At 42.7% G+C, this 116,458-nt stretch overlaps 4 protein-coding genes and 1 pseudogene across 18 annotated transcripts; all 5 read left to right on the top strand.

Moving 5' to 3' along the window:
• Positions 1-11,518: 11,518 nt before the first annotated feature.
• ZFP69B (ZFP69 zinc finger protein B) lies at positions 11,519-25,954 on the top strand. 3 transcript variants are annotated; one of them, XM_047789576.1, is made up of 6 exons: positions 11,519-11,600; positions 11,983-12,566; positions 15,744-15,829; positions 18,729-18,855; positions 19,104-19,199; positions 24,396-25,953. In XM_047789576.1, exons 2-6 carry the CDS (start codon positions 12,440-12,442, stop codon positions 25,562-25,564), a joined length of 1,605 nt encoding a protein of 534 aa, XP_047645532.1. In that variant the 5' UTR covers positions 11,519-11,600; positions 11,983-12,439; the 3' UTR covers positions 25,565-25,953. The 3 variants fall into 3 exon arrangements, with proteins under 3 accessions (XP_047645532.1, XP_047645535.1, XP_047645534.1); XM_047789579.1 differs by lacking the exon at positions 19,104-19,199 and having other exon boundaries at positions 24,396-25,954; XM_047789578.1 differs by lacking the exon at positions 11,519-11,600 and having other exon boundaries at positions 11,611-12,566.
• Positions 25,955-35,241: 9,287 nt separating this feature from the next.
• On the top strand, positions 35,242-52,353 carry ZFP69 (ZFP69 zinc finger protein). 6 transcript variants are annotated; one of them, XM_047789583.1, is made up of 7 exons: positions 35,242-35,842; positions 36,025-36,204; positions 36,807-36,907; positions 39,754-39,839; positions 43,891-44,017; positions 44,620-44,718; positions 50,931-52,353. In XM_047789583.1, exons 3-7 carry the CDS (start codon positions 36,826-36,828, stop codon positions 52,064-52,066), a joined length of 1,530 nt encoding a protein of 509 aa, XP_047645539.1. In that variant the 5' UTR covers positions 35,242-35,842; positions 36,025-36,204; positions 36,807-36,825; the 3' UTR covers positions 52,067-52,353. The 6 variants fall into 6 exon arrangements, with proteins under 6 accessions (XP_047645539.1, XP_047645538.1, XP_047645537.1 ...); XM_047789582.1 differs by lacking the exon at positions 36,025-36,204; XM_047789581.1 differs by lacking the exon at positions 36,025-36,204 and having other exon boundaries at positions 35,242-35,965.
• A 3,687-nt stretch (positions 52,354-56,040) lies between these two features.
• On the top strand, positions 56,041-61,920 carry EXO5 (exonuclease 5). 4 transcript variants are annotated; one of them, XM_047789574.1, is made up of 3 exons: positions 56,118-56,255; positions 56,772-57,103; positions 60,408-61,920. In XM_047789574.1, exon 3 carries the CDS (start codon positions 60,435-60,437, stop codon positions 61,545-61,547), a length of 1,113 nt encoding a protein of 370 aa, XP_047645530.1. In that variant the 5' UTR covers positions 56,118-56,255; positions 56,772-57,103; positions 60,408-60,434; the 3' UTR covers positions 61,548-61,920. The 4 variants fall into 4 exon arrangements, 3 of the variants coding, with proteins under 3 accessions (XP_047645529.1, XP_047645530.1, XP_047645531.1); XM_047789575.1 differs by having other exon boundaries at positions 56,139-56,255; positions 57,011-57,103; XM_047789573.1 differs by lacking the exon at positions 56,772-57,103 and having other exon boundaries at positions 56,041-56,255.
• A 13,370-nt stretch (positions 61,921-75,290) lies between these two features.
• On the top strand, positions 75,291-98,719 carry LOC125132391 (zinc finger protein 684). Of its 5 annotated transcripts, none has more exons than XM_047789568.1 (6): positions 75,292-75,485; positions 76,168-76,287; positions 77,083-77,121; positions 83,469-83,595; positions 83,915-84,010; positions 88,315-89,776. In XM_047789568.1, the coding sequence occupies exons 2-6, from the start codon at positions 76,285-76,287 to the stop codon at positions 89,217-89,219; spliced, it is 1,170 nt and encodes a 389-aa protein (XP_047645524.1). In that variant the 5' UTR covers positions 75,292-75,485; positions 76,168-76,284; the 3' UTR covers positions 89,220-89,776. The 5 variants fall into 5 exon arrangements, 4 of the variants coding, with proteins under 4 accessions (XP_047645527.1, XP_047645524.1, XP_047645526.1 ...); XM_047789570.1 differs by lacking the exon at positions 75,292-75,485 and adding an exon at positions 75,530-75,609; XM_047789571.1 differs by lacking the exon at positions 83,915-84,010 and having other exon boundaries at positions 75,291-75,485.
• A 1,771-nt stretch (positions 98,720-100,490) lies between these two features.
• Positions 100,491-104,980, top strand: LOC125133416 (zinc finger protein 684-like; annotated as a pseudogene).
• The last annotated feature ends 11,478 nt before the right edge of the window (positions 104,981-116,458 follow it).

Below are 116,458 nucleotides of genomic sequence, written 5' to 3'. Positions count from 1 at the left end.
GACATTTGAGGTCATTCTTGGTGCTATATATTCTATGGGTCTTGACAAATTATAATGATATGTATCCACCATTATAATGTCGTACAGAATAGTTTCACTGGCCTGAGAATCCCCTGTACTCTGCCTATTCATCCTCCTCCATAACTCCTGGAAACCACGGATTTTCTTCATCGTTGCTACTGTCTCTATAGTTTTACCTTTTCCAGAATGTTATATAGTTGGAATCAGGCAGTATGTAGCCTTTTCAGACTGGCGTCTTTCAGTTAGTGCTGTGTATCTAACGTTCCTCCATGTCCTTCCACGGCTCGATAGCTTATTTCTTTTCCTTCTTAGTGCTGAATAAACCACACTTTATTCAGTCACATACTGAAGGACATCTTGGTTGCTTCCAAATTTTGGCAATTTAAAGTTGCTATAAACATCTGTGTGCAGGTTTTTGTGTAGCCGTAAGTTTCCAATTCATTTGAATAAATAACAAGGAGCATGATCACTGGATCATAAGATAAGAGTATATTTAATTTTATAACAAGTTACCAGCTGTCTTCCAAAGTGGCTGAACCATTTTGCATTCCTACTAGCAATGAATGAGAGTTCCTGTTGCTCCATATCCTTGCTGATATTGAGTGGATTTAGGCCATTCTGATAGGTGTGTAGTGGTATCTTGTTGTCTTATTTGCTCTTACCTAATACATACTGTTGAATATCTTTTCATATGTTTGCCATCTGTACACCTTCTTTGGTGAAGTGTCTATTTAGGTCTTTTGCCTGTTTTAGAAATCGAATTTTCTTACTTTTGAGTTTTAAAAGTTCTTTGTGTATTTTGGATAACAGTCCTTTATCACGTGTCTTTTGCAAACACGTTCTCCTAGTCTGTGGCTTGTCATCTCATTCCCTTGAAGAAATACTTTTTTTCGTAGTTTTATAGCATTTACCAACGCCTGTTTTTCTTTTTCCTTTTTTTTTTCTTTCAATACTTGTTTTTCTGTTGAATCTATTTTTCTTAAATATCTAATAACCATAGAATACCATCGGGAAAAACAATCAGAAGAAATATTGTAGGAGTTAGAGTTTGGAATTCTAAGTAATGGATGAGATGTGGGATGGGAGAAAGGGAGGAGTCAAAGAAATCTCTCTTGTTTTGGCTTGTGCATAAGAGAGTGTATAGAAGAAACTGGCGTTCCTATCTTAGAGGGGAGATGTGGCTAATTAAGAGTTTGGTTTTAGGCAAGTCAGATTTGCAATGTCTGTGATATATCCAGGTCTGTTTGACCAACTAGGATTTGATTTAAGAGTCTGAGGTTCAGGAGTTCCCATTGTGGCGCAGTGGTTAACGAGTCCGACTAGGAACCATTAGGTTGTGGGTTCAGTCCCTGCCCTTGCTCAGTGGGTTAATGATCCGGCGTAGCTGTGAGCTGTGGTGTAGGTTGCAGACGCGGCTCGGATCCTGCATTGCTATGGCTCTGGCGTAGGCCGGTGGCTACAGCTCCAATTCAACCCCTAGCCTGGGAACCTCCATATGCCGAGGGAGCGGCCCAAGAAATAGCAAAAAAGACAAAAAAAAAAGAGTCTGAGGTTCAAGGAAGAGGCCAGCATAGAGAAGTGAATTTGGGAGTAGCCTCATGGAGGTGGTAGTTGATCCCACGGATTGGATCACATAGGGTAGATTTTCAAAATAAAAACAGTGGGCTAGAGATAGAACCTTGGAGAAAATTCTTATTTTTAATAGGTGCTAAGGGGGGAAGTCCCTAGAAGGAGAGGAGGTGGAATGGTCAGATATGAAAAGCAAAAGAAAACAAACAAAAACGCTAATGCAAAATGCAAATGTCAAAAAACTATAGTGGAGAATTCCCTGGTGGCTCAGTGGGTTAAGGATCTGGTTTTGTCATGGCTGTGGCTCAAGTCACTGCTGTGGTGCAGGTTTGATCCCTGGCCTGGGAACATCTGCATGCTGTAGGTATGGCCAAAAAAAAAAAAAAAAAAACTCTAGGGACTAGAATATCAAGAAGGAGTTATGGTCACAAATGTCAAATTAGCAGAGAAATACAGTGAGATATGAATTGATAAAAACACTGTTGAATTCAACATTTGGAAACTTCTGTAAAAGCAGATTTAGTGGAGTGATGTGTCCAGAAGCCAGATTATGATGGGTTGAGATGTGAATTTAAGGAGTTGAAAAAGTAGATAAAGAGGCTCTATTAACTCAATTTTAGAATATTCTACCCTTGGAGTTACTGTTGTGGCTCAGCAGGTTAAGAACCTGATTAGTATCCATGAGGATGGGGGTTCGATCCCTAGCGTAGCTCAGTGGATTAAGGATGTGGCATTGCTTCAACTTTTGGTGTAGCTCACAGATGCAGCTCAGATCTGGCGTTGCTGTGGCATAGGCCAGCAGATGCAGCTCTGATTCTACCCCTAGCCTGGGGACTTCCATATGCTGTAAGTGTAGCCCTAAAAAGAAAAAAATATATTCTACTCTTAAGAATAGAAATAGAGTGTGTAAATTACAAACCAATGAAGAGAAGAATCTTGGAATAAGAAAATGCAAATAAGCAAAAATATCAATCATCTTCCCCCAGGGGAAAAAAATCTAGGTTAGAATAAAAAATAAGCATAGAGAAGTGGAGCAAATAGGATTAATAAGTAGTATGTTTGAAATAAATCTAAATACATAAAAATACAATAAATATAAATGGAATAAAATATTGCCAGATTGGATTTTTAAAATCCATCTTTAGACCTTTCTTCTAAGATCACTTTCCTTCATTTGAAGTTCCTGTGGTGAAGGTCTCTTTGAATCTTGCCTGAAGCATAAGGACAGGAAAATGTTTAAAATTTAAAAAAATGGATGGAGTTCCTGTCGTGGCACAGTGGTTAATGAATCCGACTAGGAACCATGAGGTTGCAGGTTTGATCCCTGGCCTTGCTCAGTGGATTAAGGATCTGGCGTTGCCATGAGCTGTGGTGTAGGCCACAGACGTGGCTTGGATCCCGAGTTGCTGTGGCTCTGGTGTAGGCCAGCAGCAACAGCTCTGATTAGACCCCTAGTCTGGGAACCTCCATATGCCACAAGAGTGGCTCTAGAAAATAATAAAATAAAATAAAATAAAATTAATTAAATTAAATTAAATTAAAATAAAATAAAAAATAAAAAGTGGAGGAGTTCCTCTCATGGCTCAGCAGAAACAAATCTGACTAGTATCCAATGAGGACACAGGTTCGATCCCTGGCCTCGCACAGTGGGTTAAGGATCCAGCATTCCAATGAGCTGTGGTGTAGGTGGCAGATGTAGCTTGGATCCCACATTGCTGTGACTGTGGTATAGGCCAGCAGCTACAGCTCTGATTCCACTGCTAGCCTGGGAACCTCCATACGCCGAGGATGTGGGCCTAAAAAGACAAAAAAAAAAAAAAAAAAAAAAGGAAAAAGAAAGGTCAGTCAACTACTAATCAAAAATAAGCAGGGTAGTTCCCATTGTGGCTCAGAGGTAAGGAACCTGACTAGTATCCATGAGGACTTGGGTTCAATCCCTGGCCTCACTTATTGGATTAAGGATCTGGCATTGCCACGAGCTGTGGTGTAGGTTGCACACGTGGCTCACGGATCCCATGTTTGCTGTAGCTGTGGTGTAGACCAGCAGCTACAGCTCCAATTCGACCCCTAGCTTGGGAACTTCCGTATGCCACAGGTGTGACTCTAAAAAAAAAAAAAGTACAGATCACTGTATTCACAAAATAGTCTTTAAGACAGAAAGCATTATTAGAAACAGAAAGCATTTCTATGTAATAATAAAAGGTTTAATTCACAAGGAATATATAATAATTCTAAACCAGTATGCATTTTTTAAAGCCTCAAAACAAATAAAACAAAAATTGATAGAACTTCAGGAAGAAAAAGACAACTCACATCAGTGCATTAAAAAAAGTCTCTAGCAGGCTTTCTTTTTTGGAAACTAGCAGGCTGATTCTAAAATTTACATGGAAATGCACAGGATCTAGACCAGCCATGATCTTAGAAAAAGAAAGAATAAATTTGAAAGGACTATACTACCAGATTTTAACATTCATTATGAACTAGAGTAATTAAGACAGTGTGGAATTGGTGCCAGATAGACATAGGCCGATGGAATAGAATGCAGAGCCCAGAAACAGCCCCACACATTGATGAAAGTGGTAACACAGAGCCGAGGATTAAAGGGAATATTTTAGTAAAGAATGCTGGGACATTAACTGTACATATAGAAAAAAGTAAAATTGACCCCCTACCTCACACCATAACAAAAATTAATTCCACATGGATTGCAAATCTAAATGAAATGCAACATTTTAAGTCTCCTAAAAGATAATGTGAGAGAATCCCTTCATGACTGTGGTGGACAGGAAAGCTGAAATTCGAGTTAAAAGCACTAACATAAAGAGAAAGATTGATAAAGGTGATTAGATCAAAATTAAGAGCCATTTATTGAAAGATTCCATTAACACAGTGAAAGGGCTTACCACAGAGTAAGAGAAGATATTTGAAACACACAATAAAGGGCTTGTATCCAGAATGTATATGAACTGCAAAAAGAGAAAGTCAGGCAACTTAATAGAAAAACAGACAATGGAGACCTGACTAGGCACTTCAAGAGGATACACAAATGACTAATATACGTAGAGATGCCTAATCTCATTAGTAATTGGGGAAATTCAAATAAAAACACAATGAAATATCACTAAACACCTACCAGAATAATTAAAATTTAGAAAGATAATCCAGAGTTCCCCTTGTGGCTCAGCGGGTTAAGAATCCAACTAGTATCCATCTGGGTGAGGGCTCAATCCCTGGCCTTGCTCAGTGGGTTGAGGATCGGGTATTGCTACAAGCTGCAGTGTAGGTCACAGATGATGCTGGGATCTGGCATTGTTGTGGCTGTAGCTGTGGCCAGCAGCCACAGCTCCGATTCAACCCCTAGCCTGGGAACTTTAATATGCCACAGGTGCAGCCCTTAAGAAAAAAAAAAAAAAAAGAGAATCCAAGTGTTGGCAAGTATGTGAAGAAACAATGGGACCTCTCATGTACAACTGGTGGGAGAATAAATTTGATACAACTACTTTGGAGAATAGTTTAGCATTCTCTATTAAGTTTTCTGCACAGATATACCTGTAACTCAGTAGTACTAACCCTGGTATACACCAGACAGAAATGCCTGTACAGGAGCATTAAGCGACAAGCACAAGAATGTTCATCATTATTCATGACACCTCCAAGCGAGAGACAATCCAAATGTCCATCAGCAGAAAATGGATAAATAAATTTTGGTATATTCATACAGTATAATCCTAAACAGCAATAGAAATGATCAAACTGCAGTTATAGGAAACTGCATAGAGGAACCTCACAAACTGAATGTTGAAAACATTTTTCTATATCGTTTGAGAGTATATTGCAGACATAGTGATGCTTCACTCCTAAATATTTGAGCATGCACCTGAAATGGATATATTCTCCTTTATAACCACAACACTGTTTTCATACCAATGAAAATTAATATCAATTCGATATCACCTGATTTTTAATTTTTGCCTGTTTTTAATTTTTGCCTGTTATCCCAAGAATGTATTTTGTTCCTTAAAAAAAACAAAACAAAACAAAACAAACAAACAAAAAAAACAAGATCCAGTCTAGGTTTATGCATTGCATGTGGTTATTATCTATTTGCTTTCTTTCAGTTTGAAATAGTGCCTCTTTTCATGACTGACTTTTTGAAGGGCTTAAACCAATTGGTAGAAAGTGCTATGTTTTTCATCTATCTGAAAACTGGAAAGTAGGTCCAGATTCAGATTAAATATTTTGGCAAGAGGAGTTTCCATCGTGGCTCAGTGGAAACGAATATGACCAGCATCCATGAGGATGCAGGTTCAATATCTGACCTCACTCAGTGGGTTAAGGATCCAGCCAGCGTTGCTGTGAGCTGTGGTGTAGTTCGCAGATACGGCTGGAATCCCGCGTTGCTGTGGCTGCGGCGTAGGAAAGCAGCTGTAGCCCCGATTTGACCCCTAGCATGGGATCCTCCATATCCTGCAGGTGCAGCCCTAAAAAGACAAAAAATATATATATATTTTGGCAAGAACATCTCATTGTTTATTTTGGGTATAGCATATCACAGCAGGGAGAAAATAATAAGAGGAAGAGGTTTATACAGTCATTGGCAAAAATATGAGGAATTTATATGAAAATATTGAGTATTTGATTAAGAAGAGTTAGACATGACTCAAGCTAGGGTGATATTTATTGATATGGATGCACCTATGATAGATTTTAGATTTAATGTTCTGGATCCAGCACCTGGGTATGTTTTTAATAAACAAAGCTGAAGATTAAATTGGCCAATTCTAAAACCTGAGATGATAAAAATTCCTTTATATACTGTGGAAAAAAGAGATCTACACCACAGTTCATAGCAACACTGGATCCTTAACCCACTGAGCGAGGCCAGGGATGGAACCCGCGTCCTCATGGATACCAGTCAGGTTTGTAACCCACTGAGCCACAATGGGAACTCCTGGGCTGACCCTTTTAAAGGAAGGAATAAGTTGCTGAATTTTCTACCCTCTATATTATAAAAGAAATACAGTACTTGCTGAATCTCTTTGGATTTATGAAGCACGTATACCATAATTGGGTGTGTTGACCCAACAAATTTTGGAGGTGACCTGAAGAGCTACCTACTTCAAGTGGAGCCCGGAATGACAGATGTTTCTTCTTTTTTTGTTTTGTTTTGTTTTTTTGTCTTTTGTCTTTTTTGTTGTTGTTGTTGTTGTTGTTGTTGCTGTTTCTTGGGCTGCTCCCACGGCATATGGAGGTTCCCAGGCTAGGGGTTGAATCGGAGCTGTAGCCACCGGCCCACGCCAGAGCCACAGCAACTCGGGATCCGAGCCGCGTCTGCAACCTACACCACAGCTCACGGCAACGCCGGATCATTAACCCACCGAGCAAGGGCAGGGACCGAACCCGCAACCTCATGGTTCCTAGTCGGATTCGTTAACCACTGCACCACGACGGGAACTCCAGATGTTTCTTCTTGTTCAGGCTACAGGCACCTCTTCTCTCTGCCCTTATGATTCAGTAAATCAGTAGCAGATCAAGATACTTGTATGGGAGTTCCCATCGTGGTTCAGCAGTAGTGAACCCAGCTAGTATCCATGAGGATGAAGGTTCAATCCCTGGCCTCACTCAGTGGGTCAAGGATCCTGCATTGCTATGAGCTGTGGTGTAGGTCACAGATGTGGCTCGGATCCTGCATTGCTGGGGTTGTGGTGTAGGCTGGCAGCTGCAGCTCTGATTCGACCCCTAGCCTGGGAACCTCTGCATGTCATGGGTGTGGCCCTAAAAAGACACACAAAGGTGCTGTATGGACACTCTTACAAGCCCCAATTAAAGAGTCACCAAGGAGTTATTTATGGGTTTTGAAGCTATGCCTTCTTTGTTAAGTAACTATTTCCCCATCTAGCCTTGGCAGGAATTGAATCCCAGACCATGACACCCTAGGTGCCATGGATCAGAGCTGCCCATGATGAACCGGGTAGTGGTCTACCTGGACCATATCCTTGGAGAACCCTTAATGTCAGTATCCTTAAGTCTTTTCTCTTCAGCCAACTGGAATCACTGAAGAGGTTTTTTCAGATTTACTTCTCAGAGAGTATAGACCTGAGTAGAAACATTCTGGGAATAAGGTTGGGAGTCTGAAGTTCAGTGTGTAAAATTTCATGTGTCCTTGCCCCCGCCCCCCTCCATTTCCAGAGTGGTACCCTGCCCTCAACTCTGCCTGGTGTTCTTCAGCTCAGAGACCCTTCTGTTTTACCTTCCTCTTGCACCACTCCTCCAGTCTCCTGCAGCGAGGTAAAAGGACAGTCACCTGACCATGGAGTAGTACAGGGATGCTGGGAATTTGCTTTGTCAACAGATTTGCAACCAATATTCTATTTTTAGCATTGCATTCATTCCCCGTTTTCAGAGGTACCCCAGGCAACCAAATTCTTTGCTTTCGGTCGTTCTGTGATGTAAATCAGATCGCTTCTTGGCTTTCCCCACTGCTCATTTAGGTTTCAGCCTTTTCAGAACTCATAGGCTGTCAACACTCATCATCTGCTGTCCAGTTGCCAAAATTTTGTTGTTCTTCCCTCTATTCAATGTGTCCCTGTGGGTTTATGTCTTTGGTTTAAAATATCTTTTTCTGCAGTTACCATGGGATTTTGTGAGGGAGTGAAGCTAAATATACGTGTTCCATCTGCTCCTTTTAACTAGAACTTAAGACCACAAGACATGGACCAAGGAGGCAGAAAGGCCAGGGGACAGGGCCTTTCTGTGGGGGAGGGAATGTAGTTTTCCCAGGGAAGGGAGTTATGGACTGAGAGCCTCAAGGAAAAGAGCCCCTGGAGTTCTTGCTGTGGCTCTTTGTGGGATCAGCAGTGTCTTGGGAGCGCTGGGACGCATGTTTGATTTCTGGCTCAGTACTGTGAGTTAAGGATCTAACGTTGCTGCAGGTGTGGCTTAGGTTGCAACTGTGGCTCAGATCTAACCCCTGGCCCAGGAACTCCATATGCTGAGGGGCGGCCAAAAAAGCAAGAAGAAAAAAAAAAAAAAAAGAAAGAAAAGAAAAAAGGAAAAAGGTACCTGCAGCATGAAGGTTGTGACTACGGTCCTTATGAAGCCCCAAATATCAAGAACTCTCTTTTTCTCTTTTTTTTTTGCCACGCCTGCAGCATGTTCCTGACCAGGGATTGAACCTGTGCCACAGCAGCAACACCAAGCCACTGCAGCGACAATGAGGGTCCTTAACCTGCTGCAGCACAAGGGAAATCCTCAAGTACTTTCTTTTTAAGAGAGTTCAAGTTAATTACAATTGTAATTCTGAATTTCCCTGACTCTCACATAAAATATAAATCTGTACAGTCTGGTTTATGAATTTTGTGGGTGTTTACGGAACGTAAGAAGAAGACGGCTTCATTCTGCCCCACTCTCCCAGAATGGAGAAGGGGCATTAACTTTGAGTGCCCAACCCCTAGAAAAACCAACAGAACCTGGAGGATTGTTCCAGAAAGGACAAGAGAAGGAATAACCCTGTTTACTCTCATGTGTTAGTGAAGGTTGTTTCTATGAGAAGAAAGGACTTTCAACACACTTCTGGATTATTTCAGCAGCCTGGCAAGATGATTTATAAACTGAATGAACTCACTGGAATTCTATTCCTATTATATTAACGTAGTTATCTTTGTAGGCAACTGGAGCTTAATCTTAAAGATACTTTGGGAAATTGCACAATGCAAACCTCAGAATCATGCCACCTAGTGGTGAGCAGATGGATCATTGTCAAACCAACTGGTGACTTAACAGAAACTTATTTTCTCACGCTTCTGAAGGCTAGACATCCCAGGCAAACTCTGGCAGTGTCAGTTTTTGATGAGGGCCCCCTTCCTGGCTTGTACATGGTGATCTCTCACTAAATCCTTATATGACCTTTCTTCAGCACCTGCCTTCAGAAAAAGTTGAGCCCTCTGGTGTCTCATCATCATCATCTTCTTCTTCTTCTTTTATTTTTATTTTTATTTTTTTTTTATTGTTGTTGTTGCACTCACAGTATGTGGCAGTTCTGAGCCAGGAATTGAAACTGCACCACAGTTGTGACCTGCACCACAGCTGCAGCAATGCCAGATCTTTAATCTGCTGTGACACAGGGGGACTTGGTGTCTCTTAAAAGGACACTAATCCTATGGGATCAGGGCCCCACCCATATGAGACCTCATTTAATCTTTTTTTTTTTTTTTTTTTAAGGGCCACACCTGTGGCATATGGAAGTTCCCAAGCTAGGGGTTGAATCGGAGCTACAGCTGCTGGCCTATGCCACAACCACTGCAACACCAGATCCAAGCAGAGTCTGCAAACTACACCACACCTCATGACAATGCTGGATACTTAACCCACTGAGTGGGGCCAGGGATCAAACCCTCATCCCAATGGATACTAGTCAGGTTCATAAATGCTGAGCCACAACAGGAACTCCTGACCTCATTTAATCTTATTTATGCATAGTCCCCAACTTACAATTTTTCAACTTTAGGATGGTGTGAAAGTGATATATTTTCAGTAGAAACCATATCTTGAATTTTTATCTTTTCCTGGACTAGTAATATTCAATATACTCCTCTCTCATGATGCTGAGCAGTGGCAGCGAGCCTCAGCTTCCATTCAGCCACGATCACAAGGGAAATAACTGATCCACTTACAACCATCATTTTCATTTTCAGTACACTATCCAGTAACTTATATGAGATATTCAACACTTTATTATAAAATGGGCTTTGTGTTAGGTGATTTTGCCCAACTGCAAGGTAATGTAAGCCTATATTTAAGGTAGGCTAGGCTAAGTTATGATTTTTGCTAAATTAGGTGCATTAAATGCACTTTTTTTTAAATCTTTTTAGGTCTGAACTTGAAGCATATGGAAGTTCCCAGGCTAGGGGTTGAATCAGAGCTGTGGCCACTGGCCTACACTATACCTCACAGCAACGCAGGATCCTTACCCTACTAAGGGAGGCCAGGGAGCGAACCCGAATTCTCCTGGACACTAGTCGGGTTCATTACCCCTGAGCTACAACGGAACTCCTTAAGTGCATTTTTAACATATGATATTTTCAATTTCCTGTGGGCTTATCCAGCTGTAACTCCATCATAAACCCAGAAGCTCTGTACTTTCTTTCTCCAAACACAGCTACATTAGGGGTTAGGGCTTCAAAATATAAATTTGGGGGTTTGGGTGGGGAGATACAAGCAGCATTCAGTTCACAACAGCTAGCAATCACACAGTTTTATTCTATTTCCTAAGTTATTTTTTGTAGGCTATATATGTTCAAGATGAACAGCATTACGGTATAATCATTTCTGCAGAAAATACATAAAAATCCACGAAAAAGCCAAAAATGGGTGTGTGGGTGTGTTTGTGTGTGTAGGTAAGTATGTGTACCAGATGTTAGCGATGGTTACTCTGGTGAGATTACAGGTAATAACTATTTTACGGTATTTCAGAAATCTAAGAAAACCAATTAACATAAGAACTTGTAGAATACTAGAAAAACGAACTGACTGTGGCAGTCTTTCAATGAAACTCTGGGTTCCATTCCACTTTTCCACATGCATATTAAGTCAAAGTGATATGGAGTCTTTTACACCAAGGTTGTTTCGACAAAAAAAGAGATACAAAGAGTTAAGTCTCTCCAAGGACGCAGCCACACCTCCGTTCCTGGAAGAAGAGAGTTGGTTCTACCCAGCAGCCCCACCAGGACGAGAACACAGGCTCCGTCTCCTTCCGCAGGAGCCTCACCCTGGGTCCTGGTCCCAGGCGGCAGGCAAGCCGAGAGGGACGCACCGGCCCAGCGCGTGCACCGGCCCGGCGCGTTCCCCGGCAGGTGCTGGCGAGTGGGCGGGGTGCCCCGGAGGATGCCGGGAACCGCGCGCGGAGGGTGCTTCCGCGCCTGCGCACGGGCCCAGGCTGCGTGACAAGGGGCGTCTCCGGGCTCCGCGGAGCCCGGCTCGCGGCGGCGGGAGGGGTCGCGGCGGTGCGAGGGGTGAGCAGGGGCTGCCCGGGGTCTGGAGCGGGGACAAGCCGGGAAGCGACCACTTCCATCCCGCACGCTGTCACCCGTGGCGCGCGGTGTGGCCCGGCGTCACCGAGTTGGGCTCAAACAAAGGCTGCGAAGGCTGGGCAGGGCCGGGCCAGCCCTGGAGAAAGGCTTCTCCTTTGCGTTTAGGGAGGAGGAAACGGATTCGAGAGGTTAGGTGATTTGGCACAGCCAACCAGTGAAGGAGCTGGGATTCAAATCCAGATTCTTTTTGATTCCCAATCTTTGATTCCCAGTCTCAGACTTAACAATCTCAGTCTGAGGTTTAAAATAACCTAGTCTTTTACTAAAACAAAGAACCACTTTTATTTCTCTCTTTATACCTTAGGACACAGCGCAGTGTTCCGGACCATGTGGGCTCTCTGTATCCACGGTCTCCATATTATCTTTTGTAAAAAAATTTCAGTGGCGCAAGTTCTAGATTTCTGACCATGCGATAGAACCTTCTGGATCCTTTTGCTGACTCTGATGTTTTCTGCTCAGTATGGCCAGGGGACTGTAGAGGTGGCGATTTAGAACAAGCACCTGGAGCCTCTAGCTGCTTGCTGAGGAGACAGTTGGAGCGCAAGGATGGCAGGTGTGCCTTGAGAGCCTAGAGAGTGAAAGGTGCAGACTCTGGATTTGGGCGCGTGTATCTGCCGGTTCCCGGGAGTGGAACCGTGCAACTGGGAAGCCTCCCTTCGGAATTTCTGTCAGTTTCCTCATCAAAAGTGGACAAGCCCAGTCAGGACTCTCTGCCTTGTGGGTTGAGCCAGAGATCCCCGGAAAGGAGCCCCGAAGTCGTCATGCTCCAGCGGCTCCTGATTTCCTTGCCCGCCGAGACCAGCTCCTGGGTGAAGTTGCACCATCCAGAGAAGGCCCCGGAGGGCGCGCCCCTGTGGGAGGACGTGCCTGAGATGTTGGAAGGAGAAGGTGAGAATAGACAGTGGGTGGGAGGGAGAAAAAGTAACATCCTCGAGGTTGGGAAGGAAAGTGGACACCTGAACAGAAGCATTTCTTGGGGAGACAGTTGGGTCAAGGGTCTCTGGAGTTCTTTGATTATTGCTCCTAGTGTGGGCTTTTCCATAGTGATAGGGGTTAGTTCATCCTGAAACCAATATTTCAGAGTCGTGACTGTTTATGTTATTTCTTTTCGTCTTCCCCATGAGTGCGTGATCCTGGGAGGACTGGCCTGATTGTCCTTACTTTGCAGTGAGGAAATATGTCAAATGAATGACCTAAGTACTTGGTGGGTAGGTCAAAAGTCGGAAGCAGCAGGGAAAGTACCAGGTGAGACTAGAGTGTCTTGTGCTAAAATAGCAAGGAAGAGCTCAAAGGCTAATGGATAGTGTACCAGAAGGATGCAACAGCCCGGGTCAAACTGGGGACAGTTTAAATGTCCAGATTGATTGTAAAACCTTGAATAAATAAAACGCCACAAGTTTGTGATGACACTTAAAGAAATAAGGGGAGTTCCCATCGTGGCTCAGTGGAAAGGAATCTGACTGGCATTCATGAGGATGCAGGTTTAATCCCTGGCCTCGCTTGGTGGGTTAAGGATCCGGCGTTGCTGTGGCTGTGGTGTAGGCTGGCAGCTACAGCTCTGATTCGACCCCTAGCCTGGGAGCCTCCATATGCAACAGGTGCAGCCCTAAAAAGACAAAAATAAATAAGTAAAATAAAATAGAGAAAGAAGGGGGAGAAAACTCATCTCCTAACATTGGAAGTGACAAATAACACTGATTTATTACTCTGAAAATGATTATTATGGGAACAGAGGATGTATTCACGTTGCTTATTTTTAATTTTTTTTATTTTTTTTTTATTTTTGTCTTTTTGAGGGCCACACCTGCAGCATGTGGAGCTTCCCAGGCGAGGGATCTAATCAGAGCTGTTGCCGCTGGCCTACACCACAGCCACAGCAACACCAGGTACAAGCCGTGCCTGCAACCTACACCACAGCTCATGGCAACGCCAGATCCTTAACCCACTGACCGAGGCCAGGGATCGAACCTGAAACCTCATGGTTCCTACTCGGATTCGTTTCCACTGCGCCACGGCAGGAACTCCCTTACCTTACTTTTTAGATCCTTTTCAGAAAATACCTGCAATAATAAAGTGTAGAAGGGCTAATGGAATATTTTACTATAAATGGAAGAATTGGAAAGGTGATCGTGAGTAGGATATCCACACAGTGTCAAAGTGTCACCCCCACAGATCACGTGCTAAAGGCCAGGGAAAGGACATGCTTTTTCAACGGCAAGATCTGGTGGTCACTGTCTTAACAAAGGGTCCCAGTGATGGGATAACCTGACGTTGTGTCTATGCTGGGCCATGTAATATACATGGTATCACCCATGAAGTATCCCTGCCTAAAATGTTTGACCTGATTCAAATTAAGCTTAAAGGCTGAACTTCTGGCTTGAGGAAAATATAGGGGATGGAGAAGTAAGAGAACCCCCCCCCCCTTGAGGATATGGTGAGGGGGTGCTTGCCTCTTAAAGCCAGTGTCGAAAAGGAGGGAAGTACTGCAGTTTGGGTGTGGCTCAGCTGTTCAGGATCCAGTGTGGTCACTGCAGCATCTTGGGTTGCTGCTGTGACGTGGGTTCAATCCCTGGCCTGGGAACTTCCACATGCCTCAGGCTCGGACAAAAAAAAGGGAAGTAGTAGCTAGAGAGACTTTCAGACTTTAAATGTTTGAGCCTGGATTGGCTCCTGGTTTGGAAAAAATCCAGAATGAAGGACAGTTTGGGAACAGTTGAAATCTGAGTATGAACTGAGTATTTAGATGAGCCTATAGAATTATTGTTAACTCTCTGAAGTGTGATCACTGGTATTGTGGTTATGCAGGAGAAGATTCTTCGAAGTATTTAGGGAGGATGTGTCATGATACCTGCAACTTTTGAAATGATTCAGAAAAAAATATAGATGAAGGAAATATGGAAAATGTTAGGGATCATTGAATGTACGTGGTAGACATATGGGTGTTCAGTATTCATGATAAAAAGTTAGGGGGTTGGAGTTCCTGTCGTGGCTCAGTGGTTAATGAATCCGATTAGGAACGATGAGGTTTCAGGTTCGATCCCTGACCCCACTCAGTGGGTTAAGGATCCGGCGTTGGCGTGAGCTGTGGTGTAGGTCAAAGACGCGGCTCGGATCCCACATTGCTGTGTCTCTGGTGTAGGCTGGTGGCTGCAGCTCCGATTGGACCCCTAGCCTGGGAATCTCCATATGCCGTGGGAGTGGCCCAAGAAACGGCAAAAAGAAAAGGAAAAAAAAAAAAGTTAGGGGGGAAAATACAAGGACAATGATTCATGTGCCTTAGTCGCTATTTCATGTTTTTCATACATTAGGTTCTTCCAGTATTTCTGGAATTCTCACAGCCTGACAGAGTGTTATGCTTAAGTAGCAGATAGGAAAAAATGAACCAGATCCAGTTTCTCTGCACATACTCATCTATACTCAATTGCAGGAGATAATTATAAAAACAAGTGTAATAGGAGCAGCCTGAGATATCACAGTAGAGGGACCAGGGGAGAGGAAGCTTTCTTCTCATTAAGGGATCCGAAACCACTTCGCTTGAACTGCTCTAGAAGGATACCTCAGTTTTTCATGGAGTAGGACTTGGGGGGACGTATTGAGGTGGGTGCTGTCCGGGTTCAAAGAGTGAAGAGGATTACGTGGGCGGTGTGTCCAGTGAATGAAGGCTGGTGTTTAGAGGCAGCTGATACTTGGAGCAGCAGCTTTGGACTGGTTGTGGGGAATCTTGAAATCTGCGATAAAGTGCTTGGTTTTTCTTTTCTTTTTTTAAATTTATTTATTTGGATTTTTCTTTCTTGGAAGTGGGAAACCTTTGAGGGTTTTTGAACAAAGGAAAAGCCTGTAGGTCTGTATTTTTGGACCAGCATTAGCCATTGGGAATGCATTAACCCCGCAGGCAACGCACTGGAGATCCTCTGCGCTAGGAGGCTGTAGTCTGCTCTTGAGTTGCCCTAAGTGTCCCTCTTTGCATGTGCTGAGAGGGGGGCCACATGCAGCAAGTCTGCAGGCAGGTGTTCTATTTGGGGGATTTGGGGAGGTGCAAACCACATCACTCTTTTCCTTTCCCAGCTCTGCTATCTCGGGGTGCTGATGAGACCCAGGGAGAAAGCTTTGAGGAAGAAGCAACATCTGGGTCCCTGGCAGAAGAATCCCAGGTGAGTTGGAGTTTCCTGTCACTTTCTTGAACTTGTTTCTCAGATTTTTTGCTTTTAGGTCCACACCTGCGGCATATGGGAGTTCCCAAACTAGGGGTTGAATGGGAGCTGTAGGTACACCACAGCCACAGCAACGCAGGGTCCGAGCCCTGCGACCTATGCTGCAGCTCATGACAATGCTGGGTTCTTCACCTATTGAGTAAGGCCAGGGATCAAAGCCGCATCTTCATGGATGCTAGTTGGGTTTGTAACCTGCTGAGGCACAACAGGAACTCCCTGTTTCTCAGATTTTAAGAGCCCTAAACTTTGATTTTCTGGGATTGAATTTTCTCAGCCAGTTGGAAACTAGGCTGCATGGATTGATTTCACAGGTAATTGCCCCACCAGTAGTATCCATCCTCAGGAAGCTTCTTATTTCTAGCAAACCTCTAGCCATTTATACAACAAATTTAAAAGTCATGTTGCGTGTGTGTGTGTGTGTGTGTGTGTGTGTGTGTGTGTAGGGGTGAAAAGTATATAATGTAATTCTTGCCCTTAAACCTCACAAAGTATCATCCAAGGGAAAGACAGACATTGTAAAACATTTTAAGCAACATTTTATTTTATTTTATTATTATTTTTTTTCTTTTTCAGCTACACCTGTGGCATATGGAAGTTCCCGGGCCAGGGATTAAAGCTGAGCTGCAGCTGCAGCCTATGCCACAGCTGCAGCAATGCCAAATCCTTAACCCAAATGCCAGGCTGGGATTTGAACCAGCCCCTCCACAGAGACAAGCTGGATCGCTAACCCCCTGCACCACAGCGGGAACTCCTAAGCAACATTTTAAAATGAACTGAGTAGGGTTCTGATATTCTTGGAGATGTACACACTTCATTAGTCACCTTTAAGAGAGGATTTTTGGTCACATCCTGGAGCAGAATTGTAGATGAAAAGAGAAATGAGTAGAGAAGCTATGACGAGTCACAAAGAGTGCAAGCTATGTAGGCTGAGGAGAAGAGGAAGAACTTCCAAGAGCACTCTGGGAGTCTGTGTATCATAGATGAGCTCCTCGGAAAACCAGTGGCACTGGCAGCAGGCAAAGCTCTGCACAACCAAACCCCAGAAGCAGAGGAAGACTCAAGAAATTTTATAGAATAACCAGAGAAAACCTATATAAACGGAGATATAGGAGAGGTATTAGAGAATGGAAACGGGTTTGTTTGGTTGGTTGGTTGGTTTTGTTTTTTGTTTGGTTGGTTTTGTGTTTGTTTGTTTTGTTGTTGTTGTTGTTGTTGTTTTGCCACACCCACGACATACGGAATTCCTTGGGCCAGGGATTGAACCCAAGGCACAGCAGTGACCAAGCTGCTGCAGTGACAATGCCAGATCCCTAACCTGCTGCACCACAAGGGAACTCTGAGAACAGAGAGGTTTTTGTGGGTGGTGGTGTTTTGGTTTTTTTCTTTTTTGCCCTTACCCATGGCATGCAGAAGTTCCCAGGCCAGGGATCAAACCCATGCCCCAGCAGCAACCCAAGCCATAGCAGTGACAAGACTGGATCCTTAGAAGAGTTTTAGAGTACCGTGATCTTAACTTCCAAAATCACAGTACAAGGCTTCATCCCATGTCTTTAACGCTCCTCAAATTCAGTTTTCTCATTGGTTAAATGTGGGTGCTGGTGTCAGCCTAATAGGTCTGAAATGCATTCAGAATTGTTTTTGGGTTTTTTTAGGGCCGTAGTTGTGGCATATGGAAGTTCCCAGGCTAGGGGTCAAATTGGAGCTGCAGCTGTCAGCCTGCACCACAGCCAAGCAACAACAGATCCGAGCTGAGTCTACAACCTACACCTCAGCTTGAGGCAATGCTGGATCCTTAACCAACTGACCAGGGCCAGGAATCAAACCTGCATCTTCATGGGTACAGGTTTGTTTCTGCTGAGCCACAATAGGAACTCCCACAATTATTTACAGTATATAAAAACCATTAAAATAGTCTCCATACTTAAGGAATTTGTTAGTATCTCAGCCTTCTGGTTTCTGGGTTCTCTTTGCATTTGGTAATATTTTTTAAAAATAGCTATCAAATGATTATTTAATTTGTGTAGAGTCGTATCAGACCCTTCTTAAGAGGCTCTCATACCTCACAATACACTATATCTTTGGTCAAGGGCTCTTCCTTGCTACGTGGAATTCATGCCTCTAAAAATGTGCCATTCTTGCATACTTTGCTTACTAACAGAAATACCCAGCCAAGAGGCTTTTCTATGCTGAAATGATCTCATTTTAAGCAGTTCTTTCAGCCCAACCAGGGTCCCTGTCTTGTGTTAGGACCTTAGCTCCTTTTTCTCAACTATTCCTGATTACTGTTGTCCTTGATCTAAACTACTGTATACTGTTCTCAATCCTTTTTTAACATATTTCTTGAGTGTTTTGCCTTTAGCCAAATCATGAGTTTTATTTTATTTATTTATTTATTTGGCTTTTTTTTTTTTTTGGCTTTTTCTCTTTTTAGGGCCGCACCTGTGGCATATGGAGGTTCCCAGGATAGGGGTCCAATTGGAGCTACAATTGCTGGCCTACATCACAGCAACACCAGATCCAAGCCGCCTCTGTGACCTACACCACAGCTCATGGCAAAGCCGGCTCCTTAACCCACTGAGCTGGACCAGGGGTCGAACCTGTAACCTCATGGTTCCTAGTTGGATTTGTTTCCACAGCACCACGACGGGAACTCCCAAATCATGAGTTTTAACAGATAGCTCACACACTCCCTGCATTGCTTTGTAACTTCCAGCAGAGAATCAGCCACAGTTTTCAAGAGTGTGTCCAGGAAAACTTGGCTAGAGTCTCTCCTAGCATCTGGACAAGGTTCCAGAAGCTTCCTAACTCTGGCTGAGAAGGAACGTGTGTGGTGTTCTAGGAGCAGTTGACCTTCAAGGACATATCCGTGGACTTCACCCAGGAGGAGTGGGGGCAGCTGGCCCCTGCTCACCGGCACCTGTACCGGGAGGTGATGCTGGAGAACTACGGGAACCTGGTCTCCGTGGGTAAGGACGGGCTCCCCTTGTAACTAGCACCTGCCTATTGGAATAAAAATCTGTATTTCTAAGTTAAGGGCTGTGCTTGGGCTTGTGGTTCTGTGTTAGAGAATCTCTAGTTAAGATTGGTGTCTTCTTTTCTGCCCTGGTCTTTCTACTCCACCCTTCAGAAGGCCTGAATAACAAAGACCTGTCTTTACGTTCTTGTGATGCCTCTTTGAGCTCAGCACATGCGGTCTTTTCTTCCTCGTGAGCAGGATACCAGCTTTCCAAGCCTGGTGTGATTTCACAGTTGGAGAAAGGAGAAGAACCGTGGCTGATGGAGAGAGAGGTTTCGGGAGGTCCAAGTCCAGGTAAGAGCAAGGCAGATGGGGCCTTTGTCATGTCCCGAGAGGTCTGCTTAAAGGCTTCTCCACCGTGGGGAAGGCTGCAGCCACATGGTGAGACCCACGGGAAACCTGATTATTACTCTGTCTCCCATTCCTGCAGCTGCCTCTTCTCAGTGTCTCTGGAGTCGGAGGAGGGGACACCTTTCTTGGGAGTTCCCATTGTGGTGCAGCGGGAACAAATCTGACCAGTGTCCATGGAGATGCGGATTTGATCCCTGGCTTCACTCAGTGGGTCGAGAATCTGGCATTGCCGTGGGCTGTGGTGTAGGTCGCAGACGTGGCTTGGATCCCACGTTGCTGTGGCTGTGATGTAGGCTGGCAGCTGTAGCTCCGATTCCGCCGCTATGCTGGGAACTTGCGTATGCCTCGGGTGTGGCCCTAAAAAGATGGAAAAAAAAAAGAGAGAGAGAGACAGAGATACCTTTCTCATCAGGGTTAGCTGGCTTCACCATTTCTCCTGCCCTGACTTTCACGGTTTCCTTGCTTTCTCCAGCACTCGAGACCTTGCCCTGATGATAGTTTCTTCTCCTGGACATTCAGGTATTCACGGACCGCTCCTCATCAAAAATGACCCCTTCACTGGGTTCTCGTGTCGTTTTATCATGGCGTTCCCTCTCTCTGATGACTCCATTAAATTTTTTTTTCCTTTTTCTTATGATCATAGTTTCAATTCTGATTCTTTTTTTAAGTTGTCTAATTTAACTTTTTATTTCAGATAATTTATAACTCTTTGAGAAATCACCACAGAATTCCTTCTTACCAAATCCAGTGGTAAGAGGAACAGTATAATGACAGCTGTATTCCAAGCTGGCTTCTGTGAGTCCTGTGCTTACTTTAATACCCCATCTTACAAATGAGGAAAAGAAGACTCTTAGGTTAAGAAATGTGTACATCAACTGCTACTTGGTGGAACCAGTATTTGAATTCTAGTCATTCTGAGTATACAATTTGTGGGGGTTTTTTTGTTTTTTTTAATGGTCTTTTTGTGGCCGCACTTGCGGCATATGGAGGTTTCCAGGCTAGGGGTCAGATGGGAGCTGTAGCTACTGGCCTACGCCATAGCAATGCCAGATCTGAACCATATCTGCGACCTACACCACAGTTCACAGCAATGCCAGATCCTTAATCCACTGAACAAGGCCAGGGATTGAACCTGCGTGCTCATGGATATAGTCAGATTTATTTCCACTGAGCCATGATGGGAACTCCCACAGTTTGTGTTCTTACGGTGCTGTATCACAGGGCAGCATTAGGTTCCGGGGACGTCATTTCCTTCTTGGTATCGTTTCCTCTACCAGCTAGTTCAGTAATTTTTTGTCTCCCCTGTCTCTCATTGCTTTTCAGTCTTTCTCATCAGTCTCCTTTTTAATGCAGATATATCATTTATGACTTTTAAGCTACTGTAGCAAATAGACTCTAAAGTTTGGCTTAAACAGAATAAGACTTTCTTGCTCACTTTTTTTCTTTTTTTTTTTGGCCGCCCCTGAGGCATATGGAGTTCCCTGGCCAGGGATCAGACCTGAGCTGCATTCTCGACCTAATCTGCAGCTGGGGCAACAATGGATCCTTAACCCACTGTGCCAGGCCGGGGATCAAACCTGTGTCCCAGCACTCCCAAGACATTGCTCCTCCCATTGCACCACAGCAGAACTCCCTTGCCCTTTTTTTTTTTTTTTTTTTTTTAACTGCTGCATCTGAAGCATATGTGGAAGTTCCCAGGCCAGGGACTGAATTCGAGTGGCAATGCCAGGTCCTTTAAGCCACTGCACCGGGCCAGGGATCGAACCTGCATCTCTACAGCAACTGAGCCACTGCAGTCAGATTCTTAACCCACTGAGTGAGTCCAGGAATCAAACCCACATCCTCATGGAAACTGTGTCAGGTTCTTAACCTGCTGAGCCACAACGGGAACTCCTCTAGTCAGATTCTTAATCCCTCACACAGCAGCAGGAACTCTTCTTGCTCATATATTGATTTGGGGGAATCATTTAGTTTGGTGGACACTTCTCTTCCACTGGCAATTCAGGGACGGAGATTCTTTCACATGGCGTTCTGTCATCCTCAAAGGCAGCCTCATCATCTGCGTTTGGCCAGCGACAGGAGAGCACAGAGGAGTTCATTTTGGAGTCACCCTCATTCGCTTCATGGGGGAGACCCTCATTACTTCACCCAATTAAATTCAAGGAGGATGGGGGAACTGGAGTACAGCTGTGTGTCCGAAAGTAGGGAGAAGAGATTTCAGTGAACAGCCAGCCTTCCCCGCCACGATCCCTGAGAAACCTCAGTCGTCTCCACTCCTGTTGTATCTCTGCACAAACTCTCACAAGTGAACTGTGATGGTTTACCTGACCCCTTCGACCCTTGTATTCTGCATGTTTTCAGTTTTGTCTTGTAGGTTCGTATGAACTCTATTCCCACATATCCCCGGTGTTTGGGACGTCTCTATATAGACACACTGTTGTTACTTCAAGCCCAGCACATCTCCGTCTCTCTCTCCCAAAAAAGTTCTCATCCTGACTACCCCTGTTCTATCAGACTTTAAGACTAGAAATCCGGGTACCAGTACGACTGCATTGTGCTTTCTGCTCTGTTTTTGCTTCATTCCCTATAATATCCTCTTTGATATTACCTGCTAGGTCCGCTTCTACTCTTCATCTCTGTTGGGGCATTGCTAAGCCAGGTTCCCGTCATCTCGTGGCAATTGCTATAATTTCTAGTTGGATTTTTTTGATGTCTTATTTTCTTTTTCTGACACATTTTGAATGTTATTCCCAGATTTGACCACTTGGAATATCACATTTATCTTGTTTTTAATCCTAAAAAGAAAAGTTGAATGACTTTATTTCCTGTAGTAAATAATCCAGGAGTTACCGTTGTGGTGCAGGGGAAATGAATCTGACTAGGAACGATGAGGTTGCGGATTCGATCCCTGGCCTTGCTCCATGGGTTAAGGATCTGGTGTTTCTGTGGCTGTGGTATAGGCCAGCAGCTATGGCTCTGATTCACCCCCTAGCCTGGGAACCACCATATGCAGCAGGTGCAGTCCTAAAAGGACAAAAGATAAAATAATAATAATACAAACATCTCTGCTTATTTTGTTTTTTGGGGTTTTTTTGTTTGTTTTTGTTTGTTTGTTTGTTTTTGGCTTTTTATCTTTTCTAGGGCTGCATGCTCGGCATATGGAGGTTCCCGGGCTAGGGGTCTGATTGGAGCTGTAGCCGCCAGCCTACACCACAGCCACGGCAACTCGGAATCCAAGCTGCATCTGTGACCTACACCACAGCTCACAGCAACACCGGATCCTTAACCCACTGAGTGAGGCCAGGGATCGAACCTGCAACCTCATGGTTCCTAGTCGGATTCATTAACCACTGAGTCATGACGGGAACTCCCTCTGCTGATTTGGCATCCACTCCAAAATTTATCCAGCTATTACTAAGTACTTTATATGTGCTATTACTGAAATGAAGTTAGCCATCCTGGGGAGTAAGATTTTGCTGTGAACAGGAAATGCTGGGGCCTTAGGATGACAGGGTCCAGAATGGTTGGATAGGAATAGACAGTAAAAATCTAGAACACTCCCTCACCGAAAAATGCTGTGTCATGTATACTATGGATAGAATATATATTTTCTGTCTTTTCAAATTTTACACCATAATTAATATTTTGTCACCAGTTGAGAAACCATTTTCATCTCTTACATAGGCAAAAATTATAAAGATTGTTAAAAGTCCAATGAGATTGCAGGGAAAGGTACCCATTTTCACTGATAGCACACATACCCACAACCCAGGGGTAAACATTGACTGGAATGCATACAATTTTATATACAATGATAAAGTGGAAAATTGGCAACCAAACTAAATATTTTTCATAGAGAAAAGTCAAGCGAATATTTCTGTAAGTGGAATGCAGTACAATTGTTAAAAAGATTGAGATAAGGAGTTCCCATCGTGGCTCAGCGGTTATTGAACCTGACTAGCATCCATGGGGATATGGGTTCAATCCCTGGCCTCCCTCAGTGGGTTAAGGATCCGGCGTTGCCATAAGCTGTGGTGTAGGTCACAGACTCTGCTCGGATCCTGTGTTCCTGTGGCTCTGTCTTAGGCTGGCGGCTACAGCTCCAATTTGACTCCTAGCCTGGGAACCTCCATATGCCAAGGGTGCAGCCCTTAAAAGGCAAAAGAAGAAAAAAAAAAAAAAAGAATGAGATAAATCTAAATTTACAGACATGGAAGGGGGTCCATAAGATATAGTTGAGTTTAAAAAAAAAAACAGAAAACATTCAGAACTGTATGTGCTCCATGATCCCTTTTTTTGCTACAAATACATATTCATGACCATGTATACACAAATGCACAATTCTCATGTATATGTTATTGAGAAATAGCTGGAAGATACATTCCAGAATCCTAAGAGACTAAAGGAAAGGGGGATGAGATTGAGCAAGGCCATCCTTTTTTAGTGAACGCATGTCTATATTATTTAATGTTTTCTTTTAACATGGACAAAGTTAAGACACTTAATTTTTTTAGGTAAATAAAATTTTCTCGTGGAAAAATGGGCTTGAGATGATATGGTGTTAGACTCTTTACCTTCCTATCTTATCTCTTGATATTTGCCCTTACAATGACACTCTTTTCTTAGCCCATTTCCTCTTAGAGTTCATGTGGATGAACTCCCAACTTTTAAAGTTATCACATACACTGTTAACCCCGTCTTTGCTTAGACCACTTCATTACCTCCTTACCAGCTCTCTAGGCAGCAGGATCCTACTTAAAGACAGTCCAACCCTCCTGTACTTAGTATGTTATTTTTTCCCCTCCTGTTCTCACTGTGGCCATTTATTTCTTATAGTGTGTTGAGGAGTTCCCTTCGTGGTGCAGAGGAAATGAATCCAGCTAGGAACGATGAGGTTGCAGGTTCCATCCCTGGCCTCGCTCAGTGGGTTAAGGATCTGGCGTTGCCGTGAGCTGTGGTGTAAGTCACAGATGTAGCTTCGATCTGGTGTTGCTGTGGCTGGCAGCGACAGCTCTGATTAGACCTCTAGCCTGGGAACCTCCATATGCCATGGGTGTGGCCCTAAAAAGACAAAAGACACATCAAAAGAAAAAAAATTGCGTTGAATATGGGTCATTTATATTTTTTAATTTCTTTCAGACTTGAAGGGTGAAACAGAAACCAAAGAGTCAGCCTTAAAAAATGAACTTTCATGGAAAGAATTACACCATTGCCTGATGATGGAAAAGTCCACTAGAGGAAGCACCTTGACGTCCACTTTGGGAGGAGTCTCCCAGTGTCACAAGTTAGAAAACCACCAGGAGAACCAAGGAATGAGTGAGGGGCAAATGCTCTTGATCCACAAGAAAACACCCACTCAGGAAAGAGGCCAAGAATCTAATAGATTTGAGAAAAGTGGCAATATGAACTCAAAAGTTATTCCAGGACCAGTAGGTCCTCCAAGAAAAAGACACCATAAATATGATGTATCTGGAAAGAAAAGTAGATACAATTTAGATTTGATTAATCATTCAAGAGGTTGTACAAGAATGAAGACCTTTGAATGTAATATTTGTGAAAAAATCTTCAAACAGTTCATTCATCTTACGGAACACATGCGAATTCATACTGGAGAGAAACCTTTCAGATGTAAAGAATGTGGAAAAGCCTTTAGCCAAAGTTCATCCCTTATTCCACATCAGAGAATCCATACTGGCGAGAAACCCTATGAATGTAAGGAATGTGGGAAAACCTTCAGACACCCATCATCTCTTACTCAACATGTTCGAATTCATACTGGGGAGAAGCCCTATGAGTGTGGTATATGTGAGAAGGCATTCAGCCAGAGCATTGGGCTGATTCAGCATTTGAGAACTCATGTCAGAGAGAAACCTTTTACATGCAAAGGCTGTGGAAAAGCATTTTTCCAAATTAGACACCTTAGGCAACATGAGATTATTCACACGGGTGTGAAACCCTATGTTTGTAATGTATGCAGTAAAACCTTCAGCCACAGCACATACCTAACTCAACATCACAGAACTCATACTGGGGAAAGACCATATAAGTGTAAGGAATGTGGGAAAGCCTTTAGCCAGAGAATACATCTTTCTATCCATCAGAGAGTCCATACCGGAGTGAAACCTTATGAATGCAGTCATTGTGGGAAAGCTTTCAGGCATGATTCATCCTTTGCTAAACATCAGAGAATTCATACTGGAGAAAAACCGTATGATTGTAATGAATGTGGAAAAGCCTTCAGTTGTAGTTCATCACTTATTCGACATTGCAAAACACATTTAAGAACTACCTTCAGCAGTGGTATGTGAAATATGTTCAGTATCAGAGAGTTCCCCAATCAGAGAAAAAGCCTCTAAATCCATGGTTTTCTGACTTTTGGATGCCAAGAACCAATCATTTTTTAAATGGTTTGATCCAATGTTACAACTATTAATTTTACCATATTAAAAAAAACCCTACCTCAATCAGCATTGCTTCAGAAAATAAAGGGCATTTTAATATTTAAAAATATAGGAAGGTTGTAATCATAGAGAACAGCCCTTTGCAATGAATTAAATTAGCTTTATGAAGATCTCCCAATTTTGTCTTTATTTTTCTCATTTTGCTGTGGGCCAGGGAAATCATTATGGCAGCTCAGTGATCTATTACTGGCTTTGAGAGTCACTGCTCTCTCTTTTTTTTTTTTTTTTTTTTTTGAATGGCTGCACCCATGGCATGTGGAAGTTCCCAGGCCAGGGATTGAACCCAAGCCACAGCTGCAACCCATGGCTAAGCTGTGGCAGTGGGTTAGATCCTTCAACCCATTGTGCTAGGCTGGGGATTGAACACTCACCTCCACATCCAACTGAGCCACTGCAGATGGATTTGTAACCCATTGCATCACAGCATGAACTCCAAGACTCAGTGTTTTAAATGACTTTTTAATGAATTGGAATAAAATATACCTCTTACTGTAGCCCTTTGTGTGCTAGAAGAGGTATAAATAAAAATCTCAGTTGTCTCATTTCTAGAAGAAATAATGTTAAAGGGAGTTTTCTAGACTTGGTGGATAACCTGCTATATTTGAGATACTTATTTGTATTTTATGATTTTCTATGGAGAGGAATTGGAAGACTTTTTTCTGTGAAGGACCAGATAGTAAACATGTTAGATGTTGTAGGTCGTATGACCTCTGTCAGTACCATTTTAGTGCAAAAGCATCCAGAGACAATATATAAACCAGGGTATCTCGAACTTGGCACTGCTGATATTGGAGGCCAGATATGGGGAGCTGTCTGTGTATTGGAGGGTGTTGAGCAGCATGGCCACTAGATACCAGTAGTCCCCACCACCACCCATTTTGACAACCAAAAATTTCCCCAGACATTGCTCAGTGTTCCCTGGGGAGCAAGATAATTTCTAGGTGAGAACCACCAACATGAATGGGCTTATCTGTGTTCCAATAAACTTTATTTTAAAAGTGTTGGGAATCGCTTCTCAGCCTTTTGGCTAAGATCAAGTGTAAAAATGTTGGGAGTTCCCTTATGGCACAGCAGGGTAAGGATTCAGTGTTGTCACTGCAATGGCTCAGGTTCCTGCTGAGGCTCAGGTTTGATCCCTGGCCCAGGAAGTTCCTCATGCTGCAAGTGTGGCCAAAAATAAAGTAAGAATTAAAAGACGAGTGTTGGGTTGCATTTAGCTCAAGGGCTATAGTTTGCTACTCCTGCTAGAGAGTATATAAAATGATTAATACTGGCAATAGACTGTTCTTTAATGTCAAATTTGTGTGTTTGTTTATATCTGTGCCCAAGGTCTTATTTTCTTTTTCTTCCCTGTGGTATTTTGTTGCAAAAAGTTTTTGTTTTTGTTTTTGTTTTTTTTTGGTCTTTTTGCCATTTCTTGGGCTGCTCCCACGGCGTATGGAGGTTCCGAGGCTAGGGGTCTAATCCGAGCTGTAGCTCAGCCTACGCCAGAGCCACAGCAACGCGGGATCCGAGCTGCGTCTTCGACCTACACCACAACTCACGGCAACGCTGGATCGTTAACCCACTGAGCAAGGCCAGGGATCGAACCCGCAACCTCATGGTTCCTAGTCAGATTCGTTAACCACTGCGCCACGACGGGAACTCCGCAAAAATTTTTTTAAAATAAAAATTGTAATGCTGTTATCAAAGACTAGGAATTACTTATTGAGATATTTATGTAAGGTTCAGTTCATAATGATCCTTTTTTTGTTCATCCACAGGTGCTTTGGGATGTATCTCTAAAAGAACCACCAGTCTTTTAAGATTTAACTGCAGTGCCATTGTTATACCAAAGAAAACGAGGCCATAATTCCTTAGGGTATATTGATTTTTTTAAACATAGGTATATTAACATTTACAGCTGCCATTTTAATTGTTTTTCACTTTCCATTGCCAAGTATATAGTATTAGATTTTAAAACGTGCTTTCTATTGAGTGAGAGGGTCTTTGTGAGAGCCCCCAGAGAAACTCATTTAGAGGCCTATCAAAGAGGGCCAGGGAGAAGGTGACAACAGAGGCCAAATTTAGGCAAGGAACTATGAGAGAGGAAGTGGAGGAATTGACTCACAGTGCTTCTTGTTTATAAATACTACATCCTTCCAAACATAACTGGAAATTGATCAGGTTCAACTTCTTACTGTTAAATGGCAGGACAAACAATTCAACTGCTTGAGCATTCTGCGAACTGTCAAAAGGCAAGCTGTTGGGGAGTTCCCGTCGCAGCTCAGCAGTAACAAACCCGACTAGTATCCATGAGGACGCAGGTTTGATCCCTGGCCTCAATCAGTGGGTTAAGGATCTGGCATGGCCATAAGCTGTGGTGTAGGTTGCAGACAAAGCTTGGATCTGGTATTGCTGTGGCTGTGGTATTGCTGTGGCTGGCAGCTGCAGCTCTGACCCAACCCCTAGGCTGGGAACTTCCACCTGCAGAATGTTCAGCCCTAAAAAAAGAAAAAAAAAGGAAAGCTGTTGGAGTGGTGTGGTGGGTTAAGGATCCAGTCTTGTCACTGCAGCGGCTCAGGTCGCTACTGTGGCACAGGTTCCATCCCTGGCCTGGGAATTTCCACATACCACAGAGAGAGAGAGAAAAAAAAAAAAGTTAAAGCTATTAAGCCAGAATATATCCCATTATCTCTAGATATTTTCTGTTAGTATATTGACTTAAAAAAAAAAAAAAACTGGCTTCTAATTCTTAAGTCCTGTGTGACTTGGATGGGCAGAAAAAGTGGGGATACGCTCTATTCCTTATCTATAGTCTTAGACGTTTCTGTGGTCTTAGATTTCCCAAGAATTTGGGTTTCTCTGGTTGCTTCTTTTAGTGAAAGGCATGACCACCACCTTTCTCTGCTGACCATCTGTGACTCAGTGATCTCAGAATCTTTTGGCTTAGGATGCCATCAAATTCATGTCTCCAGCCCAGATCTCCCTTCTGAATTCCAACCTGTTCTGCCATCAGCCCCTTACACTAGCTGTTCCATCAGACATCCTACCCTTCCCGTCTCATCTTTCCTCGAATGTTGTCTTTTCACACGAAGCCTATTCTGACCACACTACTCAATGTTGCAACCTGTCCCTTACTCACTATCTTCAATATTCCCAACCCCCCTAAGTCATTCTATTCTTTCTTTGTCCACATGACATATCACCTAACATCCTAGATACTTTGCATATTTATTATGCTTATTATTTGCTGTTGTCTCCCCTTATTAGTGTGTGAGCTCCATGAGAGCAGGGGCCTCTTGTTCCCTGGTGTATCACAAGTGCCTGGAATAGTGCCTGGCACACAGCAGGGACTCAGTAAATGTTTGTGGAATTGTTTTGATTTGAACTGAATTGAATGATTTATCTATGATGACAATAGAGAAGAGCAATTCTACTATCTCACCTAGATTTTATAAGTGAGGAAGTCTTTCTTGTTTTCCTTTTTTCTTTGCAAATGGGTCAGAATTTATAAGCCTGTAAGAACTGTGAATCATAACTGACACACTTTTAAGGAAAAAAAAAGGGGGAGTATTTTGCAGTTAATTTGTTTAAAATGCAGTTAAGTAGGGCTGGTCATCTACATGAGTTTATTTTGTAAACATGACTTTACATTATCACTTTCCTTCATCCCGAAGGAGACTATAGAGTTTATTTTCTGGAGAAGGACAAGTTGCCCTGGTATCAGGGACACCAGAGGCAGTAGAAACAGGGGCAAAACGGGGACTGAGCGGTGGCAGTCCTCTCACAAGGAAAGCCAGGCTCTACCCCTTCAACCGTCCTCCAACCCCGTTTACCTCATCCCTCCACATAGAATTTATTTTTATGGCTTTTGTTCATGTTGTCAGTGAAAAAATTATTTTCTATATTTTGAGTTTGTGTTTTTACAACTCATGCAATTGAGGATCCAAAATTTCCTACATTCCAAATTTCTTTCTTTCTTTGTTTTTGTCTTTTTTAGGGTTGCACGTGTGGTATATGGAAGTTCCCAGACTGGGGTTGAATTGGAGCGACAGCTGCTGGTGTACACCACAGCCACAGCAACACGGGATCCAAGCCACCTGCCCTGCAGCTCACAGTAATGCCAGGTCTTTAACCCACTGAGCAAGGACAGGGATGGAACCTGCATGCTCATGGATACTACGTGGGTTCCTAACCTGCTGAGCCACAAAAGGAACTCCTACTTTCCAAATTTCTAGTCAATTATCTGAATACCCCTCATTGTTTATCATCCTCTTTCAACTGATGGTGCCAGATATGCTCTGTACATCTGCCTGGATGACGTTATTTAAACTACATCATCTCTATGAAATGGGTACTATTATTTCCCCCACATTTTATAAATAAAGACTTTGAAGATCTGAGGGGATAAATGATAAGTCCAAGGTGGCCTGGTTAAGCAGTTGAAATGCTGGATGGATTAAACTGGGATGGGAGCTGGGCTGTGACATTCATGTGTCTTTAATTTCTCCAATGAGACGTATGTTTATGAAAATATATGTAATTGATTTCAAAACACAGGTAAGCCTTATCTTTATTTTTCTAAAAGTTTCTCTTAAAAATATGTATGTTGAGGCATATGTATGTGATGGTATTTGGAGAAGGGGCTTTGGGGAGATGGTTGGGTTAGATGAAGTCACCAGAGTGGGACCTTAATGAAGGAACTGGTGCCCTTCTCAGAAGAGACACCAGAGGGCATTCCCATTGTCGTGAAGTGGAAACAAATCCGTCTAGTATCCGTGAGGATGTGGGTTTGATCCCTGGCCTTGTTCAGTGGGTTAAGGATCTGGCATCACCACGAGCTGCAGTGTGGGTCACAGACATGGCTTGGATCTGGTGTTGGCTGTGGCTGTAGCTGCAGCTCTGATTCAACCCCTAGCCTGGGAACTTCCATGTGTCATATGTTTGGTCCTTAAAAGAAAAAAAAAAAGAGAGAGAGAGAGAGACACCAGGAAAGAAACTCTCTCCCTCTCCCTCTGTTGCTAACACCCTGTCTTAGTCTGTTCTGTTTGCTATAATAAAACTATCATAGAATGGGTGGCTTATAAACAACAGAAATTCATTGCTCACAGTTGTTTTGGAGGCTGAAAGTCCAAGATCAGGAGACCAGCATGGTCACTTCTGGTGAAAGACCTCTTCTGGGTTGCAGACTGCTGACTTCTCCTTGTGTCTTCACACAGTGCAAGGGCCTAGGGAGCCCTCTGTTCCTTCTTCAGAAGTTCCCAGGCCAGGGATCAAATTTGAGCTGCAGTTGTAACCTAAGTCACAGCTTCAGCAATGTGGGGTTGTTAGCCCACTGTGCCATGGTGGGAACTCCTGTGGGTCTTTTCTTCAATCTAATCTGAGGTTCCGCCCTCCTGACCTAAGCACCTCCCAAATGCCCCAGCTCTTAACTCTATTAATTGGGTTTGAGGATTTCAATACGTGAATTGGGAGGGGACACACACATTCAGACCATCCATAGCACAGCCAAATTCTTTCTTTCTTTTCTTTCCTTCTTTCTTTCTTTCTTTCTTTCTTCTTTCTTTCTTTCTTTCTTTCTTTCTTTCTTTCTTTCTTTCTCTGTTTCTTTCTTTCTCTTTCTTTCTTTATCTTTATTGCTTCTTTCTTATGTTCTTTTCTTTCTTTCTCTCTCTCTCTCTTTCTTTCTTTCTTTCCCTCCCTCCCTCCCTCTTTCTCTCTCTCTATTTCTTTCTTTCTCTGCTTTTTAGGGCTGTACCCACGGCATATGGAAGTTCCCGGGCTAGGGGTCGAATCCGAGGTACAGCTGCCAGCCTTCACCACAGCCACAGCAACACCAGATCCGAGCCGCGTCTTCAAACTTCACCACCACTCATGGCAACGCCAGATCCCTAGCCTGGGGCTCGAAGCCAGGGATCGAACCTGCATCCTCATGGATCCTAGTCAGGATCCTTAACTGCTGAGCCACGAAGGGAACTCCACACACCCAAATGTATGTTTCCGGCTCCAAACTCAGCACTTCACATTCTTCATTCCAAATGCATACTTGACCTGTGGGTGTGTATTAGGATGGGTAACAGGCATCTCAAGTTTAACAAGTCCACTTCTGAACCTGCTCCACCTCCAGTATTTCCTGTCTCAGTAAAGAGGAACATCTAACTGCTCAATCAGAATCATCCTTGACAGTAATTTAATCCATCAGAAAATGGATTAAACACTTAACAGTAATTTAATCCATCAGAAAATTCTGTCAGCTCCATCTTCAAAATGTATTTTTTCTTATCACCTCTATTCCTACCACCTAGTTCACTATTTTCTTTCACATGGATTATTGCACACTTGCATCCCCCAGAGTTTATTCTCCAGAGAGTGCCCATATGACTTACGTTCTTGTTATGATTTGCCTCAGTACAGCATTCCTTACATGCGTATGTCCACACATGCTCCCACCTCAAGGCCTTCGCTTCTGCTCAAATGCTTTTTCTCCAGATATCAGTGTGGCTCACTTCTTGACCTCTCTGTGGCCTCTGGTCAAATAGCATCACATCAGAGGGACATTCCTGAATTACCCTATGAACAATAGTTCCATATTCAAAGTTACTCTCTTTGGGGTTGTGTATATTTTGTCGTTCCTTTTCCCCCCTCTTTGAAGGTAGATACTCGACTTCTGTTCTTTTAGTCACTACCCTGAATGTTACAACATGCATTTTTAAGCAACTCTATTAACTTGAGATATTCATACAGAAAACTGCATATATAAAGATAAATATCCTGATGAGTCTTCAAAATTAAACACATCTGGTGTAACCAGCTCATAGATTAAGAACAAAATTCACCAGAGTGCCCACTGTGGCACAGTAGATTAAGAATTAGACTGCAGTGACTCCGATTGCTGCAGAGGTGCGGGTTTGTTCCCAGGTCTGGCACAGCTGGTTAAAGGATCAGGCTTTGCTACAATTGCAGTTCAGGTCACAGATGCGGCTTGGATTCAATCCCTGGCCCGGGAACTTCCATATGCAAACAAAACAAAACAAAATTTACAGCATTCCAGAAGTACCCCTCTTCTGCCTTTCAGTCACTAGCCTCTAAAAGGTAACTTCTAACACTGTCAGTTAATTTTACCTGTTTTTGCATATTATTTAAATAGAATCATATATATGCTTTTGTATCTGGCTTCTTTTGCTCAATACTATATTTGTGAGGCTCATTAATATTGTTGTATGTGGCTGAAATCTGTTTATTTCCATTTCTGTGCTCACTCTGTTGTATGATATAGCAATATTTATTGCCCATTCCACTGCTGGTGGTTTCCTGTTTGGGGTCAATATAAAACATGTGCTGTGAACATTCTAGTATATGTCTTTTGGTGAATATATGTATCCGTTTGGTTATATATCTAAGAACGGAATCACTGGATCCTAATGTTCAGCTTTAGTAAATACCACTGCCAAATACTTTTCTGAACTAGTTCTACCAATTTACACTCTCACTAAAAGTACCTGAAATATCTGGTCCTTACTTTTAATCTGTATTGATTTATCAATTTTTGTCCTTTACGTTTTTAACTTTTTATTCTGTGTAATAAATCTGTGAACATTTCAAAGGTGTTAAAATACTCTACTACTTTCTTCTAAAATTCTTTTATTGTTTTATCTATCACATTTAGACTTGCAATCCATCTGGACTGATTTTTATTTATGTTGTAAACTAGGGATTGATATGAATATCCAATTGACCCAAGACCAATTTTTTTAAAAGATCTTCTTCCTCCACTTTTGCCCCAAATCAGGTGATGGCCCAAATGTATACCTGAATTTGGATTCTCTTGTTCCATTCTTCAGTTTATCTATTTTTGCACCAATACCTACTTCATTGTCTTAATTACTATAACTTTAGGTTTTTGTATTCAGGAATATAAGTCTACCAGTTAACAATATACATTTTCTACTTATCAGTATATTTTTTTTAAGGGCCGCATCTACTGCCTGTGTTCCCAGGCTAGGGGTGGAATTGGAACTGCACCTGCCTGCCTACACCACAGCTACAGCAGCCAGATCCGAGCCGGGTCCATGACCTACATACACCACAGCTCACAACAGTGCTGGATCCTCAACCCATTGGGCAAGGTCAGGGAGCCAACCCTGAATCCTCATGAATAGCAGTCAGGTGCGTTACGGCTGAGCCACAATGGTGACTCCTCCTTTGGTTTTGTGTGTGTGTGTGTGTTTTGTTTTGTTTTGTTTTGCACCCTTGGCATGCGGGGGATGGAAACCACACCACCCTAGTGACGCCGCCGCCAGATCCTTAACCGGCTGAGCCACCAGGGGGAGCTCCTTTATTTTTAATTTAATTTTTGTTTCCTGAGGTGGGCTGATATGAATATTGCTATTACCAGAAAGAGGAGCCCCGGTCATCCTCTATCCTCCTCTGCACATGCTTCTTCCTTTTTCTGCACGGCTCTAACGACCTCCTGTAGTATTTCTATTTTTCTATTGATTGTGGACGGAAGAAAAGTGCACAACCTAAAAGTTGCCAGTTAAGTTTTATTTGGAGACCTTACTCAGGAGGCTAGCCTGGGAAACAGCCCCTCCGATAGCTCTGAGCAACAGCTCTGAAGAGGTAATGGAAGAGCCAAGATACATAGGAGTTTTTGCTGAAGAAAAACATGTAATCAAACACAAGAAGATTACGGTTAAACGCACACAAAAACCCAGACGTCTCAAGTTGATGATTTTAATGCTTTTCTATGTATACGAAGATGCAAGCGTTTGGGCTCACTGAAATTATCCCTTAGCTATGCGTCTTTACTATCTAGGGCCAGGATGAAGCGAACTTTTCTCCAGCCTGGCTTCCCCTCAGGCACACCATCAGCTGCAGCTGCAGTGGCTAATGGCTTGACGGTGGGCAATTCATTATTTACTGGAACGTCTGGCAACATTCCCTTTCCATGTTATTATTATCTATTTAATTTTGCCAGAATTAAGATCCAAGAAAGCGAGTACTGCATTTTGATAACTACTACCTCCTCAGAGTCCATAACAATGTGTGGCAGATCTAGGTACTCAGAAGTTGGTTGTTGAGGAGTTCCCTGTTGGCTCAGTGGGTTAAGGATTCCGCAGTTGTCTCTCTGTGGCTCTGACTGCTGCTGTGATGCGGGTCCATTCTGGCCCTGGGAACTGGGCGTGGCCAAAAGAAAAGGACGACAGCTGTTGAACAAAGGAATGAATGATAGAGAAAGGGTTTCCCCACCGGAAGAGCTGGGCGGGCCACGTGTCTCTTAGGACCCCTTTCAGGTAACGCAGGCGGTTCGTCCCTTGGTCGCAGTAAGGGAGTATGGCAGCCCGGGTTGGGGGATGCGGAGGCGGGCGCGGCGGCGGGCGCCTGGGCGCGCTCCGCGCAGTCTGTGTTCCGGACTCCGGGTTTTCGGGAGAGCCCGCCTCCCTGGAGAGGGCGGGGCCCTGGGCGGAGCCGGGGCTGGGCGTGCGGAGTCCGCCGGAAGGCACCCTGGGCGCTGGTGCTGGAGGCGGCGGCGGCGGCGGCGGCGGCGGCGGCGCCTGGGGGCTCTGTATCCCCGGGCCGGCGAGGGCTGGCAAGGCCGACCCGTGGCGCGGCCCCCGGCGAGGGCGCGTCGCGGGGGGGCGAAGGCGCCAGGGCCCTCGGGCTTCGGCCCAGGAGGCGGGACGCCAGTGGACTGGGCGCTGCCGTGGGGCCGGCATCAAAGCAGCAACCGGCAAGCTGTATCCTTCCTCGGATCTGCGAGAGAGCGGTTCAGGGCACCCCTCGCACTGCGGTCCTCATAGCTCCGCTCCTGGGGACTGGGAAAGGACGCCTGGGAGGGCTGGGGTTGATCTGGTGCCGCAGCACCAGCCCTAGGCAGCCTCTTGGGAATTTGGAAAAGATCTCTGGTCCAGTCCAGAGGCTGACGGTCCTCTGGACTTGCGAAGGAAACCTGCCTGGACGTTGGGCGTGTTTTGAAGAATCGTTGTGTTGAGTGGGGTTGTGGTCTGTCTGTAAAAGGGGGGAATGAACAAAATCTGATACCCCCTGTCCTTCTTGAAAGAGACACCTCTGGAGCTGAAAGCCTCAAGGACAGGCGCTCTCACGCCCCCATTTCTGGTCCTAACAGCATCCAAGGCCGGTCTGGTGAGTAGGAAGCTACGCTGTCTGTGTCTGCAGTCTGGCAGTCCGAGGGAGGCATGCCTGGGAGCAGCGAGAAGAGTGAAGCGTCCTCAGAGTGAAGCTTCTCTGTTTTTCAGCATTTCATAAGTAAGACGCGAACGTTTCCTCGCTTTGGTAACCAGGCATTTTACTTTTTGTATAATCAGGGGCAGGATACTCTCCACATGTTCCTGTCCATAGGATGCAGCTCCTTTCTCTGCATCAGTCACAGCTGAAAACAAAAAGAAGCAAAATATCCTGACCCACAAACAAGAAGTGAGGCCGGCTCCCTTACCACGGAGCCAGGACTAGGGCTGTTTGTGGGGCCGGGGCACAGTGGTACCCAGGTACAGTGGACCCAAGAACGCCGTGGAGCCACCTGCCCAGCTCTCAGGGGGTTAGAAGAAAGGATAGATTTGGGTGTTTTCCATATTTTCCTGTTACAAACAGTTCTGCAATAGTCCTCATTACACTCGAAGTCTGATATCTCCTCTATTTGAAGACATACTCTGCTCCCCCAGTTTTAGCATTTCTGAAACCAGGATGCATCTTAACAGAGAGATTAAAGGACTTGCCCGCTGCCGGGCATGCACGTGGGTGGTGATGTGTCTGACAGTGCTTTTTGCCCACGTGAAAACACAGCTATGTGATTCCTTCAGTTAAGATACTTGAACTTTACATTCAGATCTGTAATTGTTTTAAAAAATAACTTTAAAAGGTAATGTAATGCTATGATTGCAGCATTGAAGCAGACAGTTTATAATAATGTCTGTAAAGATCCTGTATTCTCAGCATTGTTACAACCCTGGGAAGTACACTTATCATCCCCATTTTCTAGATGATGAAATGAAGCTCAGAGAGTTGACATGTCTTAGAGCTTTTAAGTGCAAGTGTCAGGATTCTAACCCAGGCTGCCTAATTTCTAAGTATGCTCTCTCTCACCTCCCAGGTCTGTATCCGGCCAGAGGATGCATGCAGCTTACAAGCAGAGAAGTCGAGGCAGGGTCTGTGCCGTGTATCTTTGTTATTTGTGTGTCACAGGCTGCGAAGGTGTGTATGGAACTGGAAACTAGAGCCACACCCAAAGCTGATTATTCTTATTCCCACACTGATGCCAACTCTTCCTTTTTGGATCTTTTGCAGTTTTAAGTATATTTTTGCAAGTTCTGGAGTTCTAGCTCTATGATTGGTTTTCTGGATCCCTCCTCTCCTGCCTTTCAGTCTTCTAGAAGAGTATGAAGAGGCATATACTCAGACCTGCTCATCTGGCTGTCTGCCAAGGAAGCAGAACTTAATTTAGGAGAAGAGTCAGAGTTTCAGAGTTGCTAAAGCCACTTCAGCCTCTCGGAGCCCCCAGGTTCTGGTGCAGCGGGGACACAAAGTCCTGAGGGCAGGCGATTGTGATCAGAGGAGGACGGCACTGAGGCATCTCAGTAGAGGCTCTGGCAGTTTCCTCGCCAGAAGCAGACAAGGCCAGTCAGGGTGGCATCATCATGCTGCAGCAGCTCCTGATCACCCTGCCCGCTGAAGCCAGCACCTGGGTAAAGCTGTGCCCCCCAGAGAAGGCCACGGAGGGGGCGCCCCTGTGGGAGGACGTGACTAAGATGTTGGAAGGAGAAGGTGAGGCGAGGCAGATGGAGGGAGAGGGGGAGGAGGAGGAGTTCGGTTTGCATGTGAAAAGACAGGTACCTGTGGGGGTGGTCTCTTGGGTAGAAAACTGGAGGGAAGCAGGTCCTTGGGGCTCTTTCTGTGGCTTGGGGAAGGGGATAGCTATGAGAGAAAGTGCTGGGGGAGTTCCCGTTGTGGCACAGTGGAAACGAATCTAACTAACCTCCCCGAGGATGCGGGTTTGATCCCAGGCCTCGCTCAGTGCATCCAGGATCAGGCGTTGCTCTGAGCTGTGGTGTGGGTCGCAGACATGGCCCCGGATTCCGTGTGGCTGTGGCTGTGGCACAGGCCAGCAGCTGTAGCTCCCATTCCACCCCTAGCCTGGGAACTTCCATATGCTGCAGGTGCGGCCCTTAAAAGGCAAAAAAAAAAAAAAAAGAGAGAGTTGGGCTCTCAGCACTGGATCCTTGAGGCATGTGTTCCATGCTACTCCCATCTCCAGTTCTCAGATAAACACTCGACAGGAAGACATAATTGGGGGATATTCCCCCGGCGGCTCCCAAGTGGGATTCATAGACTTCGGGGTCAGAGGATTCGACCCCCTTAAGTCCTCCAATGGTTTTCCTTCACACGTTTCAGTCATGTTAGCCCCCAAGAAATATTTTTTTCTTTCTTTTTATCTTCTGCCAAGAGGAAGGCCTGACATGCTTGGTTACTCTAATTTTACCTTGGACTATGTGCATTCAGTGGGAAATATGTCCAAGCATATACATTATGTAGTGGTTGGTTCGGGACAGATGGAAGGGCAGAGGCAAAGGAAATCCCATGTCTCAAACGGTCTCTTAGTTCACACCTTTAACATTTCAGATTCAGCCTCTGTTTATTGTATTCTAGTTCTGTCAGGCAGGGACTTTGCTAAGCATCTTGACAGATGGAAAAATGAATAATGATCTCTGCTGTGATTTTTTTTTTTTTTTGTGGCTGCACCTGCAGTATACAAAAATTCCCTGGCTGGGGATGGAACCCCCAAGACAGCAGTGACCCAAGCCACAGCAGTGACAATGCTGGATCCTTTAACCCACTAGGCCACCAGGAAACTCCTCTACTGCTAATAATTAACTGATGGAGATAGCCACATACCCAGAGTGAAAGAACTGAAAGTAGCTGAAGAATATCCTATGGTATACACGCTCTTCTCACTGTGCTTATCAGAGAGCTTTTCACGAAGCAGGTAGAATTGAATTGGGCCTTAGAAAATGTCTAAGCTTGTCATAGAAGAATTGGGGAAGAGACAAAGTGGTACCTGGAAGGGTGGTTCAGAGAATGGAAACTATTCGAGCCTAACTGAGGCGCAAGAATGTGGTCCAGGAGTTCCCATTGTGGCTCCATGGTTAATGAATCCAGCTAAGAACCATGAGGTTCAATCCCTGGCCTCGCTCAGTGGGTTAAGGATCCAGCGTTGCCATGGGCTGTGGTGTAGGTCGCAGACACAGTTCGGATCTGGTGTTGCTGTGGCTCTGGTGTAGGCCAGTGGCTGCAGCTCCGATTCGACCCCTAGCTTGGGAACCTCCCTGTGCCGCAGGTGTGGCCCTAAAAAGACAAAAAAAAAAAAAAAGAATGTGGTCCGTGCGTGAGTCCCACAGATGAAGGATGGTGGTTAGAGGGAACCCGCACTGTGGAGGTTTATGCCTCGGGAGGATTTTAGAGTGCTTTGAAGTCCGAGGGAAGTGTTTACATTTTTCTTTCTTGTCAGGAACCTTTGGACAAAGGAGTGGCCTGGTAGATCTGTGCTTTTGCTTTTGTTTTTGTTTGTTTGTTTTTTGTTTTCTTTTTATGGCTGCCCCTACAGCATATGGAAATTCCCAGGCTAGGGGTCAAATCTGAGCTGTAGCTGCCGGCCCGGCCTGTGCCACAGCCACGGCAACACCAGATCCAAGCCACATTTGTGACCTACGATGCAGCTCGTGGCAACACCTGGTCCTTAACCCACTGAGCAAGTCTCCTTAATCCTCTCGGAGACTACGTTGGGTTCTTAACATGCTGAGCCAGAGCCACAATGGGAACTCCTAGGTTTGTGCTCTGGGACCAGCGTTGGCTGTTGGGAAGCATGAATGTCCAGAGCAGTGCGCCATACACCCTTGACATTGAGGAGCCTCCAGTCTGCTCCTGAGCTGCTCTAAATGTCCCACTTTGTGATGGTACTGAGAGGGGGCCATATTCAGCAGGTCTGCAGGCAGTATTTCTATTGGGGGGACGATGCAAACTTTCTGGCTCTTTTCCTTCCTTAGCTCTGCTGTCTCAGGATGCTAACGAGACCCAGGGAAAAAGTTTAAAGGCTGAAGTCACTCCCAGGGACCCGACAGCAGAACCCCAGGTGGGTTGGAGTTTTCTGTCACTTTCTTAACCTGCTTCTTGGTTTTTAAAATGATACTTTGCTTTTTTTTGGGGGGGGGGAGTTGGGGTGTGTTCAGGCCAGCAGATTCAACCCAGGGAGCTCAGTGCAAGTCAGTCTTGTACAGAAAACTGGGTGGAAGTGGTGGTAGTTTCCCTACTCATAAAAAGCATTTGTTTCTAACCAAAGCCTAGATTAACATGGTGCAAATTTCTGTAGAGAAAGCAGACTGAGTGGTGTCATTCTGGCCTCTAAAAGCCAACTGATGCCATTGGGATCAAGATAAAAACCTCAATTTTTGTGAGGTTTTTTTTTTTGTTTGTTTGTTTGTTTTTGCACTTTTCAGGGCTGCACCTGCGGCATATGGAGATTCCCAGGCAAGGGGTCAAATCAGAGCTGCAGCTACCAGCCTCCACCACAGCTACAGCAGCATCAGATCTGAGCCATGTCTGCGACCTACACCACAGCTTACAGCAACACCAGATCCTTAACCACCGAGCGAGGCCAGGGGTTGAACCCACAACCTTATAGTTCCTAGTCGGATTTATTTCTGCTGCACTATGACAGGAACTCCTGTGAGTATTTTATACTCAAAACAAACCTTGTGAGAAGAAGGTTCTAACGTTCTTTATGAGGTGGCCCTTAGAATAGTATCAGAAGCAGAGGTCAGACGGCAGCCAAAGGAGCAGTGAGCTCAAGAGGAGTGGTCAGGCCACAGAGCACACGGGTTAGACAGGCTGGGTGGTTAACAAGGGGCGGTGAAGGTGGTGTCCTCCCCACCTGGAAGGAGCACAGGTGAAGCAGAAGGGCAGCCATAAAACAAACAGGGAAGGAAGATTGTTAAAAGGAGATGCTGAGAGAGTTTTAAGTGAGGAGCACTTGAGTTCTGACGTCAGATGGCACAGGATTTGAACTTATCTCTGGTATTTACTTGTTCCACGATTTTTTTTTTCTTTTTAGGGCCACACCCACAACATATGGAAGTTCCCAGGCTAAGGGCTCAAATCAGAGCTGCAGCTGCTGGCCTACGCCACAGCCACAGCAACATGGGATTCCAGCCGCATCTGTGGCCTACACCACAGCTTATGGCAAGGCCGAATCCTTAACCCACGGAGGGAGGCCAGGGGTCGAACCCTCATCCTCATGGATACTAGTCGGATTCATTTCCACCGCACCACAATGGGAACTCCCACTCTGTGATTTTTTTTTTTTTTTTCAGCTGGTTACAATTCCAGTTTCCTCACTAACTCAGATGCTAACACCTTTCAGGATCGACATGCATTCCAGGGTTATTCCCAGTAATATGGAAAAAGTAATAATAGTCTGACTATTTGAAGTGCTATCTTATTTCTACATTCCACTTACTTGGAATTCTTACCTCCTGACATTTATCAGAAACTGATGGGATTCTTAGCACTGGGAAAAGACTAAATTTCTTAAAATTGATGTATAATTTACATATAGGAAAATGTAATTAAGAAAGTTTTTAGTTCTATTTAAAAAATTTTTTCAAAGTATAATTGACTTACAATTTGTGTTAATTTCTGCTGTATACCAAAGTGACCTTGTCATATATATATTATATATATTCTTTTTCTCATTTTATCCTCCATCATGGTCTATCACAGGAGCTTGGATATAGTTCCCATTGTTTATCTATTCTAAATGTAATCGTTTGCATCTGGCCCCAAACTCCCAGTCCATCCCACTCCTTCCCCATCCCCCTTGGCAGGCACAACTCTGTTCCCCATGTGGGAGTCTCTTTCTGTTCTGTAGATAGGTTTATCTGTGCCATGTTTTAGATTCCACATATCAGTGATATCATATAGCATTTGTCTTTCTCTTTCTGACTTATTTCACTTAATATGAGAATCTCTGTTTGTATCCATGTTGCTACACGTGGCATTAGTTCATTCTTTTTTATCGCTGAGTAGTATTCCATTGTGCATGTGTACCACCATCTTCTTAATCCATGCCTCTGTCAGTGGATATCTAGGCTGTTTCCATGCCTTGGCTATTGTGAATAGTGCTGCTTTGAACATAGGGATGCGTGTATGTTTTGAATTGTTTTGTCTGGATATGTAGTTCTATTTTGACGTATGTATATACCCTGTAACCAGATCAAGGCGGAAGAACGTTTCCACCATCTCAGAATGTCCCCTTGTGCCCCTTGCCAGTCAGAACTCAGTTTTTCCCCCAGGAGAGCATGCACGGGGTCTCTGCATTATTTCTTACAATTGCATGTAAATATATAATAAAAATTTTCATGTAATAAATCTATAATCGCAAAATAGTTTACTTTAAAAAAGAATGTACGTGCTGCGTTTGTTAGATATGGTGCTCAGCACATGTCAGGTTAAGTTGGTTCGCAGGTTGTTCAGATCTATATCCTGGCTGAATTTCTGTCTACTTGTTCTATCATTTACTGAGAGGAGTGTTTAACTCTCTGATTACTGTGCTTTCATCTATATCTCCCTTTATATCTGTTAAAACTCTGCTTTATTTATGAAGTGTCTCTTCTTTTATGCCTCATAATGTTCTTTTTCCTAAGCCCACTCTGTCTGATTTAATGTAGCTCTTCAAGTGTTTTGAGTTATTGTTTGCCTGGTATAGCTTTTTTGATTGGTTTACTTTTAACCTATCTGGATTTTTTTTTGTCTTTTGTCTTTTTTTGTTGTTGTTGTTGTTGTTGTTGCTATTTCTTGGGCCGCTCCCGCGGCCTATGGAGGTTCCCAGGTTAGGAGTTGAATCGGAGCTGTAGCCACCAGCCTACGCCAGAGCCACAGCAACGCAGGATCCGAGCCGCATCTGCAACCTACACCACAGCTCACGGCAACGCCGGATCGTTAACCCACTGAGCAAGGGCAGGGACCGAACCCGCAACCTCATGGTTCCTAGTCGGATTCGTTAACCACTGCGCCATGACGGGAACTCCCCTGGATTTTTATATTTAAAGTGTGACCTTGGAGTTCTCTTGTGGTGCAGCAGGTGAAAGATCCAGCATTGTCACTGCAGTGGCTAGGGTCACTATTGTGGCGTGAGTTTCATCCCTGGCCCAGAAACTTCCACATACTGTGAGTGCGGCATGTGATGTGGGTCGCAGATGCAGCTCAGATCCTGCATGGCTGTGGCTGCAGCTGCAGCTTCTGTTTGACCCCTGGCCCGGGAACTTCCACATGCCCCAGGTGCAGCCATCAAAAGAAGAAAACAAAAAGCAAAACCTATGTGTATATGAGATAGATAGATAGGTAGGGTCCATTTGTTTTGTCTGTTGTATTTATTTCCAGAAAACTAAGCCCTTACCGCTGACTGGTGGTTAAGGTGAGGGCCTGATTATTCCAATTTTTCCTAGAGGTATGACTGAGCTCTGACTGAGATACCCTTTAATTTGATTGACTTCACTTCTGATTAACCCAACTACCAATGCCCCATGCCACCACTGCCACCACCTTTTTACCTCTTCAGTGTTGGCGTCAGACCCCAGTAGCAGGCAGTTTTGTTCATCTGACGTTAAACTCCAGCAGAGCCCGAGAATTTCAGCTCCACAGAAAAGCCTCTCGCTCCCCTCCCCGAGCCCCCGATCTCACCTCCTTCCACTCTCCGTTCACCAGCCCACCCCCAGTCACGCTGGCCTCTTTCCTCGTCCTCAGACAGGCCAAGGACGCTCTCACCTCAGGTCCTTTGTCCCTCAGATCTCCACGTGGCTCTTCCTCACTCAGTGCATGTCTCTGATCAGAAATCCCCCTTTGGGGAGGCATTTCCCAACCACCTTACGTGAAGGATCCTCCCACCTGCTCTGCGGCTCTCTCTGTCCCCTCATCCCGCTTAATTTTTTTTCCTGAGACATGTATGACCATCCGTCCTTCTATAGATTTAATTATGTATAGTAGTTTCCAGAGAACTGCCAAACAGATCCAGAGGAGGCTCCCAGTGAAACTGGCTTGGAGTTTCTCTGAACTTAGAATATGGTCAGAACACCTCGGACCCTGACGGAGGTGGCCTCTGACTAAAAGGAACGTGTGTGGTGTTCTAGGAGCAGTTGACCTTCAGGGACGTATCCGTGGACTTCACCCAGGAGGAGTGGGGGCAGCTGGCCCCTGCTCACCGGCACCTGTACCGGGAGGTGATGCTGGAGAACTACGGGAACCTGGTCTCCGTGGGTAAGGACGGGCTCCCCATACAGCCAGAAACCTTCCCGTTACAGAGTCATTATTCCTAAATAATAATAATAATATTATTATTTTGCTTTTTAGGGCCGCACTTGTGGCATATGGAGGTTCCCAGACTAGAGGTCCAATCAGAGCTGTAGCTGCTGGCCTGTGCCACAGCCAGAGCAACGCAGGGTCCGAGCCACATCTGCGACCTTACATCACAGCTCACGGCAATGCCAGATCCTTAACCTACTGAGCAAGGCCAGGGATTGAACCTGCGTCCTCATGGATGCTAGTCAGATTCGTTAACCACTGAGCCACGATGGGAACTCCCCTATTCCTAAATGATTAAATGTTGTGGATTCCTGGGGTCTGGGCTTGGGTTCTGTCTTGGAGATAGATGTCTCATTCCTTTGAAAATCAGGTCAGAGCATATCTGAATCTCCTTCCTGGGGTAACACTTTGGCTTTGCTGAGCAAGAAGAGAAAGACAGACTGTGGTCCCCTTTTATGTTTATGGAGACTCTAAACACCAGAGGGCTGGAACTGCATTCCTGGGGTGGTTCTTAGACCTCAGCCTAAGTGTTCATACCCTTTCTTCTCATTCCATAGCAGGGTATCAGCTTTCTAAACCTAGTGTGATTTCCCAGTTGGAGAAAGGAGAGGAACCATGGATGACAGAGAAAGAAGGCCCAGGAGATCCCAGTTCAGGTGAGACCAAGGCAGAGGGTACCTTTTATTTTATTTTATTTTTTGTCTTTTTGCCATTTCTTGGGCCGTTCCCACGGCGTATGGAGGTTCCCAGGCTAGGGGTCCAGTCGGAGCTATAGCTGCTGGCCTAAGCCAGAGCCACAGCAACGCCAGATCTGAACCGAATCTGCAACCTACACCACAGCTCACAGCAACGCCGGATCCTTAACCCACTAAGCAACGCCAGAGATCGAACTCGCAACCTCATGGTTCCTAGTCGGATTCGTTAACCACTGAGCCACAGTGGAAACTCCCAGAGGGTACCTTTTAATGTGTCAGCCAGAGTGTCCAGTGTCTTCCCAGGCTGTGAGGAAGGCTGCCATCAGTGGAAGGGCATGCCCTGAACCCGCGTCCCCCTCCCTTTGCCACCCCTTTCCTTTACCTGACCTGGTAAAGGTCTTTCTGGGGTTCAGAGGGAGGAGAAGTCTTCTCCTCCTTAAAGTTAAACTTGATTCTCCCTTTCTTCAGTATCTTGACGTTCACCAACTTCCATTTTATTTTATTTTTTTGTCTTTTTAGGGCTGCACCCGCAGCATACGGAGGTTCCCAGGCTGGGAGTGGCCTACGCCAGAGCCACAGCAACGCGGGATCCGAGCCACGTCTGCAACCTACACCACAGCTCACGGCAATGCCAGATCCTTAACCCACTGAGTGAGGCCAGGGATTGAACCCGCAAACCTCGTGGTTTCTAGTCAGATTCGTTTCTGCTACGCCACGACGGGAACTCCTCCAACTTCCATTTTACACTCCTAGCTTTGATTTTCACTTTCTTTTAACTTAAGTGTCTTAGTTTATTGTAACAACTACTCTTTTTTTAAAAAAAATCTTAGTTTATTGTAACAACGACTCTTTTAAAAAAATTGAAGTATAGGGTATTCCCGTTGTGGCTTAGCAGTAACGAATCCAACTGGTATCCATGAGGATGCGGGTTCGATCCCTGGCCTCGCTCAGTGAGTTAAGGATCCAGTGTTGCCGTGAGCTGTGGTGTAGGCTGGCAGCTGCAGCTCCAATTCAGCACCTAGCCTAGGAACTTCCATATGCTATGAACGTGGCCCTAAAAAGAAAAAAAAAATAGTAAGTATAGTTGATTTACAATGTTGTGTTAGTTTCAGGTGTACAGCGAAGTGATTCTTTTCCTTTATAAGTAATTACAAAACATAGAGTGTAGTTCCCTTGGCTGTATAGTAGCTCCGTGTTGGTTATATATTTTATATATAATAGTTTATATATGTTAATCCCAAACTCCTAATTTATCTCTCCCTCCCTCTTTCTCCTTTGGTAATCATTAAAAAAAAATACGGAACGCTTCACAAATTTGCATGTCATCCTTGCATATCATCCAGTTTTAGCATATGTGCTGCCAAAGCAAGCACTGTAACAGCTACTTTATGGAAAATCCCCAAGAGAAATTACCACAGGATTCCTTCTTATCAAATCCAATGGTCTTTAACAATCTTCTAAACTTTGCTTTTATTATGAAATATTTTAGACATTCAGAAAGGCATAGAGAACATTATAATAAATTCCTATGTAACCTCCACCTAGATTAAGAAATACAACAGAGTTGAAGCTCCACTCTTTCCCTTCCACCTTTTGAAATAAGCAACTCTTCTGAGTTTATATAGTTTCAGTTCAGTATGTATCTTCTTACTTTTTACTGCATGTGTGTATCCCCAAACAATATATAATGTTGTTTTACATGTTCTTACTCTTTAAATAAATGGTATATGTACTTCTCCCACTTGCTTTTCTCACTCAGCACTGTCGATACTAATCAACAAGCACCTCCTGTATAGCACAGGGGACTCAACATATGGGAAAAGAATCTGAAAAATAGTGTGTAACCGAATCACTTTGCTGTACATCTGAAACTAACACAACTTTGTAAATCACCTAACTTCAATAAAAAATTTTAAAAATGTTTTTTAAATTGTTGATGTTTATCCATATCGTTTTAGTTCATTCATTTCCATTGAATTAATAAACCACACTTTATACATTTTCCTGTTGATAGACATTTATACTATTTCCAAATTTAGGGGTTACAGAGATGCTGCAGTAAATCTTTCTGTGCATGTCCTGTCATGTACATAACCAAGTGTTTCTCTGAGATACTTCATATAAGCAGATTTGTTGGGTCACGGGGCAGGTGCACCTCTGTTTTGACAGGTAGTTCCAAATTGACCTTCAAAGCAAATTGTACTGATCAGCAGGTTTTGAAAGTTTCCAAAACTCAACATCTTTGTGAACACTTGGCATAGTCAAACTTTCACATTTTTATAAATTTAGTGAGTGAACATGGTACCTTGTTGTTGTTTTTTTTTTTTTTTTCATTTTCCTGATTCCTAATAAGAGGGAGTATATTTTTCATATATTGACCATCCATCCAGGATTTCTTTTCTGTAAATTACCTGTTTATATCCTTTGCCAATTTTTCTATTATAATTTTCCCTTACTAATTTAGAGAAAAAAATATACTTTTTCTTTTTAGGATCACACCTGTGGAATGTGGAAGTTCCCAGGCTAGGGTCCGAATTGGAGCCGCAGCTGTCAGCCTACACCATAGCCACAGCAACACTGGATCCTAACCCAAGAGCGAGGCCAGGGATTGAACCTGCATCCTCATAGATACTAGTTGCGTTCTTAACCTGCCGAGCCACAACGGGAACTCTTATTTTATATTTTTAAAATTTTGCTTTTCATGTGTAGGTTTAAATCTGAATTTATTTTATAAGTACTGTGAGGTGAGGATCTAATTTAACTTCTTCTCCATGGACAATCAGTCTAGGAAGCATTTATTAAATAGTTGATGCCACTCTGTCACCCGCCAAGTTTCCTCATGTTCTTGGGTCTCTTTCTGGGCTCTCTCTATTCTGTTTCAATTTTCTGTTTTATGTCCCAACTCTAATGCCAGGCTATCATAATTACTCTATTTCATAGTGAGACTTAATATCCTGTTCTTCAAAATTACCCTGGCTCTTGTTAGCCCCTTGCTTTGCCATATAAATTACGTAATGAGTGCATCAAATTGCACACACACAAATACTCTGGTGGTTATTTTTATTGGAACAGAATTGAATTTATAGATCAATTTGAGGGGGAATTAATGTTACAGTGCTGAGGCCTACTGACTAGGAATATGATATATTGCTCCACTTATTGATATTTCCTAATTTTTTAAAATAAAAGTTTCAGGATTTCCCCTCATGAAGTCTTGTACATGTTGCACATCCTTGTCAGATTCATCCTGAAGAACTTATATTTTGTTGCTTTTGTAGATGGTATACATTTTTTCAATTATGTTTTGTCTTTGTCACTAGTGTGTAATAGTATAATTGGTTTTGATCTTCTGGCCAGCCGTCTTGTTTCACTCTGTTTTTAATTCCAATTATTTGTGCATTCCCCTGGGCTTTCTCTTTTTCAGCTTATAATAATGAAAATAACAACAAAAGCTACCATGAGAGTTCCCTCCTGGCTCAGCAGGTTAAGGATCCAGCATTGTCACTGCTGTGACTCTGGTTACAGCTGTGGCAGGTTTGATTCCTGGCCTAGGAACATTCTCATGCCACGAGTGTGGCCAAAATAATAATAATTATAAAAGCTACCATGAATGTTCTTTGCCTGCCTCTGGATGAAATCTCAGAGGTGTTGTAGATGGTCCTGTCCCTTTAAATAACAAGAAAAGTCTGATTTTAGTGAAATGTTTAGTTTGGTGCAATAAAACTTCCACCTTCAAAGTTAAATCTCTCCTCCCCTAGCCTGGGCCTGCTTCAGCTGGGACACTGAATTGAGGAGGTGTCACAGATGGCCTGTTCTCTCTTTACCTATCTTCTCTTCTTCCTCTCCTAGTCAGGACCAGAATCAGGGGCCTGCAGAACACTTTATAATTGCCTGCATTCATTTAGAATTTAGGATTCAGAAGTACTAATGATCCTTCTGTGTTAATCAAAAATCCTACAAGAGAGAGTTCCCATTATGGCTCAGTGGGTTATGAACCAGCTAGTATCCATGAGGATGTGAGTTCGATCACTGGCCTCGCTCAGTGGGTTAAGGATATGGCATTTCTGTGAGCTGTGGTGTAGGTCACAGATGTGGCTCAGATACCTTATCGCTGTGGTGTAGCCTAGCCTGGGAACTTCCGTATGCCACAAGTACAGCCCTAAAAAGAAAAAAAAAAAAATCCTATGAGAAATTATCTTTTCAGGAATACAAAGCTCTCTGTTGAAATATTAGTAATGATGCAATAAATTATTAAGTAAGAAGACCAGTCGGAATTTTAAAAGATAAGGACATTTTCATTAGAATATAGCAACAGTACCAACATAGCCATCTGGGTTTCTTCCAAGTCTCTTCTGTATTAATAACACTTCCAGGGACTGATTAATAACTACAGAAAGCAGCATAATGTATAAATATTAATACAAATTTCAAAAAAAGACAGCTTGACATTCTTGTGAATGCTCTTAGTTCAAACTTTTATTTATTTATTTATTTAGCTTTTTAGGGCCACACCTGTGGCATATGAAAGTTCCTAGGCTAGGGGTCAAATCGGAGCTACAGCTGCTGGCCTCTGCCACAGCCATAGCAACTCCAGATCCCAGCCATGTTTGCAACCTACACCATAGCTCATGGTAACGCCGTATCCTTAACCCACTGAGCGAGGCCAGGGCTGGGACCTACATCTTCTTGATCCTAGTTGGGTTTGTCAACTGCTGAGCCATGAATGGAACTCCCTAAACTTCATTTTCTGAACAAATTGGAGTAGGGAGAAGGAAATCTTTTTATTTTTCTGAGAATATTTTTCAAAAGTAGTTATCAACTTAAAAGACATATTAAGACTTAGCCCCCGAAACATGATCATTTAGTCTTTTTTTTTAATTTATTTTTTATTGTTATTTCCCCAACACACTTTTTTTTCCCCACTGTACAGCATGGGGACCCAGTTACACATAATGTGTACATAATTTTTTCTCCCATTGTCGTGCTGTGTTGTAAGTGTCTAGACATAGTTCTCAGTGCTACACAGCAGGATCTCATTGTTAATCCATTCCAAGAGCAATAGTTTACATCCATTGACCTCAAGCTTCCAATCCCTCCCACTCCCTCCCCCTTCCCCTGGGCAACCACAAGTCTATTCTCCAAGTCCATGATTTTCTTTTCTGTGGAAAGGTTCATTTGTGCCTTATATTACATTCCAGATATAAGTGATATCATATGGTATTTGTCTTTCTCTTTCTGACTTATTTCGCTCAGTATGAGAGTCTCTAGTTCCATCCGTGTTGCTGCAAATGGCATTATTTTGTTCTTTTTTATGGCTGAGTAGTATTCCATTGTGTATATATACCACATCTGCCTAATCCAGTCGTCTGTTAATGGACATTTGGGTTGTTTCCATGTCTTGGCTATTGTGAATAGAGCTGCAATAAACATGCAGGTGCATGTGTCTTTTTTAAGGAAAGTTTTGTCTGGATATATGCCCAAGAGTGGGATTGCTGGAACATATGGTAGTTCTATGTATAGATTTCTAAGGTACCTCCATACTGTTCTCCATAGTGGCTGTACCAGCTTACATTCCCACCAACTGTGCAGGAGGGTTCCCTTTTCTCCACACCCCCTTCAGCATTTGTTATTTGTGGACTTATTAATGATGGCCATTCTGACTGGTGTGAGGTGGTATCTCATGGTAGTTTTGATTTGCATTTCTCTAATAATCAGTGATGTTGAGCATTTTTTCATGTGCTTGTTGGCCGTCTGTATATCTTCTTTGGAGAAATGTCTATTCAGGTCTTTTGCCCATTTTTCCATTGGGTTGTTGACTTTTTTGCTGTTGAGTTGTATAAGTTGTTTGTATATTCTAGAGATTAAGCCCTTGTCAGTTGCATCATTTGAAATTATTTTCTCCCATTCTGTAAGTTGCCCATTTAGTCTTAATGGAAGATAAAGGACTAAAATGTTTGAATTTTCACTCTGTATAAAAAAAATCATACCTTTACCCTGTTCACTGTTTCTTAATTTCCCATTACATCACCAGGCTGCATAGCTATATTTAAATATACTCAAAATCTTAGGTACTTTATATAGATTGTTATCTAAGTCTCTGTTCCATACCCAGTACAATAACTGATTTTTTGAAGTGTAATGAATGTTATTTGTATTTTTTCCATTTCTTTCAGGCTTGACAAGTAAAACAGAAACCAATGTGTCAACTGCAGAGAACAACATTGTACAGGAACAGTTATATCATAGCATGATGATGGAAAGGCTCATGAGAGATGATGTCATTTATTCCACATTGAGAGAAGTCTCAAAATATGATTATGAGTTAGAAAGGCAGCAGGATAGCTGTGGAAGAGATATGAGACAAACCATCTGGACCCATAAGAAGAGAGGCCAAGAAACTAGCAAATTTGGCAGAAGTATTACGAGTTCAAATATTGTTATAGAACAGAGGCACCATAAATGTGACATGCCTAAAAAGAGAAACAAATACAAATCAAATTTGATTAATCATCCAATGAGTTACATACGAACAAAAACCTATGAATGTAATATATGTGAAAAAGTCTTTAAACAACCCATTCACCTGACTGAACACATGAGAATCCATACTGGTGAGAAACCTTTCAGATGTAAGGAATGTGGAAGGGCCTTTAGTCAAAGTGCATCCCTTAATACACACCAGAGAATCCACACTGGTGAGAAACCCTTTGAATGTGAAGAATGTGGCAAAGCCTTCAGACATCGTTCATCTCTTAATCAGCATCACAGAACTCACACTGGAGAGAAACCCTACGTATGTGATAAATGTCAGAAAGCTTTCAGCCAGAACATTAGCTTGATCCAACACTTGAGAACTCATTCTGGAGAAAAACCCTTTACATGCAATGAATGTGGGAAAACCTTTAGACAGATTAGACATCTTAGTGAACATGTAAGAATTCACACTGGGGAGAAGCCATATGCATGTACTGCATGTTGTAAAACCTTTAGTCATAGAGCATATCTAACGCATCACCAGAGGATCCATACTGGAGAGAGACCCTACAAATGTAAGGAATGTGGGAAAGCCTTTAGGCAGAGGATACACCTTAGCAACCATAAAACTGTTCATACAGGAGTGAAAGCATATGAATGCAAACGCTGTGGAAAAGCCTATAGGCATGATTCATCATTTAAAAAACATCAGAGGCATCACACAGGAGAAAAACCTTATGAATGTAATGAATGTGGAAAAGCCTTCAGCTATAATTCATCACTTACTCGACACCATGAAATACACAGGAGGAATGCCTTCCAAGATAATATGTAAAAACAGATTCTTCAACATGAGAACAAAAACCAAGTCTAAATTAGTGATTCTACACTTCAAATTTCAAGACTCTAAATTTGAGGAATTGATATAATAATGCCAAATTTTAATTTTTCCCACTGTATAAATAAACATTACATTGACAACTACTACTACTAATACCTCCATAAAAAGTCCTTAATTGAGAATAAAGGATGGTCCTTCAAATTAAATCTAACAATATGAAAAATTGACACATTATTATTTTTATGATTTTATGGTGGATTAATAAATTATTCTTCATGGCATTCACTGATTTATAGACCAGCATTTGGGAACTATTGTTTAAAATATCACCACCCTATTTTTTTAATTGAAAAGTATTTTTTAAATGGGGAAAACTTTTACAGAGTGTGAAGTTCAAAAGGTACAGTCAGGATTTCTCTTGTGGTGCAGCAGGTTAAGGATCTGAACTAGTCGCTGCTGTGGCATGGGTTCAATCCCTGGCCCAGGAACTTCCATGTGCTCTGGGTGCAGCCAAAAAAGGGGGGGGGGACACAGTAAATGAAAAGCCTTCCTCCATCCCCCACCACAAAATTCTACTTAGAGGCAACCATTTTTTATACCTAATTTTTCTGTGCACCATTCCAAAAATTTTTGTTTACATCCAAGAGAATACAAATATACATTTTTTTTCTTTTTAAGCATAAATAGCTTTCTATACAAACACATCTGCATGTTACTTTTATTACTTCACCATATATCATGGAGGTCATTGAATAAAGTGCCTACTCATTCTTTTTTTACAGCTGCATAGTATTCCATTGTTTGTACTTTAATTAGCCACTACACTATAGATGACTTTTGGATTTCCAAACTTGTTTATATGATGTTGCAATGAATAATCACACATTTTTGTTTCTCACACATATAAATACATACATAGGGTAAATTCCTAGAACCAGAATTTCTATGGTAAGCGTATGTGCATTTGTATGATGGATATTGCCAAAACTAACCTTCACAGAGGATGGACAAATTTATTTCCTACCAGCAATATACACAACCGTAGGAACCATATCTGGTGCTGAAGCATCTCCTGGACTGACACCTATCATCCATCAAAAAAGTATCAGCCTCTCAATAAAATAGCCTAGCAGTAACAGTGAGTAATCACCATCCCTGGTGACAGAGAGAAATGTGCATTTTATCAAATAGCAGCCAAACCCAACAAAAGCTGTTGGTAAAGGAAAAGACATCTCTCCACTTATTGCTCCAGTCCCTGACTTCTGAGGCTGGAACTGTCTGATGAATTAGAGCCCCTTCAAAGAGACTGATCCACCCGCCTTAGCAAGTATAATCTTGACTGCAACCCCTTTGTTTGAAATGGAGGAAAACTGACAGTTGAGTCAGGGTACTTACAGCTCCAGTTTTAGTAATAAGGGCCAGTGGGACAATTTCTGGACCCTATCTTTGAGGTTTTGGGGAAATAGACCTTTTTCTCCCACTGGACATAATCTGGAAGACTTTGTCCCTGGAAGCTAATGGCAGTGGAAGGGAGGGAGATTGCCTATAAATGGAAAAATAAAGAGAAATAAATCTAAGAACCAGAGAGAGAAAACTCAGTTCTGGTCACACTGACACCTGGATCAAGCCTCACCTGAAGCTAGGGCACCTGCATTTTCAACCTGATAAATGAATAAACCCTAATTGATTCAAGGGTTCAAATATCCTACATTTGAGGCTGCCTGTTTTAGCAAAAGCATAGCTCAGTCTTACATCCTTAATTCATTCCCATCTCCCCAACTTCCTAGCTTAGGGCTACCTTTTCTGGCTTTCTCCAACTAAGCAATGCCCTGAAAATGACCAGAAATTAGTGTTTGGCTGAAGACAGGCTAATCTTAGTACAGAGAAGAGAAGAGTCTCAGATACAGAATATTGTCAGTGGGCTTCTCAAGCATATAAAAATCATGTCAGTAATTGTTCTAGCACCTATGAGGAACACAAACTGGAACAAGATAAATTCCTCTCCCTTAGGTTCTGATGCTTGAGAACAGCACCTTCAAAGAGAAATATAATGTGAGCCACCACATACATGTGAACCACATAAATTATAATTTTTCTAACAGCTACAGCAATACAATAAAAATAAGTAAACTTAATTTTTAAAATATATTTCATATAGACACAATATATCCAGATATTATCACTTAACATGTAATCAATATAACTATTAATAAATTACCTAATTTTTTAAACTAAATCTTCAAAATAACATTATTTTTATAATTATAGCATATCTCATTTTGAAGTAACCACATTTCAAGTGCTTAAGAACCATAAATGCTTAGTGGCTACTGTGTTGGACAGTGAAGCTCAAGAGAGCATTCATATAGATAAACATTTTTACCATATAAATACGTAAATGGAAGACTAATCAGTGTGATTTAGAGGTACAAATTCTATGCTCTAAGATAATAAGATAATACGGAAAGAGGAAAACATATCTGTGTCCGACAGTATTTCCATGGTTACAGATATCCCTGAAGGTGGAAGAACTAATTCAATGACTTTTGTAAACGGATGGGCCTTAAATGACCAGCCTTCTTAAGATAGCCTTTTGGGGAAAGGGTAGTATTTTTTGAAATTTGAGAATGCAAGTTTTGGGGGAACATCGTCCTGCTGTCTAGGATATTTCTTTTCCCCATAGCATGACCACTTTTGAATCCTCTTCATTCCACCCAGCACCATTGCTCCCTCAACGGTTACTTGAAGATAACAGGCCCATGCATGGAAGGGTTAAAGAGGGGCTTCGGTGGCATTGGGAATTACATCCTGGTGAAGGAAGACTATACTTGGGAGGAGGCAGAAACCTCTCTAGCTTCAATAGAGCAATGACCACTCAGATTTCACTTAAGATTTTCCTCAACTTTCATATTTCCAAGAACAGGGACATTTTCCTACACATCCACAAGACATTTTCACACTCAGGATATACACAATTGACACTATTATCTAATATGTGTCATGTTTAAATTTCCCCAACTGACCCAAAATATCCTTTGCAGTTTTTAAAACAAAAACAAAAACAAAAACATTTTTCTATTTTTACTTAAGGACTTTTTCCCCATTCAAATGTCGGAAATGTATTTAGGTCTTTAATCCTCCTGGAATTGAGAGTTGCGATGAAGTGAGATAGGGGTCTCATTTTATATTTTGTTCATGAGGATACCCTATTGTAGCAGACTGTTCATTGAAGAGACATTCTTTTTTTTCTCCATTGCTATGTCTTGCTGCTTTTGTCATAAATCAAGTTTCCAAATATGTGATAAAACTGTAAAGAAAAGGAAAGTAATTGTCATAAAAGTCAGGCTAGTGGTTTCCGCAGGAAGGAGGCATGGGAGTGTATTTGGTAAGGGCCTGATACCATTCTATTTTTTGTTGTACATGATGAAATGTCTGTTCAGTAATTACTTAACCTTTATATTATACTTCAGGATATAATTGCGTTATATTTCCTAATAAAAGGACTAATTTAAAAGTAAGCCAATAGAAAAAACACATTGATGAGACGAGCACTACCGTCTTTGTGAAGTGAGTGGGTGGCTGTCCCCTCAGCTGTGCAAAGAAGGGGACACAGAATCCACGGTGACAAGGCACAGATGCAGCAGTAACGAGCAGAGACTGGTTTGGCGGTAGCCGGGAGCCCCCGAGGGTGAGAGCGAGCTTCTACGTCAAGTAACAGCGCAATCACGTTCCAAATCCAGCCACACGCACAGCCAGCGGCGAACAGGTACGGCCTCCTCAAGCGTAGACTCCAGCGTCCAAACCCTCCGCCCATCCAGCGAGGTGGACTCCTGTTAGAGCCGCAGACTCGCGAGGACTGGGCGGCGCCGCTGGGGCCTCTGGGAGGAGGCGGTCCTTGGGCGGCGCCGCTGGGGCCTCTGGGAGGAGGCGGTCCTTGGGCGGCGCCGCTGGGGCCTCTGGGAGGGGGCGGTCCTTGGGCGGCGCCGCTGGGGCCTCTGGGAGGAGGCGGTCCTTGTGCAGCCGCCGGGCCTTCTGGGCCTGGTTTCCTGGAGGCTTAATGCGAAGTGGGCAACGAAAGGTCTTCGGGGGGACTTACACTTGCGCGTCCCGCGGAAGCGTCCGGGAGCGATGCCAAAGCTGCGTTGGGAACGGTGGAGTCCGGGGTTCGGAGGAGCATCTAAGGGTAAAGGAAGCCCGGCAGATGGGGTGGAGGGATGAGGGGTTGCGTTTTGGCGCCCAGGGATCTGTCCCCGCGGTTGCCGGGTGGGAGAGGCTCCGGCGCAGCCGCTTATCTCGTCTGCTCCTGTGGGTTCAAGACCTTCCGCGCGCCGAAGACCCTGCTGTCGGCTAGGATCCCTTCCGGAGGCCAGCGACCCCTTGCTTGCTCCTTGTAGGGAGTGCCCAGTAGACTTTCGGGCATGCATGGAACTCCTGGGGGGACGGTGGTTTGGGGCCGGTGGGAAGGTCCCCGCTGAAGGCAGAAGTACTCGGAGCCCGCAAGTCCGGGCAGCACCGAACAAGTCAGGATGTTGAAAGTGAAGGCAGTGGCAGTTCCGCAGGCGGCAGGAACCTATCAGAGAGGAAAAGCCTCTATCCTGAGATCTGTGCCCGAACTTCTGGGTCGAGGTGAGGCTGAAAGAGGGAACTGACCTCGGAGCTCCTGGGGGACCTTTTTTATTGCTGACACTTTTACTTGCAGGGAGCAGGGATGGGATCAAGTCACTGCAACGAGGGTACTGGGGGGAAACGAAGAAGTCACGGAGAATTTGCCCTCGGAGAGAGGTGGGCCTTACCCAGGATCTAGGGTGGGCAACAATGTGCAGTGTGGATCAGAGAGGAGGAAACGCCGCAATGTGAGGGACGTCGTGAGAAAGGACCAAAAGTCCCTGTTCACCACAGCAAGGCCCAGAGTTGCTAATCTGGATTCTCCGATTACAGACCTGATCTTTGAGAGCTCCTTTCTCCACCGCCAGCCTTGTCATTTCAGCATTCTGCCTTTCCCTTTGAGGAGGAAGATCAACCAAGTCCCAGGTGAGTAAAAGTTTCCTCTCCTAAAATGTACTCTCATTTGTCAGAGGGAATAGCTATACTATCTCATCTCTTCCTTGGGAAGAAGGAGATTCATGTTTGCTGAGTGCCAGGAAGTATATACTGTCATCATTCAGTTGTTTGGATAGGTGCCTATGGTTTGAAGGAGCGCTTCTAATTTTAAAGGAGTGGCAGCAGCCCCAGGAAAACTAAAAACTTTCCGAAGAGTAATCATAGGACAAGTAGCCTACTACTAAATACTACTGACCTAACCTGGTTCAGAATCCAGATCTGTAGGACCCCTAAACTCTCTGTGCTGGTGTTTCCCAAACACCCCATTCACTTACCTCCACCAACTATTTCTGCCACACCTATGTACTCCCTATATTGTTATTCTCATATTTTTAATTTTTTACTTACATTTATTTAAAAAAATCAAACTTGTCCTGAGAAACACTGCATATGAAATTATTCATTTGACGGATGCTGTAGAGGCTTTATATACACTCCAAGATGTATCTGAAGGTGTTAGTCTATGTACCATGTAAAATCATCTCCTGTCAAAAGATACAAATTGCGTTTGGGACGCGATGCATTGTATCATGCTCTTGCATGGATTTTTTTCCTGCAGTGTCCAAGCAACACATCTATGTCTAAATTGTCCATCCCTCGTGCCTTGTTTTCTTCTTTAGATGAATAATTCCACAGATAATGCCTCCCTTTTATGTCTTCTCTACAAACATTTCACTAGCTGTTAAGGGCTATTCTGTTTCGAGTGTTGTTTGTTTGTAGAACAAGTAGGAAGTCCATACATCTCAGGACCTTATATTCTCTTTGGGGCATTAATACGTACACAGGAAATAATCTAAACCAGTACTGTCCAGGAGCACTGTGATCAGGGACGTGTTCTAGGTCTGTGCCTTATAATGTGGTACCCATCAACCAAATGTAGCTGCTGAACATTTGACATGTGCTGAATGCAACTGAGAAGATGGGTTTTAAATTTTATTTAATTTTAACTAGTTTTAATTTAAATAGCTATATGTGACTGGTGGCTGCATGTCATACACCTCAGGTCTAGATATTTGAAGTTTTCAGGGTCAGTTGATTTGGATTTAGTGTGCTGCCCTGCAGAGGGGTTGGGTGGTGGGGGTGGGGGCAACCCAAAATATACATGTTAATGGCCGTTTAACTTGCGTTTCTTGGTAGAAGGTGAGGATCCTCTTCCATTTTCAGGAACTTCATGGTCCAAGTAACATTACTCATTTTGAAACTATCATCATCCAAGGCACATGGTTTAAGACAGTTGTGCAGATGTGCAGCTTCTGTGTTTTACTGCTATGAAGCGTCTCATAAAGCAGGAACTTTATAGGATATACCCAAAAAAATCTCAGCCTTGCATTATTTTTGTTCATTGCAAATAACTTTTCTTCCAGTTATCTGTGTTTTCTTTCATTAGGGACATGTAGACTGTTTGAAAATTAGTTAATAGCAATGATAACTAATATTAATACCATTTTTGAGGTATCAGGTATTAAGCTTTTAACACGGGAGTTGGTGCTTACAGCTCTTTCATTGCTGATTAGAGTAGCAAGGAAGAAACTTGGCTCATAGTTACCTCAGTTCGTCTTAAATTCCTTGTTATTTTCCTGGCACCCAAGGTCACATACTAGTGGGCTGGTCATACCTTGTTTTGTTGTGTTTTCTCTCTATGCAGGGTTAGGTGTGAAGTAAGAAGCAAGGCTTGAAAAGAGTGTCTTCACAAGATAATCTGCCTGTTTTCTTAAGATTAAAAATACTTGAGGAGTTCCTGCTGTGGCACAACAGGATCCCGGCCTGGCACAGTGGTTTAAAGGATCCAGCGATCCAGCATTGCCACAACTGTGGCTTGGGTCTGATTCCTGGCCCAGGAGCTCCATGTGTTGTGAGGTGGCCAAAAAAGGAAAAACAAAACAAAGAAAAACTTGATAGAACAATCAGACATAATGTATGGCCTTTGTTGCCTGGTTTAAAGAAAAGCTCTCCAAGATGTTTTTAGGGCAGTTGGGGAAATTTGAATATGGACCAGAGTATTAGGGAATTATTAATTTTGTTGGATGTGATAATATTATAGTTAATGTAGGAGCCTTCTTTGGGAATGTATGCTGAAACATTTATATTTGAAGCATTGTGGTGTCTGAAATTTACTTTAAAATAATGCAGCTAAAAAACCCAAAAATGTGAAAGAAGCAACATGTCAACAGTTGTTTATCTAGATTATACTCATTGTCCTTTCTGTTTGCTGTATTCATTAAATTGTTACAAAAAGAGAGAGTAGTTGTCCCACCGTAGAGTAGTGAGATATTGGATGTGAAGCGCTAAGTTCAGTGTCTAGACACAATAACTGTGCAACATATATCTTCACAATTAGTTGTAGCAAAATGCAGTGATACTTTAAGAGTGTTCATTTACAGATACTTCCCATCATAAGCTGATTTCTGGTAGAGGGAGGAAATAAACTTAGTAGGAAACACCCACTTCTGTAATGTTAGGAGGGATTTATAGTCAGTGAAGGTAAAGTGAAACCCACCAAGAGCTTTTTCTCCTTGCCATTTTCTTCTTATATCTTGAATACAAAAAGCAACTGATTTCCGCATGTTGCTATGAAGGTCCTCTCTCACTACGTCATGCTGTGACTTTGCATATGAGCAGATCTATTGGTATTTATCTATCATTAGTCTTTGAATTTTGCTACACTGTGTTGCTGAGAACTGCGTTTAAAAGCAGTCATTGTAGAGCTGATTTTTCTCAAGGAATAGTTTGGTTTTGAGATTTATTTTCCTAGTTAAGGACCTCCTATCAAAGGAATTGTAGAAGTGGTTCAGTGGTTCACTGGCAAACATTGCTCCAACATTTACAGTGATCTCTTTTCACTTAAAATAATGAAATAATGTCCCAGGCCAATAGAATTTTCAGGGGAAAAAGGCAAAACTCAAATCTCCTTTTAAATGGAGAAATTGGAGGCAAGGAAGGTGATTTGCTTAAAGTCACAGACAGCATGTTAATGCCAGATTCAGGAATAAAACTACTTTGCACTTAAAAAAGTTTTGCAGGTGTTCATATATGGATGATGCAATGAGCCCTATTATTGTAAATTGTTCATCTGTTACAAATCTGTAGCCATACTAACTGCTCATAAGTAAATAAGCACTTTTAAAGGCTCTATGTAAGTAATTAGTTGAGAATGTTTTTTTACTTTATTGGAATTTGAAAGTTCTTTTAAGAAATTTTTTATTTGGATAATGCATTTCTTTAACATGATATGCAGGGCCTTTGCTCAATCCAGAGCTGCGCCATGGCAGAGACTGGGGAAGAGGAGACAGTGTCAGCAGAGGCCTCAGGGTTCTCAGACTTGAGTGACTCAGAGTTTCTGGACCTAGAAGATACACAAGAGTCAAGTATGTCACTTAGCGAGCCTGGCCCTTCTTCAACACTCCCTGAGAAGCATGGCAATCTTATAAGCTTACCTACATGGAAAGGAGGATTGGATGTCTCATCACCTATGGAGCGATTCCATCTTAAATATTTGTATGTCACTGACCTCTGTACTCAGAACTGGTGCGAACAGCAAATGGTGTATGGAAAAGAGCTTCCTGGTTTCTTGACACCTGAGAAGTCAGCTGTTTTGGACACTGGTGCTAGTATCCACCTAGCTAGAGAACTAGAAGTTCATGACCTTGTGACTGTCCCTGTCACCACGAAAGAAGATGCTTGGGCAATTAAGTTTCTGAACATACTGTCAATGATTCCTACCCTGCAGTCAGAAGGGCGCATCAGAGAGTTCCCAGTGTTTGGAGAAGTAGAGGGTGTGTTTCTTGTTGGAGTGATTGATGAGCTGCACTATACAGCCAGGGGAGAGCTGGAACTGGCGGAACTCAAGACACGCAGGCGCCCTGTGCTCCCCACGAATGCTCAAAAAAATAAAGACTGTTTTCAAGTCAACCTGTACAAATACATCTTTGATGCCATGGTACAAGGGAAAGTGACCACTGCTAGCCTAATCTACCACACAAAACTGCATCCAGAAAAGCCACTGGGACCTTCAGTACTGAGGCATGCCCGGCAGGGAGGCTTCTCTGTGAAGTCCTTGGGTGACCTCATGGAGCTGGTCTACTTGACTCTAACACTGTCTGACCTCCCAGTTATCGACAGCCTGAAGATTGAGTATATCCACCAAGAGACTGCCACTGTGCTGGGTACAGAGATAGTGGCCTTTGAAGAGAAGGACGTGAGACGTAAAGTGCAGCACTATTTGGCCTACTGGATGGGCCACCGAGAGCCTCAAGGGGTTGATGTAGAGGAGGCTTGGAAATGCCGGGCATGCAACTATGCAGATATCTGTGAGTGGAGGAAGGGCAGTAGGTTGCCCAATTCCATGCTAGAGCCTCAAGTCAAAATAGCCAAATGAACGGAAGATGTGCCTTCAGGAACTTTGATCTTTCCTGCTCCTGACGTACTCCCCAGAGTAAAAAAGGACCAGTCTCTGAGCTTGACTTTCATGGAGAGTGTTCCTGTTGTGGTTCTTTCCATGTTTCCTCATCCTCTCATCTACCCAGATCCAGGACCAAGGCTCAGGGGTGAGCGGAGAGCTGGGGTCCTACTGCCCCCGGAGCTTCGCGGTGTGTTGTCAGGGCAGATGCTCATCATGGCTGGAGCAAAGGGACCCTCCAGCGATCATCGCTTTCCTGAGGAGATTCTTCAGTTTCTTTTAAGTCTCTTCCCCATTCTTTTCTCAATCAAGTTTTCTACATCTTATATAATAAATAAAATGAAACACTGTCTAGGTTGTTGGAACTGGGATTTTTTCGTAATCTCAACCCTTCAAAGGGGACCACCACAAATACTTGTGTGTTATTCCAAGCCTTTACATATATATATAAACATATTCCTGAAGTAGTAGAATGAGCAGAGCAAGAATTTAGAAGAAGGATAATAAATATGCTCAAAGAAATAAAAAAAATGAAATAGAAACAGGAAATCATGAAAAAAATTAAATTAGGGAGTTCCCACTGTGGTACAGTGGGTTAAGAATCTGACTGCAGCAGCTGGGGTCGCTGTAGAGGCTCAAATTAAATCCCGAGACTGGCACAATGAGTTAAAGGATCTGGTGTTGCCACAGTTGCAGCATAGGTCACAGCTGTGACTCAGATTCAATCCCTGGCCCGGGAACTTTCATGTGAGTGTGGCCTTAAAAAAAAATGAACGTAGTAAACAGGAGAAACCTAATACTTGAAGTAACGTGACGTTCACGCACTGCACAATCTAGCAGTGCCATGTACAACAGGAAATACGAATGAGAATTTCGTAGCACTTTTACAATAGTGAGACCCAAACCTAGAAACCACCCAAGTGCCTGTCATCGGAAGAGAGTATCACAGGTACAGCAATCAAAATGCGTGCGCCGCAATGACGTGCAGCCATGTGGGTGGGTCTTAGCAGCACAACTGTAAGTGAAAAAGTAGGTCCCAAAAGTTACGTGTGGTGTGATAGTCTCCTTATAAAGTGAAAAACAACAAACTAACACCATTTTAAGATACTCAAAGGTAATGGAGCGGAGTCTCAATGGAGGCCTTAGCTGCAAACATCACCAAGACCAGAGGGAAGAATACGACCATCGCCTGGACCAGGAAGCTTGTTTATGGGCACAGTCCTGGAGGATTTGCGAAAGTAGGTGGAAGGCAGTGGTGGGGCTTCCGTATCAACTAGAATAGCCGGCAGCACGTGGTGAATGTTGTTAGTGTGACTGCCTGTTGTACATGAGCTGTTCAAAGCTGGGCGTTTGTAGGAGTTACAGCAGGTTGCCTCTGGAGGCTTTCTGAGCTACACATACTCATTTCTTATGGACAATGGGAATCTTGTAATAACTCTTCCCATATATGGAGGGAATATTATATCCCAGGCACTGTGCTAAGTACTTTTATGATTAAATCTATATACCTGATGCGGGAACAGAAGCTTAGAAGGCTTATAAAACTTGCCCAAGTTCCAGTTTGAAAGTAGTTGACTCCAGCCTAGATATGTCTGATGCAGTGCTTATGCTCCTAACTGTTATACTGTAAAATTGTTCTTGTATTAGCTGCCTTCTCTGTGCATTGTTCTAGGCCTTAAGAAGTTTGGGCCATGGTGAACTGGACCTTATGGGATAAACAGTATTAAGCTAATAGTCTTCAAGAAAAGAACTTGCTCTGCATTCTGAGCATCATCTTAGTTATATTAGAATCTTTAAGAAGTGGAAAAAGAGGAGTTCCCGCCTTGGCGCAGCGGAAACGAATCTGACTAGGAACCATGAGGCTGTGGGTTCAATCCCTGACCTCGCTCAGTGGGTTAAGGATCCAGCGTTGCCGTGAGCTGTGGTGTAGGTCGCAGACTCGGCTCAGATCTGACGTGGCTGTGGTTGTGGTGTAGGCCGGCGGCTGCAGCTCTGATTGAACCCCCTAGCCTGGGAACCTCCATATCCTGCCGGTTCGGCCGTAAAAAGACAAAAAGACCAAAAAAAAAAAAAGTTTAACTTTTAAAATTAAAAAAAGAAGTGGAAAAAGAAATCTGTTGGTTTTAGACAGACTAATTTAATAGAATTTAGTCAGAATTCTGTGATTCAGTAATTCCCTGAGCTCTCAAAAATTCTTATTTTAAATGAACATCTTGGTAATCACTTTATGATTTCTTACAAGATAGTTGAGGCATCTGTGGGGTCACCCCAGGATCACTGATGCTGTTCTCTATAAGAAATACTTACTTGGTTTGCAGCTTCCACATATCTTTTTTTTTTTTTTTTGTCTTTTGTCTTTTGAGGGCCACACCCAAGGCATATGGAGGTTCCCAGGCTAGGGGTTGAATCGGGGCTGCAACCGCCAGCCTACGCCACAGCCACAGTCATGCAGGATCCAAGCCGCGTCTGCGACCTACACCACAGCTCAGGGCAACGCCAGATCCTTAACCCACTGAGTGAGGCCAGGGATCAAACCCACAACCTCATGGATGTGAGGTTCATTAGCCACTGAGCCAGGACGGGAACTCCCCGCATATCTAATGTTATCTCTCCCTTGTGAATTCTGGGTAAGATGTCTGACCTCCAAATTATGTAATTTTTAGATGTTCAGTGAGTGGGTAATTAAAAAGAAATGTCACAACAAAGCCATTTATTGATTTTTATTTTTTTAAACTTGCTTCCTGGGTGGGAGAATGGGTTTAGTACCTAAATTAGGATTATGTTCAACTGTTCATAATAGATATTTCCAAAACAATAGTGGCTAAACAAAATAGAAATGCATTTCTCTCTGGTGAAAAAGAACCCTAGATAAAGGTAGTCTAGGTCATGATGACCCCATGTCCTGGAGCCAGGTTCCTTCTCCCTTGTTTCTCTAAAACCAGACAGCATCTCCTACTTCATACTCCACAATGGCTCTCCAAACTCCAGTCGCTCATTACACATTCAGCATAAAGCTGAAATAGAAAAAGGGCATCATTTTAGGACACTTCATACATTTGCAGCCCTTACATCCCACTGGGCCAGACTTGGCCACCTGGTCATAACTAGCTCCAAGGGAGGTTGAGATCTGTAATTTTTATTCTGGAAACGCATGTATGCACAGAGAAATTGGAGATTCTGTGAACTGCAAAAACCAGAGGATGGATCTTGCGTAATAGTTTACCATCTCTGCCCCATTGAGATTTTCCAGTAACAGAGCTTGCACTTTGCCTGCCAAGGATCCTACACTCGGGAAAAGAGGAAGATGTGTACATGACTAACTGAACCGGCCTCCACATTCATTGCGGCACCAAAATATGTCAGAACTAACCATTCTCAATTTAGACTCATAATTAAAAAATCTGATGTCATCCACTAGATGGAATCTGGACAACTCTTTCCTCACCTTGCATATCCTGGGACAAAAGCATCAGGCTGGAAGGGTCTGAATTTGAATCTGATACTTGCAGGCTCATTGGAGGTGTGCAAGAGACAGATCCTCAAGGCTGTGAGATTCTTGGAGGTTTAACTAATGATTCTGGACATCCCATGGCACAAAGGGAACAGGGTTCAGAGGGTCCTGCTGAGAGTAATTGTGTTCTGGCCCTCTTGCTTTGTGTATTCTAGCAGAGAATACAGGTAGGTAAACAGGCAGTAACAGAGCCATGCGATGAGGCCTGGTATCGGGTGGTCTGAGATACTCGGAAATCTATACTGAACTTTTGGGGGTCAGGAAAGCTTTCTGATAAGAATGAAGGCTGCTGAACCAAGGGCATTAGCTAGGTTGAGAAAGTTTGGGCAGTAATTTTTCGGGCAGATAATGGGATGTGCAACAGCCTGGCAGAAAAAGAGTATGGCGGGTTCAAAGATCAATGAAGTTGACTAAACTTAGATAATAGGATGAAGGGAAATAGGAGAAGATGAAACCAGAGAGGTAAGGAGAGTAGATTATGTAAGACCTTATAAATCTTGTTTGAAGTTTGGGAGTGAGAGTTGAAGTTCTTGCCCCTAATTTCTCTTTTTCTCAATCTTAAAAAATTTGTTTTTTCTTGTAAAATACGTAACATACGTAACATCAAAGTTACCGTTTTAACCCTTTTTAAGTGTACAGTGAAATGGCTTTAAGTGCATTCATGTTGTACAGCTGTCTCCGCCATCCTGCAGGACTCTCATCTTCCCCAGTGAAACTGTCTGTCCACTTGGCATTTACTCCCCATTTCTTCCTCCGTTCAGCCCCTAGCAATCTACTTCCCGTCTCTGTGAAGTTGACCACTCTAGGTATCTGACTTAAGAGGTGTCATACAAATTTGTCTTTCTGTGACTGGCTTATTCCACTTAGCATAATATCTTCAAGTTTCATCCATACTGTAGCATGTGTCAGAATTTCCTTCCTTTTTAAGACTGAATAATATTCTATTGAGTAAATATCTCTTTTTTTGTTTGTTTTTTGTTTTTTGTCTTTTTAGGGCCACACCCATGGCACATGGAGGTTCGTTCCTAGGCTAGGGGTCTAATCAGAGCTGTTGCCGCTGGCCTACACCACAGCCACGGTGATGCCAGATCCAAGCCGTGTCTGCAACCTACACCACAGCTCACGGCAACGCCGGAATCTTAACCCACTGAGCAAGGCCAGGGATCGAACCCGCAACCTCATGGTTCCTAGTTGGATTCGTTTCCTCTGTGCCACGACGGGAACTCCTATTCTGTAAATATCTTTTAAAAGTAAATGGAATCAAAGTTGTATTCCAGAGGAGAAGCTAACTTGTTAAAAGTTAATATGTTGCAGGATGATTTATCTCAGATGGACCTGAAATTGGAAGTATTGCAGTGGTGTCCAGTCCACCAAGTTACGTGCTTGTCAGATCCTTAAATGTGGAAGCAAGAGATGCAGTGGTCCTGTTGGCATGAGGGAAAGGGGAGGCTACAAGCCCTGGAGGCCTGGATGAAGTGAAAACAATGAGCTGTTTTGAGTTCCAGGTCAGTATCCTAGGAATATTGATTATATTAAGCAGAATCTGTGAATGTGGACTACAAGTAAGCCAGGAGTCATTATCCTAGCCTCAGTTTCTTCAGTTTCACTGCATTTCATTTCTCCTGTCCTTCACTAATATCTCCAAGAATCATAACATCCATTGGATCTTTATTGGGAGTGCCTTTTTCCAGTCTCTGATTTAGCATGGTATCCTTTGATGAACAAAATTTTACTGAAGACTGGTTTCAGTGTTTCACTAGTCCTTTTTATGTCTCATTTAAGGTCTGTTTTCCTACTTCACCATACCTCGCTTCTTTTACTTATCAATTTATTTTGGAGTTGTTTCATGTTAGTGTTTATAGTTTACCTCTTTCCTTTTGGGAGCTGCAGAGGATTCCATTGTAAAGATATACTACTGCTTATCTGGCCAGGCCTTTATTGATGAGCACTTAGGCTATTTACTGTCTTTTCCTATTCCAGATGCTATAGTAATATACACCAGTTAATCCTAAATCCCCCAAAAATCTGTCAATGGACAGTTGATGAGTTTCTTCAAGATATTTTTATAGATGCACCAACATATATTTAAATGCAAAACGAATATGTGTATGGAGTTCCCGCCGTGGCTCATTCGGTCCCTGACCTCGCTCAGTGGGTTAAGCATCCGGCATTGCCCTGAGCTGTGGCGTAGGTTGCAGATGTGGCTTGGATCCCACAGTGCTGTGGCTGTGGTATAGGCCAGCAGCTGTAGCTCTGATTCAACCCCTAGCTTAGGAACTTCCATATGCCACAGATGTGGACCTAAAAAGCAAAAAAAAAAAAAAAAAAGTGCGTACTGGGGGGGGGGGGTGATTAGGCACAAAAATCCTCTGTAATGTGCTCGTTTTACCATAGGTGTATTTTCAAATTTGTGTCATATCTGGAGAACCTAGTATTTCATTGTGTTGGTTAATATGATTCATCACTTACTTATCCCTTCCCAACGGGCACATGCAGGGGTAGATAGAGACACATAAATGTACGCAGCCTGTATACGAATATGTGACTATTTTTCTACTCTTCCTCCTATTCCAAGGCCTAGAAATTTTTCGATATAAGATGTATTTGAAATACATCTGGATCCAGATTGCCCTGAAGAAATATTATACCTTTTAGATCCCAGGATCCCCCAAAGCAAGGGTCTTTTGTAGTTATCTTTAAATACAAATAGATTTATTTTTCTTGTCATTGTATGATGTAGCAATTCAAATTATTTTCCAGATAGATGTACATAAAAGCACAAGTTTTTCCACACCTTAACACTAAGTAAGTATTATAATTCTTTTTTGTTTTTTAGGGCTGTACTCACAGCATATGGAAGTTCCCAGGCTAGGGACTGGGTAGGAGCTACAGCTGCAGGCCTACACCACACCCTTAGCAACGCCAGATATGAGCCATGTCTGTGACTGACACCACAGCTCATGGCAATGCCAGATCACTGGCCCACTGAACAAGGCCAGGGATTGAACCTGCATCCTCCTGAATTCTAGTTGGGTTTGTGACACTGAGCCATGATGGGAACTCCTATAATTCTTTTTAAATGATGGCGGTGTGAAATAATTGATGTCTTCACCTTAATATTTTAATTTGTACTATTCAGACAATCTCAAAAGATGAATATTCTTTATTATAACATACTTTTATGCATTGCTTATATTCACTGCCCATTTTTAATGAAGAATTGTCATCTTTTCAAATGATTCTTAAAGGCCAGTTTATTGCATGTCTTAATTTCCTTAATGGTGGATTTTTCTGATTAAATAATACATGTTCATTGTAAAAAATCCAAAAAATACATTAAAATATAAGGAAGAAAATACTCTTTAACTTTTTTCTACTATTATCTCTTTGGTTACTGCTTCTCTTACTTTCTTTTTATGGAATACTTTTATATGCATTTCTGTTGTATGTGCTTTCTGTATCTCCTATTTCTCTATCTCCTAATTATCTCCTTTTATTATTTTATTCTTTGTCATTTTCTCTAATACTGAGAAAATTATTTGTGGTGTTCTTCATCATCTTCAACCTAGAAAATATTTCTTTGAGTAGCATCCCCCTCTTCTCTCCTTCTGGACTGCTTGTTAGATTTGTATTACATTTCCTTGATCTGCTTTCTATTTGTTATCTTGTCTCCCATATTTTCCTTTTAATTTTTTATCTTTACATGCTAAGAATTCTTTGACCTGGTTACCTAGTTAAACTAATTAAGATTCCTGTATTTTTCCAGTTTTCTCATCTACTATTCAAGAAGCCATAGAAGGTTTTTCTTCAGTGATTTTTCTTTTCATGCCCCAATATTTTCACTGCTCTCTTATTTTCTCCTTTTTCCACACAGGGAGTAGATTCTCCAAGCATAACAAGTGTGGTAGATGCTTCACCTAAGTATTGAGCTCATAGGAACGTCCACACATAAATGGGGTAAATGTGATAAATGTGGTGTGGATTCAAACAGAGCGTAGATCTTTACTCTAATGGGGGATTCATACAGAGGGGACACTGTTTAAATGTAATACATATGGCAAAGGCTTCAGTTGTAACACAATTCATAGTCATTACACAGTCTGTTAAAATGAAGGTAAGAGTTTCATTCAGAGGAGAGGTATTTGCTCTCTGATTACAGTGGAATTAAGGTAGAATTTGATTAACATGTCTGAACAATCAAAAAATATGTGGAAATGAAATAACAGACTAAAGTAACCTTGAGTCAATGAAGAAGTCACTAAGGAAATGAGAAGTTATTTAGATTTAACTGAAAATGATAATATATTAAAATGTATAGGATACAGTGGTATTATCGGGAAATTAATATCACTAAATGCCTAATTGGATTTTTAGTTGATACCACTGATGCCATTAATTAGGAATCAAGGAAGACCTCAAATTACTGACTTCAGTTTCTGTCTTAAACCAAGGAAGGGAGAGACAATGAAATTCAAAGAATGCATAAAAATGAAATAAACATTGAGCTGAAATCAATGTAATAGAAGACAGATAGAGAAAAATGAATGAAACCAAAAGCTAGTTCTGAGATCAGTAAAGTTGATAAGTTCTAGCCAGAGCAATCAGGGAGGAAGAAAAGGGAGGACAGATAACAAATACCAAGAATGAGAGAAGTGGCAGCACTATAAATCGTGTAACTGTAGAAAGATAATAAGGGGATACTATGAACAACTTTATGCCAGTACATTTGATGGCTTAAATGATATAGGACAATTCCTTGAAAAATACAAACTATCAAAGCTCTCTCAAGAAGAAAATCGTAATCTAAATAGCCCGATATCTAATAAAGAAATTGACTTCGTATTTTAAAACCTTTCCACAAATGAAACTCAAGGCCCAGATGCCTTTACTGCTGAATTCTACCAATTATTTTTTTTCTTTTTAGGGCCACACCCACGGCATATGGAGGTTCCCAGGTTCCCAGACTAGGGGTCTAGTTGGCGCTACAGCTGCCAGCCTCCACCACAGCCACAGCAAGGTGAGATCTGAGCCACATCTGCGACCTACACCACAGCTCACAGCAACACTGGATCCTTAACCCACTGAGCGAGGTAAGGGGTTGAACCCTCAACCTCATGGTTCCTAGTCAGATTCGTTTCCACTGCGTCATGACAGGAACTCCTGAATTCTACCAATATTTAATGAAATAATACTAAAGTCTATACCAACTTGCAGAAAATGGAGGAGGAAGGATCAGCCCTACTCATTCAGTGATGCTGGCATTACTCTGACACCCAGACCAGATATGTGAAAAGAAAACTACAGACCAGTGTACCCTGTGAACATAGATGCAAAGATTTACAACAAAATTTTAGCAAACAGAATCCAGTCTATACCTGCCGTATAGCACTGGGAGCTATATCTAGTCACTTATGATGGAGCATGGTAATGTGAGAAAAAAGAATGCATACATGTATGTGTAACTGGGTCACTGGTGTACAGTAAAAAATTGAAAAAACCAGCTGTAATGGAAAAAATAAAAATCATTATTTTTAAAAAAAAGCATCCAATATATAAAAAGGACAATATGCCGTGACCAAGTGAGGTTTATGCCAGAAATGCAAGAGTGGTTTAACAATAAAAATATCAATGTAGGAGTTCCCATTGTGGCTCAGCGAAAATGAATCTGACTAGCATCCATGAGGATGCAGGTTCAATCCCTGGCCTTGGTCAGTGGGTTAAGGATCTGTCGTTGCCATGAACTGTGGTGTAGGTCACAGATGCGGCTCGGATCTGGTGTGGCTGTGGCGTAGGCTGGCACCTGCAGCTCTGATTCAACCCCTAGCCTGGGAACTTCCATATGCCGAGGGTGCATAAAAAGACCAAGAAAAAAATGTCAGTGTAATTCACTATATTAATATACCAAAACGGAGCCCACTGGTGGTCTAGTGGTTAAGGATCAGTGTTGTTACTGCTGTGGTGCAGGTTTGATCCCTGGGCCCGGGAACAACTTTTTTTTGCCTTATAAGGCTGCATACCTGCAACCTCATGGATACTAGTTGGGTTTGTTTCTGCTGTGCCACAGCTGAAACTCTGCTAACATTTTACTTAATGGTAAAAGAATGTTTTTCCTCTTGGTTCAGGAAAAAGGCAATTATGTCCTCTGTCATTATTTCTACTCATTATTGTAGTGGTAGATAAAGCCGATGCAATAAGTTACAGAAAACTTATAAAAGACATTCAGATTGAGGAGCTAGAAATACAATTTTATCTGCAGATAATATGATTATGTGGCAAATCCCATGGGAACCTTGAAAAAGCTAACTAGATCAACATTCAAAAATAAATTGTGGGAGTTCCCATTGTGGTACAGCAGAAATGAATCTGACTAGCATCCATGAGGATTCAGGTTCCATCCCTGGCCTTGGTCAGTGGGTTAAGGATCTGGCGTTGTCGTGAGCTGTGGTGTAGGTTGCAGTCGTGGTTCAGATCCCGCGTTGCTGTGGCTGTGGTGTAGGACGGCAGCTGTAGCTCTGATTTGACCCCTAGCCTGGGAACTTCCATATGCCATGGGTATGGCCCCAAAAAGAAAAAAAAAAAATTGAATTTCTACATTGTCACAAAAAACAATTGGAAATTCAGGAATATAATTTATAATACCAAAGTATGAAATATCTAGGGATAAATCTAGCCAAAAATATGCAAGACTTGTACACTGAAAACTAGAGAACATTTCTGAGAGAAAGTAGGCCTAGATAAATGATGAGGTATACCATGCTCGTGGATTCGAAAACTCAATATTGTTGCTATGTCACTTTTTCCCAAATTGATCTATAGATTCAGGACCCTAGCCAGAAAAGTTGCCTTTATGGAGATGAAGCTATAGATAATTTCACATTTATTCGGTATTAACAAATTTTATTTAGCACCTATTATATGCCAGGCTCTGGAAATACAGTCATAGACAAAACTAAGTTTCTACTCAAATCATTTCCAATGTGTGGAGTTTTTTCTCCCACCACCAAGCAATTCTCAGACACTAGCTGGGTATCCTACAGTTCAACTCAGTTTTGACACTACCTGGAGATAATGTTTGGACCCACACGTAAAGGGTTCAGTCCTTTACTGATGCCCCGCTTCTGATGCCAACTACATGTCCAGGTTATCTGTGCTTCTGACCTACTGGCTGTAGATTGGAGGTTCCAGTGATCCCCTCCTTGGTGTGATCAATTTACTGTAGTGGCTTACAAAACTCAGAAACATTTCCTAACTAGCAGTTTATTATTAAAGGACATAATTCAGAACAGCTAGATGGCAGAGCTGCATAAGGTAAGGCAGGGGGAAAGGGTGTGGGTCTTACCAGCCCTCTCTGGGTGCACCGATCTCTCCACACCTCCACATGTTCACCAACCCAGAAGTGCTCTGAACCACATTCTTTTGGGTTTTTATGGAGGCTTGATTACAAAGCCATGGTTGATGAAGTCATTGGCAATTGACGATTGATTCAGCCTCCAACCTCTCTCCCCCAAAGGTTAGGAACTTTCCCCCAAAGTTCCAGCCTCTAGTCACGTGGTTGGTTTTCCTTGCAACCAGCCGCCATTCTTAGGTGCAGTCCAGAAGTCACCTCATTAATATAACAAAAAAACACCATTCTCATCACTTAGGAAATTCCAAGGGTTTTAGGAGCTCTGAGCCAGAATTGAAAATGGAGGTCAAATATACATTTCTTATTATAAATCACAATGTCATAAAATATATGCCCTCATAGAGCATATATACTTTGAGAGAAAGAAAGGGAAAGGGAAGGAGAGAAATCAAGGATGGCTCCTGAATTTTTGCTTGAGTAACCAGGTGGTTGATACAGTTATTGAATTAGGAGAAGTCTAAATTTGAGGATGTGGTGGCAAAAGAAATTAACAGGTTTGTTTGAACATGTGAAGTTGGAGGTGGCTTCTCAGCCTCTAAAAGAGGAGATTTCAGGTAGGCATAAGGAATTAGAGGTCTGAAAATCAGGGGAGAGATGAGGGCTGGAGACACAGATTTTTCAGTTAACATCGAAGAAATGATATTTAAAGCCACAGGACTGATTGAGATCATTTGGAGAAAAACTTCAAAAAGAAAAGGCCCAAGGCCAATCCCTTGAGTAGCCCAACATTTGGAGGTAGAACAGGGGAAGAGTATTCAGGAAAGAAAATAGAGAAGTAGCATCAGTGGGGTGGGAGAAATGATCTTTTATGAGATGTTCTAGAAACCAAAATAAGGAAGTATTTCAATTTTATTGAGCGTGGTAGAGGTCAAATATGATGAGGACAAAGAAAATCCATTTAATTTTTCAACTGGAATTTCATTGGTAACTTGACAAGAGCAGTTTCAGGAGAGAAGTTAGATCAAGAAACCAGAGTGGACTGAGGAGAGAATTGGAGGTAAAAAAAAAAAAAAAAAAAAGATGTAGGCAGCAACAAGAAGCAACTGTTCTTTCTTAAAAATTTTTATTTTATGGCTTCATCCAGGGCATATGGGGTTCTCTGGTCAGGGATAGAACCTGAACCTCTGCATTGACCTGAGCCCCTGCAGTCAGCTTCTTAACCCACCGTGCCACAGTGGGAACTCCCAAGAAGTGGCTCTTTAGAGAAATTTTTCTATGAAAGAAAGCTAGGAAATGGAGCAATTGATCAAGTGAGCTACAGGTCAAGAAATGATTTTTTTAATGAGATATAAAAATGTCTTTATGACATTGAAAATGCCAGTAAAGGGCTACTAATATCAAGTGGGCTCTTAGTGCTGTCAGGCACTAGCGCTATATCTCCTAATCCATTCAGTCTCCCACATTCCTAAATAACATTATCATCTTAGATGCCAATTATAAGACATAATTATTTTACACATTACTAAGAAAGAAAAAAATGCTGCCAATTAAACTATGGCATGCCATCATTTGTATGAGAGCAATTTCGCAGGTGTTGAAACATGAAAAAAAGTATTAGAATCAAGGTAATACAGTGTTTCTTTTCTTTCCTCAAACCTCTCATACCTTCTCCCTCTCATCACTTTGAGCTTCCTATTTTACTGAGAAAATAGAAGCGCTAAGGATAGGACATCCTCATTCTCCTACCACCAGATCTATTCACTATCTGCAGCTGTCCTTAAAGACTCTTCCTCAGCTTTTATTTCAATGAATGAATTGCCGGTGCTCTTGCTTAGAAACTGATCGCCCAGTTGTGTACTGGATTCCACCCCCACTTTCCTCCTGTAACTTGCCTGTCTCTCCTGTATTGTTGATTTCCCCATCTCCACTGTGTCTTTTTTCTTTTTTTTTTTTGGCTTTTTACAGGCTACTCCTGTGGCATATGGAAGTTTCTGGGTCAGGGGTGAAATCTGAGCTACAACTGAGGCCTACGCCACAGCCACAGAAACACCAGATCTGAGCCACATCTGCAACCTATGTTGCAGCTTAGTGAGGCCAGGGATCCAACCTGCATCCTCATGGACACTATGTCAGGTTCTTAACCTACTGATCCACATGGGAATGCCATCATTTTAATTAAGATAGAAACACTAATTTCTTCCATGTTAAAAAAAATTCTGGACCCCAAATCCATATGCAATAGACAGCCTTATTTTTCTACTGATCTTAAAAAAAAACACAACTGTACAAATATGTCTATATGTACTTACTTTCTCCCATTGTTTCATTCCACTCTTACCTAACTCTCATCAGATTTTATCAAACTTCCACCGCTACACGAAAAGGGCATGTTTCAGCAGCCTGCACACTGCACAATCCAATGGTCAATTATTTGTTCTAATCCTACTTGACCTACCAGCAGCATTTAACGCCCATTCCCTCCTTCTTGAAACATTCTCTTCCCTTGCTTTTGCATATCCAAACCCTCCTACTTTTCTGCCTGCCTCACGGATTATTCCCTTTCAGTCTTTGTTGGGTCGTCTTCATCTCCCGGACCTAAGCTAGTGTGTTGCTAGAAGAAACTGAACTGAGGAAGGGCAAATTATTCTTTTAGTATACGGCTGATATAGATTTTCCAGTATTTAAAACTTTTTACGTCTATCGTTTTAAACGAAAATGATGTATACATCCCCCGCTTCATAAATGAGCACGTCTCTCCAAGCCGCCCTGCCATACCCTGAATCTTTTCCCTCTAAAGAAGCCAACTTCGGGAACGAGCTTCGCGGGGCTTATGGGAAATGTAGTCTTGGTGGGGAGCTTGCACCCCGGGGGAGCCTGGGAACGCTCAGTGGACGGCGACTTCCGCATATGCGCCCTGGGGCGAGAGCCGGTATTCTTGTCATTTTCCAACTGTTGCGGCATGAAGTGAGAGTCGGGGGTTTCTCCCGGTTCTGGGAGATCAGCCTAACGTGATCTCCAGCTTAGAGTCGGAGCTGGGGGTGTGGCGGTGAAAGGCTGGCAAGTATGACTCTGCGGAGCTTGGGGAACGGAAAGGAAGGGCGGGAAGAAAGAGGCCAGTTTATTGGCTTGTTACCCACCCGAAAATAAAACCTTAAGATCTTCACGTGCTGTGACTTCGCGTTTCGGTGTGTGGCTCCTTTCCAATTCTGGAGTAATTAAGCGAAAGCAAGAGAATGGTCCGACTGCCACTCAGTGGTTTCCTAGATCTCGGGTGGGCTAGAGCAGGCTCAGTTTGCTCTTCTGCCCTTTTAAGTAAGGGTCACGGTGCAGAAATCTGTGCATCAAACTTCACCTGTCGTGATTACAAGAGCACTGTTGGCCCTGCAAAAAAAAACATTAAAGCATTTTGAGGGATCTAGGAAGAAAGTATTTCTCGAGAAACTTCCATGCAGTCTTCTTAGGGTATTCTCACAGCAATCATCTGAAGTAAATATTATCTCCATTTTGCATATGAATTAACTGAAGCTGAGAGAGATGAAGTTAACTTGTCTAGATTCAGCTTAGTATTGTAGAAAATCTGAGATTCAAATCCAGATGCGTTTTCCTCAGATTTCATTCTTTTTGCAAGGTGGAAAAAAAAAATCCTGCAAAACAAAACGTTGGACTTATTTTCCTTTTAAAATGTTTGAGTAATGTATGGTGAGTAAATTTCGGTTTGTAATTTTTTTTTTTTTTATTTTAAGGATCTTTTGGTGAATCTGCAGATTTTCCAGTGAAGATAAGATAAAGCTGGGAGAATCTCTTGCACATCTTGCAGTGCTGGTTGGAATTTCAAAAAGTCCAGACTGGGCTCATAGGAGATGGTGAGTTCCCAGAGAGAGAGAGAGAGAAGCAGATTTAGAGTCTAAACTTAAGACTGCAGCTTAAAAAAAAAAAAAAAAAAATTCCCTCTGGGTCCCTGGATCCAGCCGTCTCAAGAAACCTAATTTGAGATCACTTACCTCAGCTACAGAACTAGACCAGAGAATCACAGGAAGGTATGACTTCTGAAATTACTGAGCTTTGAAGATCAGGCTTTTAGTTATCTTTTTAACTCATTCGTTATTTACTTAGGATACATTTCTGGGAGAAAAAGAAATGTCACTGGTTTAAAACTTAACAACTTGGAGTTCCCGTCCTGGCGCAGTGGTTAACGAATCCGACTAGGAACCATGAGGTTGCAGGATCCAGCATTGCCATGAGCTGTGGTGTAGGTCGCAGACATGGCTCGCGGCTCAGATCCCTCCTTGCTGTGCCTGTGGTGTAGGCCAGCGGCTATAGCTCCGATTAGACCCTTAGCCTGGGAACTTCCATATGCCCGGGAGTGGCCCTAGAAAAGGCAAAAGGACAAAAAAAAAAAAAGAAGGAAAAGTTAGCAACTTGCCGTTAGGTCAGTAGAACAGAAAGGTACACATATTTATCTAAACTCCATATATTTATAACATATACAGAGATTGTGGCCTATAAAATGTGGACTTTTCTGACTTGCTAGAAACACTTCTATTGGGTAGCATTTTCTGAGGCTGAGTGGGTGTGCTTCTGTTCTTATAGAGCAGGGCTCTGTGTTGCAGTCCTGGTATTTCATGGCTTTATTCTCTTTCCCATTTATGCTTTCATAGATGCTGTATGCAAGAGCTGCAGAAATGATCAACATCAAGGTAAGGCCTCCATTTATTGTTATTTAAATCCCTTAAAAATCCATATAAAAAGGAAGTGTAGGAGTTCCTGCTGTAGCACAGTAGGTTAAGAATCCGAATGTAGCTGCTGAGGGTCACTACAGAGGTTTGATCCTGGCCAGAGAATGTCCATCTGCCACAGGTGTCGCCATTTAAAAAAAAAGAAGTTGTGGGGAGTTCCCGTCTTGGCTCAATTGTTAATGAATCCAACTAGGAACCATGAGGTTGTGGGTTCTGGTCCCTGGCCTCTCTCAGTGGGTTAAGGATCTGGTGTTGCCATGAGCTGTGGTGTAGGTTGCAGACACACCACGGATCTGGCATTGCTATGGCTGTGGCATAGGCCAGTGGCTACAGCTCCAATTAGACCTCTAGCCTGGGAACCTCCATATGCTGTGGGTGTGGCCCTAGAAAAGCCGAAAAGCCAAAAAAAAAAAAAAAGAAAAAGAGGATGTGTATAATCAGGGCAAATGTAGATTGAATATATCAGGTCCAAAAGGAAATTCAGAAAATTGCTAAGTTACTATCCAGGTTATATGTTCTGTACTTAGTTGGAGCTGTATATGTGTATCTAGTCTTTCTGGCAATCATAGAAAATGGATAGCCAACCAGTTAAAGTATTGGCTTTGTCCATGAGGATAAAGCAAAATAATTTTCTAGGAGTTCTTGCCATGGTTCAGTGGAAATGAATCCATGAGGATGCAAGTTCGATCCCTGGCCTCATTCAGTGGGTTAAGGATCCGGGGTTGCCTGAGCTGTGGTGTAGGTCTCAGATGGGGCTTGGATCTGGCCGTGGTGTGGGCTGGCAGCTACAGCTCCAATTCAACCCCTAGCCTGGGAACCTCCATATTGCCATGGGTGTGGCCCTAAAAAGACCAAAGACAAAATAATAATAGTAATAATTTTCTAGATAAGTAAAATTTTTCCTGTTAATTTTTCCTGTTAGAGTTCTTCAAAGAAAATATCTTACAGCAGGCTTTCATGGAGATAATATAGAAGCAACATCGACAATAACAATCCTGTAATAAATATAACAGCAGATTTCCTATAACTTTCTTAGAGTGTTCCCTAGAATAAGCAGAGAACGTAGGGCCAAGAAGTACTATATGAACTCAATTTGTAAGTCCAGGTACATAGCCTTCTTAATATTCATCTAGATCCATAAGTAAACCTTGTACCTTTTCCAGAAGCTTCAGCAGCTCTTGAGCATTTTCTCTTCCATGCAAATTTTAAAATCAGCTTATCAAGGTCCATAAGGGAGTGTGTTAGGTATTTTTACTGTGTATTTTGATTGCATTTTAGATTAATTTAGAATTTGTAATTTTTCAGTAATGAGTTCCCCATTTATTCAATTTTACTTTTGGTCCTTCATTGCAGTTTTATAGGTTTATTATGATAATTCTTGTACATTTCTTATAATATTTATTCTTATATATGGTTTAAGTTGCTGTTGAGAATGGGATGGATCTTTTTTTCATTATATTCTCCAATTGATTATCCTGGTGTATAGGAAAGTATGGATTTATATATTTGAGTTTATGTCAACTTATAGAACTATTACTAAGTCCAAGAGTTTTAGTTGTTTCTTAGATTTTCTAGGTAGACCATCACATACTCTGCAAATGGAGTTTTGTCCCTTACTGCCTAATATGTATGCCTCCATTTTTTTCTTGTCTTATTGCAATGGACAGAACTTCTAGGAACTATTATTTTTGAATGAAATTGCTAACCAGAATTTTTTTTCCAATTTTAATGGGAATACCTCCAGTGTCTTACTGTTTCCTCTTGTATTCTGATAGCTGATTTTTGGCTTAGGGGTGGGAGTTGGTTTTGTTTTGTTTTTTATCTTTTTTTTTTTTTTAATCAAGTTAAGGATTTTTAGCTTAAGATTGTTTTCATAAATTGGGAACTTTTTTCTCATATCCTTTTTTTTTAATATCCGTCAATAAAATCATATATTTTTCTTTAATATAGCAGAGTTTTTCCCCCTTTTTTGGTCACCTGGAGGCACATGGAGTTCCCCAACCAGGCATCAGATCTGAGCCACAGTTATGACTCAAGCCCCAGCTGTGGCAATGCTGGATCCTTAACCCACTGTGCCAGGCCAGGGATGGAACCTGCATCCCAACACTCTCAAGATATTGCCTGTCTCATTGCACCACAGTATAGCAGGGGAACCCCTAGTATAGCAGTTTAGAGACTTTTTAATACAGGAGTTCTCATCATGGCTCAGTGGTTAACGAATCCGACTAGGAACCATGAGGTTTTGGGTTCAATCTCTCGCCTCGCTCAGTGGGTTCAGGATCTGGCATTGCAGTGAGCTGTGGTGTACGTCACAGACACGGCTCGGATCTGGCGTTGCTGTGGCTATGGCGTAGGCTGGCAGCTACAGCTCTGATTTGACCCCTAGCCTGGCAACCTCCGTATGCTGCGGGTGTGGCCCTAGAAAAGACAAAAAAAAAGAATTTCTAATACATTTTCCAACATTGAACTATCTGTGTATTTCTGGGATAAACTGTACCTAGTCTCTTATCTTTTTCAAGGTATAGATAGTAAATATTTTGGGCTTGAAAGCCATATAGCCCCTGTGGCAACTTCTCAACTCTGTCTTTATAGCTGAAGTAAACAAATGGACATAACTGTTCCAGTAACACTTTATTTGCAAATACAGGCAGTAAGCCTATGGGTTGTAGTTTGCCGACCTGTTCTATATAGTCTTAACTATCTCTTTTTGATAGATATGTTGCCAAATGCCTTTTTAGCTTCAATTTAAGTTAAACAAATATTGACTTGATGGTTGAGAGAATATATTTTATCATATAAAAAAATCTGTATTTTTCTACTTTATTATGATTATGTGAGTCTGGCCTATTTATAGCCTTTCTAACATCTTATTACACTTATGTGTTTATTTTGCAGTTTCTAATAGATTGTAAGAGCTTTGGGGGCAGTAATAATTTTATTCTTTTTGTATCACTAGTCTGTATTTGGTATGTTCTCATTAAATATTTTATGGGTGAATGAATGAGGAACATATAAACAATATTTTAAAATAATTTTATTGAGGGAGTTCCCATCATGGCCCAGTGGTAATGAACCCGACTAGCATCCACGAAGATATAGGTTTGATCCCTGTCCTTGCTCAGTGGGTTAAGGATCCAGTGTTGCCATGAGCTGTGGTGTAGGTTGTAGATGTGGCTCGGATCCTGTGTTGCTGTGGCTGTGGTGTAGACTGGCAGCTATAGCTCTGAACTGACCCCTTGCCTGGGAACTTCCATATGCCATGGGTGCAGCCCTAAAAAGCAAGAAAAAAATAATAATAGTTTTATTGAGACATGATTCATGTATTACACATTTACTCTTTTAAAATATATACAGTTTAGTAGGTTTTTAAAAAGTATATTCTCATAATTGTGAGACCATCACTACTAATGTAAGAACATTTTCACTGCCCTCAAAACAAACTTCATACCTGGAGTTCCTGTTGTGGCTCATCAGGTTAAGAACCCATTTAGTATCCATGAGGGTGTGGGTTCAATCCCTGGCCTCACTCACTGGGTTAAGGATCCCGTGTTGCTGCAAGCTGTGGTGTAGGTCGCAGATGTGTCTTGGATCTAGCATTGCTGTGGCTGTGGTATAGGCCAGCAACTGTAGCTCTGATTCATCCCCTAGCCTGGAAACTTCCATGTGCCACAAGTGCAGCCCTAAAAAGAAAAAAGAAACCCCATACTCATTAGCACTCACTCCCCATTCCTTTCTTCCCCTAGCCCTAAGTTAGTCTGTGTTTATGTGGATTTGCCTATTCTGAACATTTCATACAAATAGAACAATATGTCTGATCTCTCGTGACTGGCTTTCACCTAGCGCAATATTTTCAAGAATCATCTCTGTCACAGATTTATTTTTATTGCTGAATAATATTGGATCATATGGATATACCTCATTTTGTTTATCCACTTATCAGTTGATGAACACCCATACTACTGCCACTTTTGCCTATTATGAATAATTCTGCTATGAACATTTGTGTATGGGTTTTTGTATGGATGTGTGTTTTCAGTTCTTTGGATATATACCTAGGAAAAATTGCTGAGTCATATGGTAACTCTATGTTTAACATTTTGAGGAACTCCTAAACTGTTTTCCATGGTTGCTGTACCATTTTATTTTATTTTATTTCGGTCTTTTTTGCTATTTCTTGGGCCGCTCCTGTGGCATATGGAGGTTCCCAGGCTAGGGGTCTAATCGGAGCTGTAGCCGCCGGCCTACGCCAGAGCCACAGCAACGCAGGATCTGAGCCGCGACTGCAACCTACACCACAGCTCACAGCAACGCCGGATCCTTAACCCACTGAGCAAGGGCAGGGATCAAACCCTCAACCTCATGGTTCCTAGTCGGATTCGTTAACCACTGCGCCATGACGGGAACTGCTGCTGTACCATTTTACAATTCCACTAGCAATGTATGAGGGTTCTAGTTTCTCCCTATTCTTGGTAACACTTAACTGTCTTTGATTTTTGCTATTTTATGGGTGTGAAATGATATCTAACTGTGGTTTTGCTTTGTATTTTGCTAATGATATTGAATATCTTTTCATGTGCTTATGGGCCATATCTGTCTTTGGAGAAATATGTGTTCAAACCCTTTGCCCATTTTTTTTTAATTATTTATTTATTTATTTATTTAGGCCAGACCTGTGGCATGTAGAAGTTCCTGGGCCAGGGATGGAACCTGAGCCACAGCTATAAACAGAGCCACAGCAATAACACCACCAGATCCTTAACCTGCTGCGCCATGAGGGAATTCCCCTTTGCCCACTTTTTAAATTTACTTTTTAGGTTTTGTTTTTTTTTTTAATGATTTTTACTTTTTTCCATTAAGGCTGGTTTACAGTGTTCTGTCAATTTTCTACTGTACAACAAGGTGACCCAGTAACACATATGTATATACATTCTTTTTTCTCACATTATCAGGCTCCATCATAAGTGACTAGATATAGTTCCCAGTGCTACACAGCAGGATCTCATTGCTTATCCACTCCAAAGGCAATAGTTTGCACTGGTTAACCCCAAATTCCCAGTCCATCTGACTCCCTCCCCCTCCCCCTTGTCATGATTCTCCATGTCCATGATTTTCTTTTTTGTGGAAAGGTTCATTTGTGCCATATATTAGATTCCAGATATAAGTGATATCATGTGACATTTGTTTTTCTCTTTATTTCTTCACTTAGTATGAGAGTCTCTAGTTCCATCCATGTTGCTGCAAATCTTTGCCCACTTTTAAATTGGATTGTCCTTTCATTGTTGTAAGAGTTTTTATATTTTAGATACAAATCTTTTATTAGATAAGCAATTTGCAAATATTTCCTCCTATTCTGGAGTATTCTTTTTCACTTTTTTTCATGGTGTCTCTTAAAGCATAAAAATGTTTAATTTTGATTTTTTTTTCATTTATACTTTTTCTATCATGTCAAAAAACCACCATCTAATTCAAGGTTACAAAGATTTACTCCCTTGTTTTCTTCTAATTATATACATTTGACCCTTGAATGACATGGGTTTGAACTCTTGTGGGTCCATGTATATGCGTATTTTTTCAATAAATACATATTAAAGTACTGCATCACCTGTGGTTCATTGAATCCATAGTGGTGGAACTACAAATCTGGAGGGCTGTAAAGTTATATGTAGTTGTTTTTGTTTTTGTTTTGTTTTGTTTTGTTTTTTGCTTTTTAGGGCTGCACCGAGGTATATGGAGGTTCCCAGGCTAGGGGTTGAATTGGAGCTACAGCTTCAGGCCTACACCAGAGCCACAGAAACACAGGATCCAAGCCGTATCTGCAACCTGCACCACAGCTCACAGCAAACTGGATCCTTAACCCACTGAGCGAGGGCAGGGATCGAACCTGCAACCTCATGGTTCCTAGATGGATTCGTTTCTGCTGTGCCACAATGGAAACTCCTATATGTGGATTTTTGACTGTGGGGAGGGTTGGGACGCCTGACCCCGAAGTTGTTCAAGGGTCACTGGGAGTTTTAACTCTTATATTTAGGTCTCTGATCCATTTTTATTTCATTTTTATATATGATATGAGATGCGTGTATTGGGGGGGGCAACTTTATTCTTTTGCATGTGGCTATCCAGCTGTCCCAACACCATTTGTTTAAAAGACGTCTTGGCATTCCCACTGTGGTGCAGCAGGATCTGCAGAGTTTTTGGATGCTGGGACACAAGTTCGATCCTCAGCCCAGCACAGTGGGTTAAGGATCTGGTGTTGCCACAAGTCCCCAAATGAGGCGCGCTTTAGTTTGAAGATCTGTGTGCTATTGCAGGGATCAGTGACACTCCAGGATGTGGCTGTGGACTTCACCCCAGAGGAATGGCAGCTACTCGACTGTGATCAGAGAACCTTGTATTGGGATGTGATGTTGGAGAACTTTAGAAACCTCATCTCGGTGGGTAAGGACAGTGTCTGGTAACTTGTCAGTATCAGAATGTTTTAATAGCGCCCCTCCTTTAAGACTTGTGAAAGCTGTGAACATTCAGAAGCATTAATAAGTTTGGTCTGGAATTTTAGTGGTTACGGTTTCTTAATCCCCTTGAGGATCAGAGAGGTGTTTTTGCTTCTTCCCCCCAAATGGAGAAGGGTCTTTTCCATTCTAAAGCCTGTTCGTCATTATTCATAGGCCCTAAGACTGCAGGAGGCAGACCCAGATTGTCAGGTAGTTGTTTGTCTGCAACGCTTTGTCCCCAGTTCTGTGTTGTTTCCCGTGAACAGGGTGTCCGGTCCCCAAAACAAAAGTGATCTTCAGGATGGAGCAAGGACACGACCCGTGGGTGGTGGAGGGAGAGAACCCACGTTGGCGCTGTCCAGGTGAGTCAGAGAACCAGGTAGATGGGAGTCTTTGGAATTGAGATCCCAGTTGGTCAGTGAGGGGAAGGCACCTTGGAAATGCTTTTCAGGAAGCACTTCTTAAAGCCACACACCTTTGGAAGTGACTGGGTGCACTTGTCAGACCCCCAGTGACTTGTCACTTCCATTCTCCCACATGGCTGCTCTTGTGCAAAAGGATGTCCCTCCTTCCTGCTCTGGCTCCTCCCACTGCTGTTCCAACTCAGGGCTTGCTCGGTTCTCTCAGTTCCCAGAATCCTCATTCCTCTTCCTCCTCAACATGATGGCAGATCTTTTCATACATCCAGTTCTAATAACACAGTCAGATTGTGTGGATTTGAAGTCTTCCTTCACCAACCACTGTCTAACCTAATTATTTTGTAGCACAACTTTATTCATATAATAGGGATAATATTAGTCTTTACCTCAGATTTGTGTAAAGATTGTAAGATTTAGTACATGTAAGACCCTTCAGATCATGGCAGGCAATAAGTGTTCAGCATGTTAGTTGTTTTTATTTCAAAACTTTCAGTCACATATGTTCTAATTTTTTTCCTTTTTTTAAAAAAAACTTGTTCCTTTCCTTGTAGCATGTACTCCATTTGTGTACCCCACCTTGCTCATCTTTAGTCTTACAGTGAACTTGGGGTGTCTACCTTCTAGTGCATCTTTCCTCTTCACTTGATAATCCTGATATCTTGTGGAAATTCTCCTCCAACTTTATTTGAATTGGTTCCTCACTAATCTGCCCTCATCCTTTCTTACAACTTATTCGCTTCTTGCTTCTTGCCTTCTCTTCCATCTTCTGAATTCCTCTCCACTGTAACTCCCTCCGAAAACTTCATCACCCTAAAGGCTAAGGTCATTTGAGAGTTTCCATTGTGATTCAGTGAGTTAAGGATCCAACTTAGTCTCCATGAGGATGCGGGTTTGATCCCTTGCCTCACTTAGTGGGTTAATCCGAGGTAGGTTGCCATTGCCATGGCTATGACATACCTCTCAGTCTCAGTGGCAGCTCCAATTTGGCCATAAAAAGAAAAAAAAAAAAAAAAGGCTGACATTATTTGCTTTGTACCATCTCCAGCATCCCAGCATCTTTGCCTCACGAACTTTCCATTCCCATGGGTTTATGCCACCTGGCCTTCTTATCTTTTTTTTTTTTTTTTTTCATAGTAAGCAATTTTTAATATTTTTCAACCATTTACCTTTATCTTTACAATAAAGGGTAATGACTGGCCTGCTGCTTTGTAGTCTCAAAATCACTGTGGTAAGCAATTTGGATTTTTTTCTCTTAAGAATTTCTCCTTAAATACTACTGTGATTTATTACCTATGATTTAAATGATTAAGAGACCAATTAAGTATATTTTCGTTTCCCTGGGACCCCAATTTCTACTGACATAAACCAAATTAATTTTAACTCTTGGTATGCTATCCAGGCTGTTTATGTACCTATAGTGCAAATTCCCTACATTTTCTGGTTTATCTTTGATGTTCCTGTAAAATTTATCTGAATTATTTCATTTTTCTTATGACTCTTGACAAGTAAACATAAATTATTCCTTTATAACCTGTACCGCAATATTTAAATGTTTGTGAGGCCCTCTTTAATATGATACCATTTAGTTTATCCAGAATTGTCCATCTTTTCCCTATTCCATGGCAGTTGGACTCCTTAGCATCCTCTGTACACAGTTTTCTTCTCTGCATCAGCCCTTTCATGTCTGGTGTGCCATCTCAAAACAGTGTGCTGTTGGAGTTCCCACTGTGGCTCAATGTTAACAAACCCAACTAGGATCCATGAGGATGCGGGTTTGATCCCTGGCCTTGCTAAATGGGTTAAGGATCCAGCATTGCTGTGGCTGTGGTGTAGGCTGGCAGCTATAGCTTCTATCCAGCATTGCTGTGGCTGTGGCGTAGGCTGGCAGCTATAGCTCCTATTCAACCCCTAGCCTTGGAACCTCTATATGTGGCAGGTACAGCTCTAAAAAAAAAAAAGCAAATAAATAAATAAATATTTTTAGAAAATAAAAACAGCATGCTGTTAAGTCTGAATTCAGTTTTTTCCTCTTTCTTGATAACTTTAGCCTGGATTAATCTCTACTTTCTTTTGAACTCCCATCCCACCTCTACTATAGCTCTATCACGAAAGCTTTACATATACTGTTTTACTTTTTTTTTTTTAATTATGTGGCTTTTAAGACCTTTTTCTTTAAAAATCTGTGGCTTTAAGGCATGTTTTCTCATAATAATTATCCGAAGTGGGAGTTCCCGTCGTGGCGCAGTGGTTAACGAATCCGACTAGGAACCATGAGGTTGTGGGTTCGATCCCTGCCCTTGCTCAGTGGGTTAAGGATCTGGCGTTGCCGTGAGCTGTGGTGTAGGTTGCAGACGCGGCTCGGATCCTGCGTTGCTGTGGCTCTGGCGTAGGCCGGTGGCTACAGCTCCGATTCAACCCCTAGCCTGGGAACCTCCATATGCCGCGGGAGCGGCCCAAGAAGTAGCAACAACAACAACAACAAAAAAAGACAAAAGACAAAAAAATAATAATAATAATAATAATTATCCGAAGTGAAGTCCTGTATCATTTTTTTTCTTTATATCATTGCTAAGCACATAATGGATATACAATGAATATTTCATTAATTCATTGTTGGAAAGTCAGGGATTATGAGGATGTTTCTTATTTCATTCAACAAGGCTTTTTAATGTTTTCTGAAAAGGATTCACATAAAGAAAAAAAATTATACCATTTTCCAGGTGTGTAAATTGTAGTTGAAAAGGCAAAACATAGCCATATATTACAAATGTGATGAATGTGGAACATTTTTGTTCAGTGCACAGTAACATTGCAGGGTTGTTTTTTTTTTTTTTTTGTCTTTTTGCCATTTTTTGGGCCACTCCTGCGGCATATGGAGGTTCCCAGGCTAGGGGTCTAATCAGAGCTGTAGCCACTGGCCTATGCCAGAGCCACAGCAACGCAGGATCCGAGCTGTGTCTGCAACCTACCCACCACAGCTCACGGCAACGCCAGATCCTTAACCCACTGAGCAAGGGCAGGGATCAAACCCGCAACCTCATGGTTCCTAGTCAGATTCGTTAACCACTGAGCCATGATGGGAACTCCAACATTGCAGTTTTAATCTAGCTTTTGTCAAAATGAATGGTTTAGGCAGCAGCAGAGACTATTTTAGAAATTCAGAGAACTAGTTCCCTTGTGGCTTGGCATTGTCGGTAGTGTGGTATGGTTTATCATAGGACATTGAATATAATTCTCTGTGCTATATAGTAAGATCTTGTTGACTATCCCCCCCATGTATTATAGCTTAAATCTCCTAAACCCAACCCTCACTCCCTTGGCAACCACAAGTCCATTCTCCTTGTCAGTGAGTCTGTTTCTGTTTTGTGGATAGGTTCATTTGTGCCGTATTTCAGATTCTACATATAAATGGTAACATATGGTATTTTTCTTTGTCTTTCTGACTTACTTCACTTAGAATGATAATCTCTAGTTGCATCCATGTTGCTGCAAATGACATTTCATGCTTTTTTATGGCTAAGTAGTATTCCACTGTATATAAGTACAACATCTTTTATATCCATTCATCTGTCAGTGGACATTTAGGTGTTTTTTTCTGTGTCTCAGCTATTGTGAATAGTGCTGCTCTGAACATAGGGTTGTGTGTATCTTTTTGAATTATAATTTTGTCGGGATATATGCCCAGGAATGGGACTGCTGGATCATATGGTAACTCTATCCTTAGTTTTCTGAGAATCTCCATACAGTTTTCCATAGTGATTGCACCAACTTAGATTCCCCCCATCAGTGTAGGAAGGTTACATTTTCTCCACATCCCCTCTGGCATTTGTTATTTGTAGAGCAGTCTTACTCTTTTTGTTTGTTTGTTTTTTAGGGTTACACCTGAGGCATATGAAATTTGCCAGGCTAGAGTTCAAATTAAAGCTACGGCTGCTGGCCTATGCCATAGCCACTGCAGTGTGGGATCTGAGCCTCTTCTGTGACCTACACCACAGCTCATGGCAACACCAGATTTTTAACCCACTGAGTGATGCCAGGGATTGAACCCACATCCTCATGGATACTAGTTGGGTTCTTTTCCACTGAGCCACAACGAGAACTCTGAGCATTCTTATTCTTAAAGCTCAGGAGCAAGGCAAATACAGATTTGTTTCAGAATGAGAGACTAGATTTGAAATCATATGTTTCTTTTTATAACTATTGATGGCAAAAATTAACTAGGAATGTTTTATTATACTCCTTTTTAGAAGCTGACTACCCTCTTGTTGATGAATCAGACAAGCACCAGGAAAGTAAAGACAATTTTTTAAATTCAGTTTTGTTCACATTTAATAAAATTCTGACTGTGGAGAGACCTCATAGTTATAAGATGAGCACAAGTCTTAATCCTACAAGAAAAAAGTCATATAGATGTACATCATATGGGAAGAGTTTGCAACCTACTTTAGACTTACTTAGTTATAATAGATGTTATACTGGAGAAAACACTTATGAATGCAATGAATGTGGGAAAGCCTTCAAAAAGAAGTTTCATTTTATTAGGCATGAAAAGAATCATACAAGAAAAAAACCCTTTGAATGCAGTGACTGTGGGAAAGCCTATAGCAGGAAGGCACACCTTGCAACTCATCAGAAAATTCATAACGGAGAGAGACCCTTTGTGTGCAATGATTGTGGGAAAGCATTTATGCATAAAGCACAACTTGTGGTCCACCAGAGACTCCACACTGGAGAGAAGCCTTATGAATGCGGTCAGTGCGGGAAATCATTCACTTGGAACTCCTCCTTTACTCAGCATGTGAAGTCGCATACACTTGAGAACTCATTTGAATGTAAGGAATGTGGGAAAACCTTCAGGTATAGTTCGTCCCTTTATAAACATTCTAGATTTCATACAGGAGAGAAACCCTACCGATGTATCGTCTGCGGCAAAGCCTTTGGCAACACTTCTGTGCTTGTTACGCATCAAAGAATCCATACAGGAGAGAAACCTTATGGATGTATTGAATGTGGTAAAGCCTTCATCAAGAAGTCTCATCTCCTTAGACATCAGATAACTCATACAGGAGAAAAACCCTATGAATGTAGCAAATGTGGAAAAGCATTTTCCCAGAAATCAAATCTTATTGTACACCAGAAGATTCATATGTAATACTCACTTATGAACATGAGGAAGCTTTAAATATTCAATAAACCTTATTAAGTAGAGAATTCATAGTGAGGAGAAATCCACCAATTTGAATGAATTGGAAGAATAAATTCCAAATTAAAATCAATGCCAATCATGTTCTAAAAGTGATAAAAGTTTTTAGATAAAAGAATACAGAAAATATTAATTTATAAATGATAGCATATAGAGCTTAGAAAGTAAGCATAAATTAAACAAGGGACTAGAGAAAATTATACTTACCACCTCTGATTGTCTGATTTTCTTTTTTTTGCTATGTGGCATACAGAAGTTCCCAGGCCAGGGTTCGAACCCATACCACAGCAGTAACCCAAACCACGGCAGTGACAACAGCAATTCCTTAACCACTAGGCCACCAGGGAACTCCACTATCTCTGATTTTTTAAAAATTTCTATAACAAATTGTACAATTACACAAGTATAAGTATAAAATGTTTATATGTTACATTAAATTGTATCTATTAAGAGTTTCTGCAGGAGTTCCTGCTGTGGCTCAGCAGGTTAAGAACCCAACTAGTATCCATGAGGATGTGGGTTCAATCCCTGTCCTCACTCAGTGGGTTAAGGATTCCCCATTGCCACAAGTTGCAGTGGAGGTCACAGATGCAGCATGGATCTGGTGTTGCCATGGCTGTGGAGTAGGCCAGCAGCTGCAGCTCCAATTCAACTCCTAGCCTAGGAACGTCCATATTCCACAGGTATTGCCCTAAAAAGCAAAGAAAAAGTTTCTGCAGTAAATACCGCCTTTTTTTTCCTCCAACCCTAACAGTAACATACAAGTGAAAAAATGTGGTTTAATATGTACTATGAATTTCAATAATATTTTCATCCATTTGTTTGTACTTTTTTTTTTTTTCCCTATGGCTGTACCTGTGACATAGAAGTTCCCAGGCCAGGAATTGAATCTGAGCCCTAGCTGTGACCTACGCCACAACTGTGGCAATGCCAGATCCTTTAACCCACTATGCCAGGCCGGGGATCAAAACTGTGCCTCTGCAGCAACCCAAGCCACTGCAGTCAGGTTCTTAATCCACTGTACCACAGTGAGAACTCCCATTTACTGGCACTTTTAATGGGTACCACAGTGTTATCGAATCTCAGTGTCTCCCCTTTAGTTCTAAAACTTACTATAAAGATGTATAGAATTATATGTAAACTATAATGTATATATAATTTAACAAGATATCAATTGGGGGGAAGCAGTTGTGTTCTGTATTAGAGCAAATATTCATTTGAGGAAAAGAAGTGTTTAAATAAGTATGTAAATAAAACATTTCTACTTTAAATATTCCCATTCTTTTTCACTGATGTAGTTACCTAAGGTGTAAGGATAGCTCAAGCAGTAGTTAATTGGGGTATCACCTGTATCTCATTGTAATAAAATCGTGTGTCAGTGTGTAATGGTAGCCTAGTGGTTAAGAATTCAGCGTTGTTGGAGTTCCTGTCGTGGCTCAGCGGTTAACAAACCCAACTAGTATCCATGAGGACATGGGTTTGATCCCTGTCCTTGTTCAGTGGGTTAAGGATCCAGCATTGCCATGAACTGTGGTGTAGGTCAAAGACGCGGCTTGGATCCCAAGTTGCTGTGGCTGTGGTGTAGGCCGGCAGCTGCAGCTCTGATTCAACCCCTAGCCTGGCAACCTCCATATGCCTCAGGTGTGGCTCTAAAAAAAAAAAAAAAAAAGAATTCAGCAGTGTCATTGCCATGGCTTGGGTTAAATCCTTGGCCCAGGAACTTCCACATGCCATGAGCAAGGACAAAAAAACAAAAAGTGCGTATCATAATACTTTTCAACTTTCAGGGAACAAGTTTTTAGGTATCTGTTTGCTTTTAAGAAAATACAGGTTTAGCTCCTAGGGATGCCTCGAATTTTCCATGTGACATAGGCAGCATTAATTAAGTCGAAAAGAGCACTTTTTTGGCTCAGTCACTTCACTTTGGAATGTGGCATTTTTAAGTTCCATGTATTCCCTTAAAAGGATGAACCAACCATTATTTGAGCTACAGGTTTTTTTTGCTGTCCACAATGCTCCTTGATAATGTCAAAAAAAACCTTTTATGCCTTTTCTTGAGTTGTGACAAAACAGTGTGAACCCAAATTCAGAAATCCCAGAGTTCTCATTATGGCTCAGCAGCTTAAGGACCCAACATAGCGTTAATGAAGATACAGGTTTGATCCCTGGCCTCGCTCAGTGGGTTAAGGATTCAGCATTGCCACAAGCTGTGGTGTAGGTCACAAATGCAGCTCAGATTCAGTGTTGCCATGGCTGTGACTTAGGCCTGCAGCTGCAGCTCTGATTTGACCCCTGGCCTGGAAACTTCCATATGCTGCAGATGCACCTGTTAAAAAAATAATAATAAGTCAAGCCTTTTTAAGCTCAATTACCATTATATTGACTGTTTTTCTTTCACTAGCCATTTTTTGAAGAATATGTTGAATAATACTTATAAACGAATGATAGTGGGGTTTTTTTGAAAAGCATGCTAGAACTTAAGGATTTAAATTAAATCTTGTGTACTGATTTTTTTTTCTTTTTTGCTTGAAGAGACCTGAATCAGGCTCCTGAACCTTCCCTTTAGCCCAAGTGTACACTTTCTGGTAAAATCTAATTTTAGAAAGAACCCTGCTAAGTCATTTTAACCAGAACGCTCCGTCTTCACTCTCCAATCATGTTCTTTATCCTCCATCGTCCTTTAGGTGATGTCTGGTCACCCTCGCCTGTCTTCAGCAAGAATCCTGTTAAGCCAGTTTAACCATCCTCTTTGTGGTGTTTTCTCTTAGTAACTTTCCACCCACTGACCCCATTCTACTCCTTGGCTATAAGTTTCCACTTGTCTATGCTGTACTCAGAGCCTGATCTCTCGCCCACTTAAGTTCCATTGCAGTGCTCCCTATGCCTATCCCACTGGTCCTGAAGTCTGTCTTGTCATTTGTGTTTTTTGCTTTTTTTGGGTTTTTTTTTTTAGGGCTTCAGGTGTGTCTATGGAGGTTCCCAGGCTAGGAGTCGAAACAGAGCTGCATCTTCAGGCCACAGCCACAGCAACGCCAGATCCAAGCCTCGTCTGCAACCTAACTGCAGCTCACAGCAACACCAGATCCTCAACCCACGAATCAGGGCCAGGGATTGAATCTTCATCCGCATGGATGCCAGTCGGGTTTGTTAAACACTCAGCCACAGTGGGAACTCCTCATTTTTCATCTTAACAAACGTCATTAAATACCTTTCTTCTGTATCACTTTTTCAATTAATTTAGGAGGCTACATACTGGTTACACTCTTGCAGTTCCAAAAATTTCTGTTACCTTCTTTCTTTGGAGTTGTCTTCAGAATCACTCCAACAGTCACACAGGGAATTCTTCAGGTATTTACAGTCACTGGGCTTTTGCCTTTTTTCCCAATTCAACAGTTTTCTCTCATTTCCTACATGAAATCCTCATGTGCCCTCCTTAGCGCTTACCATTCCATCCTATCTCCCCTTCCCATGCCCATGCTTCTCCTCTGAGAAACCCCAAAGTACTTACAACTGCAGGAAGAGGACACCTTTCAAGAGGGGAGGAGGGAGCTCTACTGTTGCCAGCATCATGCCGTGAGGTCCCCTTGGAAGAGCAGCTGTGCAGGTCAAGGTGGTAAGAAGTGTGAAATGGTCTGTAAGTAAAACAAGGGAATTTTAATTGTAATATATCAGGAAGCATGTAATTTATGTTCAATAAATTAAGTTGCTCCCTCCCTGCCTTTGGAAGAAGGAATACAGTAGAGCAAGCTAAAATATATTTCCAGTACTGGACAATTATAAACTGCAACCTCGGGAGGTTTTTGTCCCTGACCTCATTGTCTTAGGCTGTACAAGATTTTGGCAAGAATAAAACCAAAACTATGCTTAGCTCTATCCAAACATCTCAGATTCCCAGGACTCCCTAGTCTCTTGTATTCTGTGGCTGAAACAGCCACACACAATACACAATCTAAGTGAGAAATCCTTTAATTTTTCTCACCTCTAAGAGTTTGTCATACTTTGAGATTTTCTTTCTTTTTTCACTTTGCAGAAAGATCACTGAGGAGTTCCCTTGTGGCTCAGTGGGTTAAGGATCTGGTGCTGTTCTGGTTCAGTCCCTGGCCGGGGGGTGGCAGGGGGTGGGAGAGATCACTGAGAAATGCCTTCTTTCATTTTCATTTATACACAGATGGCAGATAGGACTTTTCCTCCCAATGAAGCTTTTTTTTCTGATTATTATATGTGCTAATTTTTAAGAATCAAATAAGGAAAGTATAAGGAAAGGAAGAAAAGGGGAAAAGGGAGATCTGAGTTTAGGCATCTGAATTCCAGAAAAGGACAGAGAGTTCAGGCCTTGTACAAGGTTTAAAAAAAAAAAAAAAAGTAAGGGTAACCAGAATAGTATAGAAATATAATGTGTAACTTAAAATCTGAAGAAAAAAATAATGAGAACTTCATAAATCCAACAAAGCAGGAAAGGTGAAAGTTGCCCCCCAAAAAAGTATGATAAGTAGCCAAAAAAGGTAGAAGTAAATAAAAGCATATCAATAATAATATTAACACAAATGGATTAAACTCACCTGTGATGAGAAGAAACAGCGGTCTCTTATTGTGGAAATGCTTTAGCCTTTTTATAGTTTTTGTTTTTTGGGGGGGGGGGGTTTGGCCATACTTGCGACATATGGAAGTTTCCTGGCCAGGGATCAAATCTGAGCCACGGCTGGGACCTACACCACCAATGTGGCATTGCCGGATCCTTAACCCCCACTTCAGGCTTTTTATAATTTCCTTTGCAAACTAAAAGCATGTTATCTCCAGTGAGCTAGAGCGCACCACTGAAAAGGCACATGGGTACCACTGAGCACTTCGATTTACGTTACCATCTAGGATTCATAGAACAGTAGGGTCTGCTACCAAAAGAAGGGAGAAGCAGGGCTGAGCAGATGTCCAATAACCTTTCACCTTTGAACATGGCCTTGCTATTATATAACCACAGTTCAGTTATCAAAGTAAAAAATTACCATTCGTATACTACTATAATGTCATCTATAAAATTCCCCAGTTATCTTAATAATGTTCTTTTTTAAATAAATTTTTAACTTTGGAATAATTTCAGGTTTACAGAAAAGTTTCATGGGTCACCTTGCTGTAGAGTAGAAAGTTGACAGAACACTGTAAACCAGCTATAGTGGAAAAAAATAAAAATCATTTTCAAAAAAGTTACAAAGATAGTACAGAGGGTTCCCATATACCCCCTCACCTATTATAAATATATGATTTATATATTATATATGAGATTATATTATGAGAGTACAATTTAAGGAGCCAACACTGGTGTATCAGTATTAACTAAATTCCAGATTTCACTCATATTTCACTAGTTTTTCCACAAATGTCCATTTTCTGTTCTAGGACCCAATACCAGATACTACATTGCATTTAAACCAATAATATTCTCAATTTTTTTTCTGGGCCAGAATCCGAACTTGGATTACCTGTTGTATTTAGTTGTCATATTTCTTTCTTTTTTTTTTTTTTGGTCTTTTTAGGGCCATACTCATGGCATATGGAAGTTCCCAGGCTAGGGGTCAAATCAGAGCTGCAGCTACATGGGATCTGAGCCGCATCTGCAACCTACGCCACAGCTCACGGCAACACTGAGTCCTTAACCCACTGAGGGAGGCCAGGAATCGAACCTGTGTCCTCATGGATACTAGTCAGGTTTGTTACCACTAAGCCACAATGGGAACTCAGGTCTTTTCTTAATATAAAGTCCAAATGCAAGTTCACCTTTTTTGGGGGGAAGGGATCCTCGCCCACAGCATGCAGAAGTTTCTGGGGCCAGGGACTGAACCCATGCCACAGCAGTGACAAGGCCAGATCCTTAACCCACTAGGCCACCAGGGAATTCTTCTTTAGAGTCCTTTATCTGGAACAATTCCTCAGCCTTTCAACATCTTTCATGACTTCAATATCTTTGGAGAGAGTACAAACCAGTTATTTTGTAGAGTGTACCTCAGTTTTGGTTGGTCTGATGTTTCCTCATGACTAGATTCAAGTAGGTTATGCACGTTAGCAAGTCTATCACATAAGTAATATTCTCAGCATTTCATGTCAGGAGGCACAATGTCAACTTGTCTCATTACCAGTGATCTTAACTTTGATTACTTGGGTAATGTGGCATTCACCGCGTTTCTACTTTGAAAAATCACCATTTTTCCCTTTGTAATTAAGTAATCTGCAGTGGAAATGAGACCCTGTTCCTCGTCTTTCACTAGAGTGCTAGTTTAGCGCTCTGGTAATCTGCCCGTTCCCCTTCCATCTTTTTTTCTCCTTCTTGATTCTTTTTTTTCTTTTTGCCAAAGAAACCAGCAATTTGCCTCATTGAAATTTCCCCAGTCTAGATTTTTCAGGTCATGTTCTCTTAAACCCATTCCAGATAGGCTTTGCCTTGCACCACTCCACTAAAACTGTTGTTGTAAAGGTCACCAATAAAATTCTAATTGCTATATCAAATGACTAAGTTGTTAGTTTAGGACACAATGTATCACTCCACAGTTTAGGACACAATGTATCACTCCATTCTCTTTGAAGCTTTTTTTTTTTTTTTTTTCCACTTGGCTGACAGCACCCACATCTTCCTGCTTCTCCTCTTACCTCACTGATTTTTCCTTCAGTCTCTCTGCTATTTCCTTCTCATCTCTACAACCTTCCAACTCGGGCTCAATACTCAGGCCTCTTCTCATCTCTTTCTACAAGCTCTTCATTGGTAACCTCATTTGTCTGATGGTTTTACACTTGATCTTAGCCAAAAGGCCGAGAAGCGATGTCTGATGGTTTTAAAGTCCATCTATATAATATCTCCCGACTTTATTTCTTGCAAACATATCCCCTGAACTCATGCGTATTTGCCAAACTTCACCACCTGGTTTTCTCTAACCAGCATTTCAAACTCAACACAGGTCCTGATGTTCAAAACAGGTCCCGATTTCCCTTTGTCCCTAGATGTGCTCCTCCTGCAATATTCACCACCTCATCTGATGGCAGTTCCATCTTTTCATTTGGTCAGATTGAGTCTCCTTTTCTCTCTCATACCTTGCATATGATCTACAATAGATCATATGGAGTTTGCCTTCAAATAGACTTTGAATGCAACTACTTCTCACTAGGTCTTCTGTTACTACTTGGTCTGAGCCACGACCATCTTCATTATTCTAATAACCTCCCAACTGGTTGTACTCTGGCTTTCCTCTAGTTTATTCTCCATGCAGCAGCCAGAGTGATCTTACTAAAACTTGAGCCAGACCATGCCACTCCTCAAAATTCTCCAGTGGCCTCTCTTTTCACTCAAATGAAAAGCCGAAGTCCTTAACGTTGATTGCAAGTCCCCCCATAGTCTGGGCCCTCATGCCTCCTTCCTTCTCTATTATTCTTCCATCTCCAGGCACAAGGCTCTCCTTGCTGTTTTTTAAACATGTTTGGCAATTTCTGCTCCAGGTCTTTGCTCTTGCTGTTTCCTCTACTTAAAACCCTTTTTCATCTGGCATGAATTTGTGCCTTCATTTACTTCAGGTCACTTTCTTCAGGCCTTTGCTCAAATATCTTCTTCTAAGAGAGACATTCCTTGACCACTCTGTTTAAAATGCAACCCTCCACCCCCTTTCATTACGCTAGTTTTCTCCACAGCATTTTGCAATATCTAATAAAACAGAACACTCGCTTTATGAAGGAAGGTATTTTCATGTTTTGTTCACTACTCCACACCCAATTCAATGCCTGGTACATAGCAGGAGTTCAGCAACAAGTTTTTGTAAAATGACTATCAGATACATGCTTACCATAAAGCTTGACAGTATACAGTACATACACATTAAAAAAAAGAGAGAGAGAGAGAGCCCAGGGTGGTAGTGAGAAAAGGGGAGAAGAGTCTGAAGAAACCTGTAAAGGAGAAATTGTCCCAAACCTCATCTGAGAAAAACGTTGTTTTTGTGTGTGTGTGTGGTTTTTTTTGTTTGTTTTGGGGGGTTTTTTGCTTTGTTTTTGCATACTATCATTCCTGACTTAATTCCTGGAATTAAGATTTCTTTTAGAAACTAGTTGTCCACCCACCGTGATGCCTGCCAGATATACTCTCCTTTTTGTAGCTCACCAGCAATGATTGTGTAACCCTTCTCTCTTCCTCAGAAAAACTCCTTTTCCTGAGTGAAAGTTGAAATTGACCTCTTGCTGTTCCCGTATAGCTAGATGGTAATAGGACTTTGAAACATACTCATAACTAGGCTACCTGAAACAAGAAACCCTTTTAAACATGGCTCTAATACATTAATTTACATAGTTTGTCTTTTAAAATTAAGTTGCTGTCACTCCAGTGTTACTAAAATGAAACGCTTTTCTAAAATAAAGTACGAAACCCTAAGTAACTGTTTTCTATTTACCATGTCTGCATGGCATGCGTGTCTACACGTCAGGTCTGTATTAATCAGTAGAAACCAGCGCACGTTCCCCTTCAGCACGGCCAGCGCGCGCCGCCAGGCCCCAACCACAGCGAACGAGAGCGCGGCCCTGGGGGACGCGGCACCCCACGCCTTCCGGACGCACTCGCCTCGAGCCCGACGAGAAGCCGGGAACCGGGGGATTTTCCCAGAGGGCCCCGGGGGAGCTGGCGGGGCGCTACTTCCGCACACGCGCAGTAGCGGCATCGGGACGCGCCCGCGTTCCTCCGCGTGGGTCAGTCCTGAGCGGCCGGTGACCCTGCAGGGCTTGAGCCCGTGGAAGAGGAGAGGCCGGCCCGTCGGTGCCTGTGAAGGAAGTAAAGTTGCAGGTGACCCCTGTGCGCGGGGGCGTTTAGCGCAGAGAAAGTCGCGTGCGGGCAGGGCGCGCATCTGCCCGGCGGCGGGGCCGGGGCGGGCCGGGCTGCGGGGCTGTGCTGGAGGTCGTGGTACCGCTCAGGGAGCCCACGCCTGGGCGTGAAGCCGCAGCTCAGCGCGTTCCAAGAGCCTTTTAACGCGCCGAAGGCAGTAAACCCGTTCAGAGCGGCGGGGAAGAGGACCGGTATATCCAGTGCCAGACACTGTTAAGCTTTTTTCTTTTTTTTTTTTTTTTGAAGTATGGCATTTATTTATCACGGTTACTTTGGGATGTAATTATCCTCGTACTGCTTACAGAGAAGTGTGAAGCTGCTTCAAATCACACAGCTAGTAAGTGGAGGAGCTGGTGTTCAAACGCATTGCCATTTTACCTGAATTTCACTAGTTTTGGAACATAGTACTTTGCCTAAAAGAGTTAGTGTTCTTGAGTAAATATTAAGTGAACTTCAATTTGTGATCATTGCTACTGAGAGAACTCTTGGTGTCTCTGCAGGAAGACTGTGTGATTGAACCTGTGGATCCCTGTCGCGTATTTCTGCCTGATTCATTTTCCAGCGACCCTGGTTAAACTCTACGAAAAGCCACCCTCAGGCCACAGGATGGTGAGTTTACAAATCGGGACCCTACATAGAGATTCCAGTTGAAGGAGTGTTGCTTCTCTATCACCTAGTCCATCTTTTCTAGGAAAAAGTTGAGAGAGATTAATCCTGGAAAGAGGCTCTTCTGACTTAAGACTTTTTACCCACTTCAGGAGAGATAAGAATCAATTTTTGTCTCTTCTATCCAGTGAGAGGAGAGTTTGACTCACCGCATTACATGAACCATCAAGAACTGTGTCCATGGAAATGTGGTCCCAAATGTTTGAGGAGAGAGGTGAGAGTTACAGAAAATGAAGAGTGGGTTTGTGTGGTCAGGCTCCACAGGAATCTGACTCACAGCAGGAGAATGAGGGTGTGGTCAAGGGAAAGGAGAATCAAGGGCTATACAGAAGAAATTCGACTTATTTCCTAAATGCTCCCTCTCTGTACCTCCCTCCCTCTCTCTCTCTGTCTCTGTCTTTCTCTCTCTCTCTGGCTCACAAACATGCATTTACACCAGTGCATTCTTTTCCTCACAATTTTATTCACAATTAAGCTGACTTACTGTTTTTAAATGTGTTTGTTTTGACCACATGCACTGCCTGCAGATGTTCCTGGGCAAGGGATCGAACCCAAGCCACAGCAGTGACAACACAGAGTTCTTAACTACTAGGCCACCAGGGAACTCCCATACTGTTTTAGTTGTCATATTTGCCCTTTGGTGTTATGAGGATTCCCTTTCTTCCCTTACTTCCCTGCGGAAATAGTTTATCACAGCCTGGTAGTGCTAGAAGGACTTTTAGGAATCCTTTAGTTCTGCTTCTTCATTTTAAGGATAAAGTAGTCCTGAGATGGGAATTGAGTGCTAGAGTCCCACGGCTTGTTAGTGGCTGAATCAGGCCTGAAATCCAGACTGTTCTTTTTCCTACATCACAGTTCAGTTGAGCTAGGGTTGCTTAATAAGTTTCTTTTGAAAACATGTAACAAGGAGAGTCATTCATTCAGCAAATATTTGCTGAGTGTCTGTTGTGGAGCAAACACCATTCTGGTACTTGGTGTATCACAATGAGCAAAACAACATCTGTTTTTCATGACTTATTTTTTAGTTTATTTTTTCAATTTTATTTTTAAATTTTATAGTGATTTTTATTTTTTCCATTATAGCTGGTTTACAGTGAGTGTTGTCAGTTTTCTACTGTATAGCAAGGTGACCCAGTCACACATACATGTATACATTCTTTTTTCTCACATTATCATGCTCCATCATAAGTGACTAGATATAGCTCCCAGTGCTATACAGCAGGACGTCATTGCTTATCTGTTCCAAAGGCAATAGTTTGCATCTATTAACCCCAAATTCTCAGTCCATCCCACTCCCTCCCCTTCCCCCTTAGCAACCACAAGTCTGTTCTCCAAGTCCATGAGTTTCTTTTCTGTGGAAAGATTCATTTGTGCCGTATATTAGATTCCAGGTATAGGTGATATCACATGGTATTTGTCCTCTTTTTTAGTGTCCCTTTGCATAAGCAGAATACATGAGGCCAAAGCAGTGCTCAGTGAACTTAATGTTTTCTTTTTCCTTCTCTTCCTGTTTCCATATATATGTATTGTATATATGTAGGTACATATGCATATGTGTGTGTATGAATATAGTGGGATGGTTTTAATATGATTGTCTTCTATCACAAATTTTAATTCTGAATCAAATATGTAATTTTTAGCTCTCCTGTGTACCTTATTGCAAGGAACAATGAACAGTGAACATGATTAGAGGAATTTCTCTGAATTCCCTCCACATGCCCAGTGGTGCTCACTATGGATGGAAGATGAATGTACTGTCACAGGTATCAGTGACATTCCAGGATGCGGCTGTGGACTTCACTGGGGAGGAGTGGCAGTTGCTGGGATGTGCTCAAAGAAAGCTGTATTGGGATGTGATGCTGGAGAACTTTAGAAACATCCTCTCGGTGGGTAAGGACAGCTTCCCTGTGTAACTCAGGAGTAGCCCCTGTGCCCTTACTTTAAGACTTGGGAAAGCTGTGAATGTTCGGCAGCTTTAACAAGTTTGGCCCAGAATTTTTGTGGTCTAAGATTCTTAACCCCCTTTGAGATTAAATGTAAACAGATAATATGTCTAATTCTTCTGCCTCCCAAATGGAGAAGGGTCTTTTCCATTCTAAAGCCTGTTCGTCATTATTCATAGGCCCTGGACTGCAGGAGGCAGACCCAAATTGTCAGGTAGTTGTTTGTCTGTAGCACTTTGTCCCCAGTTCTGTGTTGTTTCCCGTGAACAGGGTGTCCAGTCCCCAAAACAAAAGTGATCTTCAGGATGAAGCAAGGACACGACCCGTGGGTGGTGGAGGGAGAGAACCCACGTTGGCGCTGTCCAGGTGAGTCAGAGAAACCAGGCAGATGGGAGTCTTTGGAATTGAGATCCCAGTTGGTCAGTGAGGGGAAGGCACCTTGGAACTTTTCAGGAAGCACTTTTTTTTTTTTTAATGTCTTTTTGCCATTTTTAGGGCCGCTCCTGTGGCATATGGAGGTTCCCAGGCTAGGGGTCAAATCGGAGCTGTAGCTGCTGGCCTATGCCATAGCCACAGCACCGCGAGATCCGAGCCATGTCTGCAACCTACACCACAGCTCATGGCAACGCCAGATCCTTAACCCACTGAGCAAGGCCTGGGATTGAACCCGCAACCTCATGGTTCCTAGTCGGATTCGTTAACCACTGAGCCACAACGGGAACTCCAGGAAGCACTTCTTAAAGCCACACACCTTTGGAAGTGACTGGGTGCACTTGTCAGACCCCCAGTGACTTGTCACTTCCATTCTCCCACATGGCTGCTCTTGTGCAAAAGGATGTCCCTCCTTCCTGCTCTGGCTCCTCCCACTGCTGTTCCAACTCAGGGCTTGCTCGGTTCTCTCAGTTCCCAGAATCCTCATTCCTCTTCCTCCTCAACATGATGGCAGATCTTTTCATACATCCAGTTCTAATAACACAGTCAGGCTGTGTTTATTTGAAATGTGAGAAATGATGTAAGAGTCCAGAGCGTTACGGTAATAAGATTCTCTCTTGATGGAAGGCAGTCTCAGAAATAGCAAAGAATTGTCTTTTCTCTCATTTCCCTTAACATTATTATATCAGTTGACTTAGCATTTGTAGGGTTTTGAGCTTGGCAGTGGTGGTGTTGCATGGGTCATGGTGTGGCATCATGGTAATGGCAGTCAGAATTAACCTTCCTAACTACACAGTATATAAAGACAAAAGTTGATGAAGCCTAGGAGTCTTGTGGTTCAGATTCCCAGGGTTAATGGAAGCTATAAGTGTGGAAACCAAAGTGTAAAATTTGAAGAGAGTGATGGCAGGGGCAAAGCAGGGTTCCGGAGACTAGTTTTATGGAAGATTGAATGAGGTCATAAGAAATGGGACTCATTATCGGGAAAGATTCCTTTCAAATAGTAGAAATAACTGATGATAGAAGCAAAAGTAGATTATGTCTGGTCTCTTTTAAACGTTCTGCTGAGTGGGTGTGTTCCTGGCTATTTGTAAGCATTGGAGGATGAATCCTAGCTGAAAGTGTAGTTGGGGAAATTTCTACAAATATGTCCCAAGTGTGTTTTGGGTGGTTTGAGAGGATATGAGAATGTGCCTATAGGTAAAAGGGAGTTAATGGCTTGACAGTTCACTTGGTGGTTGTGTGCAAGAAGAGTAAGAAGGACAAGAAGTGTCTGGAGACCGAGGAGGATCCTAACAGAATAATTTAATTTTTTTTTTTCCTCTTTTTAGGGCCACACCTTTGGCATATGGACATTCCCAGGCTGGGTGTCTAATTGGAGCCGCAGCTGCTGGCCTACACCACAACCACAGCCATGCAGGATCCAAGTCACATCTGCAATCTACACCACAGCTCACAGCAACGCTGGATCCTTAACCCACTGAGTGAGGCCAGTGATCTCATGGATACTAGTTGGGTTCGTAACCCACTGAGCCACACGGGAAGTTCCAGGATAATTTAATTTTTAAATATTGTAGATCTTGGCTCTGATAAGATTCCTCCAAACCAGTCCAGCTCTTCTCATTTCCCCATAATGCCTTCATCTCCTTTTCCCCTGGTCACCCTCTTTATTCATTCCTCTTAGATGGCTCTCCCTATTCTCAGAGCTTACTCTACATCCTTGTAAGAGCCCATTTTAACTTTCTTTGTCCTCATTATAACATTACTTTGTGCCTCTTTCACCATCTTTCACAGGTTGAAAAGTCATATTTATAAGTAGAAAAACCTACTTGTTCTCATTATTGTTTTCCAGAGGCCTCCACTTAAGCAGTTTCTTCTTAATGTTGAGGGCTGGGAAAATATAGATTTCTTTTTTGTTTTGTAGTCTAGAATGGGAAGCTAGAGCTGAAACCAGAGACTTTGTGTATGTGTCTGTGATTTAAAATAAAAAGCATTATATGAAATCTACCCTCTTGCAGTATTGTTAACTGTATGCACATTGCTGTACAGGGGATCTCTAGAACTTTCTCATCTTGCAGGACTGAAACTCTGTACCCATTGAACTTCCCTCTCCTTCCTGCCCCTGGCAACCACCCTTCCACTTTCTCCTGATTTAACTATTTTAAATACTTTACATAGGGGAGTCATGCAGTTTTTATCCTTCTCTGACTGGGTGATATAACTCAGCCTAATGTCCTTGAGGTTCATCCATGTTGTAGCATATGAAAGATTTCCTTCTTTTTAAAAGTATATACAGACCACATTGCCTTTTTCCATTCATCTGTCAATGGACATTCAGATTCCAGGTCTTGGCTATTGAGAATAATGCTGTAATGAATGTGGGAGTGCTTATATCTCTAGGAATCCTGTTTCCAGGATTTTGTAACATGATGTTGGAAGGAGTAACTGAGTATGTTTCACTTTATTCCATTTTAGAAGTTATCTGCTTACTTGGTGATGAGCTAGAGAGACAGGAAGGAGAAAGAAGGAAGCAAAGACAATTTTTTGAACCAAGGAATGTTCACCTTCAAGAAAGCACTGACCAACAAAATAGTCCAAAATTGTAAACTGAGTATAAACCTTATTTCTTCAAGACAAAAACGGCATAAATGTGAATCAAATGGAAAGAGTTTGCAGCCTAATTTACACTTACTTAATTATAGTAAAAGTTATTTGAGAGAAAACTCTTATGAATACCAAGAATGTAGAAAAGCTTCAAAAACAAGTTATGTCTCATTAGACATGAAAAAAAGCATACAAGGAAAAAAACCTTTGGGTGCGATGAATGTGGGAAAGCCTTCCAAAAGAAGTCTCGTCTCATTAGACATGAAAAAAAGCATACAAGGGGGAAAAAAAGCCTTTGAATGCAGTGACTGTGGGAAAGCCTTTACCAGTAAGGGACACCTTGTAGCTCATCAAAAAATCCACAGCGGAGAGAGACCCTTTGTGTGCAGTGATTGTGGGAAAGCGTTTATGCATAAAGCATAACTCGTGGTCCACCAGAGACTCCACACTGGGGAGAAGCCTTATGAATGCAGTCAGTGTGGGAAATCATTCACCTGGCATTCCTCCTTCACTCAGCACGTAAAGTCCCACACACCCGAGAACTCATTTGAGTGTAAAGAATGTGGGAAAACCTTCAAGTACAGTTTATCCCTTTATAAACATTCTGGAAATCACACCGGCAAGAAACCGTACCACTGCAGAGAATGTGGCAAAGCCTTTGGGGACTCCTCAGTGCTGGTCATGCATCAGAGGATTCACACAGGTGAGAAACCTCACAGGCGCACTGAGTGTGGCAAAGCCTTCATCAAGAAATCACATCTCCTTAAACATTACTTAACTCACACAGCAGAGCAGCAAAATAAATGCAACACATGTGGGAAATCTTTTAAGCAGAAGACACATTTCATTCTCCATCAAAGAAATCATAAAAACAATGGAGCTTTGTAAATGTGGGAAAACTTAAAATTAGCCTTTTAATAAAGCAGCAAAGAATTCATCATGGGAGAAACCCTATCAGCTGAATAAATGTGGAAAAGCCTGTTCTGAAATTCATTTTCTGTAAGTGATACTACTTACTGAAAAGATTACAGAAAATTTTAAGCTGTAAATAGACTACTGAACAGAAAAGCTGAGGAAATTTTGAAAAACTGAATAAGGCATCAGACTGACTGTAACTGCATATATACACTGTCCCTATTTTATGGTTTTTAAACAAATTGTACAAATGTCTGCATTGCTTAAGAAATTGTATAGCCATAGGTATGAAATATATGCTATGCACATAATACAGAGTTATGTCTGTTATGATGATTGCAGAGCATTGTGAATGTACTTAATGCCAATGAATTACACACTTAAAATGGCTTAAAGAGTAAATTTTATGTTCTATCAAAATCTCTGGAGTTCCCGTCGTGGCGCAGTGGTTAACGAATCTGACTAGGAACCATGAGGTTGTGGGTTCGGTCCCTGCCCTTGCTCAGTGGGTTAAGGATCTGGCGTTGCCGTGAGCTGTGGTGTAGGTTGCAGACTCAGCTCGGATCCTGCGTTGCTGTGGCTCTGGCATAGGCTGGCAGCTACAGCTCCAATTCGACCCCTAGCCTGGGAACCTCCATATGCCGTGGGAGCGGCCCAATAAATGGCAAAAAGACCAAAAAAAAAAAAAAAATCTACTTTAAAAAAAAAAAAATCTCTGGTAAACACCATCATTGTTCAAAATCTGAAATCACCATATCCAGAATTGCCAATGATAAATGAAATAACATGGTTTAGCATGTAGAGTGAAGGTCACTGCTATGAACCTGATGTATAACTATTCTGTGGCACCTGTGAATAGTTGTGGCAGTTGTTACTGAGCCTTCTTGAGCTTCCTCTTCAATAATAGGGACCGTTATGAAGTCCTCTACTGCTCTGCTTAAGTGAGGACAGACAGTTTTCTTCTCTATACAAAACACCAAAGTGTATGTATATTTAATCCTGATTAACCAGACAATGAAGAAGGAAAGGAGCTGTGTTCTGTGTTACTCTAAGCACTTACTACAGGGAAAGAGAAGTATCTCCAGGTAAATAGTTGTAAATAAAAGCTAACCTAAGTAGAAGTAAGCTTAGCTCAAGCAGCATATAACTGGGGTACTTAGTTTAGAAAAATTAAGTGTCATAATAGCTTGCAAGACTTCTGGAAGATAATTAAAATTGATATTTAAAAAAATTTTTTTAAAGGGCCACACCCATGGCACACAGAGTTTCCTAGGGATCAAATTGGAGCTGCAGCCTTCGGCCACAGCCACAACATCATCAGATCGGAGCCAAGTCTTCAGCCTACACCGCAGCTCACAGCAACACCAGATCATTAACCCACTGAACGAGGCCAGGGATCGAACCTGCATCCTCTTGGATACTAGTCTGGTTCATTAACCTCTGAGCCACAACAGGAACTCCCAAATTATTTTTTTTAAATCCAGATATAAATTGCATACAAGAAGACAAGCAAAATCATACAGAAAAGACGCAAAATAGGGGAATGGGACGAGATCCACTAAGCAAATAATAGAAAGCTGATACGTCATTATAGATAGATAGATAGATAGATAGATAGGTAGGTAGATTTTTTTTTTTTTTTTGGCTGCACCTGTGGCAAGTGGACATTCCCTGGCCAGGGATAGAACCCATGCCACATCAGCAACCCAGGCCACTGTAGTGACAAGGCCAGATCCTTAACCCAGTGTGCCACACAAGAACTCCCTGATAGATCATTATTAATTGCAATAGATCAAGAGTTGGCAAACTTTTTCTGTAAAGGGCCAGATATTAAGTATTTAGGCTTTGTGGGCAATACAGTCTCTGTTATAACCACTCAAATCTAATGTACTAAGAAAGCAGCTGTAGACAGTAAATGAATGAATGTGGCTGTGTTCTAATAACAACTATTTATAAAAACAGGCAGCAAACCAGATTTGGCCCTCAGGGTGTGGATTGCTGACCCCTGTTTGTTCTTATTGTTGTTGTTTTTTGTCTTTTTCGAGCTGCACCTGAGGCATAGGGAGGGTCCCAAGCTAGGGGTCGAATCGGAGCTGTAGCTGCCAGCCTATGCCACAGCCACAGCAATGTCAGATCAGATCCGTGTCTGTGACCTACACCACAGCTCATGGCAACACCGGATCCTTAACCCACTGAGCGAAGTCAGTGATCAAACTTGCGTCCTCATGGATGCTAGTCAGGTTTGTTTCTGCTGAGCCATGGCAGGACCTCCTGACTTCTGTTCTGATTGTATACTGATTATATAGCGTGAGCAAAAGCATAATACCAGCACTCACCTCAAAAAACAATAAATATATGATAATCGCAGGTACGGGTAAGTAAAACATTTTTTTAAAAAACCTGTGAGGAGATTGAATTGATAGGAATCCAAGGAGAGAGGATTACAAGGGTTTGAATATCAGGAGAAGGGGATAATTGGGGCCATTCTAGAGACTGTTTGTCACACTGAACATTACAATTTCTGGGGCAGAGGGAAAACTAACAAATCGTATGTCTGCTCTTAAGAGGTTCCTTTTGGAGGGGTCACACATTGGTGCTTCTCATATTTTGTAGCCAAACAAGTTACACTGTCAACACTAACTTCCTAAGGAGGGGAAGTTGCAATCCTATCATGTACTGAAAAGAAGAGGGAACCTGGAATGTTTGCCAATAGGCTACCACAGCTACAGTTTCAACCATGGGAGAATAAATTTTTTGATACATCCACCTGCAGAACATAACGTAACTCTTAACAGATGTGAAGTGGGGTGTGTCCTTTAGCAAAGGATGAAAACTAACAGTTGAGGCATCAAGTATCCCACCTTTTGGCCATGGCAATGTGCAGCAGCTTGATGTGGGGTCTCAGTTCCCAGATCAGGGATTGAACCTGGGCCGCAGCAGTGAAAGCTCTGAATCCCAACAACTGGATGACCAGGGAACTCCTTTCCAGCACTTATTAAAAGGTGACCGACTTCTCCATCCTCAACCATCTTCTCAGCCCTGCCCTGCCAACCCTCACAATCTCATAAGAGGATTGGTTGGAGGGTGGGGATGGGACTCAGCAGTCATGAACCAGCCTTGGTGGAGAGTGCTCTGGCGTCTCTCTCCAAAAATCAAGTGAGGAGGACTGCGAGAGATTCCCCCAGGGAGATGGGGGCTGTTTAAGGGAGTGAAAACCTGTACAGAAACAGCAGGGTGGAGGGGCAGCCAAGAGGACACCACGTGAAGTATACCAGCAAGGGGCAGGGTATGGACACAGAAGAAGTCACCCTGGGCTGGGCTCCCTGTCTGAGAACCTGCAGGAGGGCAGGCTTTGCAATCCTGTCTGAGAACACCTGCCTGCCCAGAAGAGCAGGTTTGGTAACATTCTGGAAAGGACCACCAGCCAATGATAGATACCAGTCCTTTTCCTCATCTCAGTCCCCAACCCCAAGAAGCTGAAACTGAGTCCTTCTAAAATGAAGTTCCTCTGCTGAGTTTATGATTAACCTCTCTATCCAAAAATGTTATTCCCCTTTTTGTCCAACATCTGTTCCCCTCAAGGCTGAGGAGTATCAAAGGAGGGTTTGAAACTGAGCAGGACCCTGCAGGGCTCGCCCAAGTACAAAAACCTTTCCATGGCCCCCATTTCTTATTTGCAGGAAAAAGATTTCAGCTTCTTCCAGCTTCTCCAAATTTCAAAGGGCAGATTCAAATACTAATTAAGGGAGTGAAAGAAGGCTGAAGAAAACCCAAAGGCAGTTTGTATTTAGGAGTTCTACATGAACTAGCTGAGTATAGCACATGGACCCCAAACTGGCTGGAACTGGAAGGCTGATGGCTGAGAATCGTGGAACACGTCACCACCAACCATCAGAGGAAGGTCACGCTCTACAAAAGGTTCCTTAAATCTTGTCTATAAATACTCTTCCCAGAACACCACAAGGCAGGGCAGATCTTTTGAGCATAAGCCACCCTGTTGCTTGGTTTTCCCTGCTCAGCCCTGCAATAAGCCTTTCTCAGCTCCAGACCCCAAGCTTTGGGTTTGTCTGGCCTCACGAGGCATTTAGCAGGGTGACTTTGGGTTTGACAGCAATGCCAGGCTCCCAACTGGGAGAAGTTCGCATCTTCGCCCGACCTGCGCCGCAGCACGAGCTTCTACGTGGCACCACCACTGCGGGAGCCTAACAACTGAAACTAAAAAACGGGCTTTTTGAGCCCGGCCAAGGCTTAAAGAGGAGTCAGGAGCTCAGGGGAGGAGGCGGCGGCCAGGCTGCCCCCGGCGCCGCGTTGGGGGCGGGGCCAGGGCTCTGTCCGCGCACGCGCAGTGCAGCCCGGGCGGGCTTGTCCGGGAGACGCGGTGTGAGCCTGGTGAGTCCGGCGCAGCCAAGAGCCGCTCCTGGCGAGGCTGAGGTTCAGGAGAAGGTGGAGATTCGAGGGCCAGAGTAGGAGTGGCACTGAGGGACTTGGAGCCCCAAATCTGGGGCCCAGGAGCAGTGGTTCCAAAAGTGTGTGGCCCGCGATTCGTCAGTGGAGGGTCAGATCCTATCGGGTTCTCTAAGTTAGTCACTTCGCCCAGCTCTGCTCACTTAAGACAGGAGCCTTAGTGGAATCTGCTGCCCCAGGGGCTCCAGGACCCCTTTCTCCTTCAGACTCCAGCCTTGGCTCAGCCCCCGGTGTCCTGCTGCTCCCGGCTTGGGCGCCCCCAGGTCCCGGCTGCGATCGCAGGAAGCGGCGGGGAGAGTCAGCCCCGGAGCGGTGCGCAGGTGCTTCCACCTTCTGGTGTCCAGGTTTCTCCCTCAAGTGATTTTTTGTTTGTTTTCCCTTTGTTTCGTTTTGGTTTTTATCCGCCCGGCAGCATATGGAGTTCCCGGGCCTGGGCTCAGATTAGAGCCGCAATCCCGACCTAAACTGCAGCTGCCGCAACCACGGCTCTTTCACCCACTGTGCGGGCCGGGCATTGAACCTACGTCCCAGCGCTCCCAAGACACGAGTGATCCCTTTGCGCCGCAGTAGGAACTCTTCTCCCTCAAGTGTTTGGTCTCTTGCTTTGCAGTCCCGGTGTGTAGAGGTCCCCGCTGGGATTCCTCCAGGTCTGCATCCTGGGAGGTGCTTAGCGAAACTTTAAGCCCATCTGTATTTACCTCACTGGCGCTCTTGCTGGGGGTACAGAGAGAGAGGGGCCCCAGGAGAAAGATGCCAGCCACGGAAAAGGCGTTTTTGAGCGCACAGGAACAAGCCGTGCTCGCACGAATGAAGGCTGCAGCTCCACAGGCACTTGGGCCGCACCTCGAGGGGACACACCTGTGAGCTGAGGGCTCCTGGCAAAACTACTAGCCAAGACTGGAGTCTGGAGTAGGAAGGGCTTCTGGAGCTGCTGGGGCTGTGTGGAGGCTCCTCGGCCAGGCTTGGGTCAGGTGACCACCTTCAGAGAACAGGGAGAGACCGTGGCCTTAGCGGGGAGGACCTACCTGAGACGGTGAACAGTACGTGGTGTGGAGAAGGCGCGGAGGAACCGTGAGGTTGAGGCAGTGGTTCAGGCTGAGTTGTTGTGCCAGGTGGCCTCTCTGAGAGCTGCATGGCAGGCTGGGTCTCACGGCTCCTTTCTTCTCCAGCTCCGCCTCCTGAACCCTTGACCTTGCAGAGGAGGAAGAAGTGATGGCCAGGTTCCAGGTGAGCTGCAGTTCTCTCTTCTCAGTCCAGATAGATCTACTTTTTTTTTTTTGTCTTTTGTCTTTTTGTTGTTGTTATTTCTTGGACCGCTCCCGCGGCATATGGAGGTTCCCAGGCTAGGGGTTGAATCGGAGCTGTAGCCACCGGCCTACGCCAGAGCCACAGCAACGCGGGATCCGAGCCGCGTCTGCAACCTACACCACAGCTCACGGCAACGCCGGATCGTCAACCCACTGAGCAAGGGCAGGGACCGAACCCGCAACCTCATGGTTCCTAGTCGGATTCGTTAACCACTGCGCCACGACGGGAACTCCCCAGATAGATCTACTTTTGAGGAGCACTTACTGCCTGCTAGATACACTCAACACTGCCTTTTATTCTAACAGCTGTCGTGGGAGATGGATATTATTCCCATTTTACGGATGTAGCAGCCACTCAGGTTTAGAGGCCCGTCAAGCTCACCAAGCTGTTAAATGGTGGAGCGGGATTCTTTTCTAGGTCTGTCAGCCCTGCTGTATTTGTTGTCAGTGGACAACATTCTTATCCAGGGACTGGGCCTAAATCGCCCACATCTTGGGACCGGGCCTAATCTGTGAAATAAAAGGACTCTGAAGGGAACGTGCCTTCTGCCTGGTTCCCTCCTGTAGGTTTGGTCTCTTCTGTCCCTGACATGTTGCTCATTCATTTATCTACTTCGTCACAGTTGCTTTGTGCTCATTTATTTGTAAAAAGCAAAACAAATTAACTTAGATACAGTTCTTACTTCAAAGTGTGTGGTTTCTTTGGGGGAGATTAATATGTACATGTGAAAAATAGTGATCATTGCTCATACATTGAGCAACATGAAAAGAAGCCACCCGTAAGTGTCCGTTTGAAGACTGCGGTCAGTGATAAAAGTGCTAGAGAGAAAAATCAGTGTGCACAGGGGTGATCGAGGAAGACTTCCTGAAGGAGGCGAGCTTTTGTTCCTTAAAGAGAAAATTTGAGCACTACAGGTTTCCCCTGCTATCTGAAAGGAGAATGTTCCTCTGAAGACTTTTGGAAGCTGAAACGGTAGAAAGAAGCAATTATTCTAGGACACATCTTACTAATGGATGCACAAAATAAATTGAGATAAAGTACAGATGCTCACAGATACGGTTCAAAGCCATGGAAGCTTGATGCCGAGCATAGTTCCTGGGGCTGGGGAAGGAGTTTGGCAGTGCCACTCTAGCGACTCTGGGTATATGCTCTGCCTTTATAATGACTCTTTGCAAAAGAAACCCTGAAAGCTTTTTTTGATTTTTGCTTTTTTCGTCAAGGTGAAAATGCTTTTCAAATGTCTGTCTGTGAGCAGGTGAAAACAGGTGCTAATGTGGATCTTTCGTGAAGGCTAAGTGGCATGAAGCAGGGGATGCCTGTCTGTGGACGTCCATACTCTTTCAAGTCTTGACTTTTTTGGTTGTTGATAATTGCCTTATGGCCCAATTTATGATCAATTCTTACAATGTTTCATGTGTGCTTGAGGAGAATGTATATTCTCTAATGGTAGGTGAGCAGGTACCAACTCTTTTTTTTTTTTTTTTTTTTAAGGCCTTCTGCTGGCACTGTTCATTCTCATTTTAGGGAGGTCAATCTTTGTTTCATTAAGGCTTTCAATTTATTAGATATGGACAACCCATACTATGAAAGGCACTCTGCTTTACTCAAAGTCCACCAATTTAAATGTTCATCTCATCTAAGAAAAACCCTTACAGGAACATTCGGAATTGAATAAATCTTTCTCATCATTATCATCCTCTTCACCTTCATTCAGTGTCAGATAGTTACTTTTGGGAAAAAAATAAAACTTAAACCCCCATCTCTTCTTATAGCCAATGTTCTTTTTGTTTCTATAATGAAACATCCATCTTCAGAAATATCTTGCAGCCCTAGATTCTCCCAAATAAAACGGGTGTATTTATTCACTAAACAGGGTCTGTGTCCTTTAAAATCCAAGGATAACCCTTAGGCTGGGCTATTGCCGCTCTCGCTCTCCTACCAAGAGGGGTTTTCTTCACTGTTGTAAAGGAGCATCCCAACTCTCTTGTTACCAACAGAAACCTGGGTGCCAAGCAGCCCAGGACATAGATGATAGTGCCAATTGGAAATTATTTACAGCATTTCCCCTCAAATTTTTAATATTTTAACACAGTTTTAAAAGATGTCTACAGGTGTCCATATTATCTGACTTGTTTAAAATTTTCATAACTTTTCTGATTTTTTTTTTTTTCAATTTTGGCTGCCCCACAGCATATGGAGCTCCCAGGCCAGGGATTAGATGCAAGCCGCAGTTGTGACCTAAGCCCCAGCTGTGGCAATGCGAGATCCTTAACCCACTGCACTGGGCTGGGGCTCGAATTCGCAGCAACGCCACAGAGACAAGCTGGATCATTAACGTTCCTGTGGTGACACAGGAGGAACTCCCACGTTAGACTTTTATTTTAAAAGTTGAAGTATAGTTGAATTACAGTATTATATTAGTTTCATGTATACAATAATAATGACTCAAAATTTTGATAGATTATACTCCATTTAAAGTTGTTATAAAATGTTGGCTCTGTTTCTTGTGCTGTGCAATATCTCCTTGCACCTGTGCCTCTTACCCCCTACCCCTGTCTTGCCCTTCCTCCCTTCCCTATCCCCCCGGTAACCACTGGTTTATTCTCTACGTTTGTGAGTCTATTTCTGTTTTGTTGTATTCATTTGTTTTATTTTTTAGGTTCCACATGTAAGTGAAAATATACAGTATTTGTCTTTGTCTGGCTTATTTCACTAAGCCTAATAACCCTCCAGGGCCATCCATGTTGTTGCAAATGGCAAAGTTTCATTCTTTTTATATAGCTGAGTAGTATTCCTGTGTGTGTGTGTATGTGTGTGTAATATATATATGTCACATCTTCTTTATCCACTCACCTGTTGATGGACACACAGGTTACTTTCATATCTTGGCAGTTATAAATAATGCTGCTGAAAACACTGGGGAGCATGTATCTTTATGAATTAATAAGATCTCATATTTTTAGTTTTTTGAGACACCTCCATACTGTTTTTTTGTTTGTTTGGTTGGTTTTGTTTTTAATGGCCATACCTGCAGCATATGGAAGTTCCTGGGCCAGAGGTCGAATCAGAGTTGCAGCTTCAGCCTGTACCATAGCCACAGCAACACCAGATCTGAGCTACATCTGTGAGCTACGCTGCAGCTGTGGCAACGCTGGAACCTTAACCCACTGAGCAAGGCCAGGGATTGAACCCCCATCCTCACAGAGAAAAATCAGGTCCTTAACCACCTGAGCCATGACATGAACTCCTTCCGTACTGTTTTCTACATGGCTGCACACATACTAGAGTTACCATAGTTCAGTGATTGAGAAGAAAAGCACTGGCCTTTAATTACTCCCGTAAAGACATTTTCAGTTCGTAGGACACCTGACTGCCAATTACCAAAACTGTCAATTCTTATCAAGGGCATTTTAATGCCTAACCACTCTATTCAGGTATGGATGCAGCTATATTTACACTTGGTGGCTAGACTTTGAGGTCGTCCAAGAATCTACAAGCTCGCTTGAAAATAGGAATGATATCTCCCTTATTAAAGGTTTAAAGGTGCTGGGCTACCAAAAAGAATGATAGATTAAGGAATCCTTGGATTTGTTTAATAATAAAGGTATCAGCAAGCCTGGTTAATTGGGTAATGTCAAACGTTATCTTTTTTTTTTTTTTTTTTTTGGTCTTTTTAGGGCTGCACACACGGCATATGGAGGTTCTCAGGCTAGGGGTATAATCGGAGCTGTAGCCGCTGGCCAGTGCCAGATCCAAGCCATGTCTGCGACCTGCACCGTGGCTCATGGCAACTCTGGATCCTTAACCCACTGAGCAAGGCCAGGGATTGAACCCACAACATCGTGGTTCCTAGTTGGATTCATTTCTGCTGCGTCACGATGGGGACTCCCAAACAAACGTTATATTCATAGAAATGTAACTTTGAAATGAAATGTGGTATGCAACTTGGCTGCTTAGATAAATAAGTGTGTAAAGAATATGGACACCTCCAAGTACGTGTTTAAAACATGCATAACACTATGAGTCTGCATGTGGTGTGAGGGATGGGAAGCAGGTAGGGCTGAAATGCACGTTTGGGGCAGCTGTTCCTCTTCACTGAAATAAGGAACAGAGGAGATGGAGGCTCTGTGCTTCTGTGTGTGTTCGTGTATGAAGGGAGCAATTAGAAGACATTTTGAAGTGCCTGTGGGACATCCAATTAAAGAAATCTAGAAGGCAGGTTGATACCAAGGTCTGAGATAGATCCAGGTGAAAGTTAAAAATCTATGAGGTGGCGCCATATATCTGGCCATTAGAGTCATGACCTTGGTTGAGATGATCCAGCTGATACGTGAAAATAGAAGAAAAAAGATAACTAGAGAAGAACCTTGAAAAACACAAATATTTAAGGAATGAGCACTAAAAGAGGGGCCAGAGTAGAGGTTATATTCCAGGAAGGCAAGATGGTATAGACCAATTATGAGGAAGAGGTGAGATCATGGTGGCTCAGAATAAAGTGGTGGCAGCAGAAAGAAATGTTTTTGGAGTTCCCGTCGTGGAGCAGTGGAAACGAATCCGACTAGGAACCATGAGGTTGCAGGTTCAATCCCTGGCCTCGCTCAGTGGGTTAAGGATCCAGCATTGCTGTGAGCTGTGGTGTAGGTTGCAGATGTGGCTCAGATCCTGAGTTGCTGTGGCTCTGACATAGGCCAGCAGCTGTAGCTCTGATTCAGCCCCTAGCCTGGGAACCTATGTCATATGCCGTGGGTGCAGCCCTAAAAAGTAAAAAAAAAAAAAAAAAAAAAAAAGAAAGAAAGAAAGAAAGAAAGAAATGTTTTAAAAGGTTTAATTATGCTGAGTTCCCATTGTGGCTCAGTGGGTTAAGAACCTGACATAGTCTCTGTAAGGATGCGGATTCAATCCCTGGCCTCGCTCAGATCATGTGAGGGTTAGAAGAGAGGAAGTCAAGGATGACTCTTTTTTTTTTTTTTTTCCTAACTTGACCATCTAGGTGGTTGGAGATGGGGTTTCCTGAGTTAGAGAACATTGGAGAGAAGCAGGTTTGGAAAGGGAGATAAAGTCAGAACTGATCATTTGGTTTAGATGCCTTTGAGACCTCCAAGTAGATATTTATTTCATTTGGTAGATATTTATTGATTACCTACTGTAGATCAAGCATTGTGCTTCATACTGGATGTTCTTCAGGGAGCTAGCTGAGTGTGGAACTCTCATGAGTGACTTGAGGTCTTGGCTGCCAAAGTGCACTTTTTTAAAAAGTGATTTTTATTTTTCTGTTATAGCTGGTTTACAGTGTTCTGTCAATTCCTACTGTACGGCAGAGGAACCCAGTAACACACGTATGACATTCTCTTACATTATTCTACATCACGTCCCATCATGAGTGACTAGATACAGTTCCCTGTGCTACACTGCAGGATCTCATTGCTTAACCTCCCCAAATGCAGTAGTTTGCATCTATTAACCCCCAATTCCCCCTCCCTCCCCCTCCCCCCTTGGCAACCACAAGTCTGTTCTCCAAGTCCACGAGTTTCTTTTTTGTGGAAAGGTTCATTTGTGCCTATATTGGATTCCAGAGATAAGTGATAGCACATGGTATTTTTCTTTCTCTTTCTGACTGACTTCACATAGTATGAGAGTCTCTAGTTCCATCCATGTTGCTGCAAATGGCATTATTTTGTTCTTTTTATGGCTGAGTAGTATTCCATTGTATATATATACCACATCTTCTTAATCTATTCATCTGTTGATGGACATTTGGGTTGTTTCCATGTCTTGGCTATGGTGAATAGTGCTGCAATGAACATATGGGTGCATATATCTTTTTCAAGGAAAGTTTTGTCCTGATAAATGCCCAAGAATGGGATTGCTGGATCATACGGTAGTTCTATATTTAGTTTTCTGAGGCACCTCCCTACTGTTTTCCATAGTGTTGTGCCAATTTACATTCCCGCCAACAGTGCAGGAGGGTTCCCTTTTCCCCACACCCTCTCCAGCACTTGTTATTGGCAAAGTGCATC

This window comes from Phacochoerus africanus, chromosome 8 (assembly GCF_016906955.1).
Source record: "Phacochoerus africanus isolate WHEZ1 chromosome 8, ROS_Pafr_v1, whole genome shotgun sequence".
Lineage (NCBI taxonomy): Eukaryota > Metazoa > Chordata > Mammalia > Artiodactyla > Suidae > Phacochoerus > Phacochoerus africanus.
This window is presented reverse-complemented; position numbering and strand designations above follow the sequence as displayed.

Bases quoted from the DNA above. Each gene is read 5' to 3' on its own strand.
- ZFP69B (XM_047789576.1), top strand. From the start codon at position 12,440: ATGCTCCAGCGGCTCCTGATTTCCTTGCCCGCCGAGACCAGCTCCTGG. The intron at 12,567-15,743 runs GTGAGAATAGAC...TTCCTTTCCCAG, and splicing joins TGAGATGTTGGAAGGAGAAG to CTCTGCTATCTCGGGGTGCT. The intron at 15,830-18,728 runs GTGAGTTGGAGT...GTGGTGTTCTAG, and splicing joins CCCTGGCAGAAGAATCCCAG to GAGCAGTTGACCTTCAAGGA.
- ZFP69 (XM_047789580.1), top strand. From the start codon at position 37,351: ATGCTGCAGCAGCTCCTGATCACCCTGCCCGCTGAAGCCAGCACCTGG. The intron at 37,478-39,753 runs GTGAGGCGAGGC...TTCCTTCCTTAG, and splicing joins TAAGATGTTGGAAGGAGAAG to CTCTGCTGTCTCAGGATGCT. The intron at 44,719-50,930 runs GTGAGACCAAGG...CATTTCTTTCAG, and splicing joins CCCAGGAGATCCCAGTTCAG to GCTTGACAAGTAAAACAGAA.
- EXO5 (XM_047789573.1), top strand. From the start codon at position 56,130: ATGCGAAGTGGGCAACGAAAGGTCTTCGGGGGGACTTACACTTGCGCG. The intron at 56,256-60,407 runs GTAAAGGAAGCC...CATGATATGCAG, and splicing joins GTTCGGAGGAGCATCTAAGG to GGCCTTTGCTCAATCCAGAG.
- LOC125132391 (XM_047789568.1), top strand. The intron at 77,122-83,468 runs GTAAGGCCTCCA...GTGCTATTGCAG, and splicing joins CAGAAATGATCAACATCAAG to GGATCAGTGACACTCCAGGA. The intron at 84,011-88,314 runs GTGAGTCAGAGA...ACTCCTTTTTAG, and splicing joins CCCACGTTGGCGCTGTCCAG to AAGCTGACTACCCTCTTGTT.